A 121,896-nucleotide genomic window follows, 5' to 3' on the forward strand; every position below is an offset into this window, starting at 1 on the left:
AGCAATTTGTCTCTTTCATTTAATAATGTAGCTTTGCACTAAGCTATTTAAGAGCGAAAGAGATTTACATTCATGTTGCTGTCTTTGATGTAAAAATAGCAACTTTCCAGTAAAGCAAGTGACTTTTTAAAAAAAAATCCCATTTGAAATCATCTCCTAGAAATGTCAGTGTTTTAATTCATAAGAGGAAAGAGATTTCGAGCCAAAATAAAGGCAGAGACTACCTAGAATTTAGTATTTTGGGGGGATTAGAGAAAGGGCCCTCTAGTTATCGGTGGACACAGCAGGACATGCCTGAAGGTTAAATTACTTAAAGAGTGGTCTCTTCAAGTGAGAGTCAGTACTTCCATGGCATCGTTTTAAACTAAGCATCTGTGTGACCTTAGGCAAGCTGTATCCAATCTCTGTGCCTCAGCGTCCTCACCTTTGCAGTGAGGGTATTGGTCTGGGAGTCTCCGAAGCTCCTAAGGATGTTCCCTTAAGCAGTTCTGGAAGGGTACTATTCTAGTAGGCTACAGACCCTGTTTTGAATACCAAATCTTTTACTAACTTGCTGTGACCATGAGCTAGACAGTCCTGGAGGGCCTCAGTTTATTCATCTGTAAAATGAACAGGCTGAACTAGGGTTTCTCAACACCCGTTCTGGCCCTGGCTGGTATGGCTCAGTGGATTGATTGAGCGTGGGCCGGCCTGCGAACCAGACGATTGCAGTTCAATTCCCAGTCAGGGCACATACCTGGGTTGCAGGCCAGTTCCCTGCAGTCCAACTCCCAGCAGGGGACGCACAAAAGGCAACCATACATTGATATTTCTTTCCCTCCCTCCTTCCCTTCCCCTCTAAAGATAAATAAATAAAATCTTTAAAAAAGAGAGAGACCACATCTGCATTTTAAATACATAAAAAAAAAAGATCCATTCTAATTCTCACACTCTAAGACAGTGAGTCTCAAACTTCCATGTGCCTAAGAATCCTCCTCCACCATCCTTGGGGATTTTGTTAAAATGCGGGCCTGATTTGACAGGTCTGGGGTGGTGCCTGAGATTCTACATTTCTAGCCGGTGGCCAGGTAAGACTGATGCTAGTCTGGAGACTGCACTCGGAATAACAAAGCATTTGGATTCTGACATGTCAGGACACCGTTTCAGCCTTGGAAATTGGTGAAAGATAACTGTGTGTGTCTGGTGCTGTGCTGGCCTGGGACCGCCTGGCGCGCTAGAGGGGTGCACACCTTTGCTTGTTTTTCATTCGGCTGTGAGAGTAGATGTGGAATAGGAATAGTAATGGGATGAATTTAGGTGCGATTGATTTCAGCCCTGTAGAAAAAGATGGCTTCCAAACATGACTTTTGCTTGTCCTATAGGATACCAACCCCTTTGCACAATTAGCAAATTCCTTTCAGTATTCCTGATTGGCCACATGTATGCGTTCTTCAAAATCTGTCAAACAGGTTTTGCCTTTTTGAAAATCATGTTAACACCACTGGTACTTTGTAATTCGTTCATCAATTCATTGATTTATCTATAGTGGGGGAGGTTTGCCAGAGTTGGGGAGGTTTCAGCGTGGGAAATTAACTCCTCTAGGAAAGCGGGCGCATAGGTATCAGGCTTTCCTGGCTCCCAGCCCTCATACCAGGTAAGGAAGCACACTTGACCTTCAATCAAGGCCAGGGAATTCCCCTCCCAGGGCTAGAAGATCACGGAATGTGGCGGGAAAAGATACTTGAACCAACACGTGTCCCGGAAAGTATCCAGAGATTGAGAGATCGGATCAAGCCCAGTAGGGGACTGTAGCTGGGATCGGAACCTGACCGCACGACTCCTCCAGCGCTCTTTATAGCACCGACAGCTTAGTTTATTCCGAGGCCACAAAACTGGGGCTCTCACACACCTGCTGCAAGTGTTAATAATTGGACACCCCAGGTGTCCAGAGTTTTCGGGAGGCAAGCCGTGGGGTACTTCTGGGTCTAAGGGCAAGGCTTGGGGCGGTGGGAGGATCCCTGTGTTCTGGGGGCGGAGCCTAGAGAGCCCCCGGAGACAACCCCGCCCTATCCGCGGTGGGAAGTCGGAGTCTAGGCGGAGCTCCGCCCCTGTCTGTCTGTGTCAGTGGCGGCTGCTATCAATAAAGTTGTTGTTGTGCCAACATGGCGGCGCCCATGAAGACAAGCTGAGACGTGTTCACCTAAGGTGGGAACCCAGGCGTTTAAGGAGCCGCAGGCCAGAGCCTGTGAGCAGGTAAACCCCTCGCCGGGGCTCAGCGTGGTGAGAGACGAGGCCCGATCTCCTCTTCCCTGGACCCGGAGGTTTCGACTTGCTGGGAGCAGGAAGGGCAGGCGCTGCCTGGCTTAGGTGGTCTCGCCCCTGTGCATTTTCCGAGCTGGAAAAGTCTCCGAGTTCCGGGTCTTCAGACCTTTTGAGCCCCAGACCCCGTTGATAGCTCTGGACCCTTTCCCTTAAAAATGCACGTGTTCGTATCCAAGTTCCTCCCCCCACTGCTCCCCTACCCCAGTTGGTCCCTGGATCTTTGCTTCCTGGGTCGGGGGTTTGGACTCAGTTTAAAAGACATCCAGTGCATCTCTGGCCCACAGGTCATTGCTACAGCATGTTAGGGCTCGAAGGTCCTCCTCGGAGGTCATTTGGGTTTACCGCTCATCTTCAGAAGCCGAGGTTCCAGGCAGGAAATAACTTCCCTGAGGTCATACAGGGAGTTAGTAGTTGCCAAAGTTCAGATCTGTATTATTATTGTTGTTGTTGTTGTTATCATTATTTTATTTCATCGGCAAACTTGGTTTCTTTAAGCTTCATTTTCCCAGGTACATTCTTACACACTTTCTTTTGAGCGCACCCAAATGCCTTCAAGTGCTTCCCCTATGTGTCTTCTAGTCTTCTCCTAGGTTTTCTGTCCATAAATGATTTGTCAGTTTGAGTCCTGTTCTCAGGCCCCTTTCTCCTATGGTAACATGCCACCACCCACGGGGTTCTAAAACTTAACCCTAAACCTCATGTGAGGTTGATTTGAGGTCAGGGCTGATTCTGAAAGAGGAGTGGAGTAGTGAGGATTGATGCTTTGGAAGGATCACAGAATGTGGTGGGAGAAGAGACAAGATTCCAAACATCCAGGCAAGGAACTGGGTAAGACAGAGATGGGGAAAGAAGAAAGCTGCCAAACTGATCATAAACACCAAACACAGGCCACCCCTTTTACCTGTATGCTGTGGGCAAGGCCCTCCAGTAAAATAGCTGCACCCGTGGTCAGGAAGCAGCAGTGCCGGTGAGGGCTTTGGAGGTGGAGTGGTGGAGAGCTTGGCTGGGGTGGTAAAGGAGGGGAGCTGGGCTGAGTGCCAGGAAGTTCTATAGTAAATCATAGCCCTGAGTACACTGCATGTTGAGTCTTGGCCATGCTCCAACACACAGAGTGTGAACTTTTCTTAGAGTCTTGACACATTTTCCCATATTGCTCCCCAGAGAGGTAGAATCAATTTACGTTCCCACCAGTGTGGTATAAAAATGCACAATTGTTTTGGTTTAACAGGCTTTTACCAACCTGATAAGCAAATGTTTCATTGTAGTTTTAATTTGCAGTTTTTGATTAGTTGTAAAGTTGATCTTTTTCATATATTTATTAGCCATTTGTACTTTCTCTTTGTTCATTTTTAAAATTATGTTTTTAATGTTTCTCATCTTATATGTGAGCTCTGTAGAGTAGGATAAGCTTTTTTTGGTTGCAGTTTTTGCAGTTTTCTCTCGGCTTCTTGTTCACTTTCTCATTTTGTTCATGGTGTTTTTGATACACGGATGTTTTAGATTTTAAGAGAGATTATTAATATTTTCCTTCCTGAATTCTTCCATTGCTTTTATTCTCAGGACAGAGTGTCCTGCAGCCTGTAAAGAATTACTAAGGACTCACCTACAGGGTGGGGCGAATGTGTTTACAGTTGTGAGAACATGAAACACAGTTTATTCTTGCATTATTACTTATTAATTATTGTATTATTTTTCATATGAACAACTGTAAACCTACCTTTGCCCCACCCTGTATATTTTTTGTCTGGTTTTATGGTATTTTTAAAAAGTTCCTTAATCTATATGGCATTTACTATGATTTATGATTGGGGGGGGCTCTAATATGAATTTTACCATCATTCATTGAATAATCTATTGCCCTTGTAATCTACTTGTTCTTTTTTCTTTATTGACTCTAAGGTCTTTTAAATACCCAGACCTGTTTCAGGATTCTCTGGTCTATTGGTTTGTGTCGAGGAAAGGTTATTGGAAGTTATTAGTGAGCCAGGTATTATGTCAACATTTTAGGAAGCTTGTTCTAGTTGTTTAGACAGGGAATGTTGTTACGAGTTGTTTGTTGTCATTTGCTTCATAATATAAGGAAGTTGCAGAGACAGGACGAGAATTTTAGGGGAGCACATGACCTTCATATTGCTCATATCGGCTCTGTCTGCTTTAATGTGTCACAATGCCTGACCATCATTCAAACCGAAAGCTTGTGAGACTATGGGTAAGGTCAGTTTGTATTTTTGTAATTTGTTGCTTCCCATTGTTTCTCTTCGAGAGAAGAGTCCAGCGTGTTCTTAGGGAACGCAGTCTCCTATCCATCTGTGCGCCCTCCGCCAAACTGGAATTCTTCCAATTGTAGAGATTCGGAAAGGCTCTCTTAGCAAGCGAACTGTAAAATCCATGAATCCTGTAGATAGTTCTGATTATGTAGAAACCCAACCCCTAAAAATAAATGCAACTGCCGTAGGTGTACAAAGTGTCTGTACATTCAGTTGGTCACGTGGAGTTGCTGATACTCAGCTGATTTAAGACAGTTCACCAGTATGTCTATAGTCACATCTACTCACTCTAAAATAGCCAAGCCCAGTGGATAGGGGGGCATTTTGTTTTGTTTATTTGTTTGTTTTAGTCTGTTTCTGATTTCATGCCCAAAGGAGCAAGAGGTGTTAAATACAATGAGAACTGCTATGTTGAGAACTTTGGCAGACCAACTCACAAAATGCCAACCCTGTGGTGCCAGGTTATGTGAGTGTGAAGTGTATAAGCCTGTAATAATCTTGTTGGCATCATTTGTGACCCAATACCTTTGTGAAATGGGGCAAGTCCTAGTAGCTATGGAAAACATTTTGAGAGAATCAAAGATTAGCACAGAGTGTCAGGTTCTTTCTTTCTTTCTTGATTTTGAAAAATCAGTGATGAAAACACTGTAGCCAAGGATACAAAGCCCCAGGGGGAACCAACGGAGACCACTGCCTGGGCCAGCTCCTACCACAGCCTTGACTGCAGGGAGGCAGCGGACCCTCTCCCTCCCTTCTCTTTAGGCCAGCCCAGGGTCAGTCCAGCAGCCCAGGGTCAGTCCAGCAGGCCTCACTTCCTGTCCTCCAGGATTCAGAAGCGCTCCAAGCATATCTTAGCTTGGCTTCAGGCTCAAATATTGGGGCCTGGGCGGCTCACCGATGTGCTTTCCGTTCTCCCTCAGGGCCTCCCGCCTTCCAGAGATGGCTTCTGCTTTGCGGAGACTGGGTTTCCGTGTCTGTCTCCTGAAAAGGCCGCTCCGTGGTGGGCCGGATGTCCTCAGTTGGGGGAAGAGAGCGGTTCCAGGATGTACCCGGGGAATTTACAGTGCCACGGGACAGTGGACCAGAGAGTATACACTGCAGACCAGAAAGGATGTCGAGAAATGGTGGCACCCGCAAATTAAAGACCAGGCCTGCAGGACTCCCGAAGCCGACGTGAGTACCGGAGAGATTCGGAGAGGGTGGAAGAGAGGGGTAAGAGGTCGGACGTTGGGGTCAGACTGCTGGTTCCAATAAGTTGTTAAGTATGTATCTTGAGCCAAATGACTGAATCCCTCTGTGCTTCAGTTTTCTTATCTAAAATGGACAGTGATAGCAATGGTGCTCGCTCACTGCTCCCTGGGATGCTTGTGAGGCGTAAAGTTAAGGAGGCAAGGAGGGTGCTTGGAGGAGTTTCACTGTGGTGCGTGTGCATTCTGGAGCAGCATTAGGGGAACTTCGTGGAGACAAGAACTACAGCGGGTGTCAGGTGCTGGTCTGCTGCACAGCGGGGCAGCACACAGGGATGGGGTCGGATATGGGACTCCAGAAGAAACACTTGGGTCCCTCAGCTGTGGAACTTCAAAGCTATATATTCTGAGCAGTACCTGCCCCTCCACTGATATGGCCTTGGCCTCCACCCTGTTCTGTCTCCTCAGCCTCATGGTTTGAAAAGTACCAGCCCTTCCTTCCCTGGTATGATCTGCGGGCGGAAAGCGGGGGCGGTGCGTAGCAGGGCCCAGCGTTGCGGTAACAGCTGTACGAGTTAGTGGGCCCTGGGCACCTGGCCCCAGGGCACCAGCTCAGTGCTCTGCCTGAGTTAATTGTCTTGAGTACTTCGCTGCAGCCTGTTTCCGAGGAGCACGCTGCTGGAGGCGGCTCCGTCTCTGGGAGGCCAGCCTGCGGGGGAACCAGGCTCAGACGCCTGAGCCGATGCCTCTGGTGAGAAAACCTGGTGTTGAGAAAGATGTAGCGTGTAACAGGTGAAGTGATAGGAAGGTCTGAATGTAATGTGCAATTAGACAATGAAAGCTTCACTTTAACTCGTTAGGGAGTGGAGAGCCTTCGTGGCAACAGGATCGAACTAATCCAAATGTGTTTTAGAAACAAACCTCAGGGAGCAGCTCAGTTCTGAATCAGGAGCTTGGAATGAGCTTTCTCTTCCTTTTTCCTTTTGGTTTAGATGATAATGTAGTGACTTTCAAACGTCTTGAAGTTGTAGCTTATTGATTTTGTGACATCTCATTCTTCTTAGGCGTATGGTTTTAAAAAAATGAAATGCATCAAAATAAACTGTTTCTATAATTGGGTCAATAGCTTTAGGGCTGTTATGGGCGATCCCCTGGTGGCCCCCCCATCAGGGTTGGCATCGGGGATGTTATTATCACGGTGGAGAACGCACCTGATGAGGGGTCTGGAGCCTGTGCAGTAAGATACTGGCTCCGCCCCCTGAAGTAGTTTGAATTTGGCGACATCGTGTACCGCTTTGGTCCTCACATTGCTCATGGTATTTGTCTCACAGAATTGTTTTGAAAATCAGATAAGGAAATGTGACTGAACACAGTTTACAAACCGAAGTGTTGTGTAAATGAACGGTGCGAGAGGGTAGAAATGTGTGGTGTGCCTGTCTCAGGGACTGCGCATCCGGCAGCCGCCGGCGCGTTTGGAAGCATCTGTAGTGGACCTCACTCCAGCATGAGATACATATGAAACCCACCCAAATGAGTGTCTACAAGTAGAATATTTTGCCATAATTATCCTAATCATCATCATAAAAAGAACTTCATTTAATGAGCATATTACTGTGCGTCAGGCACCATCTGTCCATTTATTTCCTCATTTAATCCTGAAATAACCCCGAGGGAAGGTGGTATTATCCTGATTTGGGGGTAAGAGCACCGAGGCCCAGAGGAAGGGTTGGCGGTTTTCGGAGATGCGCAACTCGCCCGGGGCAGAGCCAGGGTTCAGGCCCAGACGCCCTTGCTCCCAGGTCTGATTCCTGACCTCATGCTTCCAGCTTTCACCTGGAGCCTTCTGCCTCACCTTTGGTCTGCGGATTGTAAACCGAGTCCAGAGAGGCCGAGGGATTTGCCTAAGGCCTCCCAGCCCACGGCAGAGGGAGGACCAGACGGGGCTCCAGGCTCCCCTCCAGCGCCCCTTCTCTCAGCGGCCCCCGCTCCGCGACAGCTCGCCTGGCCCCAAGTGGGATCCGCAAAGAGGCAGAAGTTCTCTTTCTCCTGTCGTCAGAGGCTGGCAGAAAGAATGGGACCTATTTTTAAAGACCATCTTTTCCCCCTCGCTTACCATCTTAATTTCTTTTAAAGGCTTAAGTTCCTACACTTTTATATAATTATGAAAATTTTCCTTTTAATCCAATTCCTGCTTGGTTATAACAAACCCCCATGATTCCTTCTCTTCTTCCCACCCACAGAGGGTGGGATGCATTCTGTTGTCACAGAGGACAGGGACTTAATTCACGAGGAAAGCAAAAGGCAGGGGTGGGCAGCAAGCCGAATACCTTTTCTGCAATGAAAAGGCTTTTACTAGCGGTACTTTTCTTTTTTTTTTTAAAGATTTTATTTATTTATTTATCTTTAGAAGGGAAGGAGAGAGGGAGAGAAACATCAATGTATGGTTGCCTTTTGTGCGTCCCCAGCTGGGAGTTGGACTGCAGGGAACTGGCCTGCAACCCAGGCATGTGCCCTGACTGGGAATTGAACCGCAATCCTCTGGTTCACAGGCCTGTGCTCAATCCACTGAGCTACACCAGCCAGGGCTAGCAGTACTTTTCTACGTACCTTCTATAAACTCTGTTTTGGTGTTTTGCTTAGCGACTATATAATGAGTCACTTGATGTTATACAAATTTAAGCTTTGTTGGAAAGCTTACAGAAAGGGGATGCTAATGAAGAAGTTGTGTGTGGCAAATGTTTGGGGCAAGATTGATTGTTAAATAAACATAATATAAAAAATAAATTACTATAATAAAAAGAAGGTGACTATAATAAAAGAAAAATTGGTTTCATGTAAAAGCTTTATAACGAAATACTAGAAATACTTTATATCAGGGACTTTTCTCTGACCCCCGCTCCCGGGTCCCAAAGAACTCTGTAGCAGCTTTTCCCCAGTCCCCGAAAATGAGTGGGGTGCATGGTTTGCTTATTTCCGATTCTGCACCAACTGAAGGACCGAGATCGCACACCTCCTCTGAGAGACTTATTCACAAGCCGAGAATTACTCGTGTTCTTAAAGACGGTAGTTCCTGAGCGCCCCCTGACTGGCGAGTCTCAGGTCCCTCCCACTCCCCTGAGGTCTTCTGAGAGTTTTGGACCCGCTGGTTCTGGTGAAAGAGCGTGATGCCTGTGCCGTGGTGCCTCCGTTTATCTAAACCAGCAGCACTTCCGGCCGCATTTCTGGGCTTTGCAGGCCAGTTCCAGACTCCATCCACATGGACTCCTGTCCCCTTCCCCTCCTTCAGGCAGCCTGACGTGACCACTCGTTGGCCATTTCTTGTTGGGATGGGCAGGACAGAGGAAGTGCCACTCTAGTCCGTTCTGTCACAGGTTAGTGGCTCTGTTAAAAGTTTGACTTATGCCCTGGCTGGTGTGGCTCAGTGGATTGAATGTCAGCCTATGAACCACAAAGGGTCACTGGTTCGATTCCCAGTCAGGGCACATGCGTGGGTTGCGGGCCAGATCCCCAGTAGAGGGTGCATGAGAGGCAACCACACATTGATGTTTCTCCCCCTCTCTTTAAAAATACATAAATAAGTAAAATCTTTAAGAAAAAGAAAATGTTACTTCTTCGCTAAAGGAAGTTGAAAGCAAGGGCTCAGATGAGATTTCTGGTTTTTTCTAGTTTCTCCTTTCTTCCACTCTCCCAGATGCCGTTGGCTGTGCCAGTACCAGTCACACACAAAAAACACAACATCCCCCCAACACGGACACAAAACAGTAGTCATGAATATCCTGTTTTGCATTTGTTTTTATTTGTCTGGGTGAGGCGTGGCCTGGGAGAACCCCGGGAGAGCTCTAGGAAGGGAGTAAGGACAGAAAGGGCGGAGCAGAAGGCAGAAACAGATGAGAGAGCCCGACACCAGACTGTCCGGACCCTTAGTGAGTAGGCAGAAGCAGCCACCAACCTTTCTTCAGAGGACCCGCCTTCTTCCTCCCCACGGGGAGGGAGGTGGTCCTACGCCCTGGGCGGGATCTGTGGGCTTTGCTGGGGAAAATGCCCAGTTTTCATTACGGGAACAGTTTTAACAGAATAAGTAACCTGCCTACAGAGGCCGCTTACCGGGCTTTTGAAGCACCAAGTGTGCAAACATTTATCCAGTAGTTATTAAACTTCGAGGGGTGGGTGGACGGGAGTGGGGGAAAGAGATGATTAAACACAGACCTTGACCTTGGACGCAGGTCCCCACGGGGGAATCTGTTAAATGACCACCACCTTCCTTTGGGTCCCCCTCTGCCTGTGCGCACGAACTCGTGCCAGCACTCTGCCATTGACTGACGGAGGGCCTAAGGTGCCCAAGTCAGCGTCCCCACCAGGACTTCCTGCCCCATGTTCATTCTCCAGGGGCACACGTGCCATTTCCTGTGTTTCTCACGATGAGGCTGCGTCTTTGGAAGCTGGAGCGTTAGCGGACCCTGACCTGAGGCTGCCTGCGGATCCACCTCTGGGAGACCACAGTCCTCCCCTTTCCTCGGCCAAGATTTTCTCCTTCCCTTCCCATTTCAGCTTTTTCTGTTCAAAGATGAGCTCACAACACAGTGGGGAAACCCAGGACCCAAGCTAGTGCCTTAGGGTACTGGTGCCGCTGCTAAAGCCTCGTCTGCGAGCAGCTCCAGGGACTTTGGAAGGGGCTCATTTTGGGGGACGTCACACCTGGGACTCCCTGTTGCTTCTGTGAATTACATGGATGGTAGAGCTTCATTTGGAAAAACACCCAGTTCTTTAGGACCGAGACGGAAGCTGGCTTAGAGACAGGCTTTTAAAAGAGAAAAAAAGCAGATTAAAAATATAGATGAGTAATTAGCACTTTGAGGGTGTGCGGCATATTTTGGACACTCTTTTAGCTCAAACCAGGGCTTTGAATTGGGATTTTGACATTTCTGTCAACTTACAGTACTGGCACGGTTTTTCCAAAAGGACCTTCGTCACCATGTTTACCTTCAGGCGAGCGCCCGCCACTGTGTGCAGGCAGGTCCCCAGGAAAGGCTTAATAAATATGCTCCTTGTCATTTTCTGCCCTTCTTTCCTAGAGGTCAAAGCCCAAGTTCTACGTGCTCTCCATGTTCCCCTACCCTTCCGGCAAGCTGCACATGGGCCACGTGCGCGTGTACACCATCAGCGACGCCATTGCACGGTTCCAGAGGATGCGAGGGATGCAGGTGAGGGCGGGCGCCTCGCTCGGGACCACAGGAACGCCGCGACGTGTGTTCAGGGCGCATGGAGAAGCCACTTTCAGCCGAGATGAGATGCGTGGGTACACGGGGTCTCAATGGTCATTAAAAAAAAGCAATAAAAAAAAGAGATGAGACTAGCTTTGAAGAAAAATGTGAACAGCTCAGTGTTTCCTTTTGTGAATTGGAAGACATTATAGTGAAGCATCTAGATTAATTAATTATTTGGTGGGGGGCAGCTGTGTGTTGGGTGTTGTGCTGGGGATGGAGATGGGTGGGGTGGGGCAGCCACTATGTGGGTAACTCATGGGAACTCCCCAGGGGCTCCCAGTCTGGTGGGGGTGAACGCGAATAGGGAACAGCTGTTTAGGGGGATGAGTCCCGTAGTATAAAAATGGATGGAAGGCTGTGACCAGGAGGCGGGGCCACAGGGAAATGTTTCTCTTTGTATTTGATATTTTCTGTATCGTCCAGTCAGTGCGGATTTACTTCATAATAGAACAAATACAATTTTTGTAAGGACAGAATATTTGGGGAGTAACAACTCCGTGGGAGTTGGGAAAGAGGGGCCACCTGGCCTAGCTCTGGGGATGAGGTGAAATTTGCTTTTTAGAAAAGATTTATTTAGTTTTAGAGAGGGAGGAAGAGGGTGGGGGAAGAGAGGGAGAGAAACATCAATGTGTGAGAGGAACACGGATTACTTGCCTCTTGCGCACCCCCTACTGGGAACCTGGCCTGCAACCCGGGCGTGTGCTCTGACTGGGAATCGATCCAGCGCAGGCCAGCACTCAATCCACTGAGCCACACTAGCCAGGGCTGCCCTCTACTCCTTAGTGACCTCCTTTATGCAGAGAGAGGCAGGATGGAAGAGGGCCTGAGAGCACGGACCACTGAACCAGCTGGCCAGGGTTAGAGTGCCGGCTCTTTACACTTCCCGTGTGGCCTGTGACTAGGTCCTTACCTTCTCCAAGACCTAGTTTCTCTGCTGTGCAAAGTGGAGTTCCAGTAGCACCTGCCCATTGGCCTGTGACAAGGATTCAGAGAGGTTGACTCTGAGGCACGTGGCACGGACCCGGCACGTGGTGGCAGCAGTCAGTGTCAGCACAGCTGGTGCAGGCCTGGGATCTGCTTGGCCCGGCCCCCCGGAGCCCCCTGTGTGTCTCTGTGCCCGACTTTGTGTTTCTTAGTCACCTGAGCAGATGGAAATCCGACAGGTTGGGAGTCTCCGCACTGAGGAAACCAGCAAGTACCACGGCTCAGAGCCTTTCCGGGGGTGGGGTGGGGTGGGTGGGTGACCTTGTCAGACAGTAATGGGCTCTCCCGCCTGCTGGGATGAACGGTCTGGGCCTGTGCAAACTGCATCTGCCACGTCCACGTCCTCTGTAAAGCTGCTCTTCTAGAAAGACAAGTGCACCCTTGTCACAGTCAGTTTGAAAATTTACGCCGAAATGACACTGGCAGCAAGAAGTCTTCCTAAAAAGGAAATCAGGTTCTGGTGCCTCTTTGTCCCTGGAAGAGTTAGTGACTCCAGACGCTCAGACGGGGAGATTTGTGTTCCGCGCGAGGACGGTCCTCAGGTGTTTGTCTGCCTGGTTTATGCCAGATGTCACTTCCCCCAGACGTCGCTTTCCATCTTCTCTGCTGTGTTTATTAGAAAGAGGCGCTGTGGAATGAATTGGCTCTTTGCCCGAAGTATAATTCTTGATCTAACTGTGATTCTTCAACTAGGTTTTTTTTTTTTTTTACTCATCCAACTTGTTTTAGACAATTTGCAAATGCAGGCAGATTGCTGAAGATTAAGCTTTTACAGAAAAATTGTACATTTATGGTAAAGAAGGGGAAGCCCGTTAGCAGATAGGTGGTTTGGGGTGGGGTGTAAGTGGGCTTCTAATACCCTTGGGTGGAGGAGGGATTACAGAGAAAGTTCAAGGCAGAGCTCCAGGCCCAGAGGACCTTGGGGCCCAAGACCCCTATAGGCAGCTGAGGCTCAAAAGACAAAACACAGAGTCACCTGCAGTGACAGAGGCTGGCTCCAGGAGGTGGACAGCCTGGGTTTGAACCCCATCCCACTGCTTTCTAGCTGAGCAATCCTGCACGAGTCATTTAATGTCTCAGAACCTCCCTTCACCATCTTTGCAGTAGGGACAGTAGCAATTCCTCCTTCGGGAGCTGTTGTGCAGGTTAAATGAGTCAGTGCCTGTGTGTCTAGCTCGTAACAGTCCCTTTAGCGTGGTAACTGTGACTCTTACTGTAACAGTCCCTTTAGCGTGGTAACTGTGACTCTTACTTACACTGATCCGATTTCCTCTGGGAGGTCATTCACCCCTGTTGAATAAGTGAATCCCCATTCTCTCCAGTCTGGAGCATGCTGTGTGATGTTTGTTTGTTTGTTTAAAGATTTTATTTATTTATTTTCAGAGAGAGGGGAATGGAGGGGAAAAAAAGAGAGAGAAACATCTATATGACAGAGAAACATTGATCATTGCCTCTTGGGGCAATGAACCCCCAACCCAGGCATGTGCCCTGACCAGGAATCGAACCGATGACCTTTTGCTTTGTAGGATGATGCCCAGTCCACTGAGCCACACTGGTCAGGGCAACATGATGTATTTCTAACATATGTCCTGCTGTGTCCATTTGTTAATACCCCTGTATGCGTGAGAGGTACTGACATGTACTTTTCCCTAACGACTCCGTCTGCTGTCAGGGTTATCCGCGCCTCATGGATCGAGCTGGGACATGTCCTGTTCTCCGAGAGCACCGCATGTCACTTCTTCCCTTATTGTTTGATGGTGCTCACCAGGGACGGCATCTCAGCCTGGAGCGTTCTTTGTGGGGAATTTTTAAAATGATGGATTCTGTTTCTATAACGTGTTTAGCGCGGTTCAGGTCTTCTGATTCTTTGCGTCAGTTTTAGCGTTTCTCGGTGAACTGGGCCGTCCCACCTCAGACTCTGGTCTGGACTGCCTTCTTTTTTCCCTCCGCCCACTTTCTCTAGGTGGTCTCATCTACCTCCCGTGGTTTGAACAGGATGCCCTTGAAGGTTACAAACAGTTCCAACGCAGAAGTGCAGAGGAGGTCACCCGAACACCGGGACTGGCCAGTCCGGTGTAATAGATGTTACTGGTTATTCATGTTCGCCTCTGCTTTTTTTTTTAGTGTTGCAGGTACTTTTGTGCCTCCCCACAGTTGGGTTTCAGGCCTTCGATTCAGAGTAACCTCTGTGCCAAGTCAGTGGGTACCCTGGCCTTGCTGCTCTCGTGCTTTTACTGTGTGTATTGTTGAAGGACACACACACGCATGCACACTTCTGTGTAGTACTGTGTGTTTTTACTTTTATGTCTGAGACCTCTTATTTAATATTTTGCATATTTTTTCCACTCAGTATTTTGTTTCAAGATTTATCCTGTGCTTCTAGAGTTAGTCCAGCCAGCCTAAGTGCTGTAGAATCGTGGCCTTGGTTACTGGTCTGTTTCTGCACTGGCAGTTTTGGGTCGTTTTGGATTACTGCCCCCGTGAGCATCGTGTCCCAGACACGCTGGGCCACCCCATGAAACTGCCCCCCACGTGTCGGCACTGATGCGTGTACTCCCAACAGCAAGGAATGACACTTCTTACTGCCTCGAGTTTTTGACGTCACTTAGTAGTGTCAGAATCGAACCTCTGCTAATTTGGTGTACAGGGAGTGGTATCTAACTGTGTTTTAATTTTCATTTTCCCAGGTGCTGTTCTAGTGCCGCTGAGATAGTTTCATGCCTCTTTAAGTTTCCTCTTCTCTGATGGGCTGGCTCACATTATTTGCCAGCTTCCTCTTGGATGGTTTGTGTTTTCACGTGTTGCTCTGACTTCTTTGTTTGGTCTGGATTATGGGTTCATTGTTAGCAATGCACATGTCTCTCCCAGTCTGTGGTTTGCCCTCGTGTTTTTTGAGCCCTGCCAGACCAGAGATTGTCATTTAAGACTGGGAATGGGCAAGAGTGATGACTTGGAAAGTTCAGGTGTGCTTTTCCTTTGGTTTCCTCCTGTAGCAGCGAGTCAGTTGTGCGAAGGAGAGAAACGAGACAGGAGTGTGAGCAGGTCCCTGTGCTCCTGTCGAAGTTTGTGGGGAGGTGCCCGAAAGCCCCGAGCATCGCTGCTCTCATGGGGACTACTGAAGTCACAGCAGCGGACCAGACACACAAGTAGAGTCCATGTGGGCTTTGTGGTGGTGGACAGGGCGGTGGTTTGGGGGTGATGAATTGATGGATCAGGAATTGGGGGCTTTTGTCAACAACAGTGGCCTACCTGCCCCCCACCTCACAGCTTTGGTGCAAGGTTCATGTGAGACGATCCAGAGAAAACCCTTGAAATACTCTAACGAGATTTCCCGGGGCAGCCCAGTTGGCCGGAGCAGCAGTGAGGAGGTGCCAGGGTGGGGTGTCTGAGCAGTGGCTGCTCGAGGAAAGCGGTGCCCTCTCGGGACTCTGGTGACAGCACCCGGCCGGTCCCTCATACACGCACACGGTGTCTGCTGACACAGTTAGAGCTTGGCACCATATGGTGATTTCATTGTGTTTTCATCTGTTGTTTGCACAGATGGTTGGAAAATAAAATTACCCACCTCCCACCTTGGCTGGTCTCCCCAGCACCTTCTGGGCCAGAAGCGGGGGGATTAAGGCACGCGCCTGCCAGGTCCCCCTCACAGCCTCAGGCTCCTGTGCCTTGGCCAAAAAGCCTCCGGGCACCTCCCCGTAGAGCTCCTGCGTGGGCCTCCTGGCCGTTCCCTGTGGAGGAGGAAGAACGTGAGGCTGTGTGTCTGGCCGCTGCGTCATCATAACGTCATTGCTGTTGGGAAGGGAAGGGAGGGGACTTCTTAGCCAGTGAACCATCGTCACAGACGGTTCGGTTTCCAGTTTGTCCACCAGCAAGCGTTTGTGAGGAGTCCGGAGTGCGTAGCATGGCGCCGAGCTCGCAAATTTCCAAATCCCTGCAGCGTCTGAAAGGAGAAAGTGCGTTTCTGGAGCTTATCAGCTCCACGTAATTTGAGGAAGAGAAGGAATTGGAAGGTGGCTGATGTCTCTGCCTGTCACGTCCCTCCACGTCCCCACAGGAGGCCCCTGCTCGGGCCTGGGTGCTGTCACTGGGACTTGTTTCACCCTGAAGTGGTCCCTTGCCTTTGATTCCCAATCTATTGTCATGGTGGGTTATTACACTTGCTAAACACAATTAAACATGCGTTTCTCATTTCTTGGAAATAGAGTGTGTAATCTACTCCAGAAAAGCCATGGCCTTCTCTGAAAAGAGGGTTTTTTTTGAGAAGCAGTAACCATGGTTGCTGTCAATTAGAAGCTGAATTGGTTTCAGATGTAAAGCTGGTTCCCAGCCGAGAGGGAAATTGGTGGGCTCTCCACGGCACTGTGGGCCCCTCTCCGTGGGGAGGGCGCCAAGCAGCTGCCCAGCTTCCTGGCCTCTCTCCAGACTCTTCTTAACTCCACTAGCTCTAACTTCTTGGGTGGGAGGAAGAACTGTGCCTTTGCTTGTTCTTTTATTTTTCCTCCTTCTGAAAGAAAAGCATTTTAAAATTGAACATTAAATTTCATATCCCCCCTGTAGAATATATAAGTCCTTGAAAGGCGCAGCCCCCGCGGACCACCCCTGCTGCACCAGGCCCTGCAGGGTGGTCGTCCCTGGCATTTTCCAGGGTTTGCCCCTGCAGAGCATTGTCTGTATGTCGTCACAGGTAGCTGTGCTCTCTCCTGTGTCCCTTCTCCTAGCCTGCTGCCATCCATCCTGCCAGACAACCCTGAGGCCTGTGGCTCCGCCTGGAGGGAGGCAGCAGGGTGAGCCACGGTCAGGTGGCTGTGTCCGCACCGGAGGCCGGCCCAGACCCAGCTCCCAGGCCTCGGCTCCTGGCCCACTGCAGTCGGGTCTCCAGGGCCCCGATCCCTGGGTTTGCCCCTGGTCAGTAGTGGTCCTCACTCCTCTCCGATGTCAAGAACCCTGGTAGGTTGCAGTCCTGCTGGTGTCCTGGGCTGGGCCTTGGCCAGCTTGCTGTGAGACCATCCACTGCTTTGCTGTGAATGCCAGAGGGTCAGACCCCTGCAGGCCACATTGCCCAAGCTCTGGTGTCAGCTGGCCTCTGGCTGGTTTGGGCTCACACGGGATTCTGACAGAATTGCAGCGTCTGAATTGCAGAATTCAGGATTGCAATTGCAGAATTGCAGGATTCTGTCAGAATTGCAGGCAAGAGGCAAGGCGAAGCCAGGCCATTTCTCTCTGGCCTGGTTAGGGTCCCCTCCCTTACCCAGCCCCATCCGGGCAGGCCTGCCGATTTCAGCCCTTGAGCCCCGTCAGCCCTGCTCCCTCCCTCCGCATCTTCTGTCCAGTGGTGGGGGCGGTGTCCTGCTCTTGTGAAGTCCTGGGTGGTTTCGCTGTCCGCTCGGCTTCTCACTCACTTTTTAAAGACTTAGAATGTGTGTTAGAAGCAGCACTGGAAATGATGATTTTTCACACTCCGGAAGTTTGTTTTATAGATTTGCAGCTTGCAGCCACAGGACTTTCTCTTGATTTCGTTCTGCAGAAAGCACTCACATCTAAGAAGAGGTGACGTTCTAGGGAACTGAGAGGGCTCAGGTGGCCCTGGCATATACATCCAGGTGCGGGGGAGCTTTTGATTCTTGTTTTAGAATAAATCGCCATGTTGGCACATGTTTCTGATGGAGCGGGGAAGGATTGAACCACGTTACAGCAACAGGAGGAGAGGAATGGGGATTCCGGAGCTAAAAAGCAGAGGCTCGAGTTGTTGCCGTGAATGCGTTCGATAGGCTTGGCCACGGAGAAGTCATGGACCAGGCAGTGGGGATCACGCCGAGAGTGGGGGTCTTCGGTCTGGACGCCGTGTGAAACTGAGACGTGGAGGGGACCAGTGAGGGAGCGCCTGACACCGTGTCTTTCACGTCACTGAGCTGCAGCCATCGGGCCAGCGAGCAGAACGTGCTGCCGGGAGCCAGGGACAGGCTGCGCTCGTTTGCAGCCCTGCTGCAGGGCCTCACTCGCACACCCCGGGCGGCAGTGAGCCATCTCACTACGGCCCGGACCACATTCCACCCTGGTTGCTGCAGCTGGAGAGCCCTGGCAGTGGGACCTGTGGGGTCCTTTCCCGTGTCACATGAGCGTGGCCCACAGAAACACGGATCCCTTGGACGCAGCCCACAGTGGCAGGAACTCTCCTGACTTCAAGAAGCGAAAGGGCCTTCTCGCACCCTGTGCTCTAGGACAGACATTTGTTTTTTTGTTAATTTTTTGGCGGGAATGTGAACTTAATATTGAGGTGCTTTAAGATTCTTCTGACTTTATTTATTTAATCCTCACCAGAGGGTATGTTTATTGATTTTAGAGAGGAAGGGGCGGGGGAACTGGAGGGGAGCAATGGAGAGAGAAAAAGAGAGAAAAATTGATTTGAGAGAAGCATTGATTGCTTGCCTCCTGTACACTCCCTGACTGGGAATCGAACCCCCAACCTTTTAGTGTGTGGTATGACGCTCCAACCAACTGATCCACCCAGCTTGGGCTCTGACTTTATTTTTATAGACAGCTCGGGTAACCTGTGAGCTAACATCTCTTTGTATGTTAATTTCATCTGACAACAAAAATCGAAATGAATGGGTATATTACATAAATCCAGACAGGGTTTTTTTTTAAGATTTTATTTATTTATCTTTAGAGGGGAAGGGAAGGAGAGAGGGAGAGAAATATCAATGTATGGTTACCTCTTGTGAGTCCCCTGCTGGGAACTGGCCTGTAACCCAGGCATGTGCCCTGACCTGGAATCCTCTGGTTCGCAGGCCTGTGCTCAATCCACTGAGCTACACCAGCCAGGGCCAGACAGGATTTTTGCGACTGTTTTCTGTATTGACTGCATTAGAAATATGGGCAGCACCTACAGAATGTTAATAGGTGGAAACAGTGACCTCTTGCTTTTTGGCAGCTCTGGCAAAGAAACTGAGTGGTGATTAAGGTCCCCCTTTCTCATGGTCACACAGCAGTTGCCTTGTTCGCAGGCCCCAGGGGGATTAAAGCGCATCTGGGAGCTGCACTGTCTGTGGACATTTTGAAGAGCTTTCTAGTAATCCAGCACGTATCCCCTGCATGGGATTTTTTTTTTTTTAGCTCATGGTAATTAAAAAGAAAAGAGAGGAAAAACTGTGACACTTCGTAGGAATGCTTTTCATCCCTGGATTAAACAGTCCTCAGGAGAAAGCTGTATCCTACAGGGCGTCTCTTTTAGTTGGGATTCCTAGCTGCTGCGGACTGCAACCCAGCCCAGACCAGCTTAAGCAAAATGGAAGGTTTCATTGTTCTTCAGATCCGGGCGTAACTTGCAGAGTCAAAGGAGATGCTATAGGTGCCAGGCCCCACTGGCTTGGGGGCCAGGTCCTCGCAGTGCGTGGGGCTCGTCCGCCCCTGTCCACCTGCCACTTTGTTTTCTCAGACATCTGCACCAGGAGGGAGGCAGGGCCACCTGGAGCCCTCTTCTCCTGTCCTTGTTTGTCCTGACTGAGGAGGAAAGGGAAGGAAAGGCTGTGCCCTCGTCGTCCTGGTCTGCATCACACAAACTCCACCCCAGACAGCAGGCAAGCTTGGAGAGGGGTCCCAGCACAGGCCTCTGTAGCCAGAGGGATGGGTTTTGCAACAGATGGTCCTTCCAGTGTATGAAGTTGGAAGAGGAGCCATTTCCCAGGAGGGGAGGGTTCTGTGTGGAGGGACGGAATGCTTCGGCCCAGCCGCACTGAGCGGGGGAAAGAGACCTCGGCCCAAAGGATCAGCTGGATTGGGTTGTGTCTAGTCAGGTTCCTAAACTGCACGCCCCAAGGAATGTTAGAATTTTTTAAAACGACATATACATGGACATGCAAGTGTACATATTTTGTACAGATGTCTATGACTTGTTAAGTGAAAAGAAAAGGCCATAAAATGGCGTATCATAGTTTTTGTTCCCATAAAACTAAGCCAGCAGGCTCCTGGGGGTGTGCACGTGCGCTTGCACATCTGCGTACCCGTGAGGGTGCAGAGGCCGCTGCTGTTGAGATGCCACGGGTGCCAGGCCTGAAACCCGGATGGGGAAACGGGATGTGCACCCTTGACGTCACGAGTGTGTGAACGGGGCTGGCTGCCAGGAGGAGCCGTGTGGCTTCGCCTTCATAGATCAGGTGTCGGGTCGTTTCCTTGTTGAAATAAGCCTGTATTACGTTTGTAATTGGAGAAACATCCAATAGAGAAAAAAGGAGGAGCCTATTTATAGACTGACCTCTGGACGGGGGCGGGTACAGGGACTAGAGGGACATAGCTGGGGAGTCGTGTCAGGTCAGGCTGCAGACCCAGAGCTCGCCTGGCTTCCCGGGTTCGCCAGACCGGGAAGCACAGCGCCGGACGTGGCAGACCAGCATTCCAGGAGCGGCAGCAGCATTTTCTGTTCACCAAGCCTGTGTGTATCGCTTCCAGAAGGCAGATCTGGGTGGGTCTGCCCCACCCCCAACCCCAGGGCAGCCAGATCTGCCTGGCAGTGCCTCTGTCCGGGGCAGGCAGAGGCGGGCCCTTCCTGCCAGGTGCACAGATGGTTGCTGTCCTGTCATGGGCTGTGCCCGGTCCAGGCAGCTGTGGCAAGAACAGTCAGGCTGCTTTCCAGCAAAGCACCTAATGTGCGCCATTAACATGTGGGAAAGGAGGACAAGGAGGCCAGGTAGCCAGCCAGCCCTTCAGCCTCGTGGTCTGTTTGATTTTGTTAAGAACTTCCAGTGCCTGGCACCAGCTGCTGCAGAGGCTTGTTGTAGGTAACCCACTCTCAGGAGTGTCCGCGGAAGAGGATGTGTGTGGGGTCAAGGTGTCTCCCTACCTGTTGTGGCCAAAGAGACGTGGGCTGAAACCTGGATGGGGAAACGGGATGTGCACCCTTGACAAGGGAACCATGAGGTGCCGAAGATGGGGAGCTGGTGGCAGCAGTAGTGACGATAGCCCGTGCTGCCATTTGCTGGGTCCCCCACAGACATCGTGGCACATACCCCTCAACAGTTCCAGGTGGCTGCTTTCGGTCACACTTTCTAGTTGGGACACAGAGTCCATCGTGTGCCTCAGGTCCCATTGCCAGGAAGCAGCAGGTTTGGGTTGGGACCTGTCCCCTCCACCACACACCCTCCTGTGAGCGCGTCTTCGCTGGCCTTTCCCACTCCCTAGTCTACGGAGTTAGAGCGGCTCTGAGATTAGATGCGTTGTCTTCGTTGCTTGGATGGGCCGATGCTGTCAGATTACTAAAACCCAATGACAAAACCCTGCGTGTCGAGGAGGGGCGACTTTGCGGCAAATGGCTCCAGCCCCTGGGAGCGACAAGCCTGTTCTTACTGCTACCTGCTAAGAGGGACCCGGGAGGAGAGCACAGACCTGGGAACTGGGGTGGGAGGATGAGTCCAGTTTGGGGCACTTCGATTGTAAGTCCTTAAGGACCTGGTGCGTATTTGGCACGTGCACCTTGGAGAGCCCTTGGGCCAAACAGAAAGGCCAAAGAACACTGTAGGTGCACAGGGGAAAAAAATAGGAAAGCCATACTCAGTTTTTAAACATTGGGTGTACATCTACCAAATTTAATAGGTTGCATATGGCTGTATGGTAGAATTACAGGTGAGATTTATTTTCTTATGATTATTTTTCTCTGTACGAAGTTACAGTGAACGTTCATTATGTCAGTAATGGGGGAAAGTTATTCATAAAAGACAGCAAGGCCTGTCTACATCTTCAGTGGAAAATGTCCCATTGTCATGTGCATGAGTGAGGTGGGGGTGCCAGCCTGTAGCTCTGAGAATTCGTCACTATCCCAGGGAAATGTGTGTGATTCCAGACCAGCCGACCCTCCAGCCAACCAGCCCAGCTCGCGGCTGTGGACAGACTGTGAACCTGATAGAAAGTATGAGGGCCGGCTGGATGGGTCAGTTGCCCAGAAGTATCAGAGCTGCCGTGGGTCAGCCTCTCCCGCAGATGAGCCTCCGAAATGTGGCTGGAAGAGAAGCTGCGTCTGTGCCCTTGTGGCTGAAATCAGCAGCACGGAAGGGGAGGGGTCTGACGTGTGGAAGCAGGTGTCAGTCCTGATGGTGGGTAGAGAGCCCGGCCATCGAGGCTGGCCCTTGAGACCACAAAACGTGGTTCAAACTGGTGTTCCTGTTCATGGCATGTGGATTAGGGTGACAGAACTTGCTATGGAAGCTGCCAGCTGACCTGTCACTTGTCCATTGGCAGAAATGAAGCCTTGCCGGCCTGTCCTGGCTTAAGGACATTGTATCTGGTGAGGCGCTCAGCGGCTCACCTTGCCCAGCCGCAGTCGTGGGAACTGTCAGATGAGGGCGGGGGTGGGGGTGTATCACAGCGGCCTCTGAGCTCTATGATCTTAGAACCTTGTTCTTTGAAGAACAGAAATATCTTAAGGAAATGATGCCAAGTGGGTACTGCACGGTTGCAAGGTGGTTAGTGCGACTGAGGAACTGAGATTTTCTTTGAATTTAAGTTTATGTAACTACCTGTGGCTTCCTGGCTGCTGTATTAAGTAGCACAGCCCCTTAATCGAAACATAAGACTAACACAAGGTGAGCATTTCGAAAGACAGTATGTTTTTATATGCACATATTTTTGAGATGGAGAGAAACTTATAAATTAAGAAAAGCAGTTCAGGTCCCTTATGGACAATACAGACAAGAAGAAGAACCAAAAGCAGTAAAGAAAACACCTGCTCAGAGACAGCTGCTGTTGGTGCGTTGGCGTGTGACCTTCTAAGTCCTCTCCTGTACGTGTGTCAGAGGGAGCTAGCTGGCTTTCCACAGCGTATTTGGAAACCTCCCAGAAGGAGAGAAGGCGTGTTGGTAGGAGAGAACGCCTGTGTGCCGCCCACAAGAGAAAGTGCACACTGGTCCCCGCAGTCTGCCTTGACTGATGTTTCTCTTTGGGCACCAGGTCATCAACCCCATGGGATGGGACGCGTTTGGACTGCCTGCTGAAAATGCCGCCATCGAGAGGAAGCTGCATCCAGAAAGCTGGACGCGGAGGTTTGTATTACAGACATATTCAGACACCTGTGTGCAGAAGCCTTGGTTTTGTGCATCTGTGCAAGAGACGCAGAAATCGGAGTAGAGCGAACGTTGCGGCTCTGCCGGGTGAGGGTCAGGGTCATGTCCACCAGTGCTTGTCTCTCTCTACTCTCGGTTCTTAGCTAAGGGCCACGAAGAGGACTTTGGGTGGTTGGGCATTCCCGTGTCCGTTCTGACGCTCCGTCATTGACTAAGCTATTCTTCCGTGGAGTATATGCATTTGGAAGGAAGAGGAGGAGAGGGTTGCCGTTGATGAATTTCTACCATGCTCTCATCTTCGTGACTATTGTTTGAGCTCTGTCCAAATTCCATGGTATCATTTTCTCTGAAAATTCTGTTAAGTTCTTGCTTTCACCACTTTGAAGCAAGAGGAACTTAGTTATTCAACATAGAACTAGCTGGTCAGTTGATTCTGGGCGTGACTTGCTGCCAAGGGACCCACTCTCTGTCCCTCCCGTCCCTCAGGCTTTCTGTCCACCCCTCTCCGTCCAGATCTCGGCTGAAGGGCCTCGGACCAGAACCCAGCAGGATGCTCCGGGCCCACTCCCATCAGCTTCTTTCACAAAGGTCCGGGGCTCCCCACTACCCCGAGATGTGGAGGTGCAGTTCTGGGGCCCCTCCCCAGGGTTTTCACCTTCCTTTGCTTTATCTTGCCCGAGGCTACACTGTAAAAACATTCACTGCACCATCTGCTTCTCTGGAGGAAATGACGATCAAATAAAAGGGATCAAACAGGGCATACATTTGATGTAAGTTAGACCAAGGGTTGCCTGGTTTTGTAAATAAAGTTTTATTGGAGCACAGTCACACCTACTTGTTGACAGTTTGTCCGTGGCTGCTTGCATGATGCCGTGGCAGAGGGGAGCAATTGTGAAGGGCCGTACGGCCCACAAAGCTGAAATACCCTTGTCTGGCCTTTTACAGGGAAGGGCTGCCAGACCCCTCTGCTGAACAGCAGTGAGGAAGATGGCCCTGAATCCGCCACCTTGGTGCAGAGAGTGCCTTGCCTTCTAGCTGGCGAATCACCTTGAACAAATTATTTAATGTCTCTGTGCCTCAGTTTACATATCTCTAAAGGGTGGTCATAGCTCCTACCTCGTAGGAATGGGTAAAGATGAAGGTCCCCCTTATCTGCTGTAACAATGGTATCAGCCTGGGTGGCTTAGAAACAACACATTTATTTCTTGGGTCTGGAGGTTGGGAAGTCTAAGGTCAAGGTGTCCAGTTAGACCCTCTTCCAGGGTGCAATGGCCGTCTTCTCATAAAAGGGAAGAGAGGGGTGGAAGGGGCAAGGGGTCCCTTTTATAAGGACACAAACCCCATTCGTGAGGGCTCACGACCTGATCACCTCCCAAAGACCCCACCTCCTAACAGCACACTGGGGGTTAGGTTTCAATGCATCAGTTGTGGGGGACACACATTTAGTCTGTAGAAAGCACTTTTCTGCAGAAATGCTTAGCCCAAGTCCTGGAATAGAATAAGCTGCTGTTGGCTAATCAGAGATCACCTAGAGTTTTTTCACGGCTTTTCCGATGTTCAGGCTGCTTTAACTGAAAGAGGAGGCAGGGACAGGGAATTAGTCCTTTTTCTCTAACGAAAAGAAAAAATGGTGTTTCCTTAGATTAATTCGCTTCTCTCCCTCTCTCCCGATGATTTGGGTTTTGATTAACAAAGCACTAAACCAGGTTGCCTTAGGATCGCCACGGCTTGTGTGTTAAGGTTTTCTTTTTCTCCTCAGTGGATTTTATACTTGTAAACATTTGGCTGATGTCTGTGCAGAATACAGACATACCTATGGATGGGCCAGGAGCGATTATTCCGAAGGAGCTGCCTATCTGATTTCAAGGAGTAGGTGTCTTCTAGTATGCTGACATTTTAACTGATTCTTAGTGATTTTTTTTTTTTTGTCCAGGGCAAAACAACACTTAAAGCTCTTTGGAATAATCTAGACTTTTCTCAGTTACCCTTCACATTTTCAAAGCTTAGTTGGTTTATGGCTTCCCCTCCTCTAAAAACCTGACCTTCTTCCCTCTATTTCGCAGCAACATCCAACACATGAGGAAGCAGCTGGATCGGCTGGGCCTGTGTTTCAGCTGGGACAGGGTGAGTCAACCCTCCTTCGCCGAAGGTCTTTATTGTAACGAAGGTCCTGAATGCATGGGGACCGTGACATTCTCTTCCCATGCCTCCTCTAAGAGCCGGGGGAAGAGGGAAGGGAGGCAGCAAGGAGGTCTCCACAAGTGAAAAAGTATCCCCAGTGGGTACTTCGCCTGCAAACAAGTGATGTTCTGTGATTTGAAGCTGAAAGTGTTAACTCCCTATTTAACTCCACTGTTGGCTGTGAGGCGTGTGTGGCAAAAGTTTTGCACAAGCACTTCCGCCCTTCTCAGCAATAGTTTAAAAAGACTGTCGGCACCTACGTGGAGGTGGATGACTAACAGCCCTCCTGGTCCTTTTAGGCGCTTAGGCGTTGAGTCGACCATTTATTTCCCTTTCATTGAGGTTTGGAATTGAGGCTTTAAGAGCCCACCCTGATTCTGACACCAGTAGCTCTGTGGTGTGGGTCCTTCCACTCGAGTTTCACCCGGCACTCGGGGACCACTCTTGGTCTGCCATCGAGGGGCTTTTCTGGGGCAGAGACGGGCTCTCTCTCTCAGGAGCCCTGCCTGTGGGCGGGTACGCGGCTCAGCATCCTCCATCTTCACGGTTGTCTCATGATTTTGGTCTTTCTGGGGAAGAACGGACCATATTTGCCTTCCACATCCCTGACGCCATTTCTGTAGAATCAGTGTTGCTTGTATGGTTTCTGGCAAATATTAATTTTGCTACTGTATTTTGAGATTTCTTATTTTTCCTTATCTCATTCAGTGCCCATTTTCTTTTTCAAGACTCTTGGTCAGATACTATTTTTTTTTCCTTCTTACTTAGCTATCTGATCTTCACAGACCCTGTATGTTCGGGAGTTTTCTTTCGAATACAAGGAGATGCTCTTGAAAATTGCTTTTCTCCCTTTAAGAAATCTTTTCCATGAGTTGGGAATGCTGTGCTCTCCTTGTTTGTTTTGGAATCTCTTGGCAGACACCGAGTGGATTTCCCTCCTGGTTTCCTGAGTGGACAGTATCATTTATCAGTGAGTAGTGGAGAGATTCATCAGCCGGGGGAGTGGAGTGCAGTTCTGCTGCCTCTGCATCGTTTAGTTCTGTCTGGGGCTGGGGAATCCACCGCTCCTGGTGCGTCGCTCCCTTTCGTCTGGTCTTTACCCAGATGTGCACAGTGGCATCACAGACACGCCCGATTGTGACTGCTGGGAGTGCCGCTGAGCCACCACAGCCGAGGTGTCTGGTTTGCGGGCTCTCCGTCTGCCCCAGAGCCTACCCTTCCCTCTAGACCTTGCCCCTTGGAGCCCTTTTTCTTAAGAACCCAACCTGTCCTTAGAAGGGGAGATGCTGTTTGGCTCACCGTGGCTTTCTTCTATCTGGCCCTGTCTGCCAAAAGCCCGTGACCTTTCTGGCACGTTGATGGCACCTCATGTGGTTTCCAGCACCCTGGCCCCCCACCCTTCTGTCCCATGGGCAATTTTAGTGGGAGTGATGGAAACCAGTGTAGACGGTGTGTTCCTGATGCCCTCGCACCCAGGAGTGTGTGGGGCCTTTTTGAGGAAACCCACAGGATCCACAATCATCTGGGTAGTTGTTTCGGGAGCAGTCCCTAGGAGTTCTCTTCAAAAATCAGACAAGTATAAGAAGAAAAAGAAGGTCCAAACCAGACAGGATTTGATGTAATGCCTGGAATCTGCCCGAAGAAGGCTTTCCGAGTGGTTTGCGGTGCTTGCTGAACGATGCTCGGATACTCTCCAGCGCGGAGTTGGCACAGACCGAACACGTCCGGCATTGGGCGTACGTGGTGTCTGCGTTCACTCAACCCCTCTTGCGCTCGCTCCCTCGCTGGCACGAGCAGAGAGCTGACCGTTTGCCGAGTTTCTCTATGGTGGAGCTCTTACGAGTTTTTATCTGTACTTCTTTTATTGGATTCTAAATTCCTGGGCCTGATTTCCTTCTCGTGTTTTCACGTTTGGTCTTCTGTACATGTCCGTGCTCAGTAACGACACTGACGACTTTACCCGTGCCAGGGCCCGGGAAACACAGCCTAGACAGCTGGCTGTGCACTGAAACCAGCTCACGGGGAACCCGCACACTCTCCCCCATGGGCGCGGGGCCTGGGAGGGTCAGGTGCAGCTCTCCCAGGGCGGTGGAAGAGGCAGCACAGGATGGGCTGCTCTCAGAGCTCTCACTGGGATGGGCTTTGGGGACGTGAGTTCTTCCAGGTTTTGCCACTGGGGCAGCAGAGCCTGCATGAGGCAGGGGCCGCTGAGGGGTTCCTAGCACCGCCGCCCCCCCACAGTCTGCACTGATCTCTTTGCTTCCGATTCTCCTGCTTTCTTTGCATCCTCTCCCCTTCCATCGTCCTCTTCCCATTCCCCGCTCTCTTTCATCCTTTTGCTGACTCACCCGCTTTCCTTTCCCTCTGTTTCTTACTGTCTTCTTTCTCGCCTGCTTTTTTTTAAATCATTTTTTTTATTTTGAAAAGATTTCCAACTCATACTTAAAAAAGAGACTAGCAGAGGGAGCCCCCAAACACTCACCACCTGGCTTCAGCAGTTGCTATCTATCACGTGGCCAGTCTTGCCTCATCTGCACGCTCCACTCTGCGTTATTTTGTGGCAAGACCCAAGCAGTATATGTGGTCCGTCCAGAAGGTATCCTGCCACGTACTATGAGAAATAGAGACGTTTATTGAAGCAGGTACAAGATATAAGAAACTTTGTACACAGGGCAGTGATGCCTCAGCTGCCTTCAAAGTAGGCAGCTTGGGCCCTCACACAGTTCTCCCAATTGCCATCAGCTGCCCTGTCCTATTTTTCTGAATCTCATCAACAGTCTGAAATCTCTTCCCTTTCAAAGGTGATTTTGGTCTTGGGAGAATCCAGAAGTCTCAGGACACCAAATCTGGGCTATCGGGGCTGAGTCACCTGGGTAATTGGGTGTTTCACCGAAAAACTCTGCAGGAGACGTGATGCACGAGCAGGTGCAGTTGTGATGCAGATGCTGTTCAGTTGCCCACAGCTGCAGCCTCTGAATCGTCTGAATAGTTTCCACCGAGGAACATTCAAGCATAATGCAAAATTTGCCACAGATTTGTTGCTCTAGTTGCTCAGTCGTTTTGAATGCAGTGGCCACACAGCACACATGCTCATTCAATGGTGTCTGCAACCCCCACTGACTAGTACAGTGAAGGTGTCATTGTTCACGCATGCACATTCCAGTCCACCCTCCTTGGCTGTCAGTTTACACCGATGTCATGCAAACTGTTCTCATTATAGTAACAACAGCTGAGCTCTTTCAGGACAGACCTAGTGTAGCTTCATCTGTGAAGAGCTCAGTGCATATGGCAAGGATGGAGGCTTTTTTGCTCCTTTCTTTCCCTTTCTTTTTTCTCCCTTCCTCCGTCATAATTCCATCCTTACAGCTAGAACCATTCATTGTGATTCCATATAACATCACGGAATGGCAGTCATTTTGCACATTTCCCTGGATGTCTTGTAAGCATTTCTTAGCACCGCAGGTTGGTTTGCCCGCACTTCTGCGGGGCTTCGCTGAGCCTCTTCCTCCCTGCCCCGCGTTGTTACCACGGTTTGGGAGCTGTGCTCTATTCGTCTGAACACACAAGCTCTTCAGACCCTACCTGCACAAAGTCACTATCATGAGTTGTGTGATTTTCATAATTTGTGTCATTAGAAAGTGAAAATATTATTGCTTAAAGGCCCTTACTACCTTGGCATTTTATTTACAGAGGCCGAGCTGTTTGACAACGAAGGATTAAACTACAACAAATAACAAGGCCCAGGACAGCAGAAATACCGTATTTTGCTGTGTATAATGCACACTTTTTGCCCACATTTTTTTAGGGAAAAATAAGGATGCGTATGGGTAGTGCTAATTAAAATTTCTTCTACCTTGTATGTGTTCCTGTGTTTTATAATCATTTGTTACATAAAATTTATTTTTTGGAAGATTTTATTTATTTTTTTTAGAAAGAGGGGAAGGGAAGGAGAGAGGAAACATCAGTGTCTAGTTCCTCTCGAGTGCCCCCTACTGGGGACCTGGGGCACAACCCAGGCAGGTGCCCTGACTGGGAATCGAATTGGCGACCCTTTGGTTTGCAGGCTGGCACCCAATCCACTGAGCCACACCAGCCAGGGCTGTTACATAAAATTTCCTGTGCCATTATATATTAAAAAATAAATGCTAAAATTTCTTTATAATATAAAAAACAAGTATCTAAATATAAATAAACAAAAACTTGAAATAAAAAATTCAAATGAAAGATTTCTTTTCCTGGAAATTTGGGCCAGAAATGTGGGTGTGCATTATACAGGGGACCACATTATACATGGCGGAATATGGGTATATGTTTTTTATTTTATTTTTAGAGATTTTACTTACTTTTAGAAGTGGTAAGGGGGAGAAAGAGAAGGAGAGAAATATCAGTGTGTGGTTGCCTCTCATGCACCCCATCCTGGGGACCTGGCCCTCAACCCAGGCATGTGCCCTGACTGGGAATCGAATCAGTAACCCTTTGGTTCACAGGCTGGCACTCCATCCACTGAGCCACACTTTCGTCAGCCAGGGCTAATGTTTTTTTATTTTAAAAGAATCCAAAGAATAGCTTGAAACAAAAAGCACTGGGGGCAAGTGAGTGCCTGGGAAAATGGCTGGGAAGACTGCCCTGGTGGGTGGCAGGAGCTGCTGTTGCCTTGACAACGCCTTAACAATGTTGGAAGTGTTTGACTCTTGAGTCCCCTTTCAGGTCCTCACAGGGGTGCAGCATTTGGCAGATTTCTGGCTCTGGATTACTCATTCTCCTTCAGACTCAGAAAACTAGCCTCTTTCCTAGAGGTTTTCCTTTGGGCGACAGAGAAAAGGTGATGCTTTTGTTTCAGCTGACGTGAACAGCAGCTTATTTTTGGGTGCCTCCTGATTCCGGGAAGGCTGGCGCGGTGGCCGGAGGGTTAGAGACCAGGGCTGCAGGCTCTTGGAGGGCAGGACCGGAACTCCCAGTGATACAAGCGCAGGGGCAGCCAACCCCAGACAGCGCTGGGCTGCTCAGTACCCAGCAGCCTAAACCACCAGACAGAAGGTTTTCGCTGCCCCGGCCAGGAAGGCGTTCTTAGTCTCTTCAGCCGTAACTAAAGAAGGGGGCCTCTTGGGGTCCCCCAGTAAATGTGGCTGTTCGAGGAAGTGGTTTGTTTTATCCACAGTCCCCACTGGTGGTCATGAGCTTGGTCCGATTGTCCCTCCAGGGGCCCGCATGCTGCCTGATGGGACTAGAATGTCCCGATTTCCTGCCGGTGAAGTGCTCTTCCGAGGTGGGATCTTGGGCGCTCATCTCAGAGGCCTGGGTTTTGGTGACAGGTCTTGCCATTCACATGTGGTGGGCACGATCTGGTGCCTCTCCAAGCCTCAGCTTCTCTCCAGAGGGATGCTTCTTATGGCCATCGAAGAGCTGAGGTCACTATTTAAAGGCCTTAGAAAACAAGAGACACACTCTCTCCACAGTTGAATCGGGCCTGCAGACAGTCTTGCACCTCCGTGCCCAGGTGCAGCCTTTGACAGGGTGGGTGTCTGGGGTTGTGTGGGCACAATGGGCTTAGGGGCGTTGGGAAGCAGTATGTACAAGGTGTTGACGATGAAGCTGTGACTCCGTGAAAGTAACAAGGATCGCATGTGTATGCACGTGTCTCAGTGGTTCTCAAACCCCCGTGAGTGCCACAGTCACCAAGAGGGCTTGTCAAAGCCCAGACTTCTGCACCTGCCCCCGCCCCCAAGTTTCTGATTCAGTAGGCCTGTGACTTTGGGTTTCTGCTTGGGAAAAAGAAAAAGGATCCTAGGAATGATCGTGCTTCCAAACCTTCCTGGGTAGGAATCAAAATAGAGGCCCACCATGAATTCTTTCAGTGAATAATGAAAACAAATTAAATAGGCAGTGTTTTTGCAAACACAGGAATTATTTTAATAACTTATTTCATTGCGAGATATTAGACACATACAGACTAGAGCCTAATGCATGTGTGTGTAGCTTAATACATCATTGCAATCTATACTCACCACCTAGATTAAGAAAAAAGTGTCCCCAGCACCCAGAAACTCCTATGAGCCCCTCCCTGGCCGTCCCTCCATCACTCCCCACCAGAGGCAACCGCCCCCTCTGCTGACAGTCACGATCGTCACCACCTTGGTTCTGTGGAGTTTTAGGCACGTGTTTCTTACAGTCACATGAATGGATTCACATAGCATGCCTCCTTTTGTATCTAGCTTCTTTAACTCCACACTTTCTCTCCAGTGTTTTCTCATAACTTCAGAAAGGTTGAAAGAACAGCTCACTGAGCATGTACTCACCTTCCACCCGGATTCAGCATTGCTGGATTCTGGCGCACTCGCTGTGTAACCATCGGGCACGGTGCCGCTTTGCCTGTAAGGACTTGGGCCTTCCCCTCTGAAGACTTGCGATGTCCTTCTTCATAATTACAATACCACTTTGACAACTAAGAAAATTAACAGTCATTTCATAATATCTGATATCCACTCTGTATGTAAATTTCCCAATTATCTTTTGTAGCTATTTTTATCCTAGACCAGTTTCCAATATTAATTTTCTATTGCTACCACAAACAACACCACCAACTTATGACCTCACAGTTTCGGTAGGCCGGAGATCGGGGCGGGCTTCACAGGTCCTTGCGTGTGGGCTTATGCGGCCTACATCAGGGAGTCATTGGCAGAGCCGTGCTCCTTGCTGGGTGCTTCCATCCTCATCCAGGGTGTCGGCTGAATTCGGTGGTTGGAGGACTGGGCCTGCAGGGCTTTGACGGCTCTCAGCCAGGGGCAGCCTTTGCTTCGTGGAGGCTGCCCTGGGCCTTCTCTGCCTCCGTGCGGCTCCCTCCAACCGCCATGGTGAGCCCCGGTTATGCTTCCGAACTGCTCTGGCATCTCTGACTTCTTCCTTTACCTGCCGTGTGATTACACAGGGCTCACCTGGATAATTTAGGATAATCCTATTTTAGTTACATCTGAAGAATCCTTTTAGCCACTTAACTAACATATTCACAGGTTCAGAGGTTAGGGTATGGCCATTCTGCCTACAACTCCCCCGCTCCCCCCACTGCCTGCTTTTTATTTGTTAATGATTGTTCTGGACTGAATGTTGGTGCTTCTTCCCCACCCCTCACTGCATACTTTGAATCTCTGTCTCCCAACATGATGGTATTTGGAGGACGTTCAGGAGATGACTAGGGTTAGGTGAGGTCAGAGGAGCGGGGCCCTCATGGTGGCATCAGTGCTCTCTGAGAAGAGGCATCAGAGAGCTTGCTGCCCCTCCCTGTGTGCACACAAAGGGAGGTCACTTGAGGACCTGGAAGTGGCAGTGGCCTGCAGGCCAGGAGGGGAGTCCTCACCAGACCCCAGCCCTGCTGGCATCCTCACCCCTGCCACCCAGCCTGCCGCGCCGGGAGAACGCACTCGTTCACACCTCCCCCCCAGCCCCCGTCTGTGGGGTTCGTCCCAGCAGCCTGAGCTGATGAGTACAAGGACCTTGACTTCTGAAGGGTTTGCCGCGGTGCTTCTGCAGAATGTCCAGTGGTCTGGGTTTGTCTGATCAGCTCTTCAGGTATTGGTCCCGTTGCTGTGGCTGCGTGACAAATGAATTGTTTGATTTGTCGCCTTCGATTTGGGAATTGACCCACAGCCTGTGGGTCATGTTTGTGAGTCATGGGACTTAGAGTCGGGGAGGGGCGAGCCAGGGCAAAGGGCGCCGTGAGGGTAACGGGCGCTTTTTACTGGGGGTTTCTGCATTAGACTGAAAGTCCGATGACGCGTCCCCTGGAGTGTCACACTGGGGTTTCACTTGTCTTCCTTAGAGGGCGGACTCACCTGAGAGGCATCTAATCACCTTGCAGGATGAGCCATTGCAGGAGAGAATTATTCATAGCACCTAATAGCCCTAAATTAACTCTCAAATAACCGTTCAAACTTACTGTCAAAACATCTCTTTTCTTTGGGAATTTATATGTAGAAGTCAATTTCAGGTGAGCCTGAAATTTAAAAACTTTTCTTCTGAGCAGATTTTGGAAGCTCCACGGAAACTTTTGAGTTTATTGTTTTATTTTCTGGTCTGCGACCCACGTGAGCTCTTTCAGGTGGTGACAGGCTTCTGTGGCTCCCTGACCACGGGGATGGCAGGCAGCAGGACGGACATGTGGGCCCTGCGGTTGCCGCTTTGTGTCCGTGCCGTCGACGAGCTGATGCTTGCTCTGGCTCAGGGTCTGTGCCCCCGAGAACAAATAGCCTTCGTGTTATTCAGGGAAACCCAGGGAACATCTTCCCAATGGCTCTGTCCTGTCAATCCTGAAATCTCCCAGTGTATCGCAGATAAAAGTAATGTTCATTTCCATCCAGAAAAATGCAACAGTTGAGGAGAGCAGGTTTGGCTTGGATGGTTGAAATGCTGGCGTCTGTCTGAGTAGACCGATAACAAATTGCAATTCAGGCCCATTAGTCTCATCAGCACTTTCACGGTGGGTTTTCTGCTCCCCTCTGTCTAGTTGGAAAAGCGGTCCGTGTTGCTAGACCGTCTGGATGGAATTCTCGTCAGCTGGCAAAGGACGATTACCGAGAAATTAAGCAAATTGTTGCATCTCATCTGATGGTGGAGAGTTCCTGGAATCTTGTGCAGCTCGAAGCAGGAGACAGCTTTTAGGTGACCGTGAAAGCAACAGTGTTCAAAAAAAATGAGGGTTGGGGCAAGAACACAAAGAGGAGCTGGTTGTCGAGCTGATTTCAGCACAGGAAGAGCCTCGGTTGCCTTTAAACCACAGAGACCACGGTTCTTCTAATACTCAGTCTGTAGACTGGCTTTGCGAGCTGGTAGAACATGAACCTTTCAGGTTCCTTGAGAATGTGGCCGTGGCCCGAGATTTGAGGAACCAGACCTTTCGGAACACAGGGCGTGTTCTCTCTAAGCAAAGTGTCTAGCATTTGTTCTTTTCAATGTTCATTAAATGTTTATTTACAGTCTGAAGTTAGTGCTGAGGCGAGGGAACATAATTACCTCAACATGAATTCTCAGACAAATGTTAGGCTCATGATTAATTAATTACCCTCACATTAGCACCTGTTCCTTCTACTCTGCATGAAGGAGAACTGGGAAAGAATAAAGGGGACCAGAGGCAGAAGGTTGGCCAAGACGGAAGTTAACAGGTGGTTGAAGGAAGGCAGGATGAGAGGAAGTGGCCGGTGAGGAAGCTGGGCAGTGGGACCTGTAGGGAGTAACAGCTCAGGAAGGAGGAAGAGGTGGCCACGTGGTCTCGGACAGGGACCCCGGACTGGGCCTGGAGATGAGTGCACGTTGTAGGGAAAGGTGCTAGGGAGAGGGAATAAAGCAGAAACTGGAGGGGTAGGAGGGGTGGGGCCAGGGCCTTACCCCAGGTGGTGCATTGCCTCTCTTTCCTCAGGGACAAATGGGAACGCAGGGGATGGGGTGGGGATGGTAATTCAGAGCAACTTGCTCAGAAGAGGATGGCCTTGCCCGTGTCAGTGCTGGAGGAGAGGCCGCCTGCCCCCTGCTGGCACATGGTGAGCTGGTTCAGTGAGCGAATGGACAGAACCTGGAGTCGGGCGGAAAAGCCTTCTCCCTGGTCTCAGGCCCTCCGTTTCCCTCCATCACCCCAGCCGGTTCTTGAGTCTCTTAGGCTAAGGACTGGGTGGCAGACCCCAGGGAAGGCTTTCTCTGGGTGCAGTGGGGTTAGGTTCTCACAGACCTCGGGCAAAGGGGAGAAACGTGGAATTCGGAACCAGCCCTGTACCGGGGAGCTGAGAGACTGATCTCAGTTTCTAAAGGAGTCTCCTTCTACATTTGTTCTTTTTAAAAAACATTTTATTTATTTGTTTGTAGAGAGGGGAAAGGAGGGAGGGAAACATCGATGTGGGAGAGACACACATCAGGACACAGGTCTGACCCTCCAGCTGCCCGGTCAGGTTTCACAGAGCGCTCAGCGCACATGCTCTGGGCAGCCTTCTCGTGGGAACCCATTTGGTATGAACATTGGGTATGAACAACCCAGGCGACGCTTCCAAGAACGTGTTTAGAAAGCCTGTTAAGGAAATTAGTGAGGGCTGTGTCTTAAGGCGTTCCTGTTTTTTAAATACAGACACTTGACCACGTGAATTGTGATGTATCGTACACACTAAGGTGGACTAGGGGCCTTGGAGGTGGCCGTGTGGCTGTGCCTTCCCGGGAACCCCAGGACATTTGTTCCATCTTTGGAACAAATGAAGCCCCTCTCAGTGGGGCCTGAGGTGCATATGCCAAGGGTATTTGAAGACTTCTCTGTCGTTTTCTTCTTCCTTTGACGCTGATCAGTTTTCAAGAGCTGTGAAGCTCTCGGTAGACTCCTCGAGTTCAAAATCAGTGAAGTTCAGACCATCTTTCACAATTAAAAAAAAAACACTCATGGTCAGTGTCGCCCAGTATTCGTCTATATATTGGCTCTTTTTTACCTAGCATTCTAGGTTCTGGAAAGAATTCTTTCCATTCTGTGGAAAGTCAAGGGTAGGTCTGCACCCTGGCTGCATGTGAAATTCTTGGGGGTGCAGTGAGACCTGGGTGCCAGTCACTTTTTTTTAATTTAAATACTTTACTTGTTTATGCTATTACAGTTGGCCCGGTTTTTCTCCCTTGGCTCCCCTCCATCCAGCCGGGCACAGTAACTTTTACAGCCGCATCCCAGCCTGCAAGCAGAGGGAGCGCTGAGGGTTTGTAGGACTCAGCGTGGGGGCCAGGCTGCCCCATCTGGCAGATTTTCCGGGAGCCTTCCTGTTCCTTCTTTCAGTGCTCCCGCACAGGGCTGGGGGCACCGGACGCGGACTGGATATGTAATTTCTTTCTGTGTTGCACCATATGAATCCTGAGGCTGGCTCCTCTGGCCTTGGAGCCGCACTGAGCTTCTGAGCCGCTCTCCTTTAGAATTAGAGAACCCAGACCGGGTATAGAAAGCAAGGTCATTACAATACATTTGCAGTGCAATAAAGAGCAAATGACAAAAAATGCACGTTACAAAAGACCGTTGGTTTTTTGTTTTTTTTTTGCCCGAGGTGTGTGAGAACCTGAGGTGTGTGAGAACCCATCTCGTCTGCTTCCAGGATTGGCGGTTGTGAAGGCAGGAGGCTGGTGGGGAGGCTGATGCGTGGGGGATGCGGGGCCTTGTCCCTGGGCACTGTGATGCACGGGGGTGCCTCACCTCTCTCCCGAGGTGTAGACTGCAGCTCGCAGGGCTGCGGAATGACTGACTTGATAAACACGTTGCTTCAGGTTTTTATTGTGTCATTTCGTGAGATTCTGACAGCTATCCTGAATAGTGTGGTGTTGAGGGCGAAGAAGACACATGTGGCTTTGAGTGACGTCAGCGGTTCTGTGATCTGGTGCTGGTGACTGTCCGAGGGGCAGCGGGGCTGAGAAGGGAGACTCAGCTCAGGGCTGCCGGAGTGGACGCCAAGGGCCGGAGACAACCTGGCTGGCTCTCCCTGTGGTGCCGGGCCACCTGCGGCTGCTGGGAGCAGCCTGGTGTGGAATTCCGTCTGGTCCTGTGTCTTGGTCTTTCTGTTGGAAGCACCATCGGTTTTCAGCCTGAAAGTGGCTTCCTGGTCAGGGACGGTGATAGTAGGCTTGCTCTACCCGAGTCCTTTCCTCTCCCTCCCGGCTTGTCCCAGGAGCCTCACAGTGGCCCCTCGCTCACCTCTTTGAGTGGCCTGATGACGAAACCAGCTCGGTCACCCATAACGCACTCGAGTCAAGGGGAGGGGCACCGCTGATCCCTCTGTATGCCTAGTACACGCCTTTCATACACTGTGACGTGTGTCTGCACAGGGGCCCTCTCAGGTGGGAGGCGTGTGTGGTGGGTCTCAAAGGCCGATGTGTTGAGCCTCACCTTGTGTTCTGAGCGAGCTCGCCCTCTGTGTTGGGCTCTGCGTGTGACTGTGAATGTGCAACGTATTTTTCATGCTAGAAACCCGGTATTGTAGAAGGGAAATTGCAGTGAGGAGGAGTGATTCCAGCCGAGGTCACAGGTGTGTAAATTTGGTCCCCGGCAGGTAGGTCTTTATGCTCTCTAGGGCTCCGGGGGGTAGAAAAGTTGACCCTTTTCTATGGATCTCCGTGGGTGTGGGCTAAACTGATTTTACAGCTATGACTTTGAGTTACCTGACTTTTTGTTTTAAAGCATCAAACTGACTTTCACCAGGGGCCACATCAGACTTGTGGTTGCCTTCAAAGGACCGAATGTAATTTTAGGACTGTATACATGTAACTAGTCCTTAACTAGGAGCAATGAACTTGGCATAGCTGCTGGGTAGAAACAAGGTGCCTGACCAGATGAAACAAGCTGGAGGGCCGGATTCAGCCCGAGGGCCTTGTGTCTGCCACCTGTGGTTTAAGGGTGCGGTGATGTAGGTGTCAGCTTATTTGGAAATCAGGGAAAGGAAAGCGCAGGAATGAAAAGGGATTTTGGGACCCGGTAAACAGCCCAGTTTGACTCAGCATTCTTCCCACATTGGTGCTGTCGCTCCACTTGGGGGTAGGACTCCCCACTCCACAGGCCTCAGGCTCCCCTGGGGTGCAGGCAGGGCGGGGTCAGGACATGTGGCTGTTGGGGGCCGGATTCCAGCAGATGGTCTTTCAACACGTATGTGGTCAACAACCTCTCCATGGAAGGGGGTAAACTGATGTTTTCTCAGGAGAAACAGTACACCTCTCTAAGTTCGAAATGAGAAATTTATTATGTGAAATTTATTACAGGTTTTCCAAGCCAGACAGCTGCTTGGAGGCATATTAAATGATTTAAAATTTAGAGAGTCAAACCAATCACTCAGTCCTGGGCAGTAGCATTCTGCATGCACACCCGAGTTGCAGAGCGGAGTCTGCCTGCGCCCGCACACTTGCCGGGTCTCTCCTCGGGTGGGTCCCCATGTTTGGGGGGGGTAAGCGGTGAGAGGGGATGAGCGGTGTCTCCTCTGGCAGGGAGTGCCCTGCACCGTGTGCTCAACAGGGACGGGCCGCGCTGGCTGGAGAAGGGAACCCCAGGTGAATCGGCTGGCATTTCTACTTTCCCAAGGACGTTTAGTCCCTTTCCACGGAGTGCCTACCAGAAAGCTGCTTGGCTCCCTAACCGGCCTGCGGTTGCAGACTTGCAGGAAACAGGTCGAAACCCACAGGGCAGCGTTCTCCCCTCGGCACCACTGAACTTGGATGACTTTTTGTTCTGGAGGCCGTCTGGTACATTGTGGGGAGTTAGCAGCGCCCCTAGCCTTTACTCATCGGTAACACCCTCCCACACACAGCTGTGGCAAACAGAAACGTCTCCAGGTATTGCCAGACGTCCTTGAGGAGCAAAGGTTTTTCTCCTGAGAATCCTGCTTGACGAGAACAGTGGCAGCAGGGCTGGTAGCGTCTTTGTGGGTGTTGAAGCCCCGGAAGGCCCTCGTCTGCAGAGCAGGGTTGTAGGTGAGTAGCTCCCAGTGAAAATGCGAAAAGGGGGTCTCAGTTTCTAGCCAGACTAAAGCTAAAGCTTTTAAGTGTTTTAATTCCAGAAAGATGTTGGTGATTTTTACTGAGGTGAAGTATTAGAAGACTAGAAATAGCTTCTTGTTCTTTCTTTTTTTTTTTTTAATCAACAGATCAAGGAAGGTTCTGGAAGTGTTCTCTGATATTTTCAGGACATGGGTTTCTGAGTGGGGTCTCTCCCCACTGCTCCCTTTGTGGTTCCCATGAGGTTGGACTCCTGGGGGCCTCACAGCATGTGAGGCCGTTCCTTCACAGGGTGGATGACACGGAGGGCCCCCACGGGGCTGGGGGGGTGCAGCAGATGGAAGTAAGCAGGCAGGAGCACTCCCAGCTTCCTCTGGGCAGGCGACACCGGCACTTGTGTTGAAAATGCACCAAAGTAACGCCATTGGCCTTCGTACACGCAGACCCAGGGAGAGCCGCCAGGACTGGTGGAAAGTGCCTCCGTCAGGGAGGGTGGGAGAGACCGAAGTCAGAAGCAGCCACTCCTGCTGGTGATCAGTGGAGTTTATTAAAGGAAACCCACATACAGGACAAGTCTTGGGTGGCCGCTCAAGGAAATACATGGGTCCTTGAGCTGCTTGACAGGCACCAAAGGATTCCACAGGGCAAAGGGGCAACAGGCACAGGTCCCCCTGCGTGAATGCTAGCAGGCACTCCACCAGGTTGGGACAGAAGCCTGTTGCAGGAATGGGTCCGTTGCAGGAGGTGGGGGAGGGGTGCGACTCACATCAGAATGAACGTCCATTTGGGTGAGACAGCCTGGAAGGGGTTGCACAGAGCCCTCTGGCCTTCCGGCCCAGGTCCGGCTCTCAGGTCCAGCTGCAGCCACATCACGGGACATTCTCTCCTCCACGGTCGGGGGCACAGTAATGGTCCTGGAGCACTGGCTTTCAAGCTGTACTCGCAGCAGCCGATGAAACTTTTCTTCAAATGACACGCAGAAACCCCATGTAAAAGCACAGGTCAGACCCAAGTGTGAAGGCGGGTGGGGGGAGGGGCTGCAGTTGCCCTCGCTCGGCACACCCTGGAGAGGATGCTCCCGGAGAAGGCTGCCCCCAGGGAGGGCACCCCTGCCTTCTCGGCGGCCCGAAAGTAGGTTCATGCTTGGCTGGACAGCCATCTCTTTTCTCCCCCAGCCTGGATTTATCATCTTTCTTCTATTTTAGGTGAAAGTGATTTCAAAACCATAAACCTAGGTGAAGATAATAATGCTATTCTAGTGCTGTGTTATTTTTACTCTCAATCTATGGAAGCAGATTCAGGGCTGAGGAAACACATACCTGCCTATAATATATGCATGTATTTTATATATACATATATATATACATACACACACATATTTATTAGAAGTATTTTGATACATTATTATGAAAAACTTAAATATACAGAAAAACAGAGAAAACAGAACTGTCATCTCCTAAATTTAATGACTGCCATTTTTTTCATATTTGCTTGATACATTTCATTAAACTTCTAATGAATAAGAATTTCAAAAAGCAAACATGTCCACAGTAACAAGGTCTGGGAACATTGTTACCAAAGTCTCCTGTTCCCTATCCTGGCTCATCTCCGGGACTTACGATGCTCCCGGTTTAGTTAATGAAATTAGTTTAGTTTGTGGAGCCTACATGAGGGATACCAGTGGGATGCAACACTTGAGAGTCCCTGCGTCTATTTAGTTTATTCTTCACTCAACAGTAATTTCGGGTGCCTCGCTGTGCCAGGACCTGGGCAGGCAGCGGGGAACAAGGTGAAAGAAACAGCAAGTGTCGCCTCTGCCTGGCTGTCTTTAGAAGTGCAAGCTCTTCCGTTGCTTGTCTGGAGTCTGAGGGAAATGAGTTGTTTGTCTGCCCTCGGGGGAGGGGTGGCTGGTGAGGGAAAGATTGAGGGAAGAGGATGCATTTGGGGGTTTGGGGGAGCTGGCAGAGTGCTTTGTGCACGAAGCTCCCGCAGGCCGGGCATCTCGCATGCATTTGGCACAGCTTCCTGGCCCCAGCACTGCATGGGGCCGCTGGGGGCCGGGGGGGGGGGCGGGGGGCGCGGACAGCCGCAGTGTGGGCAAAGCTGCTAGACAGGCTGCGTGTTCGCTCTCGGCCTTGCAGGGTGGGGGTGGGCTGTGGTGCTGGTGGTCAGAGTGCTTTGTTTTCTGGGAGTTACTACTCTGCTCTTTTCATTAGTCAGCATGTCAAAGGGCATAATGCGTAAGAATCTCACATTAGAGACACGGCCCCCTGGGAGCCCCACGGGCCTCGCAGGCCCCGGCTCCGCTCCTGCCACACCTGCTGTCCTCCCTCAGTCCTCGGAAGAAAGGCTGCGTGGTTTGCTCTTGTCGGAGAAGTGGGACTTCTTGCAGTAGTCCTTAACACATGGAATCGCATGGGGTGTACCTGGGCCTACGTCCAGTCCTCCGTTAGCTGTTTTGTGAAGAAGAGAACTGGAAAAGAAGCAGTGTGAGTGTGGAGGTCTTTGCGATTACAGGACTTTATCGACTAGACCTTACAGCTTGGGCCCTGGCCAGTGTGGCTCAGTTGGTTGGAGCAGCATCCCGGAAACCGAAAGGCTGCGGGTTCGATCCCTTGTCAGGGCACATGTCTTGGTCCCTAGTTGGGGCGCATACAGGAGGCAACCAATCAGTGTTTCTCTCTCACATCGATGCTTATCTCTCCCCCCCCCATACCTTCTTCTTTCTCGAAAACCAATGAAAAAAAATGTCCTCAGATGAGGATTTTTAAAAAATTTGTTTGGGGGAGTGGTGGGAGGAAAATGGAGACAACTGTACTTGAACAACAATAAAAAAGAGAAAAAAATGTTTTTACAAATGAGAGAGCAATCTGACTGCTCTGGGGAGGTGCGGGGGGTAAAGGGATTGAGCAAAAAAGAAAGAACTTACGGACACGGGCAGGAGGGCGTGATTGCAGGGGTGGGATGGAGTCGAAAGATGGTTATGGGAAAATGCAGTAAAAACGTAAAAGTAAAAATATACAGAAAATAAAGTAAATAAATAAAAATAAACTTTAGAGGTTGGTTGATCAATAATCTGTTTTTAAAGATTCTATAGCAAATGTGTTTTCAGGACAGAAAGTAAATTTTGGGAAGCTTCCATTTAGGCTTGGGAATACACGCCCGGTGATTTCTCACCGACAAAGTTTGACATCCGATCACATTTTTAGTGGGTTTCCCTAAGCAGGCAGCGTCCTGGATCATGAACGGCGTGAGTAGGGTGTCGCAAGTCTGAAGGGGCTCCCAGGCACATTCTGCGTGGAGACCCAGGGTCTGGTTTCAGGTGAGGGTCCTGGGGAAGCAGGCAGATCTTCCGCTTGGAGTTTGTGAGTGCTGTCAGAATGAGGGACCATCGTGAATCAGCTTTGCGGCCTCCAGTATGTTGGTGCTGACAGGAAGCGGCAGTGCCCAACGTTGTGCAGTGCCTGGCAGTCCGCCCGTGAACTGTATGGGTGGAGGGAGGTGGTGTGTGGAAGACTTCAGGTTGCTTTTCTCGTCGCTCAACATCCTCTGGGATGGTGGCGTTTCTGCGATGCCTCTCTTCCCTTCCCTCTCTCCCCTTTACAAGCAGGGGGAAGATCTCCTAGGGTGGTCGAATGTTTGCAGTGTGATTGCGTTTCAGAAATGGATTGCAAGGCTGATGCGTGCGTCTCATGGAGGGATGTGTTACAGTGGCCAACAAATGACTCCGCCCCCCTCTTTGGCAGGAAATTACTACGTGTTTACCAGATTACTACAAATGGACCCAGTACCTCTTTATCAAACTCTATGACGCTGGACTGGCCTATCAGAAGGAGGTAAGTTCAAGTTAGCTGTGCTTAAAAGACTTTGTCCATTTCCTCCCTCTTCTTAGAACACATTGTTGTTAGATGAGAAACAAATCAGCCCTGTTTGCACAGCAGCTGTGAAAATGAACACTGCCTCAAGTTCATGACACCCGTCACCGCAGACCCAGGCAGCAGCTACTGCCTGGCTTAGTGGGGCGCCCCCAGGACAGGGCTTGGCCCTTCACCCTCAAGGGCCCAGCCGTCACCGGGTCTGGTGCCTGCTCTGGGACGGAGCAGGAGGTGAAGGAGGGATGCAGGCCTCCCGGGAGGCAGCTCGCTCAGCTCCCCCCCACCTTCCCCCACAGGATGCCACCTCCAGGAATTGCTGCGCTTTGTCTGCTGAGGGGGTGGTGACTTCTTCCTTGCAGGGGCTTGGGAAGACAGAGGTGATGCTGAAACGACTGTCCCAGTGCCTGCACATAGCGGCCCCCCAAGACCTGGAGGTGCTTGTGTGGCAGGAGCTCACTGATGGCAGGCATGACTGAGGCAGTTGCAGGGGGCGGGGTCATAGGGTGGCCTAGAACTGCGCTGTTAACTCTAGCCACTAGTGCATGTGGTGTTGATTTTTGTTTTAAAGATTATATTAATTTTAAGAGAGAGGTGAAGGGAGGGGAAAAGGTGGGGGAAACATCCATGTGCAAGAGAAACATCAATTTGCTGCCTCTCACACACCCCTAACCCAGGCATGTGCCCTGACTGGGAATCGAACCTGTGGTCTTTCAGTGTGCGGGGCAACGCTTAACCCACTGAGCCATGTCGGTCAGGGCCACATTTAAGTTTAAAGTAATTAAGATGAATTAATATGGAAGGTTGGGGTCCTCAGTCATGTGCTGCCAGCTCATATTGGACATCACAGATCTAGAACATGGCCATCATCACAGCACATTCTGGACAACCCTGGTCTAGAAAATTCACAGGTAACAAGTAGAAAAGACGTTCTCCTTCGACCGGAGGGATTTAACGACGTAGAATTACGTTTCCTCTTCTCTGGGTCACATCACGCTGCCTGGTCTTACAGTGAACAGCTCTTACATAATGGTTATGTTTTAAGTTTGCAGTGCTTTAGATTCAATGTAGAGACGAATGCAGAAGGCTCAACTTGAATTTCAGAATCAAAGAAAAGTGCTTTAAACCTTGACAACATAAAAATAGCATAGCTACCCCTGGCCGGTGTAGCTCAGTGGATTGTGTGCTGGCCTGCGAACGGAGAGATCTCCAGCTTGATTCCCAGTCAGGGCACACGCCTGGGTTGTGGGCCGGGGCCCCAGCTGGGGGCGTGTGAGAGGCAACTGATCAATGTATCTTTCTCACACCCATGTTTTTCTCCCTCCCTTCCCCTCTCCCTAAAAATAAATAAATAAAAATTTGAAAAGAATAACACAGCTAGATCTGCAGTGCGGCCTTGTCCCCAGGAGGCACACTGCAGGGCACGCTGGGTGCCATGGCCTCTCCCACTGTGCCCCTCGAGGCTCCGGAAGCTGGTGGTGGTAGCCGTGGGAACGCCCCACCTTCCCTTGGACTCCGTCCAGTTGAGGCCTCTTCCGGATGGAATGGAGCAATATTGATTTTGAGAATTAGATTCTTTAATAAGACCTATGTGGTGTTCCGTAATTAAGCGTGCTTTTGCCAAGAAAAAAAGCTAATAGACTGAGAAAATCAACCCCTAAATCACGTAGGTTACCAGCTGTCTGTAACCTGAAGCCGCCTGACAGTGCACTCAGAAACGGTCTTCGGTGGTAGCAGGGCAGAGCTCGAGGACGAAGAAGCAAGGAAAATGCTGGAGAGGAGCCAAAGGCCTGGGGACAGTGCACTGGCCAGGAGACAAAAGCATGCAATGGAGGGTGTGATCTAGAAGGGGCTGGTGTCCTGTGTGCAGGGCAAGGCCCAGGAGGCAAGGAGGGAGAGAGCCCACGGGAAGAGGAAGATGAGGTGAGAAGGGGTGAGGTGTGGCACAGTAGGCCCTCGGGGGCAGGGCTGTCGTGGGGAGCAGCACTGCTGAGCCCAGAGCAAGGACGGCACTGCCACCAGCACCCACCGTGCAGCCTGTCCTCTCCTGTGCCTCTGAGAGCCCGTTGGTGTTGTGGTCTGCATTTCCAAAATGCTTTCTAAAAGCTTCCGCTACGTCAATCAGACAGGAAAGGTCACTCCTGATGTTTTGCCCTGAACAGTGGGGACATTTTCTCACTTGGCACGTGGCTCACTCTGCGAAGTTGCCTGATAACTTCTGTGGAGCGGGCAATGGAGTGAGTGGGCTGGAGCTCAGTGTGTCTGCAGGGGTTTTAATGGCTTCAGTGTTGATCGAAGGCTGATTTCAAAATTTTACCGGTGAGGCCGTGTCTCACCAGTAGGGCTAGTTAGTGCAGAGGAGCCTGGGGCTGGCTTCAGGCGGTGATGGAGATCACCCATGGCAGCCGGGGACACGACTGCAGGCGGTGAGGTTGTCCAGAAACATCCATGTAGCAAGGCTGTGCTTGCTTGGAAATCGGGTCCATCGGAGCATCTGTTCACACGTGAAATCCAGGACTGTGGTGAAGGGAAGGCCTGGCGCCGAGGGCAGCTGCGCGGTAGAGACCGTTATACCTGAGAAAGGGCTCCGGGGAGCAGCTCCGGGGCTTTGAGGTGCTGCATGTGCTGTGTTCCGCGGGCCTCCGGGGACCCCTGCACCTTGGCCACCCCTGGGCTAACCCCCTGCAGAAACACTGAGCCTGGGCCTCGCTTGTCTGTGCTTGAGATGGAGCCTCATCGTGGGAAGAAAGGAGAGTGGGTTCTCACAGCTGATGCATCTTTGATCTGAGATGCTGTTTGCTTTGGTGTTTTTCCTTTTCCCCAGAGACGTTCACTGGGGGAAAAAATTGCTATTGTGTCTTGCTTTTATTTCTCTTTCATTCAACACCAGAGATTTATTATAATGTGTAAACCTCTTAGGAACACATCCTCCCGATTGCCGTTTGTAACCTGGAGCCGGAGAGAGGCCAGGCCATATGGAAATGTTGATAAGAAAATAAAGTCTTGTTTGTTTTTGCACTCTGCAGTATTGAGTATTGGCTTCTCCCTTATCCTCTGAGGTTCGCAGCGGGTGGGAGGCACAGGTGTGGCCTGTGGGGCTTTTCTCCGCCTCTTTGTGTTTTGTACGGCTTTAGTTCTGTGTGGGTGTTTTCAGGACGGGGAGGGTTGCGGGAGGGCTGCCTCTTGAAAGAAGTTTGCACAACACTAAACCAGACTCGGCTCTTTTTAAGCGGTAACCCTCCCACCCCCTAAGATGAGCAATAATAATAAATGAGGGAATCACCCTTGGTTTCTTAGCCTGAAGTTTTTATGTCTAAGGTACTTTCGTTTCTATTTGATCTCTATTTATTTATGGATTCAAGGCCGTGTGGGGCCTTAGATTGAGGGAGAAAATCATTCCTTGTGCGTCTTTCCCACCCCAGCTCCAGTCCTCATGAGCGTAAACTTTTTGGTGGATACTTTACTTTTCAGTCGTGAGGTCACAGTGCACGGATGGGTCAGCCTGTCCTCTACCCCGACTGTTCTTGTGATTTTTCAATCTGTCTCTGGATCACTAAAGGTCCCGGCAGAAAAGAGAGGGCACCATGGAGAGGAGCCGTGCAATACAGGGCCCTTTTCTGTGCAGAGTTTCTGGACACCTGCAGGGGCAGTCAGGCACCCTGGGTGAGGGGGCGCAGATGGGGAGCAGTTCCCAGAACTGGGAGGGCGGGAGCTGTGGCAAAGAGGGGCCTGCCGGCAGGCACGGAGAGTGCATCCTTGCCCAGCTGGGAGGAAGCTGGTGCTGCTGTCTTCTGAACCTGGGCAGAGGCCAAGGCATACAGGTCAGCTTTGGGGGTGCAGACAAGGGCACGGAGAGGATTGCGGTGGGTGGGGGCGGGGGAGAAGAGATGACATTTAGCATAATCCCTTAATCAGATTTGCTTATTAAAATTAAAATTTAAAAACACTGTTAACACTGGGATATTTTAGCGCCCAAACAGGCCTCTGTGCTTGTTTCCTTCTTTGTACTGAGCTGTAACCAAAGGCAGTAAAGGAATGAGTGTCGACGGCAGAGGTTTTTATTCTAAGGGAGGGTAGATGTGACGCAGAGCTCTATGGAGAGACACTCACAGTGGTTGCCGTTACAGGTTCTCTTGGCCCCATGAAACGATTCACGTGCACCGCAAAGCCTTGTTGACAGGCGACACTGCGGGGTGGGGGTGGGGGGGCCTCAGTCTCTGAGCAGGGATGTAGGGTTTGCGGGCCTCTCCCAGGTGAGAGCCTTGAAGTGACGCTTCCGCACACTCACCGATTGTACCATTTTCTCCCACAAATGGTAACAGGCCTTGGTTAACTGGGACCCGGTGGACCACACGGTGCTCGCCAATGAGCAGGTGGACGAACACGGCTGTTCGTGGCGTTCTGGAGCAAAGGTCGAACAGAAGTACCTCAGACAGTGGTTCATTAAGACAACAGCTTATGCGAAGGTGAGTATCGGCCCGGAGGCTCCCCACCAGTGCCGTGCGTGTTGGCAGCCCCACCAAGGTCCCTCGGGCCCTGGAGAGCCTCATGGGGGTGGGGCTCCAGGAAGGGCTCTTGGAACCCTGGGTGCACAGACAGGAAGCACACGGACCTCAGGTCACTCAGTTCAGGGTGGCCCGTCATCGTTCATATTCAGCCACCGTGCTGCCCTGCAGGCCACAAACCAGACGGCTTTATCCACAATCAGTGAGCAGTCAGGCTAGAATGGAGGTAAGCCTCTCCATCCGTGTGGCTCTAGTAAGACCGTCAGCAAGACAGAGCAGCACTGCAGAAGGCCCAGAGCAGACCACCCAGAAGGAGCGAAGGAGGGCCGGTCTCCGGGAGGGAACGCCCCAGTGAGGGCTCCGGACGTTAACCCTCTTGCGTCACTGATTAACGGCGTCCGCTGGCGTGAATCCCGGGGCCTCAGTTTCCTCATCAGTAAAGGGAGAGGGAGGGACCAGAGAGGTCGTTAAGGTGCTATAACGACCCGTTAAGGTGCTATCTCTCTGGCTCTGTGTGTTCAGAGATCCGCGGCAAAGCCAACCACAGAAAGAGGGGGCTCGCCTAAAATCAGAAGCACCCGCCTGGGCAGCGAGCCTGTTCTGGGAGTGCCAGGGCTGCCCCGTGCGGGGTGTCCTTCGAGCTCCGAGTTTCAGGGTCTGGAATTGAGGGATCGCTCCTCGAAACTCCAGAGAGAGAGATGATTGGATGGAATCGGGACCCTTCTCACAACCATCTCATGATCTGTGTGTTCACTGGCCTCAAACTGGGCACATACAGGGTCTGGGAAGGTAAAAGCATCCCGAAGGCTGCCGGCGACCCACCGTGGTGGTTCTCCCTGTCGTGGTCACNTGCCCCGTGCGGGGTGTCCTTCGAGCTCCGAGTTTCAGGGTCTGGAATTGAGGGATCGCTCCTCGAAACTCCAGAGAGAGAGATGATTGGATGGAATCGGGACCCTTCTCACAACCATCTCATGATCTGTGTGTTCACTGGCCTCAAACTGGGCACATACAGGGTCTGGGAAGGTAAAAGCATCCCGAAGGCTGCCGGCGACCCGCCGTGGTGGTTCTCCCTGCCGTGGTCACTGAAAGAGGGATATCTGTGCCCTCCCGCAGTAACCATTGGCCACACTGTCGGAGTTAGGGCGCCGGACCGAAATGGACTTCGGGTCAGATGTAATACGGCGCTTGGATGCGAAGGAAGCACAGAGTTAAAATACCCTCTGATCGCCACAAAACTGCTGGTTCCAACGGCAGCACCTCAGCTCGCAGCGCCAGCGCCATGTTGGACGTACGACCCCCGAGTTTCTCACTCAGAAGACACCCCTTAAATGAGGCTGTTTTCCCATTATCACCCTATTCAGAATGGAGCTGAGAATAGCACGTAGATTTGGAAAACCACTCATTAGAGCTTGTTAGTACGGTGCCTGCTCCTTTTACATTCCCGGTGAGACGGAGAGACCAGTCGAGGAGGACAAAGCTGAGGGCGTTGCTCTTTGGAACATCCCAGGCAGTGGGAGCCCCTGCCTGCCCACAGTGGTCCGGGTCTGTCACAGGGACGGACTCGGGGCTCCTCATGGTAAAGCCACCTAATTGGCTCTTTGTTCCGACCTCCGCCTCAGGTTGGAAATGTGATAGCCTGACTGAGGGGCGTTATTCTCTAAATTGTCAGCGGTGAGTTCTCAGCTGCTCATCGGAGATGCTAGTTACCATGGTGACTTGCTTGGTGCTTGCTGAACTCCTGTGCAGATTTATTGAAAAATCGGTCTTTGGAGGTCAGCACTTGGTTTGCCCTGAAAACCAGAGGAAGAGGGAGTCGGGGAGGGTGGGGGGTGGGCAGGAATCTGTGTTCACTGCAGGTTCTTGGCTGAGGGCCGCACAAAGCAAGACTCCAGGGGGCTGAGTAGGGAATGATTGCCATGGACTGGGCCGGGGGGAGCACAGAGATACCGGGGCCCTCACTCAGACCTCGGAGCTGTGGCCCAGCCGAAAGTGCGCAGGCGACACCCTGGAGCCACATATTAGACACACAGAGAGTACCCTAGGACTGAGGACATAGACTCCCCTTAATAAATAAAATGAGCCTGATAGCTTCACAAAGGACTTTCAGAACAAAATCCAACACCTTTGAAGGAAGACAGCATCATTCGGACTCCCTGCAAGGTTGGTCTCATCTGTGGTGATCAGCCTGTAATAAAAAGTTATGGGACTTGCCGAGAATCAGGACATTGTGATCCTTAGTCAAGAAGAACAAAAAAGGCAGCCCAGTGGAAATAGGTCCTGAGATGACTCAGAATTGGAATTAGGAGATAAAGCCAGAGTCATTTATTATATCAACAATCTGGAACATAAAGGAATAGGTGGTCATAATGAGTGAACAGATGGGGAATCTCTGAAGAGAAATGGAAACTATTAAAACGAAGCACACTGGAAATCCAGAACTGAAAATTATAGAACGTCTGAAACAGGGAATTCACTGTTTGGGAGGCAGAGAGACGAGGAAGGGTAAAGTAGGCCATAAAGCTAGAGGGGCGCACCCCCCAATAAGGACCCATCATGTGTGGTGGCCCGAAAGCAGACGTCTACATGACAACTTTGAGAAGCCGAAAGAATGTCAGTGTCGCGGAAACTGTGAGCCGAGGGAAGAGACTCATGGCAGGGCCAGGGAAGCTGGGGCGCTGGGGAGGGGCTGGGTCCGGCAGAGCCTTTGCGTTCTTAAGGAATTTGCCCTTTATCAGGGGGGCGTGGGGAACTGCGACAGGATCCTGAGGGAGGGGTGGCCTGCTCAGAGAGGTGTTTTCGTGAACCCCTGTGGGTGGGGCGAATGTGGGTCCGAGAGACCCGTGTGGAGCCTGCTGCAGTGTTTCGGGCACGTGTGACTTAGACTCTGCAGGGAGTAGTGCAGGGAAACCTGTAGCACGTGGTGATCCACTAGATGAGCGTGTGTAGGGGACGATGTCAGCAAGAAGGGCCCTGGCTTGGACACCAAGTGGGTGATGAAGCAGCTTCCTGGGAGAGGGCGTGCTGGAGGAGACGTGGTCCCGACCCTTCAGTTTGCAGTGGCCACGAGGCATTTGGGTAGAGATGTGCAAATAATGGGCACTTGGAAAAGTGGGTCTGAAGCCTCAAAGAAGATTATAATATCTATAATTATAGGCTATATGTATGTAAGGGTGAGATATTGAATCAGTTAGCAATGCTTTCAGCTACAAGTAACTGAAAACCCAAGTTAAACAAGTGAGAAGTTACTTTTCCTACACAAGAAGTTGCAGTTGCTGGACTGGACTGGGATAAGGCTCTGAGTTGGCATTTCAGTGGTTGTCTTGGCCTGTCCTTCCTGCCTCATGGTTGCAAAGTGGCTGCTGCAGCTCCAGACATCAGAGTTCCATTCATGACAGAAAAAAAACAGCAGGAGCAGGGTGACTGTGTCTTTTATCTGGAAAGTGAGAACTTTCTTGGCAACCCCCAGCAGAAGTCCAGTGTTTTGTCATGTGTCATTCCCAGCGTCAAGGAAGACCAGGAAAGCAGGCTCGGGATTTTTAACCTCTACAGTTGAAAAGATGGCTTGGGGAAGAGGAAGTGGGTGCTGGGAGGAAGGGCATGGGTGCTGGGATGGCTGGTGAGCTGTGCCTCCCACAGTTGTCTTTGGAGCTTTGTGCTTGCATCTGTGAGGTTCAGCTGGTGGTCTCCTTGGGAGCAGGGCTGTGGAGAAGCCTTCTTTCATTCACGTCACTTCCAAATCATAAAGACGATGCCTGGTGTGAAAATCACAGGGAGCCCTGAAAGATAAAATTCCCTTTATTGAGGCTATTCTGTGATGTCTTTGATTTTTTCCTCCCCTCCCCTGCCTGCCCCCCAGCGTTCCTTGGCTTGTTTGCTCTGTGCAGCATTAAAAGTGCTTTCAGCCGCAGGCTCTGTGAACAAGGAGACTTGCAGAGCGGCATCTGAGGAACAGGAATTAGTCTTGGCAGAGGTGTGTGGGTGGAGCCCCGTGGGCGGCCCTGGGGGGGGGCGGTGGGAGACTTACATGCAGCAAGCAAAAGTCCCATGGAACCAGCGCCCAGTTCCTGACAGCAGGGTGGCAAGGGGAAGGCGAGACGGAGACAGCTTCCCCTTTGAACTCTTCTGACAGACCCCAGTTTTGGTTTCTGTGGCTGCCTCTGGTAGCCCCCAGAGGCTGAGTCCTCGCAGGACCCCCGCTGCTGGGCGCTGTTCCTGGGCCCCTCTCAGTGTCAAGATGGATGTAACTACACCCCGAGGGCGTCAGTCAGATCCACGTTGGTGGTTATGGTCACCACATTCTCAGGAATCCCCTGGCGAAGCCCATGGTCGCTTTCACTTCCTTCCTGCTTGCCCCTATCTGATCAGCACTCAGGCCTTCCCTCTCACTTACCCCTCACATTAGCCCTTTGAGGGCAGGTCCCCCTGTTCTCCCCATTTTACAGATGAGGAAACTGAGGCACACACTGGAAAGAGGTGACGGCACTGTTAACGGGCAGTCCCTGTGCACTCCTTAGGTCGTCTGACTTCGCTTGCTCTGTCCTCTATGTCACCAAGCACCTGGCCAGACCCCTGGGCTAGGTGCTAAGAACACAGAGAAGAGTTGAGGTCCCTACTTTTATGGAGGTTGGAGGCTGATGTGGGAGACAGTGGCATTTGTGGGCACTCACAGCCCAGTGGGATCACCGTCACACTGCGGGAGAGTGCGTGGGAGGTGACTGGGAGGAGCCCCACGTCTGCCCAGGGATCTGGAGGTATCACCGAGGATGAGGTGGAAGTCAGGGTGCGTTCTGTTTCCCTCCAGACAGGTGGAAACTCCATGCTTCACACGTATTTCCAAGTAGAAATCTGCTGGCGGGAAGCAGATGGGCAACCACGAAGTCGGGGGGATGGGAAGTAATATCCCCTGTTTCCAGTGTCCCCCGCACCGGTGCCTTCCTCCCTGATTTTACCTGTGACCTTGCAGGTGGAGTAGAGGTGCCTTCACGAGAATGCATTATTCTTGTGTGGGCCTGCAAGGAGTGAAAATGTGGGGCTGGAGAGATGGTGGAAAAAGGGAAGTGAGGTTCATGACAGCTCTTTGGGGAGGCAAAGAGGAGGCTGGGGCGGCAGGAGCCACAGAGAAACAGCGGTGCCCCTGGGCCAGCCTCCAGGTCGTGCCCTGGGGCCCTGAGAGTCCCTTGCACCCTGGAACAAGGCCCCTGGGCAGCCTCCTTCCAGTCCTGGGGCCCGGAGTAGCTCATGCCAGCATCTGGCCGTCTCCCGGAAACTGGCCCCAGCTGTCTCAGACCCTCCCTTGGCCCCAGAACAGAGGCTGGCTCTCAGGTAGTGCCAGGAAGGGCCTCCCTGTAACAGCAACCAAGTCACCCCTGCGCTGCCCGGAAAGCTTTGCAGAGGGATTGGTAAGTGAGGGGACACCTGCGCCCCACCCTGCCTCCTGTCTCCAAGGAAGCCCCTTGGTCCATACCTCCTTCTGTGTGCACAGTGGGAGGCCTGCGCGTGTGTGCGAGCAAGTGAGGTGCTGGCTGAGGAGGCAGAGTTTCTGAGACCTGCGCGAGTGAGAACGGTTTGCTAGCAAGTTGTCGGCTTGTCTGCAGGGCTGTTGGGATAAACTGGTGAGGACTTGCGCCAGGGCCAGATTTCATGGAGGTCATGCTCGGCTTAATCTACCGCCAGGGTTTCCTCTTGAAAGCCCCGTGGCTTTAAAGCTAATACTGCCTTCATCTCCACCATATCCCCCTGTGGTCCCTCTGGGCTAGGGGTGGCCTTATGCTTCCCCACTTGTAGAAATGCATGATAACTACTGACTGGTAGAGAGCTCCTGCCTGCACAGCTCTGGGCTCGGCTGGCACTCTCGGACATGCACTTGGACCCACCCTCTGAGTGAGCTTCCTGCCGGAATCCCTGCCTCTTCTAGAAACAGCAGGCTGCTGCCGTCCCCACAAAGCTAATTAATCTGGTTTTGACTCCCTGTCGCACAAAGCTAATGAATCCTGATGTTCTGCCCCTTCTTACATAATATCTTACCTACTGTATTCCTTTTTGAACCTGCCTCTCCAGGATCTTTCCTCTGCTTAGCCTAGGGTTAAACTCATTTCTCCACCTTCCATCTGCTCCTGACCTCTCGGCCCTCCTCGGGGTGGTCCAAGAGGCTCAGGGGAAGCCGTGCCCACCCCTCAAGTTGTATGGGTGGGAGTGGACAGAGTGGGAGGGCAGAGGCTAAAGGAAAGTAGTGGACTTGAGGTGATGGTTCCCAGCACATCCCAGGCCAGCAGAAGGCTGCAGGTAGGGCTCAGGGTGTCCGCAGCCCCAGCCCCAGCCAGCAGACGTGCCCCCTGAGCAGGCCTCAGAGGGAGCTTCTGCCTGGAATAGTTCCCCAGAGCTGGTGCAGGGCTGGGCCCGGCTCTGGGATTTAGAAACCTCTGGGTCTGCTAGGTGACTCTGACGATTAGATTTCTTCTCCCTAAATGCAGGGCCTCCTGCTTGCCTGCAGAACACACACACCAGAGCCTGCTCACGTCTGCGTACGGTCTGCGTGCGGTCTGCGTGCCTGGGCCTCAACGGGCAGAACAGGTGTTAGCACCTTGTTGGGGGAGGGGGGACCCCTGAGTGTGCTAGGGGGCGCTAGTGAGTGTCCCCAGTGAACCTCTAGCTTAGGGGCTCATTTGAATTTTAAAGCTAGAAGAAACTTGGGGCAATGTGAGCAGGACTCCCCACGATTAGCCCAAGGTCCCTCAGGCATTTAAATCCCTGCCTTTATTTCTGCTTGAAGTTACAAAGTCAATCTGCTGTCTAAAAACAAAGTAAAGGGATAAGGTGTTGCTTTATTTTAAGGCATACAGCATGATAGCTTGATTTACCTACATATATTTTAATTATATTTTATTGATTATGCTATTACAGTTGTCCTGATCCCCCTCCCCCATCACTGTAAATTTAAGGCATACAGCATGATAGCTTGATTTACATATTTTAAAAAAATTAGTTGTTGCTTTATTTTAAGCAGCACACATCCTGTCCCCTTCCCACTGCCTAGATGAGATGGGGGAGCCAGTTGCCAGCTTGAGGGGTCCTTAACAAATGACTAACCTGGCCCACCCTCCGTTGTGTGACTGGGACCCCCACGCCAGTCCCAGACCTGCGTTCTTTCCACCTGCTCTCCCAGGCTGGTTCCCAAGCAACCAAGCACTTGCGAGAATCTCGTGCAGAAGGCAGACAGTCTCCGTGTTGCAGGAGGGCAGCACATTAGCAAGCTAGGGAGTGTGAGCGGGACGCGGAGAGGGCACAGATGGCCAGGCACTGGGAAGTGTGGCGATGAGAGGTCTTCGAGTCCATCCCTCATGGGATGGGCTTGCCGGCCTTTCGGGACTGGAGCTGGGTCGTGTTGGGCATCTTTATTCCCTGCTCCAATGCCCCGCTCTTACCTTGGGCCTTCGGAGCCCAGCTGCCTGGGGGTGGTGACCAGAGCCTGAACCAGTCCGTGGCTTCACTGCTGTTCAGGAAACTAACTGTCGTTAGCAGATACATACATCTCCCTGCCATGGTGTTTGGTTTTCAAAATGTGTTATCTAATAGGAAGGGCCAGTTTTCCACAGTATCTTCCCATTTCTCTGTGTATTTTGCTTACTATTCCAGGTAGCTAATTCTAAATCTCAGTTTACCTTATAATAGAGATTTGATCCTTTCTAGGGCTGTAATAAGTTATGAACCCTGGTAAAATGCAGACACTAGTAAAAAAGAAGATACTAACAGCATGATCTTAACGATGTGAAAATGTATTCACAAGTACACACAGTCCTACTATATTTGATCATGTCTAATACACCATTTTTTTCTTTTTAAAAAAGTTTTTCATTGACTTTTTTTTTAGAGAAAGAGAAAGAGGCATCGCTTTGTTCTGCTTATTTATGCATTCATTGGGTGGTTGTTGTGCGTGCCCTGACCTAGGATCAAACTCGGAACCTTGGTGTATAGGGATGATGCTCTAACCGACCGAGCCACCCCGCCAGGCCCTAACACACCATTGGTTTTAGATGTTACGCCCCAGTGAGAAAGAAAAATGCTGTCAGTCAAAGACACCGCTGACTGTAAGACACGTCCCAGTTTCAGAGTTTGTGGGGAGAATGTGTGTCTTGGAATCAGTGGAAGCTGAGAATAAGGAGGATAGAAGATAAAGAGCAAAACACTAACGGTGGCCTCCCTGGGTGCTTAGCTTGATTTGCGTAATTGTCTTTTCTACATTTTCCATGATCATTTTTGTCATTTTGATAATCATAAAACCACACAGCCTAATAGCAGGGTTATATTGACATTTATGAATGCACCTTCCGACCTCAGAGTCTTGGAAAGGGATGCTTTTATACTCTTGCAAGTTTTAAATTTATAGGCAGGCTTCCAGCCTGGAGGTAATTGAGCAGAACGTCCCCTGGCGCTGCTGTGTCCATTCTGTTCCTTCCCGGAACAAAGCTGCCTTTTCAGGTGAAGGCCCCTAGTGCTGCAGGTTGGGCCGAGTATGGTGTCCATGCTGTGGCCATTTCACTTCTCCCTCCCACCCCCGTCGGGTGTAGCCACAGCCTGTCTTCTGCCCCGTGGCCCCAGGGGCGGGGAGATGATGCGGGCAGCCTCTGGGAGTCGGAGGCTGACTCCTTAGACAAGAGGCTCTGTCGTTAGGAGAGCTTGGCCTCTGTCTTCTGCATCGTTTGGAGGGTGCTCACCATCGCTTGGAAGTGAGTGGAATTAGCACAGTTTTTGCTGCTGAGAGGTGGGTCCCTGGGTCGGAAAGGAGGGGAAGACTGGCAGCATGGCCATCGTCAGCGCACGGATGCTTGGAGAAGCAGAGGTGAGCTGCCACTGACCTCTCCAGGCCCCTTGTACCACGTCCTCTCCCTCAGCGAGGGCCCACGGGGCCGCTGTGATGGTCGCACCTAGAAAGCACTGCCTTCTTCCTGGCGATTGGGCAGCAGTTGAAGAGCAGGTGCGCGGGGCTCGGAGATGCCGAGCTGCCCTGTGTGGGGCCTGGTGCTGCCACTCCTCCTTTCGTCTTTGCCGTTCCACAGTTCCTCGAGTCCGAGCCTGGTTGACTGGTCACACCTCGTTAGCAGGATGCCTGGCTCACAGGTGATTGTCTCCCGTCTGGGTTCACAGCACGGGCACTGGCACCGGCCCTGGTGGACAGCACAACTGTGTGTGTAAATCAGTGGTTTGCACAGAGGCGCCGCAGCCTATGGATTTGCTAGACATACACGGCACATTTCAGAAGAGAGAGGAGCGTAGGGCCATCGGAGGGAGGTGCACACCCTGCCAGATGAGATTTTTAATGTGTCGGTGAATCCTCGTGCGTAACTCCATGCAGGAGAATGAGACGAGGATGAGACAGAAGGTCGATTTCTCTGGAATATTCCAGAAGGGACATCTAGATTTTTCAACATTTTACTGTCTTCAGATTCAGTTTTCCTTTATTTGGACTCAAGTGTACACTGTCTTTGGAGCGATTGCCCTGAAATGATTTTGTAAAGAGGAATAAAGAAATGCTGGCAACAAGAAAAAGTTTTAGAGAAAAATATACAAATTATAATTAAAAAGTAATTGCTAATCAAATCACAGTGATTTGGAGTAGGCTAAGTGTTCAGCTTTTTAAAGGGTGACCATTGTAATTAAATCTTATTAACTCTTGTCTCTTCCATCCTGTCTCCCGCTCCTGGCTCTGTGTCCGGCTCCCCGGTACTGCCTTCGCAGCTGCCCCCTCGGTGGCTAATGAATCCACCTGTTCTAAAAGGTCTGGACTTCTTAGTTCGCCTAATTTTTCAACCAAGGTCTTCCAAAATGTATCATTTTTTAAGTGTGCATGTTATCGAGTATGCCTTTACTGTTGTCCCAGTTTTTTCCTTTTTGCTGCCCTCTACCCGGTACCCTCCTTTCCCTTCAGCCAGGAAACTGAGACCAGGAAACCGACCACGGTGGTCCCAGAACCGTCAGGTCTGGGTGATGCATGATATTGGGGCTGCCGTTGACTTGGGTGAGTGAGGCATTTGTTTCATTAATTAAACGAGGGGAATTGGAGAAATTGGAGGTCTCCGAGTTGTTTCCGAGCCTTGGAGTTGCTAGAAAGGGCCCAGGAGAGAGAGCAGGGCGCCTCCCAGAGTTGCTCAGCTCCCAGCTCTTCCATATCGGGTTCCCTCAGGTTTTATTTGAAAAGGGGTTTTATAGCCCTTCAAAAAAAAAGTCTCAAAACCCACCACCCGCCCAGGTTTCTGCGTTCCGCGAACCAGTGAGGTCTCCGTAAATCGAGGCTGGTGAGGATGGGGGAGGGCGCCACTGCCTATTGTTGCCCAATGTAAGGGCGTGAAATGAGATGCATACCATGTACTATCACCGTCATTGCCACACTCCCCCCCAAAAAGAGGGCTGCAATCTCAGCAAAAACCTAAAACAAATAAACAAACAAACAAAAATGGCGCTCTAGACTGAACCATGGTGGGCCGGAAACACTCACTGCGCTTGCTCGAGGGGCCCTGCAGAGCTGCTGCTGCTGGTGCTGCAGGCCTCCGTCAAAAGTCAGCCCCGAATGATGTCCATTGTTCAGCCAGAACGAGAAAGGGCTTGCTGGGTTGTTCTCAAAAGGTCGACTTCCTTTGGTTTATTTTTTAATTGCTTTTGGTGTTTAAAAATGCTCATCGACTTGGTAAGGTATTAAGCAGGAGGGTTTTTCCTCCCCTTTGTGATTAGCATATCAAAATAGTCACACTTCGTGCTCTTTGAATCTTTTGTCCTCACTGAGTCTGAATATTTTAAGCAAAGCACCTCCCCAAGAAATATTCCAGCCTTCAGATGCAATCTAGAGAAAATCTCATTGAGAGGGCTTGTGACTTCGGCTCAGTGAATGGGGTGGGGCTGAGGTGCCGTCTGCACGGGACCCTGCTGCTTCTGTGGCAGGAGAGGATGGATCGGGAGATGGAGCTGCTCGTCACATTGCGTGATACGGGTTTTCCTGGTGGAGAGACGCACGTGGGTTTGCTGGGGAGTTAAATGCCGTTCGTCGATCATTGGAGGGGAAAAGCCATGGGTCACTCACGGAGTTTCTCACGCACCAGGTACACGTCTGTGCCCTAAACTGCTCCGTAAATTGAAAGGCTTTCTAGAATGCACAGTTTTATTAGGAGATTAATGACTTATTTATAGACTGTATTGTTATTATACTACTATGTAATCAGTATGGTTATGATTTTACACTTCTGTTACAGCATCAGGACGGTATAGTTTCAGCTAATGCAGACGCACACCGCACACCGCACACCGGGGTAGGGTGCTGACTTCTTGAACTCATGGGGAGTGGTTAGGAAACTTGTTTGCAAACCACCTGGACTTACTCTGCTTCCCTTAAGGCAGAAGGAATTGACCGGAAGAGGATCAGTCGGGTTGTCCCCAGCTGGATGGGAACTGGGCTCAGGCAGGAGCCGGGAGAGCAAGGCATGTACCGCCTTGGGTCTGGTCTCAAGAGTGCTCGGGTCTGGTCTCAGGAGTGGCCTGGCTAAGCCATTGCTGCCTCTCACTGCTGACGCGGCATTTAACCCAGGAGGCCTGTGCTTCTGGGTCACCCCACGGTATCTCAGGACTTACTGAGCCTACGGTCAGCTGCACTGTTTAGCTTCGACGGGGACGGAGAGTGGGGTGGGGACAGTAGCCTCTTTCAATCTTCCACCGTTGGTGGTGAGGCCCTGCTGCTCACTCACCTGGCAGTTCCCTCCCAGGAAGAAGGGACCTTGGGTGCGGGCAGCTTTGACGATAGCTGTTCCTTGGAGGGGGGGGGAGCAGAGTCATGAGGAAGGGCAGAGTGGCTCAGTGAGGGCCGCGTGGTGGACTAAGGCCTCGGTGTTGGGTGTGGCTCCAAGTAGCCCAAGTGCTGTTGAGCAGATGGCTGACCCTCTGGGGACCCGTGTCCTTGGCGGTAAAGTGNCAAGGCATGTACCGCCTTGGGTCTGGTCTCAAGAGTGCTCGGGTCTGGTCTCAGGAGTGGCCTGGCTAAGCCATTGCTGCCTCTCACTGCTGACGCGGCATTTAACCCAGGAGGCCTGTGCTTCTGGGTCACCCCACGGTATCTCAGGACTTACTGAGCCTACGGTCAGCTGCACTGTTTAGCTTCGACGGGGACGGAGAGTGGGGTGGGGACAGTAGCCTCTTTCAATCTTCCACCGTTGGTGGTGAGGCCCTGCTGCTCACTCACCTGGCAGTTCCCTCCCAGGAAGAAGGGACCTCGGGTGCGGGCAGCCTTGACGATAGCTGTTCCTTGGAGGGGGGGGGAGCAGAGTCATGAGGAAGGGCAGAGTGGCTCAGTGAGGGCTGCGTGGTGGACTAAGGCCTCGGTGTTGGGTGTGGCTCCAAGTAGCCCAAGTGCTGTTGAGCAGATGGCTGACCCTCTGGGGACCCGTGTCCTTGGTGGTAAAGTGATGCCGGGGTGATCGCTCACCTTTTCGGGTCTGTGCTGGCAGGAACAGAAACTCCTTTGTGTTTCTCATGGTTTTGAACATTCTTTTTCTTGTTATTTATTTATTTTTTTGAGAGTACATTTGTCAAAGCTGGGACAGTGAAACAAGGAAGGGTTTAGGATGGAAGAAGCAACAGGAGAGCTCGGGCTGGGCAACTTCAGCTCAGAGAAAAGGGGGGCCTTGGGGACAGGTTCCAGGGGTCAGCCCAGGATGAGCTGCTGCTGCCCACTGCTCCCCTGGTTGCACGTCTTGGGGGGACCCTTAGAACTTAGGGAGGAAAAAAACACACTGGAGAAAGAAATGGGGAAGAAAGGTGTGGGCGTGCTCCTGAGGGCACCCGCCTGGTTTGGGGTGTTCCTAAACTGTACGGCGCGGGATGGCTCTGCAGGTTCCTGTTCAGTTTGTGTCCATCTGGAAGGGATGACCCAGAGAAACCATTTGTCTGAGAGAGCTAGAACAGGCTTAAAATTTTTTTTAAAATATATTGAGGTGACATTGGTTAATGAAATTACACAGGTTCCAAATGTACAGTTTTATAATACATCATCTGTATGTTGTACTGTGCTATTTTCAGTCAAGTAAATATTTGAGTTAGCTGAGTGTATGTACCCTTTATATATGTGGTCAGTTAGTTTCCAAAGAATTCACATCCAACTAAATACATATACACTACATAATGGAATATAACTTAGCTTTTTTTGGTGAGTCAAGATCTTACACTGCCTTAAAGCCACCACTGTAATTTTTAAAGACCCCCAAGTAAATCTGAGATTGTCTATTTTGAGGGGTGGCAGAGGGGGCTTTTGTAACTTTCTCTTAAAGTGAAACTGCACGCCTACTGTCAAGGGCTTGAGGCCCCTTGAGGCCCCTGAGAGGGAAGGGCAGGGAAGCCAGTGAAGCCAAAAGGCCACCGAGGGGCCCACTGAAGGGCCAGGCCCCTACTGACTGTGCCCTGGGAGGACGAGGCCACCTGCCCCTGTCGGCAGTATGACCGCTGGGACAGGTCTGCTGAAGCCAGAGCCGCGGTGATCACAGGTGTTTAGAGGCTGGCTTCCTCTTCCTTATCGGGAGGGCGGGGACAAGGGCTGGTGTCCACACTACTTTGGGAGGAGGCCCGTTTCTCGTCCACTCGTTTTTTCCCCATATGCAATGTGCCCGTTGTGTACCAGGAACTGGAGGTGCTGCGTATACAGTGGGGGGACATGGTCCCGACTCCCAGGGGCATAGACTGTTGGCAAATGAGCCAGCAGATGGAGAGGAACCCTCTAGATGAAGGGAGGAGCCAGGAGCAGGAGGGGCGCCTCTCTCAGCCACTGCCGCGAAGGGCACAGAAAGGGTGTTCCCTGGTGAGAACACAGCGTGTGCCGAAGCCATGGGGCAGGCGCGGTGTTTTGGGGAAACCAAAAGCCGGTCTCTAGTGGAAGCGTAATAAAGCCCCCCTCCTCTGTAGGAGGGAGCAGGACTTCTGCCTCCTCCTCAGAAGTCATTTTCCGCTCACACAAATAAACACAATGGTCCTTCCGGACAGCTGCATTTATAACCATAACAGACTTAATGTTTCCTGTGGAAAGCCTCTCCCAGTCGAAGGAAGCCGGAACACTGTGACATTAGCATGTGTTGGTCCGTTCTTTATTTTCCTTAAAACAGCGACTCCAGATGCCCTTGACCCTACCCTGGGAGACAGGGCAGGCCTTCCTGGTAGGACGCAGTTCCGTTGTCATAGAGTGGGTAAGGGCAGGCCGTGCCAAACTGTCAGGCGTTAAAACTGACCCACCATCACCAGCTGACCCACCATCACCTGCATGTCGCATCCTGGGGTTCCCTGGCAGCGGGAAGGAAGGGGACTTCCCTTCATTAAGCCTCGGTGTGATGTTGCGTTACAGGGACAGCCGGACCTCCTCACCGCGCTTTCCAGCGCCATCCTTCCCCCAGTTGACGCACACGCGTCTGATTCCCATTTTAGCAGCAGTGTAGCCTGTTCCCTCTTCCCTTTGCCTGTCGGCGGGGCTGATGGCCGGGCTGCGGGAAGACTCCCCCGCCACGGGCCAGGCAGCACTATGCCCGCGCGTTTTAGCACGGCTGCTGGTCCTCGCACCCGACCGTGGGCAGACACTCCAGCTGCTAGCACACCGCCCACTGTAGACGCGCCTCCTTCCTCAGTTTCCATTCCCTCACCCACACCAGTTCTCCGTTACCTGCCTTGCTTCTGTCTTCAAATTCTTCTTTTTCCTTCCTTTCCCTTTTTTTGGGAGCTTTTATTCCATGCCCACTCAGCCCTGGTGACTCTCCGTCCCCGCTGTGGTCCTTTCGCCCAGCCCTCTCCCATCTCCTGCTCCTCTTCACTCTGCTCCTTTCCTCCCTCCCTTCCCACTGGCTTTTCTCTTCCCTTGACTCCCCTCCACCCCCAGGCCCCACCTTTCTTCCGTGCAGATGGCTTTTGGCATTGAGCTTTGATCAGTTACCCAGCCAGTGACCCCCTCTGCCACCCCTCAAAATAGGTGTCATTTGTGGGTTCCAGGGGTGTCCGCCCCTTCCCGCAACTCCATCCAGTTTCCCTTCTCACGGTTTGTACTTGTGGTCAAAGGTGGTTGAAAAATGCTAACTGGAAAACTCCAGAAATAGGCGATTCATGAGTTTTTCGATGCCATGCTGTTCCGAGTCTTCGAGGGAATCTCGCTCAGTCCCACTCCGTCTGGCCTGGGATGCGAGGCCTCCCTTCGCCCAGCACTCTGTGCGCTGCCTGCCGCTGTCGCTCGGTGGCCGTCTCAGTTATCAGAGAGCCCACATTCACGCAGCTTTTATCTCAGCATATTGTTCTTGTTGGCCATCTCCTGCTGTGCCCGATTTGTAAATTAACGTTTATAGGAAAAAACGTAGTAGGCACAGGGTTCAGTGCCATCCCGGTTTCAGGCATACCCCCATGGGTGAGGGGGGCTGGTGCATTTGAACTTCGTGTGAGGGCCTCTGGCGTATCCTGCTGCGTGTGTGCCCAGGCCCCGAGTGCCTAGTCCTCATGAGGTCCCATGTGGAGGGGACAAAGTTCGGTCAGCTTGATGGTGCTCGTTATCCACAGTTTCTGCCTCCAGAGAAATTTTTGGATCGTAAAGTTTAGAGATGGTCCTGGTGAGAATGGATCGGGAGCCAGGTTACAGGCATAGAAAGTGCTCTGTGCTGTTTGTCACGACCGCACAGCGTCCCTGCAGCCACAGGGACAGGAGGCGGGCGGTGCGTCTGGCGTGGGCGCTGGCACGCCCGTCCCTGCAGCCTTGCCTGGGAGAGGGTCTGAAAGCGAGCCGCCTCGCCCATCGGCAGGGGAGGAGATGTGTGTGAAAGCACAGCATGAATTATGAAGCACCAGACGAACACAGCATCGTTATGTTGCCTGTTTTCATCGTAATCCAACGAGGAATTTTGAATTGGACTTTTCACATTACAAATACATGGTTTACTTTTAAATCTGTCTGGCAGAGGAATGTGTCTCCTCATCAAATGATGACGGAACAATAAAATGGAACAAGCTTCCGTTTTATTTAGGATTTAATTTAGGGTTAGAAGTAGACAAATAACAATGAAAATAAATATGCATTTCTAATGGCAAGTGTTTATATAAATCAAGCTGGTGGTTTTCCTTCCATCAACTTTTGTTTTTCAAAGGCAAAGCTGCAATGTGTTTTTATATGATCCAGCTGAGCTGTGGAACGCCCTTACCACGAAGGGCTTATGTAGAGTTTCGAAATTCATAAGCTTGAACTTCTTTTGTTTAGTTCCCGGCCTGTGGGAGAGGATGTGCTCACCATGCTCACAAGAGACGTGGATTATGGTCTTTTCTTGCTCATTTTCCTCCTTCTGGGAAACCAAGACCCACTCAGAGTAGAGAAATCGGTCAAACCCATCTCCCGGAGTCAAGTCAAGGTGCCTCTCGTCTTTGCTGGGCCCCTCTGATCGGCAGGGAACGAGAAGGGACCTAATCCTGAGCTCCCCCCCCCCCACCGTGTCCTCCCTCAGGAAGCCCCGCGTCATTTGCTCGCTCCAGCCCCCAGCGTCTCCCGCTTTGTTCTCTTTCATTCCTACAGGCCATGCGGGACGGGCTGGCGGACCTTCCGGAGTGGTATGGAGTGAAAGGCATGCAGGCCCACTGGATCGGGGACTGTGTGGGCTGCCATCTGGACTTCATGCTAAAGGTGACCGAGCAGTGGCCTTTCCCACAGTGAGTGCTCGCAGGTCCCCTCCGCCTTGCCGCGGCTCACGGTCGCGCCCAGAGGCGTGGGCTCTGCGGCAGCGCTGTCTGGCGAGAAGGGGGCAAGTCACCTGCGGAGTTTCAAATTGTCCAGTAGCCACAACTTTAGAAGTCCAGACAAACAATGGCATTGATTTTAATAACGTATTTTATTCCACCCATTGTATTCACAATGTTACTGTTTCAAGATGTGTTCAATGAAAAAAAATCATGGAGAGAGTTAACCCTCTGTACAGATCCTTCGAAATCTCTGTTTTACACTGAATGGCACATACATTTCAAGTGCTCGTGGCCTCTATATACGACCATGCAGCTACAGATGGCCTTGTAGGGGCCCGCGAACTCCCCAAAGCTACGGGCAGGATGTCTGAGTGGCCATTTTCCAGAGCAGTGGGTCCTCAGTGTTCACTGATCCTCAGAGGGGGTTGTGTCCCACAACCGGGAGCCGAGGCCACCCGGAACGCAGGGACTGGACAGGCGCACAGCCGTTCGGGCCTGTGCTCAGCCAGTGTCCTCAGGAGCTGCCCCACCGCACAAACACTGCCACGGGGCCCTGCGGGGGGCCCACTGCTCTGGAAGGCCCCCAGACTTGCCCCTTTGTCTGCGCTGACCAGAAGGTGGTTCTGTTGCTGTTTCTGTCCTGGGCATTATCCTCCTTATCCTTCTCATCACTCCCCCCCCCCCATAAGACCTGAGCTCCCTGTTCACTTAGCCCCAAACCCTTCCCTCCCCCTGGCCCCAGGTGCGGGGCGGGGGGTGGGGGCAGCCACTGAGGGAGAGAGTTGATCTGCCTTTCTCGGCTCTCTCGTGCCGGCAGCCGTTCCTGGTGTCCACTGAGCACCTGCTGGTTGCCACCGAGCTCACCATTCCTGTGCCACCTGGTCAGTCAGGTGACCCAGCTCGTGCAGCTGCCCACACAGGGGTCCCCTTCAGAGAGTGCATACCCAGAAAACCCTTGAGAACAGGTCCTGAAGTGAGCTTTCCTTCCCTCCCACCGCGTCTCTGAGACGGAGGACAGGTCTGCAGCTGCGCCTTCCGGCCAGGCTGTCAGGGCCGCCTTCGCGGGGTGCTGTGTGTTGGCCTGGGTCTGGTCCCACGTTGCAGGCCCCTGCTTCTCAATGGGGGGGGGACGGGGACGGGGGGTCCCTCAGCCACTTGGCTGCTGCACATGGAATGTCTCCTTCCTTCTCCCCCTTCCTGACACTTCATGATGGAAAGGTCCCCATCTCCGTCCCGGATCCCCCGAAAATGAGATGTCTTCGGGGGGGCCACAGCCCAGCAGGTGCAGGGCCAGGCAGCTGTGCCTCCGTGGCCCCAGACCTGATCTGTAGGTGCCACCGGTTTGGGCCACAGGCCACAGGGGGGACTTTGGGTTCCAGGACCTGCGTGCCTCACACGCCACTGCGACTCAAACTGTTTGAACAGGCGTGTGGAGGAAGCAGCTCTGTGTCCTCCGTCGCACAATTGGCCTTCAGTCGGCGCCCGATGAGCCTCTTCCTCGAAAGGCATTTGACCAGCCCTAGGAACACTCGGTCATGAAGCCCAGGCTGTCCTTTCTCTCCTCTTCCAAATAGGGTAATCCTCAGTGACCGTTTCTGGGAAGAAGAGTGGGTGCCTTGGCTTTTACCAGACCTTCAGTCCTGCAGGAGAACGTAGCTCCTTTCTGAGGATAAGGAACGTGACATCGACACTTATTTCTGATTCGTGAACAAAGGAGCCGGGGAAACGGGTGGCCTCCCTCTGCGCATGGAGCAAGCTCCTGGGGTCCGGGGCCTGGCAGTGGGCACTCGGCGGGGCCTCTGAAGGGGGAGCCGAGACCCTCTTCTCTCCCGTCCTCCTCTGCCCCTGCCAGGGTCCATCTCGGGCCCCACACCCCTGGGGCTGCAGCCAGAAGCTGGCCCCACTCTTGGCCACTGAGGAGTGGGGGAGACGGGGACCGAGCTGGGGGCACAGCCCCTCAGAGGGATGACTGGAAGTGAAATGACTGTGTTCTCCCCCCACCAGGTTGACGGGCAAGTCACAGGAGAAAAGCTGACCGCCTACACAGCCACCCCCGAGGCCATTTACGGCGCGTCCCACGTTGCTGTCACTCCCAGCCACAGACTCCTCCACGGGCACAGCTCCCTGAAGGAGGCCTTCCGAGAGGCGCTGGTGCCTGGCCAAGGTGAGTCTGCACACTGGGGCTGGGACGGAGCACTGGGCCTTGCATGGCGCCGGGCAGCCCCTCTGGGGTTCACGGCCTCTCTCAGGTCGTCTGTGTTATTTGGTCTTCACCTCAGCTGGACTTTCTGTTTCTTTACTGTAAAGCACAAGGATTACAAAAGAGCTTTGAAAATGTTACATCACTACCCTCCGCCCCCCATGGTTCCACTTTGATTATTCAATTGTGTGCTGCTTAAGTTCTCAGCTAAAAGCTCAGCACTTTGCCTTTAAATACAATAGAGCCTAGATTTAAAGCTCTTTTCTGATAGGAATAAAATCTCCTGCTTCATGCATAATTCCATCATCAAATAAAAGTGACCTGACAGGGGCAGGAAGGAAGCCGCTGAGAATTAGGCAACATTCTCAACAACTTCATTTGATTATTTGAATGAATTCCATAGTCATCCGAGCAGACGGACAGAACCCTGCTCCCTTGTGGTCTTCAGCAAATGGATGCAGGTGCCCTGGGACCGGCCTAGTGAATATTACCAGTCACTAAGGACTCAGGAAGACCGCTGTGGCTGCGGGCGTAGAACCCACCACTGGTTAACCCAGAGGGAGAGGGGGACCCTCCAGAAGGTTCTGGGGAGCTTGCTGACCAGAGGAGGCCCTGAAGAGCCCGTCTGGCAGGGACAGACATGGGCTGCAGCCCAGGGGGTCTGGGCAGTGGGGGAGTGCCCCTGAATGGGGGACTGCCCCCCCCCCCATCTCCCAGTGCTGGGATGCTGGGTTCAAGACTCCTGCTGCTGGGAAAGTTGTCTGAGTGCCATTGCTGGCTCCCTGGCCTTTTTATCGGCCAAGGGCAGGCCAGGTGTCTTTCCTGATGGGCCCCCAAGACTCACCAGCGGGGAGAGGGTAGCTGTCCAAAGCACACTCAGAGGCTCTCCCAAGGAGGGGGTGAGGGGTCCTGGGCTGGCGGAAGGAAGTCTCCTCTGGATTAGAACGAGATCTTTGGAGCAATGCAAACATTTCTGTGAAAACCTCACCTTGTTCTCTTTCTGGAGCGTGTGAGCTGCAGCACGCACAGTCTGAACCATTAGGATCACCTTGAATTATTTAACTCACAAAAATGTTTTGGGTGGTGAGATCAAGTTTTTTTTTGGTTTTTAAATTGCTATTCTTCAAATCACCAGAACAGAACACTTCCTGACATCAGGTTGGAAAGATAGACAATGTTGTTTCAACTTCTGATGGTTTCCTTACAGCATGAAAGCCAAGGGTTCAAACCAGCCAACACTTCCTAAGAGCCCAAGACGTGCTACACCCTCGGGCACACGTAGATGACCTTCCTGGGGGTAGGACACATGACCGAGTTTCATCTCCTTTGCTGTTGTGGATTAAAACTGAGAAAAGACTCGAGTTAAGATTTCAGTGTGTGCGTATAAGGCCCAAAGTAGCTCGCTCTCTGTTTTATTTTCTACTCACAAAAGTCAGGATCTTCCACTGTTTAGTGTCAAGGGAAAACTCACAGTCTTTGCTGTCCTGAGTATTTCGACGGTCCTGGGGCACGATGGTTGAATAATTTCTAAAAGTGTAAACATCTAGCCCTTAGGGTTTTTTCTTATGGTTAATTTGGGGATACAAATTGAAATGAGGCAACACGAACAAGGGGTGAATGAGCTAATGAGCTATAAAGACGGCGTTCCCAACATGAAAAGCACTGCATACATGTAAAACATTTTCATGTGTGAGAAATGCCAGGAGCAGTGTCTTCCTGATCAGCTGGGAGTCGGCACATCTGGCCGGGCCTGACCACCCCGTTTCGGCCATGAGTGACTCATTAGCTGTGTTCTCCTCTCTTTTGAATAATGTCTGAGATAATTCCAGTTGGAACATCACACTTGACTCTAAATGTTCCAGTTCTCATTTTCAGAGTGGAAATATTCTTTTTGTGGATGTCAGTTTATTCAAAGTCTCTAGATGAATTTGCATTTGACACAGCATTAATCACGGAAGGCCAAATTGCTCTGAGTATAATGCAGTTGCCCCAGAAGGTGAATTAGAATGGCCGTAAGAAGGTGGATTTGTGCCTCCTGTGGCCCCGGAGGTCGCACCCAAAACCCGAACATTGTCCTTTGCCATCGCCGGCGGGCTCACCGCAGCCAGGTGGCTGGGCTTTTCTTCGAGCGTCAGGTCTGGAGGGGGATGAGGTTAGAGCCATGACCATGGGAAGTCGGGGCAGCAGGCACTTGTGACTGGCTCTGGGGAGGAGGGTGGCAGAGTGGGGCAGGCGGGTCAGCGTCCCCCAATAGTGAGGAGACGGTGAAGACCAGGAACAGCCCGGCTCAGAATGGGGGGCGGGGACAGGGAGCTCCCTGGCTTCTGTCTTGGGTCACTGTCATCATTGACGAAACATACTGGGTTTTGTCAGCACCCCGTAATTCAGCACAGATCCCTTTAGGAGAGCAGGAAGTGAGATCCCTCTCTGTAGTTTTTGGCATCAAGTTTTCCGCACCCTTTGGTGTTGCCGCCTTTCTTGGCTGGCCACCACTGATGACATCCTGTTATGTGAGCTCCAACTGGAGGGGAACTGGAAGCCATTAAAAGCATCAAGAGGAAAATACCACCAGGGTTCTAGAAAATGTCATGGCTTTTCCTGGAGTCTTTTCCTACTTCTAATACTCACTGAAATAGTCGAACCCTGGGCTCTGGAACCACTCATGCCAGCGCTGAGTCACCAGGGGTCTGTGCAAGGCACTTTTTTTGCTGCAAGAGTAAATGAGGTCTCTCTAAAGGGTTGTCACTGACACACTGGAAAGCTACTGCCTCGTCTTCTGGAGGCCCCAGAGCATCGAATAATTGATTGCTCACTATTGTCTCACATGGGGTGGGGCAGAAAATAGGTCGTTCTTGAACCAGCTGTTTCTACTGGCAAAGGGAGGTTCTGGGGAATGGAGGGCTTCTCTGCCCCCCTAACCTGGAGGAAACAAATCCCCAGCTTCCTCTGCTTCTGGGCTTCTCAGAAGCTTTGCTGTGCTGATGCGCGCCGTGACTGCCCAAGAGGGGGAGTCAAGCAGCGCCTGTCACGCTGCATGACCACAGAACCCTGTCTCCGCAGTGTCCCTGGGGACCACGGCACAGGGCGCTCACTGCTTTGCTGGCCACTGAATGGAGGCCACGTGGATGTTTTTGCAGAAGGCACGAAAGACCTGCCTTCCTGGTGATGCGTGGCCTGAGTGCGGAGGCCACCCTTTGGCCCAGAACATTCCTGTTGTAATTACAGATGTGTTCAGCTGTTACCTGCTGGCTGTGTGGAGCGCTTCAGTGGCTTCGGGTTTGTTCTTGATTTCCTTGGCCTCCAGCATCGCGTCACCTGCATGTGATTTATGAGAAATGCGGGAAAACTGGACTTAGGAACTTCAGACTTTAGTAATGCTCTTTTTAAGAAGCAGATTCCGCCCCGCTGTAGCAAGCATGTATTTTGCTATTGTACAGTCATTACAAATCTGCTAATATCTAAGTTTAAAGACCAATTTTTTTCCTAATTAAAAAGTCGTAACAATTTTTATGGGAAAGATGAAAATCTTGCCCTCTAATGCGGTACTCTACATTTTTTCATATTTTTCTTGTATCAATTTTATTGAGGTATAATTTACACACTGCATAATTCACTCACTGAACGTGTATGACTTAATGGTTTTAGTGACATGGATAGTCGTACAACTGCCACCACACTCAGGTCTAGAGCATTTTCACCCAGCCCCCAAAGAAACCCGTACCCTGTGGTGGTCACCCCCTTGCCTCCTATTGCCCAGCCCTGGGCAGCCATTAACCCACCCTCTGTCTCCATGAGCGTGGCCTGTTCTGGACACTTCATCTCAGCGGAATTGTGCAGTCTTTGCCCGTGTGTGACTGGATTCTTTCGCTGAGTGTCATGTTTTCAGGTTGCCCGTGTCACAGCGCCTACCAGTGCTTTGTCCCTCATTGCGTGAGAATGACGTGCCGTCAGGTGGGTAGGCCTCGGTTTGCTCATCCATTCATCACTTGACGGCTATTTTGGTTGTTTCCACTTTCTAGCTATTATGAATAAGGCTGCTGTGAACATTCGTGCGGATTTTTGCGTGGATGTACGTTTTCATTCCTGGAGTGTCCACCTGGGAGTGGAATTGCGGGGCCACGTGGTGCCCGTGTTCGAGTGGCTGAGGGGTGTCCGACTGGTTCACACGGCAGCTGTGCTGTCTGCCATTCCCACCAGCAGGGGGCAGGCCGTGAGGGCTCCGGTTCCTCCACAGCCTCACCAGCGCTTGTGTGATCCTGGTCTTCCTCGTGGGTGTGCAGTGGCATCCACTGGGGCTGGGATGTGTGTTCACCTCCTGGCTAGTGACGTCGAGCATGTTTCCGTGCGCTACTGGCCATTCGTGTTTCTTTGAAGAAATGTTTACTCAGATCCTCTGACCATTTTTTAATTCAGTTATGTGTTTTATTGATTTTTTAAATTATTATTGTTATTCTATTACAGTTTCCTCATTTTTCCCACTTTTGCCCTCCACCCAGCCCTCCCCCTGCTCCCAGCCCTCCCCCTGCTCCCACAGTCAGTCTCCCCACCAATGTCCATGACCCCAGGTCATTCATACAAGCATTTTTTTTTAAAGATTTTATTTATTTATCTTCAGAGAGGAAGGAGAGAGGGAGAGAAACATCAATGTATGGTTGCCTTTCATGTGTCCCCTGCTGGGAGTTGGCCTGCAGGGAACCAGCCTGCAACCCAGGCATGTGCCCTGGCTGGGAATTGAACCGCGATCCTCTGGTTCCCAGGCCCACGCTCAATCCACTGAGCTACACAGCCAGGGCCCATACAAGCATTTTGATGGGCCCTTTCCACTTCTTTCCTCCATTATCCCCTGCCCCCTCCCTAAAGTTTTGATAGTTCTTTACATATTCTAGATATAAGTTTCTTACCAGATATATCATTTATAAAAGTGTTCTCCCATTCTGTAGGTTATCTCTTTGCTTTCTTGATGGTGTCCTTTGAAGCACAAAAGTTTTAATTTTGATGAAGTTCAATTTATCTTTTTTTTTGGCTTCGGCTTTTGGTGTACTATCTGAGAAACTATTACCTAATCAAAGATCAAGAAGATTTACACCTGTGTTTTTTCTAAGACTTTTATAGCTTTAGATCTTACATTTAAGTATTTAGTTTTTAGTTAATTTTTTAATAAGGAAAGGTAGGGTCCAACTTCCTGCCTTTTCATTGGGTCATGTCACTTTTTAAAAAATATATTTTATTGATTATGCTATTACAGTTGTCTCATTTCCCCCCTTCATTCCCCTCCACCTTGCACACCCTCTCCCCCCCACCATTCCCCCTTAAGTTCATGTCCATGTGTCACAAGTTCTTTAGCTTCTACATTTCCTATACAATTCTTGCCCTCCCCCTGTCTATTTTCTACCTACCATTTATGCTACTTATTCTCTGTATCTTTTCCCCCTCTCTCCTCCTCCCACTCCCCTGTTGATAACCCTCCATGTGATCTCCATTTCTGTGGTTCTGGTCCTGTTCTAGCTTTACGCTTAGTTTGCTTTTGTTTTAGGTGTGGTTGTTAATAACTGAGTTTGCTGTCCTTTCACTGTTAATATTTTTTTATCTTCTTTTTCTTAGATAAGTCCCTTTAACATTTCATATAATAAGTACTTGATGATGATGAACTCCTTGAACTTGACCTTATCTGAGAAGCACTTTATCTGCCCTTCCATTCTACATGAAAGCTTTGCTGGATAGAGCAATCTTGGCTGTAGGTCCTTGCCTTTCATGACTTGGAATACTTCTTTCCAGCCCCTTCTTGCCTGTAAGGTCTCTTTTGAGAAGTCAGCTAACAGTCTAATGGGAACTCCTTTGTAGGTGACTTGTCTCCTTATCTCTTGCTGCTTCTAGGATTCTCTCCTTCATTTTAATCTTCGGTAATGTAATGATGATGTGCCTTGGTGTGTTCCTCCTTGGGTCTACCTTCTTTGGGACTCTCTGAGCTTCCTGGAAGTCTATTTCCTTTGCCAGACTAGGAAAGTTCTCCTTTATTATTTGTTCAAATAAGTTTTCCACTCGTGGCTGTTCCTCTTCCCATTCTGGTACCCCTGTAATTCAGATGTTGGAACATTTAAAGATGTCTTGGAGGTTCCTAAGCCTCTCCTTATTTTTTTGAATTCTTGTTTCTTCATTCTTTTCTGTTTGGTTGTTTCTTCTTCCTTCTGGTCCACTACATTGATTTGACTCCCAGTTTTCTTCCCATCACTATTGGTTCCCTGTGCATTTTCCTTCATTTCACTTAGCGTAGCCTTCCTTTTTTCATCTAATTTGCCACCAAAATCAAACCAGTTCTGTGAGCATCCTGATCACCAGTGCTTTGAATTGTGCATCTGATAGGTTGGCTATTTCTTGGTCACTTAGAAGTATTGGCTCGGCCCTGGCTGGTGTAGCTCAGTGGATTGAGCACGGGCCTGCAAACCAGAGGATCATGGTTCCATTCCCAGTCAGGGCACATGCCTGGGTTGCAGGCCGGTTCCCTGCAGGCCAACTCTCAGCAGGGGACGCATGAAAGGCAACCATACATTGATGTTTCTGTCCCTCTCTCCTTCCCCTCTAAAGATAAATAAATAAATAAAAATTTAAAAAAAAAAGAAGTATTGGCTCGGGCTTTGAGCTGTTCTTTGGTTTGAGCCATTTTTTTCTTTTAGTCTGGTCACACCTGTTATGTATGAGGGGCGGAGCCTTTAGTGTTCACCAGGGTGGGGTCCTAGAGAGAATAATGGCGCTTGTTCTGCTCTCTCTCTGATTTCCGTCCCCTCTGCTGCTTCCCACAAGCAAACTAGGCCCTTCTGGTGCTGATTCCCAGGTGGGTGGGCTTGTGTACGTTCTAGGACCTTGTGGGTCTCTCCAACCATCTCTCCTGTAAGGCTGGGAGTCTGTCCCGGCACCTCAACCCCCTCAAGTGTTTTCAATTGGTGCTTTTAGGCTTTATTTCCCAGTGCTGGGGCCCTGGGTTGTGCGGTCTGTCTCGCTGCCCGTTTTTGCCTGGTTTATCTGCATCTGAAGGAGTGACCACGGTCAGCCAGCTGCCTTGCGCATGTCACTGAGTCTGCCCATTGCCACCCTGCACCTGGGGTCTGCCAGCCACCACTTTTCCTGCCACGACCCCTCTTTCCCCTGGCCGCCAACTCTGCCCCCCTTACTGGCCTGGATGAATGGTTGTCCAACTTCGGTACAGTTCAATTTTCTGTCAGTTCTGGTTGTTTTTTGGTTTCTATATCTTTGTTGTCCTTAATTTTGGTTGTGCAAGGAGGCACAGTATGTCCACCTACGCCTCCATCTTGGCCGGAAGTGGGTCCTGTTACTTTTTAATTTCTGCATACACACACGTGTGCCTTCAGAATCATAGAGCTTGTCTTTACTTTTGGTCTTCACTCAATATGACATCAGAAAAAAAACTTTTTTCCTGCGGACTTCATAATTGTTTTTTAATCCATACGTAATATTCTGTCAACCCACTTTTCCGTCACATCCTCAGTTTCCCTGTCATACTGAGCATGTGACTGCTTTTGCGTTCGGTGCTGTCACGAAGGTGGCTGCTATGAACATTTGTGGCCACCTCGCTCTTTGCCGCTGTGGGGTTACTTCCTTAGGGGAGACTCCCGAGCGTGGGGTCTTTTTGGTGCGAGATGGTGAATGCTTTTCCAGTTCCTGCTCCGCGTCGCTTTTCTCGGTTTCCGACAGGGCCCCACCAGTTCACGGGGTCCTCTCCCACGGCGGGTGGGTGTCAGCCCAGCTGCACGAACACCGGGCTGGCCCTTCCCAAAGGGGCTGCTGCCTTGGACATGCAATGAAAATTCTTCAAGATTACTTTAATTCCCATCTCTCTTTTTAAAAATTTATTTGTTTTTTAAAGTCCAGGTGGTGTGCGTATATCACATGGCAAGTCAAAGAGTGCTATTAAAAGCAGCAGTAGCCGCCTCACCCCCCAGTGCTGATTACTCTGGGCGTGTATTACTTAAAATGTAAGTCTGGTGACTGTGACAGAGTCCTAGGAAAACAGGGGCTTAAAAAGACAGAGGTTTATTTCTTGCCCACATGAAGCTCAGAGTGGGCCTGACAGGTCTGCTCCGTGAGGCCGTAGGGCCCCTGCGCTCTCTGGTGCTGCCCCGCCCTGCTGGGGCCTGGCCCTTCATCCTGGGGAGGATGGGGTGGGGGAGAAACGCATGCCCCTTCCCTTTGAGGGCGTGAACTGGACATTGCTTCTGCACGTACCCGTGGCTACAGCTAGTGTCAGCGGTGCTGCTCGGTGCCACCCTTAGCTCTGCTGCCATGTGTCCAACCGAAGGTGCCACTGCTGAGTCAGACGGGGCGGGGCAGACACTGGCAGAGTCAGCTGGCCGTCCGCGCCACCCGCTGTGTCTCTGGTGCAGGCTTCCCTGTGCCGGCAGGATAGGCCTGGACTGCCGTCTCTGGATCCACCAGTTCCAGACACAACCTCGTGCTTGTGCTCTCGCCTTCCATCCTCCTCATGACGTTACATCACTGCAGAATTTGCCCACGTACACCTCGGTGTCATTGAGATGGGACACGTGGAACCAGACTAGTCTGGGTCTCCGCTTTGAGGAGTCTCAGCCCTTCAGCAGCTTGGGCAGCAGGTGCCTCCCAGCCGTGGTGCCGGGGCTGCTGGCTGAAATCAGCCCCGGGGACCCATGCGGGTCACATTTCACTCTGTCCCCCCCATTCCCCAACCTGTCTTCCTCATACCCGGATGAGAGGAGACAGAGCTGGCTCAGATGCCTACGGAGCCTGCCTTTACCTCTGAAAAATAATTCCTGGTTCCCAGGCTTACTTTAACTTTGGGGTTTGTAAAACATGTTTTAGATAGTTATATAAAGGCGTAAAACACAGCAAGGGCAAACAGTAAGAGTTCCTAAAGGCTTATGTTGCAATAAGCCCAGGTGAACTCACTAACTGAGGTCCTCCTCTCATGGCCTCTTTTGGGCCTTGGGGTCTTTGTCTTCCCAGTTCTCCGTGTATGTGGCGCAGGTTCCGTGGGAATGGCTCGTCCCCTGCCACGGCACTGTAGCTGGCTGCGTTTGAGATGGCACGCTGTTTTGGATAGTCCCAGATGGAGTGTTTATTGTGACCCCATGAGTGTCATTCACAGCTGAGCCAAGGATACTGTGATTACATTTTCCTCTTTATATAACCTTCTGTTTTTCCTGAAGTTCATGATGTCTTCATTTTTTTTTCATTTGCTTTGGTATTCTTTGAATTTCTAAGTCTTCCCACACCCTCTCTGAAGCTCTGTAAAACTCTTCGCACTATAGTTTTCTGCTTATTCCAACCTGTCAGATAAATGTATCAATTCCCTTTTGATCCTGAAGAGGCTCCCTGGGGCCCTGTGTCCAGCTCACGACTGACCTGGTCACCCCGTGGGCCCCTCTGCTCCCCTCTGTCCCGGGTCGGTCCTCTGTTTCCTGGATCCCGTGTCTGTCTCTCTTTCCTGATTTGCCCCTTCGTTTTGCTGGAACACATGCGTTAGTGTCTCCTAAGGAAGGGTACGTGGGAAGAAACTGTTTCGACTTTGCGTGTCTGCGGATCTCTCTGCTCAGCCATTTCCTACCCCCTTGTCCACTTCTACCTCCCAGTGTTATGGGTGGAATTCCAGATGTCTCCTAGTTTACCACAGGTAGATTTCTGTGTTGCTCATTCAACTGTCTCCTTGGGGCATCTTTCAAAAGGAAGAGGGGGGACTTCCGCCAAGATGGAGGCATAGGTGGAAACACTGTGCCTTCTCCCACAACCAAGTTTGAACACAACAAAGGTTTGGAGAACTAGGACACACCCAAAGTCCAGAAAATTGAATTATACGGAAGTCCGACAACTATGAACCATTCAACGGGGATGGTAAGAGGAGCGGAGCCAGCAGCAGAGCAGGGTCGGGCAGGACAGATCCCCTGACCTAGGCAAGCAGGCAGCCCGGAACCAGTCGGGGTGTGGGGCGGACTGACCACGGTCGCACATTCCCCCACAGTGAGGCGGACCACACAGGCCCCAGGGGGCGAACCCAGTGGTGGAGGGCTGACGGTGGTGGCACACTCGCGTGCAGTGGAACGAAACGCGTGGGCCTGGTGACCGTGGTGGCTGCCACACCTGTGGGGGCCGCGGGGGGGAGGCGGCAGACGGGAAGCCATTGTCCCTCTTTGACCCCGCCCCCACATACAACATAACAACCCAGCAACTGAGTTGCCCTGCTCTAGTGAACACTTTAGGGCTCTGATCCTGCTATGGAACAGGCACGAACAGCCCAAAAGATGGTGCAAAAAGAACTCAAAGTCCCAGAGCCAATAACTCTAAGCGACCGAGAAATTGCCAGCCTCTCAGAAGCACAATTCAAGACACTATTTATCAGGATGCTCACAGAACTGGTAGATTATAGTCACAAATTAGAGGAACATATGAAGGCTAAACTAATTGAAATGAAGGGAGATGTCCAGGAAACCAATAGTGATGGAAAGGAAACTGGGACTCAAATCAATGGAATGGACCAGAAGGAAGAACAAAACATCCCACCAGAAAGGAATGAAGAAATGAGAATTCAAAAAAATGAGGAGAGGCTTAGGAACCTCCAGGACATCTTTAAACGTTCCAACATCCGGATTATAGGGGTACCAGAAGGGGGAAAGAAACAGCCACGAGTGGAAAACTTATTTGAACAAATAATAAAGGAGAACTTCCCCAGTCTGGCAAAGGAAATAGACTTCCAGGAAATCCAGGAAGCTCAGAGAGTCCCAAAGAAGTTGGACCCAAGAAGGAACACACCAAGGCACATCATAATTACATTAGCCAAGACCAAAATGAAGGAGAGAATCCTAGAAGCAGCAAGGGATAAGGGGACAGTCACCTACAAAGGAGTACCCATCAGACTGTCAGCGGATTTCTCAAAAGAGACCTTACAGGCAAGAAGGGGCTGGAAAGAAGTATTCCAAGTCATGAAATCCAAAGACCTACAGCAAAGATTGCTCTATCCAGGAAAGCTTTAATTTAGAATGGAAGGGCAGATAAAGTGCTTCTCAGATAAGGTCAAATTCAAGGAGTTCATCATCACCAAGCCCTTATTATATGAAATGTTAAAGGGACTTATCTAAGAAAAAGAAGATGAAAAATATTAACAGTGAAAGGACAGCAAACTCACAGTTATTAACAACCACACCTAAAACAAAAGCAAACCAAGAGGACAGCTAGATCAGGAGCAGAACCATTGAAATGAAGATCACATGGAGGGTTAGCAACAGGCGAGTGGGAGGAGGTGAAGGGGGGAGAAGGTACAGAAAATAGTATAGACAGTAGGTAGAAAATAGATAGGGGGGAGGGCGAGAATAGTGGGGGAAATATAGAATCTAAAGAACTTGAGACACGTGGTTATAAACTAAGGGGGGGAGAATGGTGGAGGAGGGAGTGTGCGGGTGGAGGGGAATGAAGAGGGGGAATAGAACAACTGTAATGGTATAATCAATAAAACATATTTTTAAAAAAGGAAGAGGGGGGTGGTGAGAATGTCGTTTCTCCACCATCTGGAAAGTAAAAATGCCATTTTCACTTCTTTGTTTATGAGCACGGATGGACATTTTCATGTGTTCGTTTAATCTTCTGATTTTTCACTGGTGTGAGTATCCATTAAAACCTTCGAAGCACACTCTTTAACTCACAGCACAAAGCACAGGCGTTCAGATGCTTATGTTTCTCACCTGTCTCCTCTGAGAGTCGGGTGGCCCCAGCCGACTGGGACCCCTGGGTCTTTGCTCTCGTTTTCAGACTGCCGCACGCCCGTGACAGCTGTGAACATGCTCACCCAGCAGGAGGTGCCTGTTGTCGTCTTGGCCAATGCAGACTTTGAGGGCTCTCTGGATTCAAAAATAGGTAAGTGGCGACTGCAGCGCAGTCGGGGTAATGTGTTCAGCAGGCTTAAAGTCAAAACACTGGCCGTCAGGTGAAAGAGCTGTGGACTCCGTGACCCAGTTTGCCGCTTTGTAAAAATGGGTGCTCCTTCATTTAATCGTCCCTGTTTATGAACTGCATTTGAAAACATCAGGTGTGTCGCACCTTGCCGATTGATACTGAGAATAACAAAAGACGTCTGGCCTGTGGATCTCGCCAGAAGAGCTGGCTGGTGAGACTCCTACCCGTGATGCAGGGAACAGTGCAAGCAGAGTGCGAATCCCGTTTCGGAACCCAGAACGCACAGCAGCTCCCGAGGCAGGGGCTCTGCACACCCCGCGCCGTCGTGGGCTGGGGTTATGGCGAAGGCTCGGTGAGGAGGCGGACCGCAGCTGTCCGAGAACAGGACCGGGAGACGGCGGCACACCGACCACGGACATCGCGGCAGCCGCACGCATGCGTGAGCGTTCCCCAGGGTTGGCCCTGACTGGAAGTCTGGGCAGGAACCAAGGACAGCAGCTCAGCGACGGCCCATCTTCGGTCTGCCCTCAAATTCCTTTTGGTGTTTGCGTCAGATTACTGACACAAACTGAGTGTTGTGAAGGAAAACAAATCTGATGTTCTAGGTGTGCTTGGAAAATCATGTTTCCTGTTGTCGCGGTTTCCCATAGTTTTTCTGAGTTACTGCCTGTGGCTCTCGAAGAACAGAAACAAATCAAATGAGAGAGAGAGAGAGAGCGAGCGAGCGCTCGGCAGATTTGCCATCTCACCTGCAGGTCACAAACTCTGCCCAGTGTCCCAAGCCCAAGTGGCTGCTGCCGTGGCCCAGACCTTTTTCCGTGCGGCCAGGCAATCCCATGTCATGAACCCTCATGGGAGTGTCACCCCTCGTTAGTCTGAACCGCACATTTTCGGAAGGTGGTAAATGACTCTTTCTTTTCCCTTCTAAGCCACGAACACTGTGTCTTGGTGTTTATTGCTTGTCCTCAGCCTGCGGCATCTGTCAGGTTCACCGTGAGCCTGTGTGGGCTTCCTTCGCTGTTCTCCGTCAGTGAGCTCACCTGCAGCACCAGCCACGGGGCTCCCGTCTCACCCAGGGGCCCCAGAGCCTGTCTCCCAGTGCCAAGCCCCCACCGTGGCCCGCGCGCCCAAGAGCTTGTTCTCAGGGGTCCCCCTGAGCTTGGCCTCTCAGATGCCACACGACACACCGCTTCCACGAGGATGTCAGCAGTCCTGGCCGCCAGCCCTCCAGCAGGGGTTCTCCCCCAGGGGCGAGGTGGCCACCAGGGGGCATTGGGCAACGTTAGAGACCGTTTTGTTTGCCACAGCTGCGGGGTAGGGGGGTGCTGCTTGAACCCAGCCCCAAGAACCCAGCACCGCAAAACCTCTTTCTCTGAGTCACTGAGGCCAGCCCATCAGGCCTTGGCTGTCTCCAGATGAGCGAGTTACTTAATGCTCACCCATCTCCTCGAGGGCAGGTGTGGGCAGGGAATAAATGTCTCTTCAGGATGTACTGCTGCCTCGGGGGGCAAAGCGCAGTCTGAGGAAACCCAGTTGCCAGCCTCTGGCTTCCTGGCCGAGTGGATTTTTCCAGGTGCTGGGACATGCCGGAGGTGCCGGCCAGCTTCTAAGGACAAGGGACCCTCCCCTGTGTCACTGAGGAGGCTGAAGAAGAGGCCTCCCCGCCTTGAGACCTGTGGTTCACTCTTCTAGTAACAAAAAGCATCCCAAAGTGTATAGGTTAGAGTTGCAACTATTTTGAAAAAGAAATAAGCAAAAGAAGAAAATTTAAACAAGACCAAGACGAGTAACCGGTTGTGTTGGGGCGGCGGGTTTCTCCAGGGTCCTCTGTCCTGGGCGGGGGTGGGCAGGTGGGGTGCATGACCTGTTTCTTCCAAACAGGGCGTCTCCCAGAAGAAACTAAAGCTAAGGGTCAGTGCTGGTGGTTCTTTTGTGATTTGGGCATTTCTGCAAAGGAGACGTTTTGTGTTTCTTCCCCTCTCGGTAGGAATTCCCAGCACCAGTCCAGAGGACACCACTGTGGCCCAGAGCCTGGGCCTGCCCTACTCCGACGTCATCGAAATGTCGCCAGACGGTACGGAGAGACTGAGCGGCTCCGCTGAGGTGGGTGCCCGTGGCCTGCACCTAAGCACTTACTTCTAAATTCACGACCTCGACGTGAGTCTGATGAGACATCGGCCTTTGGGGCAGATGACAGCCTGCTGTCTCCCTCATCCCTGGGCCTGACAGCCCCGCAGCCCCGTTTCTGAAGCTGCAAAAACAAAATAATATTCCCTTTCAAGATCTAGAAGTTTCTCGACTCTAAGGCGAACCCAGTTCTAGAATAGTATGGTTATCACGGTAACTAAGCTTTATTTTGGGACACTTCTGCTTGAGAAACTCATTCACGAGCTTCTGGAAAGGTACAAACAGTGAAGCGTGGGCAAGAGAGACTTTCGGGAGAGCTTGTGAGCATGTGCACCAGGACAGAGATGCCCGAGGGAGGGTGGAACCGGGCCGGAAAACTCTGTGCCCAGGGACACTGCAGGGTCTTACTGCAAAGAGCTGCTTTTGATGAACATCGTGTGCTTTCTTATTCCTTACGCTTGCCAGCTGTGAGCTCCTTGGGGGCGGGCCCAGGGCCAAGCGCAGGCCCCGCACGGAGCACATGGGCCGACCACCTTCCCTGACAGTGCCAGGTGCCCGCAGTCCAGCTCGAACATAGTCATTAGTTTCCTTCTGGGACAAGCGTCAGTGGAGGGGGCAGAGCTTCTCGTTCCCACTGTCGGTGTTCTACCCTGCTGGGTGTAAAGTGGGGGGAGTCAGGTACCAGAGAGGGGTCTGCCTCTTCAGGCTGGGGCCCCACGTTCCTCTCTCTGCGTGACCTCATTCCAGCTTTGGGGTGATGTTGAATTTTTCTTTTCTGGAAATTCCCCCCCAGCAGAGGAGCTGTCATTGAAACTACATGCCGTGCAGTTCTTTACCGGCAGCTACATGCCGGGGTTTGGTGGTCCCTGCAGGTGGCGCTCCAGGCGCCCTGGAACCAGGGCCACTCTGTCCATTGGACGGCCTGTGGAACATTGCCTACACTCCCCGCAAAAGTTTTAATTGCTTTTAAAATCAGAAGAAAAAAGTGCACTTTTAAAGTCAAAAACTACGTCTGTTGTTATCCAACACAGACGTAAAGTGTAATCTCCCAGACCATCTTTGGGAGGAAGGGGCTGCCTCGAAGGCTACGGCCCGCAGGGTCATGGGAGCCAGTGCACAGGACCATGTGACCCAGTAGCCCTGGGGCAGCGTGGGGTGGGGGTTTGTTCCTGCGCCCGGGGGACAGGATCTCCTCCTCTCTCCAGTTCACAGGTATGAACCGGCAGGAAGCGTTTCTAGCCCTGACTCAGAAGGCCCGGAGGATGAGAGTGGGTGGAGACGTGACAAGTGACAAACTGAAGGACTGGCTGATCTCCAGGCAGCGGTACTGGGGCACGCCGATCCCCATGGTCCACTGCCCGGCCTGCGGCCCTGTGCCCGTGCCCCTGGAGGACTTGCCTGTGACTTTGCCCAGCATCACATCCTTCACTGGCAAGGGAGGCTCCCCATTGGCCATGGCTTCGGAGTGGGTGAACTGCCCCTGCCCCAGGTAAGGCGCCATGTCCCCGGCCGAGGCTGTGTCCATGGCCTGGCACCTTGTGGGGGTTTCAGACCCCCTTCCCCTGGATCTAACCCTGCGCCCTTTTTCTGGCACTCCTACCAGGCCAGAAAGGATAATGGCAGTCTTTTGGGACCTTTGAGAGAAGGGGCTGGAGCCAGGGGCCCAGCCACTGCGATGGGCACCCTCTTCCCCTCTCTGAGCTGGGGGAGCGGCCAGGTCACCTCGCAGCTTTCCCACAGGCACCGGACCCGACTGATGGGAAAGCTACATCCAGTCATTGCAGCCCTCCCTCCACTCTCCTCCACGGGGTCGTCCCAAGAGCTTCATGGAGATGAGAGGAGGTGTTTCCCCCTCTCTGCCTCAGAGCCCTCGCACCCAGTGGCTGTGACGACGGTGGGCGCTTTATCACCTGGGGCGGAGTGGAAGCCGCCACAGTGAGCATGCTCAGGGGTTCGTTCTTCAGAGCATTTGCAATGGGCCAGAGTTGGGTTTTTTTAGATTTTATTTAATTTTTTAGAGAGAGGGGAAGGGAGGGAGAAAGAGAGAGAGGGGACCATCAACATGTGGTTGCCTCTCACACAGCCCCTGGCAACTGGGGACTTGACCCACAACCCAGGCGTGCACCCTGACTAGGAATCGAACCAGCGACCTTTTGGTTTGCAGGCCCGCACTCAATCCGCTAAGCCACACCAGCCAGGGCGACAGGTCAGAGAGCTGATAGAAAGACGTAATCCCACTTTGCAAATGTAATTTTTATGATGCCTCACCAGCTGATTACATAAATAGCAATCGATACCAAGCCCCAGTATTCACCTTCGTCCTCCGATGGAAAAGCCGTTTTTCTCTGCTTTGTAGATCACGATGAGGGTGTTTGGAAATAATTTCCTCCCCTGCCAGCATGGAGCAGAGTTCGTGGTTGATAACTAGGCAGGTCCCACGCGGGCTGGGGAGCCAGACAGCAGTGGGTTCCAGTCCTGGCTGGGCCCGTCCAGCTGGATGGCCTTGGGAAAGCTCCTTGACTTCTCTGAGCTCTGATTTCTTTCTTTTTAAACAAACAAACAAACAACTTTTTGGAAAAGATTTTACATATTTATTTTTAGAGGGGAAGGGAAGGAGAGAGGGAGAGAAACATCAATGTATATGGTTGCCTCTCGCGTGTCCCCTGCCGGGAACTGGCCTGCAACCCAGGCATGTGCCCTGACTGGGAATCGAACGGCGATCCTTTGATTCACAGGCCCACACTCAATCCACTGAGGTACACTAGGCATGGCTGAGCTCTGATTTCTGCAACAGTCCCCTCGAAGGGCTGCTTGGAAGACTACATGAACCCACCGAGTCCTGCACGGTGGCTCCTCTGTTCAGTAAATCCGAGTGAGACACCATCCTCCCGCTGTGCCTGGCCAGCGGCCCTCCCAGGCCCTCACACAGGTGGTCTTGAGGTTGGAGCTGGGGCTTGGAGGCAGGGACATAGGAAGCTCTGGACCACTTTCAGGTAGAAACATGGGCCGGGGAGGAAAATAACACAGCCTCTTTGTTGATACGCAGTAACAAAGGGTTCTCTTGCCTGGATGCTGGCCTTCAGGCCCAGTTCCCAGCTGGCAGGCAGGGCCTAATTGTGGGAGCAAGGTTGCCCACACTGGCTGTGGGTTCCTGGAGGGCAGGGCTCGGCCTTGGTGTTGGCCAGGGCGCCTGTGCAGTCCCACTGAGCAGCCAGGGCTGGGAGACCCCGGGCCAGAGTGGCCAAGCAGGCAGCACCGTGCTGATGACCGCAGGCACCAGGGCCCAACAGGTGTGGGTCCCCTACCCTGCAGCTCCGAGACCCTGAGCGGATTCCTTGACCTCTCTGAACCCGAGTTACTCATCTGCAAAATGGGGTCCTGAGTTGCACCTGCCTTGGAACCCCCAAGGGCCCTGGGGGTTAAATGAGGTCACGCCTGTGAAGCGTGATCAGTGCCTGCTCCCAGGGTCAGTGTTATCACTGCTGGAGCCAGTAATGATACTTAGGTCACCGTCACCATCATCTGTCCCTCCGCTGGCAAATCACCTCTTCTATAGTGGGCAGCTTTAGAGGCAGCAGTGAAGCGCGTTGCTTGTCTGTAAATCCCCGGGACCATTCAGAAGAAACTCAGCATGGCCGCAATCTCTTCCTAACCTGTACAGGTGAGGGAGGCAAAGTAACCCTCATCTTCTAACTGCTTCCCAGAACAGTGTCTGAGTTCTAGTTGAATGCTCTCCAAATAAAGAGACCTGGCATTCATTTAGGGTCGCACTGTTGAGGCCAGTGTGTTAAGGCAGCGCTGGGGGCCTGGGAATGGGATCTCCGGGAGGGCCCCTCTGAGAAGCTCCTACCCCCAGGGACCACCACTGTTCTCCTGGCGAGCCCCCGACTGAAGTGCAGGGGGCTCTGGGGGGTCCCGGAACCCACCCCCTCATATCTGGGGCTCCTGTGTCTGCCGACCCACTTCCGTGTAATGAGTGGGAGGAGAGGGTGGCTCTTTCCTTCCTGATGGTTGTGAAGCCAGTGTGATCTGCTTCAAAGATGCAAGATACAAGGGCGGCCCTTCTTTTATTTAAAAATTAAAAACAGACTCGAGCCCTTGCATGCTAAGTTAGCAGAAGATTCATCACTTCTTGGGGCTCCTCATGCCCCACCTCATCCTCCAAGAACCGCCAAGATCTCACTGCCCACAGGTGGCATTTGGGGGGAGGGTTGGTTCCACCTCCGAGTGTCTGAAGGGAGAGCCTGGGGTCGGAGCTGTGTCCTGCTGTGTGGCTTCTCAGTGCCACTCAATCCATCCACCGCTGGCCCAGGCCTGGAGGGGCCCTCATGGGAGCTGAGCCCCCTCCTCGGCTGGGCTTGACAGAGGGCAGCCTCTCTTGGGACCCTGGGAGTTGTGGCTTTGGGTGCCCGGTTCTGTCCCTCCCCAGGCCTACCACCCCAGGAACGTGCCTCACAACCTCTTCAGCAGTCGGGCCCGGTGGAGCTGTAACCCAGCCCCCACCCCCACATGGCCCTCCCCAGGACGTGGATCGCTAGCTGTTCTCAGCCCCTGCCACAGCAGGGCTCTCCGTTTGCTTTCCTGACCAGTAGGTCTGTCTTCACCCTTCTGTTAGGGCCTCTGTTTAGGCAGTGGACGTTTGTAAGTGTGTGCTGAATAGCCCTCTGGAGGGCGTTTCCAGTTTGCAGTGTTGCCGACTTCTGCGGTGTGTGCACTCCCACCGGGGCTGGTTTTAGGCTACCTCCTTGACACGGCTGTCACGGCGCAGGGAGGCCGCGTCGTGATGGATTCCCGAGAGGCGGGATGAGTCGGCTGCAGCATGCCCTGCCTTCGGGCTTCGAGGGCGATTTGTCTTCCAAGGTCACCCCAATAGATTTCTGCACCCCGTCCCCTAGAGCAACGATTTTTTTTAAAGTTCATTTTTCAGTGCAGCATCTTGCTACATTTGATTTTTCACTTTTCTTCATAAATTGATTTGCCTCTTAAGCGTCATAAAGTAAGCATTGGCTGAAGGCAGTCTTGACGTGCCTGAAATAGAAGTTAATGTGCAAAAGACACTTGTCTTATTTTAGGCTGTTAGGTTTTCTACCAGGTTAAATTTGGAGAAGTGGAGAATAAGGCTTTTAATTGTTCAAGGTTGAAACTTTTGTTTTGTGAATTTCTTGAAAGCGGCATGTAGGAGACGAGACAAAAAAGAGAGCTTTCTCCAAATGGTGTTTTTCAGACGCGGCACTGTTCTCATGACATTTCAGATTCCTCCTAATTACCATAGCTTTCTCAAGAGCTGGTGGAAAACTGCATTAATATTTAAAAGAAACCAATTGATGGACTCCATTTATTTCTCAGGTGCAAGGGAGCAGCCAAGAGAGAGACAGACACGATGGATACCTTTGTCGATTCCGCCTGGTACTACTTCAGATACACCGACCCTCACAACCCTCGCAGGTAGGGAGGGAGGGCCCTGCCCAGGCCCTCGGGTGTGCATCCGTCTGGGCCTTCCCAGAAGCACACACCGAGGCAGAATCAGCTATAGGAGAGGTTTGTAGGGAAAAGTGCCCAGTTAGAGTGAGGGGCGAGGGGGCAGGAGTCGGCAGGGAGCACCCTCACACCATGGTGCAGTCCGGCACCTGGGAAGGAGCTCGGGAAGGACGGAGACCGGGCAGGAAGGGCCTCGGGCCACCATGTGGCTCTGAGAAAGTCTCCACCGGGCGGACAGGGAGCCCGGGCGGAGCTGGCCCGCCCGGAGGCCCAGGTCAGGCAGCAGTGACGCTACCCTGCTCCACTCCCTCTGGGACAGCGGGGACACCCGGTGGCTTTCACATGGAGCTGCTGGGACGTGTGCACCTCAGATCTCGTAAAGGGAGTGTGTTGTTCGATGATTGAGTTCCATTCTTCACGGCTGAGAAAGCCGCCAGGGCCAGGAAGATAAAACTCGAGATAAAACTCGGGAAGAGGAGGAGGTGCTGTAGTTATAGCCCCGGCCCCCCATTGGCCCGAGTTTGTGCATTTCTAAAGATCTGATGTTACTTACCTACCTGAAGTTAATGATGTAACTATGGGGGGGCAGGGGGAGGGTTTCTGAGGGCTAAGAAACGTCACCTCTTCTCACGCAGTCAACAATCAACATGTAAAATTGAGAACCAACAAAGAGTCTACACGTATCTTTAATAGTTGCCAGCAGGAATCACTAGGGGATTCTAAGTGGCCAAGGGCGGGCTGGGGGTGGGGTCAGTGGGGGAAGGGGCCAGAGACCACTGTTCTGAGTGGCCAGCATTTCAGTGCCCTTTGGTTGTCAGCTGTGTGCGTGTGTTTCCTTGAAAAAGCAGATAAATAAAGGAAAGAGGGCAGTAGGTAGATAGGGAAAGAGAGGGAACAAGAACAAAACTATTGCAGAGCCCAGGAAAAACTGCAAAAATGCCCCTGTGCTCGGAGACCTTGCCAGCCTGCTCCTGTCTGTGGGAGAACAATTATTCCGAAACCCTGCAGCCCATGTATAAAACCGCGCTGTTGTTCTTTGATTATAGAATCACATATCTCCGTATTGCAGCATCCCAGCCCGTCTGTCCCAGACTTCCCTTTCTTGTCTGGCATCTGGGTTAGCAGTTGGATTTCTCTGAGGAACCATTGTCCACAAAGGGAAAAAAAGATTTTAAGTTCACTGGCACGGGGGCCGGAGGAGAGGTGACCAGGCTGCAGGGAGATGCCAGCGCGTGCTGCTGGGGCGGGCTTGTCTGCCGAGCAACAGGCTGGGCCGGAGCTGGAGCTGCCAGGTCCATACTGGGGGGAGGGGGGGTTGTGGGGACAGGGGGAGAACACTGTCAGGTGTTTGTGAAACCCTGGAGCACAGATCCATCGGCTGGCCTCCTGGGAGGCACCCCCTGGGGAATGAAGAGGGCCAGCCCCAGCCAGCCCCAGCCAGCCCTGCCCCAGCCAACGCGTGCGCACACGCCTCTGCACGCTCACAGACACACTCCTCCAAGAGTCCCAGGCTGCAAACAGAGGGAGCTGGTGTTCCCTCCGTCCCCAGCATCTGAGGGCCCGGACGGAGGGTGAGCACACCTTACTTTTGGGATTTCTGTGGACTGAATCTCTATTACGTGAGAGAGTTCTGGGGCTCTTTTCTGACAGTGACCCCAAATTTGCTCACTGCGTTCAGGAGCCATACACAAGCTCTTGCCGACTGTCTGCATTTTAAAAATAAGGTTGAATTTCTGTTTTAAAATGAACATGTAGTATCTACATGGTAGTCCCCATTGTAAATGACACATTGCCCCCTATTGGTAAGAACTTAAAATCTCGATTTTCTATCATAATAAAAATTAGAATAAATCTAGATATTCAGATTGCATTGTACAGAAATAGCTTTTTTTCCACTGGTATATTTTCTTCTCATGCTCATTTTATACAAAAATTGCATTCGTTGAAATATATCAGTAATAGCTTCTAAAACAGGTTTTAGAAATTTTATAAATTAACACTGAGCTGATATTTTTCTCCTTTGTTATATAAGGATTTTCTCGTATTATACTTTAAAAAGGCACTCCCTGGTCTTCCCAGACACGATGTACTGCAGGACATATGCAAATCACAGTCGGTCTGTCTCATTCACGCAGTCGCAGCAGGGCAGGCTTTGGGAAAACCACCGTTCCTCTTCCTTCTAGGCCCTTCAGCGCCGCGCTCGCTGACTACTGGATGCCTGTGGATTTGTACATTGGAGGGAAAGAACACGCCATCATGCACTTGTTCTATGCGAGATTCTTTAGTCATTTTTGCCACGATCAAAAAATGGTCAAACACAGGTGAGCATGGGTCCTGCGTTGCGCGCGAGTTCAGCACCATGAACAGCAGTTGAGAGCAGGTGTCCGTTTTCTGAAGCCGGGTCAACGTATGTGGTAGAAGAATTCTGTTTTTCCAGTATGCTTTGGAGGTCATGGTCAGCCTCGGCCACTGGAAGGGCATGTCTGTGGCCTCATGGGTTCTAGCAGGTGGTATCACCTATTCGCATTGAATTTCGCCTCCAGCCTGTCCCCGTTTAACTGAGTTATGTAATTGAGGTTTTCCACTTGAGAGGCAGAGAAGAGCAGTTTACAAGGTTACACTGCAGCTTTTTGCAGCTTCTCATGTGAGGCCGTGTTTCTCTTCTGGTGCCTTAGTATAAGCTGTATTTCTGAGCTCGACTGAGTGCTGCCTCAGTATGTCACTCTGGTAAAGGTACATAGTGGATTGAAAGCTCAGGAACCACCTTGTAAATCCGTTGATGACTCCCTTTCCTGTTGGTCTGTGGTCTTGCCCCCATTGCGTTCAGAAGGACGTGTGTGCTTTTTTCCCCCATGAAGCACATCATATACATAAAAGGTATATTTAAGGTGTTACGTGACTTAAAGCCTGAAATGAAATGCCATGTGCCCCCTTCTCAGTTGAGGACCCAGAGTATTACAGGTGCCCTGGGATGCCAGGCACCCTCCCCCAGTCCTACCATCCCTCCCCCTTCACCACCCCCCACCCAGCAAACCCCTCTCCTCCATCTTGGATTACTCTCCCACTTTTCTCTACCAGTGCGTCGCCTCGGGGTGTATTTTTCAACAGTACGTGTGGTTTCGTTTTCCTGTGTTTGAACTTTGCATACATAGAATCCTATTTCGGGTATCCAGTTGCTTTTCTCATGCAATATTTTCGGGATTCATCCTCGTTGTTACGTGGACTTATTTCATTCCTGCTACCCGGAGGGTGGTGTTCTCAGACAGGGACTGGGGTTCTCATGCAGGGCTCGGTCTGTGGTCTCTGGACAGTTTTGTGCGATCGCAGACAGAGCTGCATGTTCTCACACGTCCTCTGACCCCTGCGTCAGCGGTCCCCGAGAGCTGCTGAGCCGTGGGGTTTGCAGGTGTGCGTCAGACCCAGGGACTCAGGGACGCCAGATTCTCCCGAATTAATTGGTTGGATGACCCCACGCTTCCACCAGCGGAGCTGAGGGCCCCTCGTGCTCTACGTCCTCATCATCACTGCGGCTTTACGTTTGGACAGACGGGCGGTTACATGGTGGGTTGCTCTCTGAGCTGTAGTTGAATTGAAACCCTGCCGCCTTGCGGAAGTTTGGCATGCTGTTGCTGCGTTTACGGACCTCTGTGTGTCCTCCTCCGTCAGGCCCCGTTCGTGACTCTGTCCTTGCTTCTTCCGGGCTGTCTTCTGTTGACCGCAGGGATCCTTTGGTTGTTCTGGAGGCTAATGCTTTCTCAGCAGTACGATTGCAAGTATTTTTCCCAGCTCTTAGCTTGTCATATTTTCGTGATGTCTTCTGCTGAACAAAAACTCTTAATTTAATGCAGTAAATTTTAATGATCTTTTATTGCTTTTCATGCCTCAGCACCATCCATTTCCCCACTGGTCATTAGTGCCCTCTCTCATAAATCAGGTTTTCACACATACGCAGGGGCCTGGCTGTAGGATCTTCATCCATCCATTGGTCCATTTGCTTTTTCCCTGCTAGTTATTTACTGGCTTGACATGAACTTGACAAGTCATAGTGTCTGGTAAGGGAAGTCTTCCTGCTTTGTTTTTTTCCTCTAGGAGTCTCTTAGTGATGGTTGGACCTTTATTCTTCCGTGTAAATTCCAGGTTCAGCTGGTTGAAGTCCACGGGAGTATCTAGTGGGGTGCACTTGGACTTGCTGTCTCTTCTCACCCTTCTTTCCTGCGTCTGTGATCTCAGCATCTGAAGTCATACATCCCTTGTATCTGAAACGTATACTTTCGAATAGTTCTCATGTTCTTTAGTGAGGGTGCATCTATTAGTCCTTAGTCGTGAATTTGCCCACTCGGTGACACATTTAAAACGTGTGTGTGTGTGTGTGTGTGTGTGTGTGTGTGTGTTTATGTCTTCTCTGTTTTTTCCGTACATTTTCATCAGGACGGTAAACCAGGCTCCCTTGTCTGTGGTCACTGCCAGGAGCATAATTCCTGGGATGTTTTTTGAGTTGCTGTTGTGTTTTGTTTTTTCTTTTTAATACAGTATCCTTTAGGATATTTTTAATTGCAGAGAAAAGGGGGAAATATCTGATTATCTCCCTGTCTAGATGACTCCTGCTAACAATGAAAAATAAAATAATAAAAAAGTAATACATTCACCCTGGCTGGTGTGGCTCAGGGGACTGAGTGCCGGCCTTCCAACCAAAGGGTCGCCGGTGAGGGCGCGTGCTTGGGTTGTGGGCCAGGTCCCCAGTAGGGGGCGTGCAAGAGGCAACCACACATCGATGTTTCCCTCCCTCTCTTTCTCCCTCCCTTCCCCTCTCTCTAAAAATAAATAAATAAAATCTTTTTTAAAAAGTACATGTATGAGATTAAGATTCTTAGCTGCACAGAAAGGAACATAAAAATCTCCCTGCCTGCACCCCACTCTCCACACTCCTCAGCCTGCTCACACTTTCTTGCGATTTCTTCCAGGAACATGTTTTGCCTATCTCCGCGTTTCTGTCGGCGCATTTATTTTCAAATGTTGCGTACATTGCATATGTCTGTTCCCCCTTTTTTGATTCAATAGTATATCCTGGTGATCTTTCACATCAGCACATAAAAATCATCTATTCTTTTCAGTGTATTCATAGCACTCCATCATGTAGCAATGCCATAATTTATCTAAGCAGTCACCTACTTTTTAATTGCTTTTACAAAAAATAAAATAGTCCAGTGACTCTCTAGCTATATTCTTGGCAGACGTTGGGAATCGTTTCTGTAGGTTCTGGTCCTAACATTGCAGAATGGTGGGTCAGAGGATCTGTGCTTTTCAATTTTTGATAGCTAAAAAATAGATGGACGCGCGGCGTGCACGGACCTCCAGTTTCCTTCAAAAGCAGCCCGTTGAAAGCTCAGACCTGCTCCCCCACTCTGTCTGTACGCACGGATTAAAAATCTACTTACAGAAAACTAATTCAGCGTATAAATTAAATACTTAAAATAATTTTCTTCTCATTAGCCCCAGAGAGCTTCGTGTATAAAAATAAATGATCTGCAGCAGGACACTAAACACATTAGCGGCGCCGATCCTCAGTGGTAAATGGGCCAGACTGTCCATCCCCGGCTCCCGAATCTGTGGTCCCGCCTCGCGGTTCCCATCCATCTCTCCGTGGGAACCTCTTCCCCTCACTAGACCCCGATGACCAGGAAACCTCCTCCTGTGCCTGTCACGGTCTGCTGGGGATTGTACACCCTCCATGACTGTTTACATAAATTGAGTTTAACCCCTTGATATAAACCAACAAAAGTGTATGTCCTTGAAAGGCAAGGTTCTGTTGGGATGGGAAGAATCAGGTAGAGGTTAAGTACAAAGACCAGACACAACATCAGAAGCATTTCTTTCTCATGTAGGTCTAGGAACGAAGGCCACAAGTGACTCCTGGCTCCTCACCCGTGGGGCGCGTTTCTCCAGCTTGTGAACAGTTCTTGGTAGATGTAACAAATGAATCGAGAAATCATTCAGTGGTTCTTTTAAGGACACTCCTATAGGACAGGGCCTGGCTGCTTTTATGACTTCTTTGCAGTGGTTTAAGAATATATTTGAGGAGAAGAAAAGGGTTGCAGCATTCCAGTATAATTTGAAGATACGGTTTGGGGGTGTGACTTTGTTCTATTCAAAGAAGTTCTAATGCACTTTACCATCACCCTTAAGGGATAGCTGTATGGTATAAATTGAAGTCTATGCAGTATTTGTTGTTTTTTGTTTAATTCTTTAAGAGAAGATTCTTTTCCATACCCTCCTGCCCTGAATGAAACCGATTTATTCTAAGCACTGTGACGCCCGGCCCTTTAGAAGAAGGAGCAGAAGGCCCCTTTCCATGTAGCTGTGTAAACACACGGGGTGGCAGGCACGGGGTGGGGCGGGGGGCAGTCTCCCAGCACCATGCCCTCATCAGTGACATTGGCTAAACCCCTGGGCCGCACTATGATGGAGATCACCCACTTCCCGCGATGAGGAATGCAGAATGCTTAGGTAGAGTTTCCACCAAGCTGTCCTGGGAGGAAAAACGGAGCCTGTCAACCACATACGGCTTTCTCTTTGCTTATTAGCAGTTTTTTTTTTAATGCATGTAAATCAGGACAGTGTGTCTACTTCTGCATTCCTTCAGAGTAGCACTGTCATTTCCAGAGGGGTCTCAGATGACAGCTGGTCCCCTTTCATTCGTTTCTCAGCCCCTTGGCCTCTGTCTCAAGCTTAGTTCCAGACCGGGAGCCCGAGGCCTGGGCCCCAGGCTCAGTGGGGCCACTAATCAGCATCTGGACAAGAAACCTAACCCCTTGGGTTCTCAGTGGCATCAGAAGTGAGGATTTCAGTCACCTCCGGGCCCCCTTTTCCCTCCATAGTTCTGGTTGAATTTCCCCAGGTATTAAACATGAACAACAAAGGCTTAAGTGGATCAAATAATTCGGTTTTCCAAAATCGTCCTGGCCCTTTCTTTCACCAGCTGCACATTTGCACGTTGGGGTTTGCACTGGAATGTCCAGAAGGTCCCTTTACCCCTCCATGATAAGCTGGCCTCGGGGTTGGGTGTGGCCATACACTGGACCGCAGGTGCCCTACCTGGGTATCTGAAACACCAAGTTAAGGATTAAGCCAGAATTACTGGCAGCAGGAAATTTGCAAAACAATACACGCAGGTGATCAAGAACCCACTGTGAAATGTTTCTCTCACTGGCAAAGAACTACAAATGTCACAGGAGGGAGGTGCTATTATCTGTAGAGCAGAGGGGCTGGGAGGGGCCGCTCTCGAGTGGGAAGGTCATTGGGAGCCCCAGGCACGGGTGCGCTTCAGACGCACTGGCTACACTTGGAGAACTCTGTCTGATGGAAATGATCAGAAATGCAAACTTACCCACCGAAGTGTTCACGAATCATCTCAAAAGCTAAAATTTTTGGATGTCACCTAAATGCCCCAAAATGCTGAGAAAGAGTAAATCAAATGTAGCCCACCTATATGGAGGGCTCTTGTACAACTCCTTAAAATTGTGTTGCAGGGAGTGTTTAATGACAGGGAAAAGGGCGTCCGAAGCAATGAGAAGTGAAAAGGGAAAGATACAAAATTGCAGATACAATTTGTTTATCTCCATCTTTTTTTTATTTTATTTTACTTTTTTAAAAATATATTTTATTGATTATACCATTACAGTTGTTCTATTCCCCCCCTTCATTCCCCTCCACCCGCACACTCCCTCCCCCACCATTCTCCCCCCCTTAGTTTATAACCACGTGTCTCAAGTTCTTTAGATTCTATATTTCCCCCACTATTCTCGCCTTCCCCCCTATCCATTTTCTGCCTACCATCTATGCTATTTTCTGTGCCTTCTCCCCCCTTCTCCTCCTCCCACTCCCCTGTTGCTAACCCTCTATGTGTTCTTCATTTCTGTGGTTCCACTCCTGATCTAGCTGTCCTCCTGGTTTGCTTTTGTTTTAGGTGTGGTTGTTAATAACTGTGTGTTTGCTGTCCTTTCACTGTTCATATTTTTCATCTTCTTTTTCTTATATAAGTCCCTTTAGCATTTCATATAATAAGGGCTTGGTGATGATGAACTCCTTGAACTTGACCTTATCTGAGAAGCACTTTATCTGTCCTTCCATTCTAAATGAAAGTTTTGCTGGATAAAGCAATCTTGGCTGTAGGTCTTTGGATTTCATGACTTGGAATACTTCTTTCCAGCCCCTTCTTGCCTGTAAGGTCTCTTTTGAGAAATCCGCTGACAGTCTGATGGGTACTCCTTTGTAGGTGACTGTCCCCTTATCCCTTGCTGCTTCTAGGATTCTCTCCTTCATTTTGGTCTTGGCTAATGTAATTATGATGTGCCTTGGTGTGTTCCTTCTTGGGTCCAACTTCTTTGGCACTCTCTGAGCTTCCTGGATTTCCTGGAAGTCTATTTCCTTTGCCAGACTGGGGAAGTTCTCCTTTATTATTTGTTCAAATACGTTTTCCACTCGTGGCTGTTTCTTTCCCCCTTCTGGTACCCCTATAATCCGGATGTTGGAACGTTTAAAGATGTCCTGGAGGTTCCTAAGCCTCTCCTCATTTTTTTGAATTCTCATTTCTTCATTCCTTTCTGGTGGGATGTTTTGTTCTTCCTTCTGGTCCATTCCATTGATTTGAGTCCCAGTTTCCTTTCCATCGCTATTGGTTTCCTGTGCATCTCCCTTCATTTCAATTAGTTTAGCTTTCATATGTTCCTCTAATCTGTGACTATAATCTACCAATTCTGTGAGCATCCTGATAAATAGTGTCTTGAATTGTGCTTCTGAGAGGCTGGTAGTCTCTTGGTCGCTTAGAGTTATTGGCTCTGGGACTTTGAGTTCTTGCGCCATCTTTTGGGCTGTTCGTGCCTGTTCCATAGCAGGATCGGAGCCCTAAAGGGTTCACTAGAGCAGGGCAACTAAGTTGCTGGGTTGTGACATTGTATGTGGGGGCAGGGTCAAAGAGGGACAATGGCTTCCCTCTGCCGCCTGCCGCCGTGGCCTTGGCGCCGCAGCCACCACTGTCACCAGGCCCACGCGTTTCGTTCCACTGCACGCGAGTGTGCCATCGCCGCCAGCCCTCCACCACTGGGTTCGCCCCCTGGGGCCTGTGTGGTCCGTCTCACTGTGCGCGAATTTGCGACCTTGGTCAGTCTGCCCCACACCCCGACTGGTTCCGGGCTGCCTGTGCGCCTAGGTCGGGGGATCTGTCCTGCCCGACCCAGCTCCGCTGCTGGCTCCGCCTCTCTTACCGTGCTGTTGAACGGTTCGTAGTTGTCGGACTTCCGTATAATTCCGTTTTCTGGTCCCTGGTGTGTCCTATTTCTCCAAACCTTTGTTGCATTCAAACTTGGTTGTGGGAGAAGGCACAGTGTTTCCACCTATGCCTCCATCTTGGCGGAAGTCCCTGTTTATCTCCATCTTTATGTGTACATACACTGTGCGAGAGAGAAGCCTGGAAAAAAATATGCTAGCACATTAATCCGAGTTTTCTCCAAGTGGTGAGCTTATTGAACTTATTGGTGGTTTTATTAGTTTTTAATGTACTTTTGATAATTTCTAGATTTTTTCAATGATTATATAACTTTATAACAGAAAAAAACCTAGTCCTTTACAGTATTTTCACGGTCTGGCACAGATACTGCCCTTTTTAATTACAAAGTCTTTTATCACAAAATTCTAAGTGTGTGATTCTGTAACAGCAATATCACACTGAAGCACACCGTGTGACGTTTTAGGTGAAATGTTCAAATTGTTGTCTGTCTCGTGCAAGACACTCACGAACCCTACCCACCTCACCCGGTGGCCGTCTGCCAGAGCCCGTGTTTTGCAGCAGGAAAAGGCGCTGGGCCTCCCTGTGGATTCGCGTGTGTCACGGGCGCCAACCTTGGCTGGACGTCACTCCGCACTGAGTCCATGGGGCCTGGGATGGCCGCTGTAGGGGGGCACGTGGCCGTGGGGGCCATGTCATGGCTCGTGTCCGCTGACCTGAGATAGGGAAGCCTTTTCTCTCCTTTTGCGAGAAACGCTGTAAACATGGGACCCTTGTGGGGGTTTGTGGTTGCTCTTTCGTACGACTCAGGGAGACACTGAACCCCCTGCACTGCAATTCTCCCAGCAGTTCACAGTCAGCAAAGAGCAGCAGCCCGAGGCAGCACTGCACTGTCCGCAGCCGTCTGCCGACCCCGGAGGGCTCAGCGGGCCCTGGTCCTCTGATCCCGCCGGAAACGGAGCCACTGGGAGAAGGGACAGGAAGGGAACAGATGAGAAGCTTTGCTTGGGTCTCACTGTACTAATAAGGTCTCCTTCTGTGCTATGGGCCGGCTGCTAGGAAATGGGAACAGTGGTATTTTAAGAATAAGCTGTGGCTTAATACTTCGAAACTGGCTAATGATGTGAATGTGATGGTCCTGGACACAGTGTGAGGAAGAGGAGGAGGTGTGCGTAGTCTGGAGTCCAAGCTAGCAACTGTCTTCAGAGACCTAAGGCTTCCTGCCTCATTTTCTCCAGATCTATACAGTAGCTGCCTGACCAGGTTGGGAGAGTGGGCAGTGGGCTCTCAGGGCTTCACGAGTAGGCGAGTGTCGTCCCCAGTGACCGGTTAGGCCTCTGATGAGTCCTAAGATTCTTGTAGCTGCCTCTTGGTTAGTATGTTCCTTGTACGCAGTGCTTTCTATAAAGGTGCTTACAGTAGCCTATTGGTCTGTGTTCTGGAATTCCTTGTTTAATGCTGTTAGCGACCCCCAACGCCCACCCTCCCTCTCAGTTTCTTCCTCCCCTTCCTCCCTCCATCCGTCTCTCCCTTCTTTTCTTTCCTAGTGGGACAAAGGTGGCCCTCCCTGACCAGCAGGTGTGAATTAGAATTGCTGAATTAGCACAGTCCAAAGGATCGAGGAAACTCTGAAGATGTACCACTCTGCTTGCCTGTAGTGCGGGTGGCGTGACCCGCCTCCGGTGCTGGCATTAAAGGGGCCAGGAGAAAGCACAGGTGTCTCTTCACAAAATGACGCCATCTAGGGCCATCCTCAAGGCAGGTGCCCTCATGACACCCCCACTCAGGATGGCCCTCGAGTCAGAGGGGTGTGTTGACCATTGAGACTTGCAGGCTGTCACTTTGTTTTAAAGCCCCCTGCTATACACAATCCCTGGGATGAATGAATAACCCAGTTGCTTTTATGAGTTTCCCAGGTATCATTTGTTCAATGAGTGAATGAATAATCAAATGGGAAATAGGTTATACCAGTCGTGTATCTTGGTAATGAACTTGGCAATGTGGTGTGACCTCTGCAGTAGCATTGGGTTCTGAGTCTAGCGGGGCCCTTGATGTCCCCTTGACCCTCACTCCCATGCACCATGTCCTCTGAATCACACTTGGTGCCTCTGTGAGGTGTTGACGATTATTTGTGAACACATCTTAGGTTGCCCATTTCCCATGAGCTCTCTGATGAATAGCAGGGTGCTCTGCACCCAGTTGTTCAGATATGTGTTGAATAAACAAACATGTGTGACTTGTTTAGAGCTAAACTGTACATGGGGGTGTGGGGGATGTGGCTGGCTTCAGCCAAGAAGATGAGAGCCAGATCCACACTGCCCCGGGGAGCACCCCCTGGGGCCCTGAAGAGGGGAGGTGGGGATCACTGGGGAATGAGCAGGATTCCAGGCGCTGGAAACCCCCCTATCCCCCGCCCCCCTGTCCCTGCTGTGAAATCCTGGGCTTGTTCCTTGCTCTTGTTCCCTCGTTCCTGCTGCTCCTCCTGTGAGCCTGAAGTGGACGAGTTGGAGACCTTTGAGAGCATCTCTCCCTGCAAAAGCTCATGGTCCCAACTCCTGTTCCAGCCGGCGTCTGCCCGTCATTCACCTCTTTCTCCCTTTGTCCTTTGTCCCCTCCACATTGTCCCCACCTCTGCTCAGCACCAGGTTTATTTATTTGTTCATGAGAATAAGCTTCATTTTGTTCAAGCCAATTAGCATTTATTGAGGGTCCACTGTGAACCCGGCCCCCGGAGGGGTCTTCAAGGATGCTCCTCCTCTTACTCCTCCCTCACAGGAGGAAGACAGCCAGGGAAGCAACTCGCCTGAACGCACAGTGGCACTTCGTGTCTGTAGGGATGCACACACAGGGGACACACCGGAAGGAGTGACTCAGTCGTGGGCAGGAGGGTCGGAGACGCCTTCCCGGGGAGGTGGCATTCGAGTCAAGCCAGGAAGGCCTCGTTTTGGAAGCATTTGAGGGAGCAGCGTGAGTGAGGACCTGGAAGCACATACGGGCAACACTCGGAAAGAGCAGAGAGTGTGACCAGGAGTGAGGGGAGGTCCCTGGTGGCCAAGCTGAGTCATGGGCATTGATTGGGAAGGAGTTGATCTTCAGACGTGACTAGATTTTTCTTCTTTCCTCCCTCTCCTTTCCAGACTCTCCTTTCCTCCCTCTCGGCTCTGAGGATGTGGGCGTTGGTCTGGTCCAGTGAGAGCTGACAGGCCAGCTCCCCCAGGGCGGAGTGTGCTCTGCCCACCAGGACATCCCCGGGCCTGGCTCAGCCCAGACACAGAGTAGGCGCTCAGTAACTCCTCTTGAATTTTTTTTTTTAATGATACGTTTCACAGGGTGGGTATGCTTCCTGAGAGTGTGATACTAGAAGAATTCGAGGCTCCGTCTGACTCAGCCAGGAAGAGCTGCCAGGCAGGACCTGTGATGTCCCAGAGGTGGGAGGCCGGGGCACCTGGGCAGTCCCGCTGTCCCTGCTGTGGGTGACACTGTCCAGGCAGCCCTGCAGGCGGGACCGCAGCCCCGGGAGACGAGGGCCCGGCTGGCTTTGGCTAGCAGCTGGGTTGTTGTGTTTCAGAAACAGGTGCATGGCCCTCTGAGAGACGCCTGCCTGTTCTGGGAACAGCCTCCAGTGTGGACCCGCCCCTGGGGTGCCTCACTCCCAGAGGGTCAGAGGTGGTTCTGAAGCAGGTTCTAAAGTGGTTCTGGTGTCAGCAGCCAGGCTAGTGCCACATGTGGTGTGGGGGCCTCCAAGAGTTTAGTCACATTCTGGTCATTGGCCGGGTGCTGGTTACGCCAGTGTGTTTATGTTGTGAAAACCCATCATGTTTTATCCCTGGGGTTGATACAATTTTCCGTGTGTGTGCTGCACTTCATTTAAAAGTTAAGGAGCACGCAGCCTTAGGCAGCCCAGCCAGAGCTGGGCTCGGACGCTGGCAGGCTGCAGTTCCGTCTGTTCCCGGGAGGTGGCGGCGTTGTGCCACTTGAGAAACAAGACCGGAGCACAGGGTTCCTGTGTCTCTGCCCACCCTTCCTGAGGACTAAAAACCGCTGATTTTGGTGTATCTTTGGGAACTAGATGATTCCCTCCCTCCTTCCATCCCAAAGACATCTTTTTTAAAAAACTTCTCTTAAGAGTGACCAGAGCCGTGGACTCGCAGTGAGGGCCGAGAGGAACGACCTTCAAAAGTGGCACAGGAACCTAGAGCCTAAGACAGCAGCCAGTGCCTCCTCCCTGCCCCCAGCTCCCGGGGCGGGGGTGGGCTGCAGTCTCTTTCGTGGGCATTAGGCAGCAGCACGCACACGCAGCACGCGCTCACAACCGGATTTTAAAACACGAAGGCCAGGGGCCCGTTTCCTTGTTGACCCTCGCCTCTTTCCTGCTCAATCTTTGTTCCACTCCACCCGCCGTCACACCCCGCCCCCAAACCCACAAGAAAGTTTCCTTGTCGTCTCTGTCCACACAGCCTGTCCAGAGCCCTCAGTAACAGCTCATCAGAGGGCCTGTGCCAAATGAGAGCCTGTGAATGAGCAGCGTCACCCACTACCTGTGTCACTACAGCACGTCTGTGGTCCCTTTGGCCTCGGGGAAGCTAGTGGTTTTGGGACCTCTGTAAGTGACCTCGAAGCCCCTCCAGGTCTGCACACCGGAAGGGGTGTCAGGCCGCCGGTGATGTGCGTGGAGAACGTCACACGGTCCCCTGCGTGTGTCTTCATGAATGAGAGGTGGACCCGTGTTAGTGACCGATGCCTCCACGTGTCACACCTTGAGACCAGAATAGCTCTTGCTCACCTGCCTCGAGGCTGAATCAGGCAGACTCTCCAGCATAGAGCACTTTCCATCTGAAGTAAAGCAATTCCGTAGGAGGGTCAATCTTGACTTGTCCTTGTTAGAGAACATGTTTGTATTTTACAATTCAGCCAGTGAGGGTGTGAATAAAACTCTTTTCTAAAAACGGGTACCACCATAAGTAAATTATACTGTTGTGTAAAAAAAAAAAACCCTTCATACTGTTAAGTAAAACACCACAAAATAACATACATCGTGATCCCATTGACTTAAATCCCCCCCAAAATCTCTACAACCATCTCTACATATATACAGGCTCATATGGAAAAGGTGCTGAAGAAGCCTCCAGACTTTTGCAGGATATTCACCAAACTCTTAAGAATAACTGCCCCCCTTTGAGGGGAGCAGGCCTAGAAGGAGGGTGTAATGTTTCATGAACAGAAAGGCTACGATCGTGTGTAATTTGTATGATTTAAAAATGTCTAAAGAGCCCTGGCTGGTGTAGCTCAGTGGATTGAGTGCGGGCCTGCGAACCAGAGGATCACGGTTCGATTCCCAGTCAGGGCACATGCCTGGGTTGCAGGCCAGTTCCCAGCAGGGGACTCACAAGAGGCAACCATACATTGATATTTCTCTCCCTCTCTCCTTCCCTTCCCCTCTAAAGATAAATGAATAAAATCTTTTTAAAAAGTCTGAAGAATGATCCCAGCTTGCTTATCCGCTTACAGATAAGCAAACTGCTACTAAGAACAAGGAAGGGAGTCGCCTTAGCTCTCAGAATTCCTTGCGAAGCTGAGACTCCGCCCAGGCCTTCCAAACCTTCAGGCGCTTCCTGCCTCGCCTTGGGGAACGAAGTCGGTACCTGCTGTTCTGACTCCGTTTTCTCACCGCTGCTTATAAGGAGCCATTTGTTCCAGGGCATTTACAAGCATCATTGCTCGGCCTGCCTATTTTCCGGGAGAACCTGTTTTCAGCTGCCCAGCAGCTGGTAGGGTTTTTATTGCTGTTTTCTGGATGCTTGGAATTCCTACCCCACCAGTTTTCTTCTCCTGTTATCTTTTCTCAGAGAGCCTTTTCATAAGCTGCTGACCCAAGGCCTCATCAAGGGGCAGACATTCCGCCTACCCTCTGGTCAATACCTACAGAAAGAAGACGTAGACCTCACAGGTAAGAGTGGCCCATTCGGCCCCGTGCAGGTAGGTGCGAAGAACCAAGACCAGGCCTGAGAGCCGTTGACAGAGGCCTTGGCTGGCTGGGGAAGCCCGTTGGCCTCCTGCTCTCAGAGCCTCAGCTTGCTCTGGGCTGGCGCCCTCTGCAGGCTGGGCCGGGCTGGCTGTCTGGAACGCAGAGCCAGCCTGGGCATCACCTCCTATCTTCTGGCCCATGTTTGGCAGCCCCTCTCAGGGACAGAGCCCCCGGGCCCAAGAGATGCTCTTCCAGGACTGGGGTGCCTTCAGCGTTTCTTCCCACGTGACCTACAGGTGCATTTGAGAGCCCACGGGGTTGAGGGGCACCTGTCTCCTGCTCCCCCAGTGCCTGGAGCTGCCCCACCCAGCACTTCCCTGCTACGGTGCCTCTCCCTGGTCCCCTGGACTTCCTCCCTCCCCTGGTTTTCGCTCTTTGTTGTGAGGAGGATGTATCCCGTGCACCCAGCCTATAAACAAAGGAAATGGCATGTTCCGAAATGGGGAGGGGGTGTTCATAGAGGCAGCTGTGAGAAACCCCTAGCACTCTGGCCATGGAATTTTTTAGAAAACCAGAACATAATGGATGAGGTTGGGTACACCCGACACCCCTAAAATGGTCATCAGCCTCCCACACCGAACACTAGAGAGAAGGTTCAGGAGGAGGCAGTCGGCGAGTTCCCTAATTAAAGCAGTAATGTGTCCAGTTAGGGGCGGTCACTGTGGGAGAAAAAGAGGCTGGAAAAGCAGAAACTGGCCGAGTTCCTCCCACACGGACCAGAGGGGACAGGAGCCAAATCCAGGGGCACGTATGTTCGCGTACTGTGCGTAGGCGCCCAGCCAAGGTGCCCGGCGGGGCCTGGCCTCAGCCACGTACCACGCCACACACCTCAGGGCCACGTCTGTCAGGGGAGGGCACCTTCTTCTAACTTCTCAAATTTCTGCCCCAAAGATGCCTTTTTCTTGTTTTGCACAACGAAGCCATACAGGTGACCCTCGGCCCCAGGACACCTTGGTCCCATGGGGGTTTGGGTGCTGCCTGGCAGGGACGGCAAGCCACCCAGCGGTGGGCCAAGCACCAGGACACACACCCAAAGGCAGCTGCAGGAAGCGCAGCCGGCCCCACCGCGTTCAGGAAGTCACCAGACCACTTCTCCCGCTGTCTCGAGCCCTGGCTCCTCTTCCTGCTCCTCTCTGCTCTTCTGCCCTGTGTTCCAGGCGTGGGTTCTGCTCTCCCTGACTCTAGTTTATACAGTGACCTTGGGAGCCGCCACGCCGAGTCTTGCCCCCTCGCTCGAGGTCTCTATGGTTCTAGTGCTGCCAACATCAAACGGAGCTTCTGTCTCTCAGTTCCCGTTCCTGGGAAAGAGGCTCAGCCCTGTCAGATGCCCTTCCTGGTCCCAGCCACTGGGGCTGGGCAACAAGGTCACCTCATCCAGACGTGGCCATCGGTGGCCTCCTCCCGGCACCGTCTGGACCCCGGGGTGTGGGTCAGGGTGGGGAGGAGACACTTCCAAGAACGGAGCGTGGCAGGCCGGCACCACACGGGGATGCCACAGTCATGTGGTCCATGATGGTAGACAGCTGTGTGCTGGTAACTAAGACGTGGACACCGAGGGTGTCCTGCAGGTCAGGGGGCCTTGCAGGGGGCTTTGCTGCTCTGAGGCCCTCACTGCTCAGCTGCCAGCTCTCAAAGGCGACCCGACCTCACAGAGAAGACAGCCACGTGTATGAGTCCTTCCTATCCTTTCTTGTTTTTTATTTGTGTCTGTAACTAATTTACTGCTATACAGGGGGAAAGTGCTCCGTCTTTGTGGTGGAGGAAGAACTGTCAGAGGCGATTATACCTACTGTACACCCATGAAAGGCAGATTGTAGTGGGAGATGGGCCTCGTTTATATAAAACCTTTCTTACAATGTGATGAGGAGGGGGGGAGAGAGGCGTGTTCTGTGAATTAGCGGTGTTCTCCATGCAGGCACTTGTGACGGCTTACCCACTGCTCCCCGTTGAGTGCGTTTCTGCAGAGCCAGTTCAGACTAGCCGATGCACCGATGCATCATTTTTGTGTCCAGGTCCCGTTCCTGTCCACACAGAGACGAGAGAGGAGCTGGCGGTGACGTGGGAGAAGATGAGCAAGTCCAAGCACAATGGGGTGGACCCCGAGGAGGTGGTTGAGCAGTATGGCATCGACACGGTCCGCCTCTACCTCCTGTTTGCCGCCCCCCCGGAGAAGGACATCCTGTGGGACCTGAAGAGTAAGTCGCCTGCCTCTTCCCGATCCTCCTGCCTTGTGGTCCGCCTCGGGCACCAAAGGCATTCTGGGAAGCAGAGGCCTTTGCTAAAGGTGGTGGTAGAGAATTCGAGAGATGGTTCTGTGAAGCAAGCAGCAGGGTGTCCCCTTCTAAGCCCAGGACGGAGCCATTCGTAGCCCGCTGTCCCCAGTGACGGAGCCCCCGATCCTGGGGGGAGCTCGCCGCATCCTGGATTTCCAGTCCTTCCCCCTGACCCAGGGGCCCGCCTCCCACAAGCCCGTGCAGTTCCGATGCCACTTCCACGAGCGCCCACCTTGAGGACATGTCTTCGGAGCCAGATGGCTTCCCTGCTGCCCCTCGGCCCACTGCAGTTCCCAGAGGCCAGTCCCCTCTTGGTCTGCCCTGAAAGTTTTCTCAAGAACAGCATCAGTGGGCCTCAGCCATCCAGAAAGCCCCACCGGGGACCTGGCCCGGATGGTGCCCGTGACCGACCGCTCAGCACCCCAGCCGCCTCCAGAGGCCCTCGGGACAGTTGTCTCCAAAGTCATTTAGTTCTGAAACAGCAGGAAGTAAAGTCATCTTGGATTTATTATCTTAATCTGTATACACATTATGTACTTCAGTGCGTTGCATTTAACATGCAACTACATGTTTGTTTAACAGGTGTGTTTGTCTATTTAACATGCATATTACACGATATACCTATTATAGACACATCAGTAACACAGAACATGTGATCTGGCTAGAATAAGCCGTCCGGGGGTCATTCACTGCCCCCTCTCCATTCACCTGCCCCGCGTGTCGTGGCGGGAAAATGCAGGCACGTGCCAGGATGACTGTTTAGTTTGAGGTCTCGTTTCTGGGGAGAAGAATGGGCCGGAGCAGCAGGCACAGCGGCCAGGCCAAGAACTGGCTGCATTAGAGTCCTGGGGGTGACAGACAGTCTGTGTCCCACCCTGCCCCTCCCTGCAGGGCAGCCTCCAGGAAGCTGTTTCCAGCAAGCCTTCCTGAAAGTCCTGTGTGCGTCAGGCTGAAGAACGCCTAGTCCAGTTGCTGAACAGTGAAAGAATGGACTGGCCTGAGGTTGGCTAACCCTGGGACCCAGGGCCACGAGATGAGGGCCAGTTGACCCAGGGCCAACTTCTCCACAAACCAGATTAGCACCCTGATTTGATGAATGTGTTTGAAATGGGCGATAAGTTGGTCTGAAGGTTGTGGGTTATTGTTAAGCTGAAATGGGCGATACATGCATGTCTGACCGGGCCAGGGGGCAGCTGCCAGCGTGGTTTGCCTACCACTGCCGCGTGGGTCACCTGCCCAGGTGCAAGGAGTCAGCTGCGTCCCCAAGCACACTGTGAGCTTCCGTCCCGGCTAGCTTTCTTTATCAAGGAGGCAACGTGGGTGCCCATTCTGGCCCAATCTCCTGAGCTCGCCGTGCGACAGGGACAGTCCGTGGGTGGTGGCACTTTACATAGCCCTGCCGCCCAGTGCGCAGGATACCTGGGCTCTGAGGTCCGACGGACCCCACGCTGGTTGGAGTGCCAGACATTGGGAGCCAGGGAGGGCCCTCCCTCTGCCCTTGGATATACCCACTGGGGCACAGGGAGGTGTGTCTCCACTTCACACACGCTCTTCTCGGCTTCAGTGTAACCCGGTCGGTCATTTCCACGTGTCTCTCTCTCTCTCTCTCTCTCTCTCTCATTTCCTGACCCCAACCTCAGCCGACGCGCTCCCCGGTGTGCTACGATGGCAGCAGCGTCTGTGGTCCCTGGTGACACGATTCATTGAGGCCAGGGCTTCTGGGGAGGTGCCCCGGCCACAGCTGCTGAGCAACGAGGAGAAAGCTGAGGCCCGGAAGCTCTGGGAGTACAAGAACTCAGTCATCTCTCAGGTCAGAAACTTTCCAGGGGACACGGGTGGCTTCTGTAAGTGGCATGCGACGTTGGTGTGGCCCCACTTGCCTTGAATAATCGGTCCCACTGCTTTGCTACGGGAGCAGGCAGCCATTCTCTCAGAGACACTTGCTCTCAGAGATGGCTCCCTGAGGCCCCGCGTTTGTCCGTCCTGGGCCTCGGAGCTGCCCGCTGGCCAGGCCCCCACACTGAACGTGTGCGGGCAGAGGGACACAGGCAGGGTCACGCTGATGGCGCACTGCGTGTCCCTCATCGACAGAAAGAGAGCTTGAGGATTGAAAGGGGCACGGGAGACTCCCTTCTCTGACACCCCCATCTCACAGAGGGGGCAGACGTGGGGTGCAGAGGCGTCCACCATTCCCCGGTGCTCAGCCTAGCGGGGACTTGCCCACTCAGTGACTTTGTCACATAGTGTCCATTAGAGCCATTGGGGGCAAATAAATGACATGTTTGTGTCACCTTCTTAAAGAATAATATGTTACTGTCCAAACCATTTCGAAAGATTCCTCAGTGATAACAGAACCCTTTACATTTGTTTTAAATCTAGGTGAATGCTATAAAACGATGACATTTGTCTTCTTAAGAATTTTGTGGAAAATGCCCATGTCTCTGAAAGAAGGCAGATTTAGGGAATCTGCAGCCATTTGTAATGGGGACCAGACATTCTACACGCTCCTCTGGTTGGATTTTTTTTTTTTCCCTAAACGTGCTGGTTCAAACATACGCTGTCAGCCCAGATCACTTATCTGGACTCTGGTAAGGGACAACATGTAAGGAGCAGGGCTTGTTGTCTCCGGTCTGCAGGGCCCAGTTGGCCCTGGGTACAGCACGGTCTCCTTTGGTGACACTTCTCCAGCTGTCCCGTAGGTGACACTTTCGCCCTCAGTGCGCTGGCGTGGGAAACAGAGCACACTGGGTGGGGACCCGTGATCTGAGCCGCGACCGAGTGGCCGTTTTCCTGGCACGTGGTTTCTCCCTGGGTTTGGCCGGCTCTTCTGTTCTGTCAGATAACAGCACTGGGTTGTCTCAGCGACTCGGGGACTCCCGGCATCTTAAAGATGTGTTGTGTGTCTGTGTCCCTGCCCGAGGTCACGCAGAAAGGCACGCAGACGGGAACAGGCTGGCAGGTCGCATCGGCAGTCTTGTGCCGACTTCGTGCTGGGAAGCGTGGGGTTTGTCCCTCACACCAGCGGTCTGCCCAGCGAACTGCAGCTTCGTGACCGAGGAGAAGTGACCTCCTTCACCCCATCTCCTGTTTACTCTGGTGCTGGCGCTCGCTCCTCGGGGTGCTGCCCCCACAGTGGTTTCCTGAGGACGGACCGTGAGCGAGCGCTGGCCCTGTCCTGGCCCTGTCCGGGCTCTGGGGGACGAGGACGCTTCTGAGTCAGGGAACAGCACCGATGTGACTTCGTGCTGATGACACATAGTGATTGTTTGAGATAGTGAAATACATTGGTAAATACTGTGATCACATCCACTTAATTTCACTGTTTTGAATAATTCTGTGGATTTTTAAAGGAGTTTTCATAATAATTCGCCTTTTGCCCACAGGTGACCGCCCACTTCACCGAGGACTTCTCACTGAACTCGGCGGTTTCCCACCTGATGGGGCTCAGCAGTGCCCTTCTGGTGAGTGGCCCATCTGTCCTCACTCGCTGGCGGCAGAGGAGGGAGGGGGCTTCTGCCACGGGGCGAGGTGGCCTGCCGGGTCTCAGGCCGGGGGACAGAGAGCAGGACCATGGTGTCANCTCTGGGGGAAGAGGACGCTTCTGAGTCAGGGAACAGCACCGATGTGACTTCGTGCTGATGACACATAGTGATTGTTTGAGATAGTGAAATACATTGGTAAATACTGTGATCACATCCACTTAATTTCACTGTTTTGAATAATTCTGTGGATTTTTAAAGGAGTTTTCGTAATAATTCATTCGCCTTTTGCCCACAGGTGACTGCCCACTTCACCGAGGACTTCTCACTGAACTCGGCGGTTTCCCACCTGATGGGGCTCAGCAGTGCCCTTCTGGTGAGTGGCCCATCTGTCCTCACTCACTGGTGGCAGAGGAGGGAGGGGGCTTCTGCCACGGGGCGAGGTGGCCGGCCGGGTCTCAGGCCGGGGGACGGAGAGCAGGACCATGGTGTCACCTTCTCCATGTGTCTCTGTTATCTTTTTTCTTTTAAGATTTTATTTATTTATTTTTAGAGAGGGGAAGGGCGGGAGGGAGAGAGAGAGAAAAAACTATCAGTGTGTGGTTGCTTCTCATGTGCCCCTCCCCCACAGGGGACCTGGCCCCAGGCATGTGCCCTGACTGGGAATTGCGCCGGCAACTACCAGCCATGAGGCTGGTAGCCCTGGGGCCCTGAATAGTCCTGTGACCCAGGGTGTCCTTTGGCAGGTGACTTATGGTCACAGAGACTGGGAACCCAGGTGTCCTCCAGGGGGCAGGTGGTAAAAGGACTCACGTCCTGTCGGTGAGGGGGAAGCGTGCCACCACGCCTGCATCGTGGCACAGACCACACACGTGCAGCACCAAAGTGTCCCCCCAGTGGAACCCAGTTGTGAAGCATTGTGTGCGTGGGTGTGGGTGTCCGCACAGGTGTGCGTTTTTGGAGACCGGCAGAAAATACACTGGGTTTTTTTTCCTGGGTGGAACAATTGTGAGCGGTTTTGCATTTCCCCAATTTCCTGAGCTGAGTGTGCTGTTTTTCTAATCAGGAAAAGGGAGCAAATCGTATAGAAAAATTAAATCAGAATGTTTACTCCCAGATGGCTCGTTCTGCCCCGGCCCTTCTCGCAGACGCTCTGTGCGCCCTTCCCCACGGAGGTGCATCCGGCGCTCAGACAGTTTGTCGGAGCTCACGCTGGGACGGGAAGCCCGCATTCCCCTGCACGTGGCCCTCTCCCGGCCTGTGCTGTGCGGGGGTCACAGGAGCCCTGACCGGTTACCCACTGCAGGTCCAGGCCCTCGCTCCTCTCCAGAGAATGGGGGATGGAGCTGAAAGTCCCACACTTCTGATCCTCACGGCTTGGCCTTTCCGGTGGCCGCCCCCCACCCAGGCGCGATTCAGGAGCCCACCCAGCGTCTCCCAGTTAGAACAAAAGACTCTCCTGTCTCCCAGGAAACCCCAAGGGGTTTGGGAGCTCCGTGCTGGGAACCAGGGGCAGAGAGCAATACATATTTTCCTGTTATTTCACACGTGTATCAGTGCATGACTAAACAGACCATGTATAATATTTGTGGTCTCTCTAGTCCCCAAAAATACATCCTGTGGGCCCTGACAGTTAAAAAACTGTAACAAGCATATAAAATGAAACAAACTAATTTTGTCACACAGTGTAAGGAGCACGTACTAAGCACACCCACATGGGGCTAGTTTTCACCATGACCAGCTCAGGGCCACGGTGAGGCATTCTCCCTGCAGCTGCCTGGGGACAGCCCGTCTCCCGTCCAGGCTGCTGGTGGACCACACACCCCAGCTCACGCCCAGGTGTGCTGGCCGCCCCTCCTCCCACCTGTCAAGCCCTGTGACATCCTTGATTCCTGCATTGGTTCCCCTAATGACCGTGAGCCCCCAGAGGGCAGAGACATTTACCCTGTCGGACGTAATACCGATATTCCGGGTACCGGAACCGTAAAGCCCGGCAGCCAATAGGCACGTCACAAATCAAACCGGGACGATGGAGCTGGTGAGCCACACCTCAGACAGGCAGTGTGTTTACAGGAAGAGAATGGGGGCTCGGAGGGGTGGGGGCTGGAGGACCTCCACCGTGGAGGTTTCCCCCTGCAGAGCCTGTCTCTGTCCAGCACTTCTCACTGGTCCTGGGCACCCAGGAGGCCCAGCGAGGGGTTCAGAGTTTCACGCTGAAGGAAGAGCACCTCAGATTCTAACCTAGACTCGGTACTTGGGTAACCATTCACCCGGGGCCAGGTTACCCTGCCTGTCATCCTTAGCTGCCTCCTCAGTCCCTCCGGCAAGAATGCCGCCCTCAAGGGGTAGCTGGGGAGCCAAATGAGTTAGTGTCAGGCTGAGGGCATAGCAGATGTTCAGTTAACGGTGATGTGCTTGTTGCTGCTGCTCAGGCCGTTGTTAGTACTGTCATTCATGGAGAGACTCCTCTGTCCAGAGGGTTTCTTCCGGCCGTGGCGTCTCCGGACTCGAGACATGCCCGCAGCTGAGCCTGCCCACACTCCTCCTGTGAGCCCCGGTCTTCACGCTGTGCTTTCCCTCCTCAGCAAGCTTCGCAGGGGCTTGTCCTCCACAGCCCCGAGTTTGAGGACGCTCTGGGCGCCCTGCTGGTGATGGCTGCTCCGATGGCCCCTCACATCACCTCTGAGCTCTGGGCAGGTAGGTGGGCGCGTCCTTGCCGGACCAGTTACTTTTCCCCAGACTGTGCCCAGGCCTCTTGCTGAATGCTACATGGGGCTCGGGTGTCCTCAGCCAGGGGCTCCAGTGCTCAGCACTGTCCTCGTCTTGTGCTCTGAGCAGTGGTACTTTCCGTGGTCACCGCTGCCAAAGGGAACGGCCCTTCCCGCTTCGGAACAATGTGCCCAGACCGATGCAGATACTGATGTCACTGCAGGACATCCTTTCTCACGCTCCAGTCCTGGCAGTCTCGTATCATGACCCCGTGCCACATGGTTGAGATGAAAGCTCACCTTTAGTCCCACCGTATGGACGGAGAAAAGGCCCCCGGAAGTGCTCTGCAGGTCTCCGATTCTCTCGCTGAGGCCATGAGTTGGGCCTCTCCCCCAAACTGCGATTCGTCAACCGGGCCCTGCAGCAGGCGCCTGAGGCTCTGGTGGGCTCGGTGTGGACGCCCCTCGCACCCCCTCGGAGCCCTGGGGCTGGCTGGAGGAGCTGTGTTTCCCACCCACTCCTGGGGGAGCCTGATGCTCGGGCAGGTGGGGGACGGGGTCCTCGGCCCAACATTGGCTGCCCCTGGAAAACCCACAGCAGGACTGGTCCGAGCTCCTTGGTCTCGGGACAACCCCTCGAGGACGTTTTACAGGGGGCACTGGTCATTCCGAAAGGCCGTCTAGACTCCGCGTCTTCCTTTAAGAAATAATGTGAACATTCTTTACTCTAAGCCACCTTCTTTAATAGCTTGTTGTTTTCTTTTTCTCACTTCCATTTTTTGTGATTTTAACATGGAACTACTTTTTTAAATGCTGCGAGGTTTGTAGTCTCTTTCTTGGTTGGAAGACAAAGAACAGAATTCATGTGCCGTTAAAGCGTTTTGCCGAATCAGCCACAGTCCTTCTGGGAGAGCGAGGGCGGTGCTGGCGGGGGTCTCTGCAGCACCGCAGAGTCCGATCCTGGCCACGCGGAGGCCCAGTGGAAGTGAAGTGCGCAGGCGCTGTGTGGGCGGCACTGCTGGGCTCGGCCCCCAGACCTGGCACTGGGCGGCCGCCTGTGCCTCCTGGACATTTAATAAAAGGGCTCGTGGGAGACACACTGCTTTTCTCCGGGCCTCTGAGAAGCAGCAAAACTCACAGCAACGCTTCCCAAACGTGTTGGCCAGAAGCCGTGAGATGTCACATGAAACTCATCAGTTCCTGAAATAGGTGCTTTGGCCATACACTCTGCAAAACACGTCATTGAGTGGAAGTCCCTGCTCAGCCTTTCAGAGACCAAGGTGAGCTGAAAAGACGTGGAACCACAAGAAGGAAGTGGTGAAGTGTGTGCTGTCCTGGTGGCTCCAAGTGACAGGAAAGCCACTGCTGGGCGGGTGGTGCTTTGATGCATTCTGTGGTAGTGATTTATTTAGGAGAGGGAGTTGGGGAGGCGGTGACAGGGACTTCATGAGGCCTCACGGGGTCTAAGAGTGAAGCTGAGCAAAGCCAATTGAAGCAGCATTCAAGATACTAGACAGACAGACAAACAGATGAGACATTAACGGAGCAGCTGTGAGACGCCTGGAAATGGCTTCACCAAAGGAAAATACAACTCTGATTAAAAAAAAAAATAACGAAGCCCAAGAGCAACCTGTTCCTAAGGAAACAGAATGAGCACAACGCTGAAAGTTTTCCACCGAAGCCTGGAGCCCAGTTCCGTGTGCCCTTCGTCCCCAGTCAGGGTGGGCAGCCCCTCAGGCAGGTAGGGGTGCCAGGGGTCTCAGATGTGTGCACTGCTTCGAGGTCAGCGGTCTCGGTCCAAGGCCTGGAGGGTCTCCGCTGACACTGACGAGCCTGCAGTTGTGTGGGCGTCCTCCAGCCACAGGCCACCAGGAGCACACTTGTGGGAATAAGCCAGGTTTATTCCCAGGGGAGTCCATGGGCTTCTGTGGGCAAAGGCTGAAGCACAATGGCTTGACCCTCTGTCCATTTCCTTGGGATTGCCAGGGCTGGACAAGGCACAGTGGGGCCAGCTGCCACAGCGTCCCCAAGTCCGCTGTGTGTGTGTGTGTGTGCAAGGGAGGGCCTAAAGATGGGCCCTGGGACACCTGCCGCCCACAGAAGCTGTGACCACCCAGCATGTACTTCCAAGTGGCTTGGCTACCTCACCAGCTCTTGGGGTGGGAGAGGGGTCTTGATTCAGTTCTTCTGCAGGAAGGTGGGCAGCAGCAGCATCTCTCCCAGAGGAGGGAACGGAAGGGCGTGGGAGTTGGCCCGGCTAGCCCCGTGTGGCAGCTTGTGGGCCTGTGCTTCCCAGTCTGTGCACAGACCTCTCCACGGGCTTCCCAAGGCCAGCCCTCCACCTGTGTCACGCAAATGGTAGGTGTTTCCACTTCCCTAAAAAGAGCAGGGAGGCACAAATGCCACTCAGGCCCCGGCGAGTTTCTGTTCCCTTGGTAGGAGGCCCACACCCACCAATAGGGAGACACTGGCCGGCCCGGGCCACTGTAAGTGAGCATCATGACTGCTCCAGGAAGGCCAGGCTTCCTCCTTGTTTTAGAGTGGAGTCTGTAAGGGGCTCTGCCCAGGACCTGTGTGTCCAGGGCCCTTCCATCTGCCAGGCACCCTGTACAAGGCCATGGGGAGGTTTTGGAGTTCTTACAGGACAGCTGGGTCGCAGGGCCAGCCTGCTGAAATAAAGGATTCTCTCCGTCCGTGACCTCTGCCTTCTGTTCGGATGTTAGTCGTAACAGGGCCCTTCTGCAGAGCGAACAGGGAGGTCCTTCCTGCTTCTGCCCAAGGGCACCGCTGTGGGAAATGCAGCAGGTTCGCTGGCGAGCTGGAGAGTCCCAGGGCCCACCAGGCGCAGGTACCTGTGGGGTACCCACTGGACCTGCAGGCCCTGAGGGGCCATCCCTGCCCTCAGGCTGACTGGGCAGCACAGGGCGACCAGAGTCCCCGACAGGAGCACGGGCAAAGCTACAACATGCAAATCTGAGATGCTGACACGGAGTCAGCATGGAGGTCCCCGGAATAACACAGGCCGGCGCCACTCTGGGCTGTCTGTGACCATCTGCAGCAAGCTACGGGGCCCGCCACTACGCACACAGTCGAGACAGTACAGCCGCTGCTCTGGTAGCGAGGCTTCCCCATGAAAGACACGGCGAGTCTGTGGGCCTGAGTGGGGCCCGGTCATGCCGCCTCCTCGCAAAGGGGCGCATTGAGTGCCTCGAGGTGAGCGGTCCTGAACATACCTCTTGGGTGATGTGTTATAAAGGGAAGTCACAAACCAGTGGGGCAAAGAATGTGTTGGATAGAATTGGGTTGGTGTTTTTTCACATTAGACACAAAATAAATTATAGATAAACTCAAAAGTTAAATGGGGGAGGAAATGAAACCTTGAAAAGAAACTGGAGGAAAAATCTTGAAATGATCTTACATCATGGGAAAACTTTATTTTTAAATAAGGTTTTATCTTTTCAAATTGCAAAAGTACTAAGTGTTCCTTTGGAAAACCTATTAAATGTTTAGAAAAAAGAAAGAAGAGTACTCGTACCTCTCCCCCAGGGGTTATCACTGCCACTGTTCTGACTTGTTTCCTTTCGACCTTTTATCTGTTCAGGCAAATTTTCAATAAAACCAGTGGTAGTTCAGCTTTGTTTTGCCAGGGTGGCTTGTACAAAGAAATATTCATTAAATATGTAATATTACCATCCTTCAAAATAAACATGTTTAGAAATGCTATTCAGTAGAACTTGATTTTTTTCCTACGTATTTGGCCTTTTACAGATTTTCTGCAGAGAGCATGCATTATTTTTGTCCTCAAAGAAAAGGAGACAGAAGCTCGTCCCTCACAGCCCAGTGTCCTTGGGGCTGACACGGGGGCCATCACCGCCTCTGTCCCAGCCTCGGCCTGAGCCCATCCCCTGAGCAACAAGCCTACCCCTCAAGTGCATCTCCTCGTCTCAAGGCTAATCACAAGGGGGCAGTGGGCAGGGCCCCCCTGTCTCCACTGCTCCTGCTGCTCCTGCATGAGGACCGTGCAGCTGGGCCAAGGGGCTGCCCCAGCATGGGCCCCTGGACACGCTAGTTGTGCCCCGGGACCTGTTCTTCTGGTGTGTGTGTGTGTGTGTGTGTGTGTCCTGTGTGTTCAGGTACATTTCTTGTGCCCATGAGATCTGGAGGCTTTGACACCTGAGCCTCCCTGTGTCGGAACCTCCTGGGCAAAGTCCCGAGCCCTGACCGCTGGCTGGGGCTGCCCCGAGTATATTGAGCAGGGAGCATGCTGGGTGTGGCCACCTCAGCTTTGGGGGCTGCAGCGTGAGGCCCCGTGGGGCGCAAGACTCAAGCACAGTTCTTGTGCTTCTGCATGTTCGACCCACCCTGGCCAAGGACCATTCTCCCCAGTGTGATCATTGGCAGGAACAGCTTCCAAGAGGAAGCTGGAGACCCTGCCGAGGAGGCTGGGAGGTGCTCTCTGCTGTCTTCAGCCTGTTGACTCCCCGGCTATGGGGAAAGGCCCAGTGGTGAGACCGCAGGCACCCATGGGCCAGATGGGAAGTAAGTGCAGCTCGGGCTCGAGCCCTGCTCTCAGGAGCGCAAGGTGTCCCTCCACCAGCAGGACTGCAGCGGCCAATGCCAGCCAGCAGCTGCGTCTTCCCAGGTGCACCCTCCAGACTGCGTACCAAGCTGCCCGTCACCTGGGAGGATTAGGCAGGCTGGAGTGTGTGGGGGGTACTGGGCAGGCTCTATACCCCACGGTGTGGCCTCAGGAACCACCTCGGTCCACTTGGCCCACTAGGTTGGGGTGAACGTTTTTCATCCAGCTGCCCGGAGCCTCGCGTGTGCTCACTGACCCTCTCCCTGGCCTTGACATTGCAGGCCTGGCACTGGTGCCCCGGAAGCTGTGCTCCCACCACGCCTGGGATGTCGGCGTGCTGCTCCAGCCGTGGCCCGCTGTGGACCCACAGTTCCTGCAGCAGCCCGACGTGGTACAGATGGCCGTCCTGGTGAGTGGCTCCCGTGGCTCCCGTGGCTCCTGGACTAGAGCTACCCTGCAAGCCAGGGAGTGGCGTAGGGATGGGGGCTGTGTCTTGTCTGTCTGGGAGGCCCTGGCAGGCCCCTCTGGCTGCCCAGCCCTCAGCCCGACCTTCTGTCAAGGCCCCATGCCCCGTGGCAGAACCCCTGTGCAGGTTCCTTCCCCCGTGACCTTGGTCGGTGCCACAGCCAGACACGGAAGCTGCAACACCACACAGTGTGATTCAGCTCAGCCGTGCCCATGTTCTCTGTCCTCTGTGCCCATGACGCAGGCCGTGCCAGATCCGAGGGACATGGATCCCAGAGGGACTGTCTTGGGGCACATGAGTTGTCATACACGCAGGGGGCTCATGAAGCCTCAAGGTTAGTGTAAGAGCTTGGGAGTCCAGCCATCCTTGCATAACCTCTAAGCCTCAGTTTCCTCTGTTGGAAAGTGGACGCGAACACGGCGTCTGCCTTTACCTGGCGTTGGAGGAACGTACTGGGACTGTGCCGGAGGGGGTCAGACCACTCTCGGCACACAAATGACAAACCCAGGGGCCTGAGAACTTTCCGGACACTGGCTCAGTGGCCCTGCACTGCAGCCCTGGTGTGATCCCCGCCCACCTCATAGACAAGGCTGGTGGGTGACTTGCCCCATTTCACGGGGAGGAAATGGGGGCAGAATCAGGCTTCGTCGCTCGCTTGGGAAGTGCTGGTGCCGCTGGAGTCAGCATCGCCGCTCCCAGAGTCGGCACGTTGGAAAAGGCATGGTGAGGCTGCGGGACCGTGGCTTTGAAGGAGGAGCAGTATTTCCTCTGTGGAGAAAGGGACCAAAGGCAGGGAAAGCACTTGGCGACACTGGGACAGTGAGCCTGGGCTGGTGCAGGGGCACAGCAGGGCGGCGCTGGAGAGGAGTGGGGGGTCTGCACCAGGGCAGGGCCTTGGGTGGGTGACTTCCCCACACGTGCCGCAGCTCCCCCGTCTGTAAAGTGGGGAGGTAGTGGCTGCGGGGAGGACTCAGGCCCACCCAAGGGGACGCGTGGTGGGGTGTGAGCTCCGACAGCGGGGTTTATCGACCCCAGGGCTCCCCACTCAGTGCACAGTGGCGGCTGGGGCAGGGAAGCCCAAGGGAACGAGGTTGAGGCCCCGGACCATCGCCACAGATGATGCGGAGGTGGCAGGGACAGAGGGCCACCGAGTGGGGACTGGAAACTCCTCCAATGTCTGACAGCTGCTGTGTGAGATTTGAAAGTGCCTCTTCCCCTTTGGAAGCCCCAACCAGAAGGCTGTTGTTCATTTAACCAGTGTCTTGTGCCCAGGGTGGGCGGGGCATGATCAGACCCTCACTCAGGAGGGACTGCCCTGGGTGAGCTACTCCGAGGCGTCCTAGGGAGCTCGAAAGCATGAGCAGTGGCCAGGGCAGCGTGGGGAAGCCCCCTGGGCGCCCACTGCACACCCAGAGGTCACGGGGCCTCCCCCAGGCTCCCCCTGTAGACAGCGGTGACGTAGTTCCCTGGGACAAACCTCACCTGTGAGTGCTGAGGGTCAGCCCCTGGCCCCAAGGAGGCGGCTGGGACGAGAATCCAGGCAGGGCCCCTGCTGTGCTGCAGCCCTGCATCGAAGGGACCATCCATTCCCGCCACCCTGGCTGGGAACCTCGACAAAAGCAGCGGAAGTAAGACAGCGAGCTGGTCACTTGTGTGAGGCTATGTCACTTCCTTCCCTCCCCAACCCAGGGGCTTCTGTCCTTAAGAGAAAACTGAGGCCTGAGGCCCCACTGCTTATTGGTCCGGGCCTGAGAGCCACCCAGAGCCTGTCCCCTGTGAGAGAACATGCTCTCCCCCAGGACCCACATCACGGCTGGAGGCCAGAGGAGGCCCTGCCCTGGGCCTCTCTTTCCTAAAAAAAAAAAAAACAGTAAGAAGAGAGACAGGAAGGCCAGTCCATGGATTCATTATCAAGTGCACATCCCAAGAATTCCATGTTTGGGGTTCCCAGGACTTCACAAAGGACGTGGCTTTTGTGTGGTGGGGTGGGAGGTCTCTTCCAAGGTCTCAGTCAACCCAGGCACGTGGCCTTGAAAGAAGGCAGCTTCCAGTGACTTGGAAACAGGAAAGGAAAGTGACCAGAGTCCTCCAAACAGCACTTCCGAGCACCCCAACTCTGGAACACAAAAGTCCAGCATTGTGGAGCCCGGCTTTACTTTGTTATAAAAAACCCAGCATTCAGGATATTTCAGGAAACAATGCTTTATTTGTGCCCCACGCAGTAAAGGAGGCTAATGCAACCGTAAAAATGACACTTAGTTCTACAGAACCTGAAAAAAATGAGGTGGGGAGCCAAGGACGTTCATTAACCAAGGAACGCTTGACGATGTGCTTTTGGTGGAAACCTGAGAATTCTTCCTGGTAACTTTTCATGACGCAGTGACTGTTTTTCAAGTGAAAAACAGGAGTGTTAGCGAAAGCAATCGAAGTGTTCTCACCTGAGCAGTGGGGGGCAGGAGGTGAAGGGCGGCTGTTCAGGCGCCGTCGGGGCCACGGGGCACTTCCGCGGTGGCGGTACCAGTTCGTCTTTGATGCCAAGTTGGTCCTTGCCAAACCCATACTCAGTGAGTGCCCACTGACGCCTGGAACTGTGCTGGTCCGTTCTAAGCCAGGGGAGTTGCTTGTGGGTGTAGGTCGAGTTTCCAGGTCCTCGCCAAGCACCCCCTTCTGGAACCAACCCTCAGAAAGAGAAGTGGACGGTGGTCCCCAGAAGTTAGTCCTCTGGAGGCCTCAGGAAAATCCTCAGTGGCTGGGAAAATCCTGCAGCTGGGTCTGAGCTTAGACGCGATCCCCAGGGACCTAGCCGCAGCCGTCACACGTGAAAGATTGGGAGCAGCGGGCCCTTCGCAGGAAGTGGGGCTGGGTTTCGGGCCACCTGCCCCTCTCAGGAGTCTGTGTCTCTGTCTTGTCTCTGCAGATCAACAACAAAGCCTGTGGCAAAGTCCCTGTGCCCCAACAGGTGGCCCGGGACCAGGACAAAGTGCACGAGCTTGTTCTTCAAAGCGAGCTGGGTGCCAGACACCTACAGGGCCGAAGCATCAAGAAAGCCTTTCTCTCCCCCAGAACAGCCCTCATCAACTTCCTGGTGCAGGAGTGACGTGCAGGGCAGGGACCATAGGGACCTCGGTCCAGGCCTGGGCAGCAGGAAGCAGTGCTGGCCCAGGGGCAGGGGAGACACTGATGTCTTGAACATTTGCCTTCGTGCCTGTGTGGTGTGGCCTGGTGTAGGGGTGAGGGTGGGCAGAGGAGGAACAGGAGCAAAGAGGGAGGCTGAGGGCACCTGACCCCTTGTGAAGCCAGCAATGTGCTGCTGGGTGGGAGCGAGAGTGCATGGGAGCGAGAGCACCTTGCCTCTTGAGCAGCAGCCCGTGTGCTTCTGGATCCCAGGAATCCCACTGCCTTTGGCACATCCAGGAGCAGGAGAGTGAGCTGAGCCACCACACAGGGGCAAGGGCAGCGTGGACAGCCACTTCCAACAGGGACAGAGCCTGGGCACCATGGCAGGTGGGCTCCTCACCTTCCAGCTCGGTGGGAAAGCCATTTGAGTCATGTCCGTGTACCCCGCAGGTGGAGTGGACTCTGGGAACCTCAGAAGTTGCTCTAAACTGAAAGGCAGTGTCCCCACTGCTCCTCAGCTTCGCCTCGCAGGTCACACCCTGCCCGGCCCTGCCCGGCTGATGCACCCGCCAGGCCTGCTCTGGGGAGAAGCACCACTCCCCACCCCGAGTGAGGAGCTGCGTTTGCTGACACCCCCTGGGGATATAAAATGTGCTGCCTAGTGAGGTGGAACCAAACTGCTCCCTGTCTCAGATGGAACCAACCGCGCAGCCCACCGCAGCCCACGCACGTGGGCCCCAGATGGCGATGCTGCCATTGAAACCGTCCCCAGAGCCAACCCTTGGGAAGAGCATCATGTCACTGCAAAGACGTGGGACAGAAGCCATCAGGGTGTGGCCTCCTGTGTTCAAGCCACAGCAGTCTGACTGCCAGGGATGGAAAGAGACCTGTGTTGTCAACATATCAGGATAATCCTGGTTTTATGTCCAGGCAGCAGTTCGGTGCTCTCAGCAGAACTGGCCAGAGCCACTGATGACTATTTAATGGAGAAAGTGGAGGAGAGTCTAGCCATTTTGTGATGCTGAAAATATGTGTTCGTTCCCTGATGGCGTTTTTCTAAAGTAGCCTCGGATGCAGTTTTCCCTGCAGTTCGGCAGTTAACAGAGGACTTTTTTTAATGTAATAAAAGGTTTGTTATGCGTAACTTCGGGACATCTGCGTGATCTTGGACTAGCCACCACATCCTCTCTCGGGGAGCTCATCGGGAACGGACTGAGGTGGTCCGTCACCGTCAGCGGCACTGGCTGTGGGCCAGCTCCTCGTGGCCGTCAAAGAGGGGTTCGTGGGGAGCCCTCAGGCTCATCAGCAAGGGCAGTTAAGTCGCTGGTTCTCAGAGTCGGCCCAGACTTGGTGCTGTGCCCGGTCCCCGTGCCCAGAAATCCCAGTGGAGTGAGCTGAGCTGCGCTTGGGCATCACGGAGCTTTAAGCGCCCCGCAGGAGGACCACCAGGTTAATGGGTGCACTCGAACCCTAATGTCTGCCTGGTCCTTCCTCTCCTTAGTCTTTGGTTTCGGTAGCATGAGGCTTGTCCAGAAATGGAACATGATGAGGTGAGCAGGGGAGATTAGCATCAGAGGGGGGGCAGGGGCCAGACCCCTCAGGCAGGTCTTTAAGACGCCCCCGGAGCTGGCTCCAGTGCGCACAGCGCCGTTCTGCCTGCCAGCAAATGTGTATTGAATATAAGCGAACAGATGAGCTTATTTGGTACGAGGAGTGAAGAGTGTTTTTGCTTGTCTTGTTTATTCCTAAAGTGAGCCAAGTGGTCTTGAACTTGTCAACAAGATGAGGGTAGGGAACCCTTTGCCCATAATCTGGCCGGAGCACCGGGCCAGGAAAGCCTCCAGGCTAATGGATTGCCCAGCATGGCTTTGGAGACCTTTTCCTGCAAGAGGACAAAGCTTTTGAACACCAGGGCTCAGTGGTACTGTGAGATAGAATAATGGAAAAACTGAATAGAGAGCTCTCCTCCCCGGGGGCGGGGAGGTGGGGTCGGAAATGATCTCAGTTCTTTATTAACAGCCTTCATTAGGTCAGCAACTGGGCCCGGCAAGTTCATTCCCACAAAAACCCTGGAGGGAGGAAGCATTCTCTCACAAGCGTAAGGAGACCCAGGCTCCAAGCTTCAGTGATTTGCTCCGTTTCCACAACTAATAAGTAGAGCCAGGCTCCAAACCCGTGTCTTCTGGCCTCCAGACCCCCGTACAGCCCCCGCTGTGGCCAGCGCCCCTCACCCAACCTCGAGTGACGTGTGACCATCAGGAAAGGGGAGACGTTGGCCGAGAGCCTGCCTGGGGTGCTCTTCCCACAAGGTCCCCGATTCTGGGAATCTGGGACACGCACCGGTGCCCTCTGGACAGTGGATGAGAGGCCAAGAGCACAGTGGTGGTTCCATAGGGCTGGGGTGTTGCCAAACCAGGGGATGACGCAAGCTCATGGTCAGTGCCAGCGTTGTTCCTGTCAGTGCACCGGGAAGTGCTGCCCGGGAAGCCCCATAGCAAATGGCACCACAGTGGCCACTCACGTCTGCGGAGGAAGTGAAATTGGCCCGTGAGACCCTGGCACAGTGAGTGGGGAGACCCCCAGCCATGCCTCACCCAGTCTACACACACCTGAGGGACCTGGTTTAAAAAACGGCGATTAAAAAACAACTGTAAACATGTAACTTTGCTCACAAATAAAGCAGTGTGCATATACAGTGCAATTTCGACCCTTCCGAAGAGAAGGGAATTTGCCCACACATCACCAGTTAAGAGCCCCACAACTGATTTTTTCCCTTCTGTTTGCTTGTGTGCGTTTCCTCATTTTTTGTGGCCATGTAGTATTTCAAAATGGGAAGAACACATCCCACTGTACAATTTTGTGAGGCTCCCCAGGAGCCAAGGACATGTCCCTGCGGTGTCCTTCTGTTCCTCCCAGTCGCGGCTGCCAATGGAGACATGCGGGGAGCTCCCTCTCACCCCTCAGCCCAAAGATCTTGCAGCCTGAGGACAGAAGGACGGAAGGTGCCACCCCTTCCTGGGACTTTCCTGTCCCCAGAGGACAACGCAACATGGCGGTTGTGGGCGCGAGCCCTGCAGTCGGCCAGACCTGGGTTCTGCAGCTGAGCAGCCAGGTCGCTTGAAACCTCGTGGCCTAGGCAAACCAGGGAACTGCCCTGAACCTTTGTTTCTTCAACTGCCAAAGGAGTAAACTAGTAAGGCCCAGAGGTATGAGACCAAATGAGACAGTGTGTGTGCAAAGCACGTGGCCTATTATAATCACTCAACAAATGGAAGCAGCCTATTAGTCTCGCCTGAGGAAGAATAGGCTGATGTCTGCAATTGTCTTTGGTCGAAAAAAAGGGAGAATGTAGGGGTAGCTGCATCCCAGGGTGAGTGCCAGTCCCGGCTGCCCTTGGCCTTCAGGGGAAGAAGAGGTTTAACTGGTAAACATGGAGATTCTGGACCCGGTGGCAGAACCTGCCTCGTTACTCAGTGTTCTCACCTCGGGCCCCATCGCCTGTTCCCTGGAGTCTGATTCCAGCCTCCTGGTGAGTTTCCGGGACCCCCCCCCGCCATGTGACAGCAGCTCCTCTCTGGAGCTGGAGACCTTTTCCGTACATGGTGACCCAAGGCCTGACGAGGGCCTGGAAGTTCCTGAACCTCCCTTAGGCCCCTGATGGCCGCTTGCTTCTGCCTGAGGACACGTGGGCTTGTGACATGGGAAACAGTGACCCAGGGACGGGAATCCAAGAGCTGGAAACCATCACCGTGAGCCCAGCCTGAGCCCGCCAAGGAGGTCTGGCTTGGAGGTGGCCTGGGGTGCCCANCCGTACATGGTGACCCAAGGCCTGACGAGGGCCTGGAAGTTCCTGAACCTCCCTTAGGCCCCTGATGGCCGCTTGCTTCTGCCTGAGGACACGTGGGCTTGTGACATGGGAAACAGTGACCCAGGGACAGGAATCCAAGAGCTGGAAACCATCACCGTGAGCCCAGCCTGAGCCCGCCAAGGAGGTCTGGCTTGGAGGTGGCCTGGGGTGCCCAGTGTGGAGGGGTTCCCTGGGCGGCCTCCAAGTCTCTCTCAACAGCAGCTATTGGAAGGGGACCTTGCAGTTTCCTAGGGGGGCCTCTCAGCTGAGTGGACTGGCTGCCATTCCGTGGCTCTGCTGCCTTGGCTTTGGGTTTGCTGACTGATGGCCTGAGGCCACTGGAGCAGAGGGCTCAGCCCTGTGGCTGGAGGAGGCCTGGGGCCAAGTGGGAAGGCCACCGGAGACCCGTGCAAGTCCAGGGCCTCCTGACAGGCGATGTCCAGGGAAGAGGGCCTCCAAACCAAAGCTGAGCATCAGAAATTGGCTTTGGGTTTTGTTTACAGGCAGTCTGGTTCCTGAACTGAGCACCCAGAGGAGGGGTTATAAGACCACCAGTGCACTCGGAAGTGTGCAGCCTGGGACTGGCTGCCT

At 52.2% G+C, this 121,896-nt stretch overlaps 1 protein-coding gene across 2 annotated transcripts; it reads left to right on the forward strand.

Annotated features, from left to right (window-relative positions):
• The first annotated feature begins 2,121 nt into the window (after nt 1–2,121).
• Nucleotides 2,122–120,117, forward strand: LARS2 (leucyl-tRNA synthetase 2, mitochondrial). Of its 2 annotated transcripts, XM_037030392.1 has the most exons (21): nt 2,122–2,232; nt 5,489–5,741; nt 10,828–10,956; nt 22,939–23,030; nt 25,115–25,175; nt 42,452–42,541; nt 46,900–47,043; nt 63,635–63,742; nt 65,803–65,962; nt 77,783–77,887; nt 79,914–80,029; nt 81,259–81,542; nt 85,400–85,498; nt 87,715–87,852; nt 100,658–100,758; nt 102,849–103,031; nt 104,750–104,919; nt 106,493–106,570; nt 109,174–109,285; nt 114,157–114,284; nt 117,259–120,117. In XM_037030392.1, the coding sequence occupies exons 2-21, from the start codon at nt 5,508–5,510 to the stop codon at nt 117,436–117,438; spliced, it is 2,712 nt and encodes a 903-aa protein (XP_036886287.1). In that variant the 5' UTR covers nt 2,122–2,232; nt 5,489–5,507; the 3' UTR covers nt 117,439–120,117. The 2 variants fall into 2 exon arrangements, with proteins under 2 accessions (XP_036886287.1, XP_036886288.1); XM_037030393.1 differs by lacking the exon at nt 46,900–47,043.
• Nucleotides 120,118–121,896: the final 1,779 nt, after the last annotated feature.

This window comes from Sturnira hondurensis, unplaced genomic scaffold (assembly GCF_014824575.4).
Source record: "Sturnira hondurensis isolate 20B ecotype Veracruz unplaced genomic scaffold, ASM1482457v3 Scaffold0020787, whole genome shotgun sequence".
Lineage (NCBI taxonomy): Eukaryota > Metazoa > Chordata > Mammalia > Chiroptera > Phyllostomidae > Sturnira > Sturnira hondurensis.

What these genes read in the sequence shown, in the direction of transcription:
- LARS2 (XM_037030392.1), top strand. Translation starts at nt 5,508, where the DNA reads ATGGCTTCTGCTTTGCGGAGACTGGGTTTCCGTGTCTGTCTCCTGAAA. An exon ending in GTGAACTGCCCCTGCCCCAG is followed by an intron (nt 81,543 to 85,399) that starts GTAAGGCGCCAT and finishes TTTATTTCTCAG; the next exon opens with GTGCAAGGGAGCAGCCAAGA. An exon ending in CAAAAAATGGTCAAACACAG is followed by an intron (nt 87,853 to 100,657) that starts GTGAGCATGGGT and finishes ATCTTTTCTCAG; the next exon opens with AGAGCCTTTTCATAAGCTGC.